The sequence below is a fragment of the Pan troglodytes genome, chromosome 20 (assembly GCF_028858775.2).
Source record: "Pan troglodytes isolate AG18354 chromosome 20, NHGRI_mPanTro3-v2.0_pri, whole genome shotgun sequence".
NCBI classification, from domain to species: Eukaryota; Metazoa; Chordata; class Mammalia; order Primates; family Hominidae; genus Pan; species Pan troglodytes.
In genome coordinates, this window is record NC_072418.2 from 39,930,297 (window position 1) to 40,040,524 (window position 110,228).

The 110,228-nt window shown below is 40.8% G+C and overlaps 2 protein-coding genes and 1 long non-coding RNA gene across 21 annotated transcripts; 2 read left to right on the forward strand and 1 right to left on the reverse strand.

The window, feature by feature from the left end:
* Positions 1–23,221: 23,221 nt before the first annotated feature.
* On the reverse strand, positions 23,222–77,847 carry ZNF567 (zinc finger protein 567). Of its 19 annotated transcripts, none has more exons than XM_024351259.3 (7): positions 57,390–57,513; positions 55,533–55,633; positions 52,520–52,643; positions 50,152–50,226; positions 32,191–32,317; positions 31,836–31,922; positions 23,222–25,593 (listed from the first exon to the last, which is right to left on the reverse strand). In XM_024351259.3, the coding sequence occupies exons 4-7, from the start codon at positions 50,158–50,160 to the stop codon at positions 23,873–23,875; spliced, it is 1,944 nt and encodes a 647-aa protein (XP_024207027.1). In that variant the 5' UTR covers positions 50,161–50,226; positions 52,520–52,643; positions 55,533–55,633; positions 57,390–57,513; the 3' UTR covers positions 23,222–23,872. The 19 variants fall into 19 exon arrangements, with proteins under 19 accessions (XP_024207027.1, XP_063657619.1, XP_024207029.1 ...); XM_063801549.1 differs by having other exon boundaries at positions 57,381–57,412; XM_024351261.3 differs by having other exon boundaries at positions 57,338–57,397.
* Positions 57,615–59,290, forward strand: LOC129138060 (uncharacterized). Its single transcript, XR_008541006.2, has 3 exons — positions 57,615–57,754; positions 58,216–58,336; positions 59,006–59,290. It is a non-coding gene; the product is annotated as an uncharacterized LOC129138060 (long non-coding RNA).
* Positions 77,848–77,898: 51 nt separating the features above from the next.
* On the forward strand, positions 77,899–106,007 carry ZNF461 (zinc finger protein 461). Its single transcript, XM_001164894.7, is given in 7 exon segments — positions 77,899–78,048; positions 79,956–80,044; positions 86,339–86,465; positions 88,216–88,311; positions 100,570–100,638; positions 104,456–104,713; positions 104,716–106,007. Coding segments are annotated over 6 exon segments (1,686 nt in total). The 5' UTR covers positions 77,899–78,048; positions 79,956–80,035; the 3' UTR covers positions 105,843–106,007.
* The last annotated feature ends 4,221 nt before the right edge of the window (positions 106,008–110,228 follow it).

The window sequence follows — 110,228 nt, forward strand, 5'->3', positions numbered from 1 at the left end:
AGTGCAATGCCACAATCTTGGCTCACTGCAGCCTCAACTTCCCGGGCTCTATCGATCCCCCACCTCAGCCTCCCGAGTAGCAAGAACTACAGGCGCACACCACCACACCTAGCTAATTTTTGTATCTTTTGTAGAGACAGGGTTTCACCATGTTGTCTAGGCTGGTCTTGAACTCTTGGGCTCAACTGGTCCTAGCACCTCAGCCTCCTAGGTGCTGGGATTACAGGTGTGAGCCGCTGTGTTCAGCCAATACTCTTAACATTTTTACTTTTCACTTTTAAAAATTAACTCTTTTTATGAAAAAAGTAGAATTTTTTAAAGAGCAGAGAAAAGCACAATGAAGACAGAAAGATCACCTGTATATTCTTATTGACCAAAGATGATCTATTCGGGGTAAATCCTTTTTTTTTTTTTTTTGAGACGGAGTTTTGCTATTGTTGCCCAGGCTGGAGTGCAATGGCACGATCTCGGCTTACCGCAACCTCTGCCTCCCAGGTTTAAACAATTCTCCTGCCTCAGCCTCCTGAGTAGCTGGGATTACAGACATGCACCACCATGCCCGGCTAATTTTGTATTTTTAATAGAGACGGGGTTTCTCCATGTTGAGGCTGGGCTCGAACTCCAGACCTCAGGTGATCTGCCTGCCTCGGCCTCCCAAAGTGCTGGGATTACAGGCAGGAGCCACATGCCCGGCCGGTAAATCCTTTTAATAGAGGAGTTTCAATATTTCTACTCTGCCATAATATTAGAAAGAAAAGAATCATTATTGACATCTTTACGACATTGAGTTTTTCTCTTGTACCTGGTGTGTCTTTATTTCAGTAGGTATTCTTTTATGTGCTTTAGTCTTTATATTTTTAGCATAAAAGTGTACACATTTCTTGTTTTACTTATTTCTAGATACTTAACGGTTTTTGTTTATAATATGATTGGGATATTTTTCTGTTATGTAATTGATTACTATTACTATGTACTAAACTGTTGGTTTTTGTCTAAGGATTATAACATTGATGAACTACTTTAGTAGATGAAATGGTTTCTTCATGAGATTGAATTGTCTAAAGAGATGTTGGTATTATTTGTAAATAAAAGTATTTGCCTATTCCTTTCTATATGCCTTATTTCTTAATTTATACTTGTAGCTCGGATATGTATAATATGAATGTCTACAGCACTAACTAGTTTCCTCATTTGACCCTTTCTTTAAGTGAGGTTTTTTTTTTTGGTGTTTTTTTTTTTTTTGAGACAGGGTCTCACTCTGTCACCAGGCTTGAGGGCAGTGGCATGATCACTGCTCACTGCAGCCCCAACCTCCCAGGCTCAATCAGTCCTTCCACCTCAGCCTCCCAAGTACCTGGGACTACAGGTGTGCACCGCCATGCCCGGCTCATTTTTGTATTTGCAGAGATGGGGTTTTGCCGTTTTGTCAAGGCCACTGTCGAACTTCTGGGCTCAAGCCATCTGCCCTCCTTGGCCTCCCGAAGTGCCGGGATTACAGGTGTGAGCCATCGTTCCTTGCCAAGGAAATATTTTTAATGTTCGCCATTAAGGATGATTGCTGTAGGTTTATGGTTTTGTTAATTAAAACAATTTTTAGCTGGGCATGGTGGCTCAAACCTGTAATCCCAGCACTTTGGGAAGCCGAGGTGGGTGGATCATTTGAGATCAGGAGTTCGAGAACAGCCTGGCCACCATGGTGAAACCCCACCTCTACTAAAAATACAAAAATTAGCCAGACATGGTGGTGGGCGCCTGTAATCCCAGCTACTTGGGATGCTGAGGCAGGAGAATCGCTTGAACCCGGGAGGTGGAGGTTGCAGTGAACCAAGATCTCGCCACTGCACTCCAGCCTGGGTGACAGAGCAAGACTGTCTCAAAAAACAAAAACAAATTTTAATAAAGGAACTATGTCAAGCTATAAATAAAACCACTTGGGCCTATATTTAGCCAGAGATTGTATCTTCCACTATTCAAAGACAAGACCTCAAGACTTGTTATATTTTTATTAAGTTGGTTGAGGTATAATTTACATAGATTACAATTCATACTTTGAAATGAACAACTTGATTAATGTTGATATCAGTATTTGTTTAGCTACCATTACAATCATAGAGGATGTTTCCATCATCCCAAAAAGTCCCCTCATGTCCCTTTGCAGTCGGTCCTTCCCTCCCTGCTTATTCACAGCTTGCTTCAACTGCAGATCTGCTTTTTTTTTTTTTTTTTTTTTTGAGATGGAGTTTTGGTCTTGTTGCCCAGGGTGGAGTGCAATGGCACGAACTTGGCTTACCACAACCTCCGCCTCCCAGGTTCAAGTGATTCTCCTGCCTCAGCCTCCCAAGTAGCTGGGATTACAGGCATGCGCCACCACACCTGGCTAATTTTGTATTTTTAACAGAGATGGGTTTTCTCCATGTTGGTCAGGCTGGTCTGGAACTCCCAACCTCAGGTGATCAGCCTGCTTCGGCCTCTGAAAGTGCTGGGATTACAAGCGTGAGCCGCCACGCCCAGCCAGATCTGCTTTTTATAACTGTAGGTTTTGTTTTTGTTTTTGAGGCGGAGTTTCACTCTTGTTTTCCAGGCTGGAGTGCAATGGCGCAATCTCGGCTTACTGCAACCTCTGCCTCCTGGTTTCAAGCGATTCTCCTGCCTCAGCCTCCCAAGTAGCTGGGATTACAAGTAAGTGCAACCATGCCCAGCTAATTTTGTACTTTAGAGACGGGGTTTCACCATGTTGGCCAGGCTGGTCTCAAACTCCTGACCTCAGGTGATCCACCCGCCTCAGCCCTCCAAAGTGCTGGGATTACAGGCATGAGCCACTGCACCCAGCCTGTAGTTTTGATGTCCACACTTTCACTTCTGACATTGGCAATTTGTGTGTTCTCTCTCTCTTTCGATCAGTCTGCTTAGAGGTTTATCAATTTTATTGATCTTTTCAAAAAACCAATTAATATTTTGTTCAAATTTTTTATTGTAAAATACATATAAAATTAACCATCTTAACTATTTTTAAGTGTACAGTCAGTACTAAGTACATTCATAATGTACAACCAACGTCCATCTCCAGAACCCTTTTCATTTTGTAAAAGTGAAACTGTAAACCTAACAACACTTCCCATTTCCCCAATCTCCTAACCTCTGGTGACTACTGTTCTATTTCCTGTATGTATAAATGTGAATGCTCTAAGTACCTCACAAAAGTGGAATCACAGAATATTTCTCCTTTTAAAATTAGTTTTGTGTCTACTTGTTCTATCAGTGATAGGGGAGTGTTGAAATATCTAACTATAATTGTGTATTTCTCTATATCTTTTTCAGTTTTATCTGTTTTTAATCTGTGCATTTTGGAGCTCTGTTATTATGTACTTACACATTCAGGATTGTTTTTCCCATTTATCATTATAAAATTCCCTCTTTGTTCCTTGTAACAGTCCTTATTCTGAAGTCTACTTTGTCTGATATTAATATAGCCATGATTGGTGGTTGCATGGTATAGCTCTTCCCATCATTTTTTTTACTTTTAAACTATCTAGGTGTTTAAATTTAAAGTGGGTGTCTTGTAGACAATGTATAGTTTTAGTTCGGTGTTTTGCTGTTATTGTTGTTGTTTTGAGACACGGTTTTGCTCTGTCACCGAGGCTGGACAGCAGTGGTGCAGTCACAACTCACTGCTGCCTCAATCTCCTGGGCTCAAGCAATCCTTGTGCCTCAGCCTCCCCAGTAGCTAGCACTACAGGCACGTGCCATGAGGCCTGGCTGTGTTCTTACATTTTTATACAATCTGACAATCTCTGTCTTTAGTTGGAGTGTTTAGGTCGGGGAATGGCAAACTATGGTTCCCAGGATAAATCCAGCCTGTCACCTGTTTTATATATAAAGCTTTGTTGGAATACAACAAATGCTCATTTGTTTACATGTTTTAAATTGCTTTTCTGCTACAACTAAGGGGTTGAATGATTTGACAGAGACTCTGTGGGTCCAGAAAACCTGTATTTACACTCTGGCCCTTTATTGATAAAGTTTTCGGATCCCTGGTTTAGATTATTAACATCTCAAGTAAGTATCAGTATGGTTAGATTTAGTTCCACTAGCTTGCCATTTGTTTTGTCCTAACTGTTGTTTGTTCTTTCTTTCTTTTTTTTTTTTTTTTTTTTTTTGAGGTGGAATCTTGCTTTGTCACCAGGCTGGAGTGCAGTGGGGTGATCTCGCCTCACTTCAACCTCCAACTCCCAGGTTCAAGCAATTCTCCTGCCTCAGCCTCCCAAGATGGGATTACAGGTGCACGCCACCATGGCCAGCTAATTTTTTGTATTTTTAGTAGGGATGGGGTTTCACCATGTTGGCCAGGATGGTCTTGATCTCCTGACCTCATGATCTGCCTGCCTCAGCCTCTCAAAGTGCCGGGATTACAGGCATGAGCCACCATGCCTGGCCTTTTCCTTTCTTCTTTACAATTGTTTTTTATGATTCCATTTTATCTCTACTATGGTTTATTAGTTATACCTCTTTGTTTTTATATTTTTTAGGATTTGCTCTAATGTCTATAATATACATGTATTCTTTATGTATTATGTTCTTTTTTGGGGGGTGGTAGTGGGGGGAGTGTTACTCTGTCACCCAGGCTCTGGAGTGCAGTGGCATGATCTTGGCTCACTGCAACCTCTGCCTCCCGGGCTCAAGCAATTCTCCTGCCTTAGCCTCCCAAGTAGCTGGGACTACAGGCATGTGCCACTGTATCCTGCTAATTTTTTGTAGACACAGGGTTTCATCATGTTGCCCAGGCTGGTCTTGAACTCCTGAGCTCAAATGATCCACCTGCCTCAGCCTCCTAAAGTGCTGGGATTACAGGCGTGAGTGAGCCACCACACCTGGCCTTATCATGTTCTTTTTTTTCACAAATATTTGATTTTTTTTTTGAAATTGACATAGAAAAATTGTACGCATTTGTGGGGAACATAGTGATGTTTTGGTACACATAACATATAGTCAGCAGATCAGGGTAATTATTAATAGTATAACCACCACTTCAAACATCTTTTTTGTTGTTGGGAATATTCAGTATACTCCTTCTTGCTATTTGGCTGTGGTTTTTTAAAATCTTTTTTCTTTTCTTTTTTTTGAGACAGAGTGTTGCTCTGTTGCCCAGGCTGGAGTGCAATGGCAACATCTCAGCTCACTGCAACCTCCGCTACCCAGGTTCAAGCGATTCTCTTGCCTCAGCCTCCCAAGTGGCTGGGATTACAGGCACACACCACCATGCCCAGCTAATTTTTTGTATTTTTAGTAGAGACGAGGTTTCGCCATGTTGGTAAAGCTGGTCTCGAACTCCTGACCTCAGGTGATACACCTGCCTTGGCCTCCCAAAGTGCTGGGATTACAGGCATGAGCCACCGTGCCCAGCCTTAAAATCTTTTTTTTTTTAATTTTTTTTAATTTGTAACTTTTGTGGGTACATAGTAAGTGTATATATTTATAGGGTATATGAGATGTTTTGATACAGGAATGCAGTGCATAATAATCACATCATGGAGAATGGGGTATCCATCCTCTCAGGCATTTATCTTTTGTGTTACAAATAATCCAATGATACTCTTTTAGGTATTTTTAAATGTAAAATTACTTTATTATTGAGTATAGTCACCCCGTTGTGTTATCAAATAGTAGGTCTTATTCATTCTTTTTTTACCCATTAACCCTCATCACTTCCCCCATGACTTTTCTCATACTCCATTAACCATCCTTCTACTCTCTCTGTCTGTGAGTTCAATTGTTCTGATTTTCAGATTCCACAAATAAGTGAGAACCTGTGATGTTTGCCATTCTGTGCCTGGCTTACTTCACTTAACATAATGATCTCAAATTCCATCCATGTTGTTGCAAATGACAGGATCTCATTCTTTTTTTATGGCTGAATATTATTCCCTCATGTACACAAACTACATTTTCTTTATCCATTCATCTGCTGATGGACACTGAGGTTGCTTCCAAATCTTGGCTATTGTGGACAGTGCTGCAGCAAACATGGAGTGCAGTTGTCTTTTCGATATACTGATTTCCTTTCTTTTGGGTATATGCCCAGCAGTGGGATTGCTGGATCATATGATAGTTCTATTTTTAGTTTTTTGAGGGACCTCCAAACTGTTTTCCATAGTAGCTATACTAGTTTATATTCCTACCAACAGCATATAAGGGTTCCCTTTTCTTTGCGTCCTTGCCAGCATTTGTTATTTTTTTGTCCTTCTGATAATAGCTGTCCTAATTGGGGTGAGATAGTATCTCTTTGTAGTTTTGATTTGCATTTCTCTGATGATTAGTGATATTGAGATTTTTTTCATATACCCATTGGCCATTTGTATGTCTTCTTTTGAGAAATGTCTGTTCAGATCTTTTGCCCATTTTTTTAATCGGGTTTTTTTTTTTTTTTGCTATTGAGTTGTCTGAGCTCCTTATATGTTCTTATATATTCTCATATATATAATTATATAAGAGAATACTAATCCCCTGTCAGATGGGTTGTTTGCAAATATTTTCTCCCGTCTTGTGGGTTGTCCCTTCATGTTATTGATTGTTTCCTTTGCTGCACAGAAACTTTATTTTGATGTAATCTCAGTTGTCTGACTGAATTCATTTTTCAGTTCTAACAGTTTTTTGGTGGAGTCTTGCTTTTCTTGCCTGTGCTTTTATGGTCTTATATAAAAAAGTCTTTGTGTAGACCAATGTCTGTGAGTGTTTCCCCAATATTTTCTTCTAGTAGCAGGTCTTACATTTTGACTTGATTTTTGTGTATGGTAAAGATAGAGGTCTAGTTTCATTCTTCTGCATGTAATTATCCAAATTTCCCAGCACCATTTATGAAAAAAACATTCCTTTCCCCATTGTATATTCTTGGCACCTTTGTCAAAGATTAGTTGGTTGTAAATGTATGGATTGATATTTGGGTTCTCTATTCTATGACATCGGTCTGTGTCTGTTTTTATGCCAGTACTATGCTGATTTGGTTACTATAGGTTTGTAGAAAATTTAAGTCAGGTAATATGATGTCTCCAGCTTTGTTCTTTTTGCTCAGAATTCCTTTGGCTACTCAGGGTCTTTTGTGGTTCTACATACATTTTAGGATTTTTTTCCTATTTCTATGAAGAATGTCATTGGCATTTTGATAGAGATCATATTGAATCTATAAATTGCTTTGAGTAGTATTGTCATTTTAATTATTCTAATCCATGAGCATGGAATATCTTCCCCTTTTTTGTGTGTCATCTTCTACTTCTTTCATCAGTTTTTCATAGTTTTCCTCATATACATCTTTCACTTCTTTGGTTAACTTGATTCCTAGGTATTTTCTATACTTTGTAGCTATTTTCTATTCTTTGTAGCTTCTTAAGTGTGATTGCTTTCCTTGATTTCTTTTTTCAGGTTATTTGCTGTTAGTGTATATTAAATGTTATGATTTTGATATGTTGATTTTGTATCCTGCAACCTTACTGAATTCATTTTTCAGTTCTAACGGTTTTTTGGTGGAGTCTTTAGGTTATTAAGTATATAAGATCATGTCTTCTGCAGAATTTGACTTCTTTTTCAACTTGGATGCCCTTTTTTTTCTTGCTTAATTGCTCTTGCCAGGATTTCCAGCACTATGTTGAATAAAGGTGGTAAAGGTGAGCATTTCTATCTTGTTTCAGATCTTAGAGAACATACCTTATTGCGGGATCTGGCCAGTAGCCTGCAATGCAACGGGGCTCTCTCTTTGTTCCCAGGCGGATCGGCAGGTTGAGAAATAATAGACACACACAAGATAGTGAAAGCTGGGTCCAGGGGGGTCACCGCCTTCTGGTCCCACGGTGCCAACAATGCACTGGATATACCAGCATTTATTATTAAGTTTAATGAGGGCGGGGGTAGGTTAGTGAGGGATTTAGGGTCATTTGATTATGAGGTGAGATGGTCACATGGGGATGAAGTAATTCTTTAACATAACATCTGTATGCAGAAGTACAGTATACAGAGATAAGAATTTACAATAGTGTGCATCAGTAATTTCTAACAGAGCCTTAAAACAGAAACGCAGTCTCCATAACCTATGATTAGCAAGACATTAATCAGCAGTAACAGTTGCAGCAAAAGCTGGTTACAAACAATCCATAGAAACAGGACGTGAAGCCAGACAACCGGTTAGACCAGAAATTCTCAGAAGGGAGTATGCCTTAACCCTAAAGAGACCTAGAAGAGCTGTGGCAAGATGAGTGCGTTTATAGCCCTATCTTATCCCTATGAACAGGCGCCCCCATGCGTCCATTTATAGGCTCTCCACAAGGGTCGCATTCCATTCCCAGAGCTATGAACATCTGCTTTTCTGGGATAGGAATCTTGGTGATGTGAAACCTCCCTGACTGCACGTCCGTTTATAGGCTCTCTGCAGAGGAAAGCACATCACGTGCTGTTGGCTCATTCTGGCAGTCCAACTTGGCATTGTCTTTACACAATCCTGCATGCAACTTTGTATTTACAATAATCAGGAGCATTTCATCTTTTATTCCATAGCAATAGTTTCATGGGGTCTCCCTACAATACCTTTAATTTTTCCCCACTCAGTACAATGTTAGCTGTAAGTCTGTCATATATGGCCTTTATTATCTAGAGGTATGTTCCTTCTATACCCACTTTGATGAGGGTTTTTATCATAAACGGATGTTGAATTTTATCAAATGCTTTTTCAGCATCTATTCAAATAATCATGTGGTTTTTCTTTTTGATTCTGTGAATGTGATGTACCACATTTATTGATTTGTGTATGTTGAGCCATCCTTGCATCCCTGGGATGAATTTCATTTGATCAAGGTGAATGATTTTTTTTTTTTTTTTGAGACAGAGTCTTGCTCTGTTCCCCAGGCTGGAGTGCAGTGGCACGATCTCAGCTCACTGCAACCTCTGCCTTCCGGGTTCAAGTGATTCTCCTGCCTCAGCCTCCCCAGCAGCTAGGATTACAGGTACATGCCACCGTGCCCAGCTAATTTTTTTGTTTTTTAGTAGAGACAAGGTTTCACCATGTTGACCAGACTGGTTTTGAACTCCTGACCTCAAGTGATCCACCCGCCTCGGCCACCCAAAGTGCTGGGATTACAGGCGTGAGCCACCACGCCCGGCCAGTAAATGATCTTTTAAATGTGTTGCTGAATTCAGTTTGCTATTATTTTCTTAAGGATTTTTGCATCTTTCTTCATCAGTGAAGATGTCGTTTTCTTTCTTTGTTGTACTCATGTCTGATTTTGGTATCAGAGTTATGCTGGCCCTCCTCTTCAATTTTTGTGAAGAGTTTCAGTAGAATTGGTACTAGTTCTTCTTTAAATGTTTGATTCAGCAGTGAAGCCATAAGGTCTGGGCTTTTCTTCAATGGTAGACATTTTATTATGGCTTCAATCTGTGGTATGTCTCCAAGCGTTTATCCATTTCTTCTGGGTTTTCCAACTTGTTGCCATATAGTTGTTCATGATTGTCTCTGATGATTCTTTGTGGTCTGTCATTATGTGTCCTTTTATTAAGAAAAACAAACTGGATCTCTCCCTCTGTGGCCCAGGCTGGAGTGCGGTGGCACAATCATAGCTCACTGCAGTCTTGAACTCCTGGGCTGGAAGGATCCTCTCGACTCAGCCTCCCAAGTAGCTGGAACTATAGGCGTGCACCACCATGCCTGGCTAATTTTTTAGAGATGGGACTAATTTTGTAGAGATGGGGTCTTACTGCGTTGCCTAGGCTCAGGTGCTCCTCTTGCCTTGGCCTCCCAAAGTGCTGGGATTACAGATATAAGCCACCATGCCCAACAACCTTCTTCATTTCTGATTTTATTTACTTGGATCTTTTTTTTTCTTCTTAGTCTACCTAAAGGTTTGTTGATTTTATCTTTTCAAAGAATCAACTTTTTATTTCACTGATCTACTGCATTTTCTTTTTTCTTTCTTTTTTTAGATGGAGTTTTGCTCTTGTTCCCCAGGCTGGAGTACAATGGCGCGATATCAGCTCACCCCAACCTCTGCCTCTGGCATTCGAGCAATTCTCCTGCCTCAGCCTCCCAAGTAGCTGGGATTACAGGCATGTGCCACAACACCCAGCTAATTTTCATATTTTTAGTAGAGACGGGGTTTCTCCATGTTGGTCAGGCTGGTCTTGAACTCCCGACCTCAGGTGATCTGCCCGCCTCAGCCTCCCAAAGTGCTGGGATTACAGGTGTGAGCTACTGCTCCTGGCCTTTTCTGTTTTTTTAGAGATAGGGTCTCACTCTGTTGCCCAGTCTAGAGTGCAGTCACACAATCAAAGCTTGTTGCACCCTCTGAACTCATGGTGTCAAGCTGTCCTCCTGCCTTTAGCCTCCTAAGTAGCTGGGAGTATAGGCACTTGCCACTGTGCCTGAGTAAAATTTTTTATTTTATTTTGTAGAGATGGGGGTCTCACTTTGTTGCCCAGGCTGGTCTTGAACTCCTAGCATCAAGTGATCCACCTGCTGCAGCCACTCAAAGTGCTGAGATTCTAGGTGTGAACCACCGTGCCTAGCCTGTTTTTGTTGTTGTTGTTGTTTTAGCCTCAATTTCATTTATTTCTGCTCAAATCTTTATTATTTCTTTCCTTCTACTGTTTTGGGTTTGGTTTGTTCTTGCTTTTCTAGTTCCTTGAGGTGTATCATTAGATTGTTTATTTGAAGTGTTTCTAGTTTTCTGATATAGACATGTCTTTCTATAAACTTCCTTCTTAATACTGCTTTTGCTGTGTCCCATAGATTTTGGTATATTTCCATTTTCATATGTTTCAAGATATTTTAAAATTTCCTTTTTTTGTTGGGATATGTTCTTGCTCTGTTGCCCAGTGCAGTGGTATGATCATAGCTCACTGCAACCTCAACCTCCTCAGCTTAAGCGTCCTCCTGCCTCAGGCTCCCAAGTAGCTGGGACTATAAGCATATGCCACATGCTCAGTCAATTTTTTAATTTTTAGTAGAGACAAGGTCTATGTTGCACAGGCTGGTCTCAAACTCCTGGACTCAAGCCTTCCTCCTGCCTAGCATCCCAAAGTAGTGAGATTACAGGCATGAGCCACTGTGTCTGGCCTTAAATTTCCTCCTTAATTTCTTCACTGATCCATTGGTCATTCATTAATATGTTGTTTAATTTCTATGTGTTTATGAAGTGTTTGAGGTTCCTCTTGTTATTTATTTCTAGTTTTATTCCATTGTGGTCAGAAAAGATACTGGATATGATTTCTACTTTTAAACATTTGTTTAGACTTGTTTTGTGGTCGAAGATATGGTCTATTCTGGAGAATATGCCATGTACTAATGAAAAGAATGTGTATTCTCCAGCAGTTGGGTGAAATGCTCTGTAAATATCAGGCCTATTAGGTCTAGTGTGTAGTTTACCTCTAATATTTGTTGATTTCCTCTCTGGATATGTCCATTACTGAAAATGGTGTGTTAAATCTCCTAATATTATTATATTGTAGTCCATCTCTCCCTTTAGCTATATTGTTTCCTTTATATACATGGGAGCTCCAGTGTTGTGTGCAAATATATTTATAATTGTTATATTCTGTTTCTGAATTGACCCCTTAATCATTATATAGTGACCATCTTTGTCTCTTTTTTGTCTTTGATTTATAGTCTATTTTACTTCATAAAACTACAGCTACTTCTGCTCTTTTCTAGTTTCCAGTTGCATGGGGTATCTTTTTCCATGTCTTCACTTTCAATCTGTGCATATTTTTATAGGTGAAGTGGGTTTCTTGTCAGCAGCATATAGTTGTGTTTTATCTTTATTCATTCAGCCACTGTATGCCTTTAACTGGGGAATTGAGTTCATTTACATTTAGTATTATTTTTGATAAATAAGTACTTAAAAGTGCCATTTTGTTGCCTGTTTTACTCCTCTCCTCCTTTCTTCTTTCCTGTGTCCCTTGGTGATTAAGCGATTTTTCTCTGGTAAGGTGTTTTAATTCATCGCTTTTTATTTTTAGTGACTCTTTCATAGGTTTTTGCTTTGTGGTTACTATGAGGCTTACAAAAAACATAGTATAGATACAGTAAATTACTTTAAAGAGGTGCCAACCTATCTTAGATCACAAATAAAAGAATAGAAATAAAGAAAAATGGAAAAAATTTTCCACACTTTAACCCTTTCCCCCCATATTTTTACTTTTAGTTCTCCAAATTTACATATGTTTATATTACCTCTCTCTTAAGAGGTTGCTGTGGCCATTATTGTTTTTGATAGATATGTCTTTTGGGCTTCATGCTAGAGTTATAAGTGAATTACACACATTTATAGTAGTAGAGTATCCTGGGTTTGTCTGTTTACTTAATTTTACTGGTGGGTTTTGTACCTTCTTTGAAAAAACTTTTTGCACATTAATGTTCTTTCTTTCAGATTGAAAAACTCCTAGGCTGTGTGCAGTGGCTCATGCCTGTAAACCTAGCACTTTGGGAGGCCAAGGCGGGCAGATACTTGAGCTCAGGAGTTTGAGACCAACCTGTGCAACATGGCAAAACCCCATCTCTATAAAAAAAAAAAACAAAATTAGCTGGACATGGTGGCACACACCTGTAGTCCCAGCTGCTCGAGAGGCTGAGGTGGGAGGATTGCTTGAACCTGGGAGGTTGAGGCTGCAGTGAGCCAAGATCGCACCACTACACTCCAGCCTGGGTGACAAAGTGAGACCCTGTCTCAAAAAATAAAAAAGAAAAGGACAAAAAAGAAAAAACAAAAATTCCCTTTAGCGTTTCTTGTAACAGGGGTATGGTGGTGGTGAATTCTCTTAGCATTTGTTTGTCTGGGAAAAACTTTCTCTTTCATATTTGAAAGTTAACTTTGCTGGATAGGGTATTCTTGGATGGCAATGTTTATTCTTATGGCACTTCTAAAATGTCATTTGACTCCCCCCTGTCCTGTATGGTTTCCATTGATAAGTCTGTTGCCAGATGAATTAGAGCTCCTTTAAATGCCATTTGTTTATTTTCTCTTACTGCTTTCAGGATCCTCTCTTTTTCCTTGACCTTTGAGAGTTTATTATATGACTTGGGGTAATCATATTTGGGTCAACTCTGTTTGTTGTTCTCTGACCTTCCTGTACCTGGATATGTATATCTTTCTCAAGTTTTGGAAAGTTTTCTTTCCAAAGAAGACTGGAAAGTTATTAATATTTTTAAAAATAATCTTTGTACCCCTGTCTCTTGCTCAACTCTTTCCTCAACATCAATGATTCTTAAATTTGGTCTATTGAGGTAATGTTCTACATCTTGTAGATAATCTTTGTTCCTTTTCATTCTGTGTTCTTTTTTTTCCCCTCTGACTTTGTGTTTTCAAATATTTTGGAGCTCATGGATTCTTTCTTCTATTGGACCCATTCTGCCATTGAGAGCCTATAATGAATTCTGTTTAGAAATTTCATTTTTTAGTTGCAAGATTTGATTTCCATTTTTTAATTTTTTTCAATTTCTTTGTTAAATTTCTTTGATACATTTCTGAATTGCTTTTCAGTCTTATCTCGAAAATCACTAAGTTTCTTTAGAACTGCTATTTTCAATTTTTATCAGACAGCTCACATATTGCCATCTTGTTAGGATGAGTTACTGGTTTCTTGCTTTGTTTATTTGGTGAGATCATGGTTCCCTCTTTAGGCATGTTGCTTATGGATGTACAGTGATGTCTTTGCATTGAAGTATTATTTATTTATTCCAATGTTCTCTGACTGGCTTGTTACAATTTTTTTTTTTTTTTGATACGGAGTCTCGCTCTGTCACCCAGGCTGGAGTGCAGTGGCGCTATCTCGGCTCACTGCAAGCTCCGCCTCCCGATTCACGCCATTCTCCTGCCTCGGCCTCCAAGTAGCTGGGACTACAGGCGCCCGCCACCACGCCCAGCTAATTTTTTGCATTTTTTTAGTAGAGACGGGGTTTCACCGGGTTAGCCAGGATGGTCTTGATCTCCTGACCTCGTGATCTGCCCGCCTCGGCCTTCCAAAGTTCTGGGATTACAGGCGTCAGCCATCGCACCCAGCCTACAATTTTTACTGGACATATTGGCTTAGAGGTTTTTTTATCATGAGGTTGCTGCCTCCTTTTCAGCTCTAGGTGGTGCCTTAAAACCTGGTTCGCCTTGGCTTTAGTAACGGTTGGAGCAATTCACTTCCTTAATGGGGTAGGTCCCAAAGAGGGTATTCTGGCCGTGTGGGAGGGCTGGCTAGGGGTTTGTGCCCAAGAGATCTGTGGAATGAACCTCCTACAGCATGGTGCTGCTGAACAGCCACACTGAGTTTAAACAAGATCTACATGTTGGGCTTAGAGGATAAAGCTCTTATATATCTTTTCTTTCTTTTTTTTTTTTTTTTTTGAGACAGAGTCTTGCTCTGTCTCCCAGGCTGGAGTGCAGTGGCATGATCTCGGCTCACTGAAAGCTCTGCCTCCCGGGTTCACGCCATTTTCCTGCCTCAGCCTCCCGAGTAGCTAGGACTACAGGCGCCTGCCACCATGCCTGGCTAATTTTTTGTATTTTTAGTAGAGACGGGGTTTCACCGTGTTAGCCAGGATGGTCTCGATCTCCTGATCTGCTCACCTTGGCCTCCCAAAGTGCTGGGAGTACAGGCGTGAGCCACCACGCCTGGCCTAACCACACTGATTTTGCATCTCCTCTGGCCAAGTTACAAACCAGAGTTTCCCATGGGTTAAGGCAAGGCCAGGACACCCAAGATGGTGGGGAAGCTGGTGGTGCACCTCAATCTCACTTTTTCCACTACAGAAACCATGAGTTGAGGGGAAATTTTCTATATGTTTGGTGCCAGGCAGAATGGGGGAAGAGGTGTCATGGATGTGGAAGTCTGATTCTCCTACCACTGCTCAGAGATTTTTCACTTCTCTGTAGCTCCAGAACTGACTCATCTTCATATTTGAGTTCTAGAATATTGTTGGTGATAATCTTGGTGATGCACACTTGTTTTTGGTTTTCTGTTGGTGGGCAGTGAAGCCAGTTTTCTTCTGCTCCATCATTTGGAACCAGTGGTCTTCGAACACTTAAATCTTAGAGCCGATGACAACCTATTTGCTTTATCACTACCCTCACCACATCCTCTTTCATTATTCTCTAAACTCTCTTTGCCTCCTTCAAGTTGTGTAAAAACATTATTGAAATATATTTCTAGTGTACATTATTTTCAATTCATCACTTATCTCCAAGGTTTTGGGTTTTTTTCCTGGTACAGGAAAACATCTGTTTTCTTGCTTTTTTCAGGTTTGGAGACCAAGTATGACACAAATACATTATTTCCAGAAGAAAAAATTTTGAAATACATTAGCTGGAATACTTCACAAAGAGAAGCTGCCCACTGATGCTACTTGGATACCCCCCGCTGGTATTGTTCACATAGGATAACCAAGATATATTTTTTCCTTTTAGATACCAGTTTTTAAGATAATAACTTTGCTCCTTATTGTTCTGTGATCACTGATTCTTTAGTATTGCTATAAATTTGGGAATTTAAATGTATTTGGTGTTTCGAATATAAATTTTTATAAATATAAATGTAAATTTATATTTATTCAACTATAAATGTAAATTTATATTTATTCAACTATAAATGTAAATTTATATTTATTCAAGTATAAATGTAAATTTATATTTATTCAAGTATAAATGTAAATTTATATTTATTCAAGTATAAATGTAAATTTATATTTATTCAACAATAAATGTAAATTTATATTTATTCAAGTATAAATGTAAATTTATATTTATTCAACTATAAATGTAAATTTATATTTATTCAACTATAAATGTAAATTTATATTTATTCAACTATAAATGTAAATTTATATTTATTCAACTATAAATGTAAATTTATATTTATTCAACTATAAATGTAAATTTATATTTATTCAACTATAAATGTATTTGGTGTGTTTCAAATATAAGTTATTTTTATATTTAAGCTTGATTTGTCCTATCCTTGGTCATTGGAAACCTTTCCAAGTTGGCAGTGCTTTGTCATTAATCTACTGATTTTTTCAATTAGCTTTGTTATTATCTGGTATGAGAAAATACTTCAGGCTCATTAAAAATTTTCTGCCCATACTTGGAATCAGCCACTTCTCCCAAGAAATCCTGGTTTCTTTTAGCAGGAAATGGTCCATAAATACCATAATGTATGTGCTAGTGATGTGTATTGCTGCTGGACTGGTCAAAGTGATACTCCCACCAATTAAAATTCAGGAATATAGAGTATTTACTTACGTTTTCTCTATTTCATACTATTTAATTAGAATCATTGTTCTCAATAACCTCAATTTGGATTTATCTGATGTTTCCTCATTTTAGATACAGGTTATACATTTTAAACAGAAATACCATTACAGCAATGATGTATCCTTCTCAGTGCATGTCATTAGGAGGCACATGGCATTGGTTTATCTATTATTGGCCCAAAGAAAAAAACAAAAAACAAACAAACAAACAAACAAAACAGGCCAGGAGCGGTGGCTCATGCCTGTAAACCCAGTACTTTGGGAGGCCGAGGTGGGCAGATCACGAAGTCGGGAGTTCAAGACCAGCCTGACCAACATAGAGAAACCCCGTCTCTACTAAAAATACAAAATTAGCCGGGTGTGGTGGTGCATGCCTGTAATACCATACTTGGGAGGCTGAGGCAGAAGAATTGCTTGAACCTGGGAGGTGGAGGTTGTGGTGAGCCGAGATTGTGCCACTGCACTCCAGCCTGGTGATAGTGCAAGACTCCATCTCAAAAAGAAAAAAAAGTCCTAATAAAAGGATGCTCTGTGTAGAAACAGACCAAGAAAAGGGCACCCGAGCAAGACAAAACTTCTAGATAAGAATTGCAAGGCCGGGCGCGGTGGTTCACGCCTGTAATCCCAGTACTTTGGGAGGCCGAGGCAGGCGGATCATGAGGTCAGGAGATCGAGACCATCCTGGCTAACACAGTGAAACCCCATCTCTACTAAAAATACAAAAAATTAGCCGGGCATGGTAATGGGTGCCTGTAGTCCCAGCTACTCGGGAGGCTGAGGCAGGAGAATGGCGTGAACCCAGGAGGTGGAGCTTGCAGTGAGTTGAGATCACGCCACTGCATTCCAACCTGGGTGATAGACCGAGACTCCGTCTCAAAAAAAAAAAAAAATTGCTCTACTTGGCCAACCGCAGTGGCTCATGCCTGTAATCCCAGCACTTTGGGAGGCCGAGGCAGGCCAATCACTTGAGATCAGGAGTTTGTGAGACCAGCCTGGCCAACATAGGAAACCCCTTCTCTACTAAAAATACAAAATTAGCTGGGTGTGGTGGCACGTACCTGTAATCCCAGCTACTTGGGAGGCTGAGGCAGGAGAATTGCTTGAACCCGGGAGGCAGAGGTTGCAGTCAGCTGAGATTGCACCATTGCATTCCAGCCTGGGTGAAGAAGTGAGACCCCATCTCAAAAAATAAATAAATAAATAAATAAATAAATAAATAAATAAATAAAATTGATCTACTCTAACCAAAAAGCACAGGAAAAAAAAAAAAAAGAAAAGGAAAGAAAGAAAGAGAAAAAGAAAGAAAGAAAGAAAGAAAGAAAGAAACTCAAAACACCTGATGCCACTCCACTCATGCACCTTGCAAAGGCTGAGTAGGGAACCTAAACTTCTACTCTCACTAGACTGTAACAAGATACTCTGACCTCCCTGCCAGGATGGTTTCAGGAAGACTGTGAAGGGAGCCAGGACTATAACTGCAGATGGAATTACGTAGGGCCCCTGGAGTCATTTAGGGAATCTGGATTTCCATTCCCATATGCAGCAGTAAAAAGATACTTGTTAAACTACCTGCTGGGCCAGTGTCGGAGTAGGCATAGTAAAGTCAGGATCTTCACTACTATCCCGCCTAACAGGGCCAGCCCTGCCTCTGTGGTGTATATGGAAGGCAAGTGGAAATCATTAACAAGGCACCGCTGTCTCTCTTACTAGGGTATAAGAGAGGTATAAAAAGTTGACTAATAGGGAGCCAGAACTCCTCATTCACACCTAACCGTGAGGAGGAGCACTTCCACCCAGGTGTCAGTGGAGGGTGAGTGGGAAATCTGGATTCTCACCCCCTATGTGGCACAGCAAAATGGCACAGTTGCCCTCCCCATGCCAGGGTGGTATCAAAAAGCCAGCTAAAACAGGTTTAAATAAGATCTACAATCTCATAATAGATAAAATTGCACATTTCAATGGAAATTCAATAATTGTAACCAGGAAAATCTCAAATGAAAAAAGACGAGCATGAAGATGACAATGATGTCAGAATTATATGATAAATACATGAAGCAGACATCATAAAAATGCCTGAACAATCACACACTTGAAACAAATGAGATACAATATCTCAACAAAGAATTAGTCCAGACAAGAAATTAGAAGACATACAAAATAACCAAATAGTATAGAATTGAAAATATAACTAAAATAAACTCAAATGGAGGGACAAAGAGTGGAAACAGAGGAGACAGAGCAATCAGTGAACTGCAATACAGAACAATAGGAACTACCCAATCTGAACAACAGAGAGATAGTACACTGAAAAAAATAACATGAAAAGAATGAAGAACTGTGAGAATGTAACACAAGATTAACATTCATGCCCTTGAAATCCTGGAAGGAGAGGAAAAAGAAGACAGGGCTGAAAAAGTACTTAAGGAAGCCTGGACAACACGGTGATACTGTCTCTGTAAAAAATATAGAAGTTAGCCAGGCCTCTTGGTGCATTCCTGTAGTCCCAGCTACTCAGGAAGCTGAGGTGGGAGGATCACTTAAATCCAGGAGGTCGAGGCTGCAGTGAGCTGTGATCATGCCACTGCACTCCAGACTGGGTGAGAGAGCAAGACATCCCCTCTCCCCTACTACAAAGGACTTAAAGTAGTAATTGCTAAGAACTCACCAAATTTGGCAAAAGACAGATTCAAGAAGCTGAGTGAATTTAAACAAGATAACTTTCTTCCCATCCCCAAAACGTAACACCATAACACATTGTACCCAACTTGCGAAAATTAAAGACAAGGCCGGGTGCAGTGGCTTACACCTGTGATCCCAGCACTTTGGGAGGCCGAGGCAGGTGGATCACCTGAGGTCAGGAGTTTGAGACCAGCCTGGCCAATAGGGTGAAACCCCGCCTCTACTAAAAATACCAAAATTAGCCGGGTGTGGTGGCATGCACCTGTAATCCCAGCTACTTGAGAGACTGAGACAGGAGAGTCGCTTGAAACTGGGAGGTGGAGGTTGCAGTGAACCGAGATCACACCATTGTACTCCAGCCTGGGCAACAAGAGTGAAACTCCATCTCAAAAATAAAATAAAATTAAATAAAATTAAACTAAAGACAAAAAATAAAAATTTTGAAAGTAGTAAGACAGAAATACCATATTTTTAGAGAAAAAAATTAAAATAGCAGATTTCTTATGAGAAACCATGAAGACCAGAAAGAAGTGACATTTTTCAAGTGCTGAAAGGAACAACTCTCAATCCCAAATCCTATTTTCAGCAAACTATGTTCAAGAATGAAAGAAACCTACATTAATCATTACAGAAACACAAATCAAAATCTCAATGAGATACTTGACACCCACAAAAAAGGTTATAATTCAAAAAAATTTTTGAAGGAAAATAAGTGATGGAAAGAATATGGAGGAATGTGAACTTTTTTTTTTTAAATTTTTTGAGACGGAGTCTTACTCTGTCACTCAGGCTGGAGTGCAGTGGCACAATCACAGCTCACTGCAACCTCTGCCTCCCAGGTTTAAGCTATTCCCCTGCCCCAGCCTCCCAAGTAGCTGGGATTACAGAACCCCACCACCAAGCTCAGCTAATTTTTTTTTTTTTTGAGATGAAGTCTCGCTTTTTCGCGCAGGCTGGAGTGCAGTGGCGTGATCTCGGCTCACTACAATGTCCACCTGCCTGGTTCAAACAATTCTCCTGCTTCAGCCTCCAGAGTAGCTGGGATTACAGGCACACGCCACCATGCCTGCTAATTATTGTATTTTTAGTAGAGATGGGGTTTCGCCATGTTGGCCAGACTGGTCTTGAACTTCTGACCTCAATTGATCAGACCGCCTCAGCCTCTGAAAGTGCTGGGATTACAGGCATGAGCCACCACACCTGGCCTGAGAAATCTGAACCTTTTTGCATTGCCATTGGTAATGTAAAATAGTGAAGCCACTGTGGAAAACAGAATGATGATTGTTAAAAAAAATTAAATAAAGCAGGGTGCGGTGGCTCACGCCTGTAATCCCAGCACTTTGGGAGGCCGAGGTGGGCGGATCACCTCAAGTCGGATGTTCGAGACCAGCCTGACCAACATGGAGAAACCCTATCTCTACTAAAAATACAAAATTAGCCAGGCATGGGGGAACATGCGTGTAATCCCAGCTACTCGGGAGACTGAGGTGGGAGAATCGCTTGAACCCAGGAGGCAGAGGTTGTGGTGAGCCGAGATCGCACCATTGCACTCCAGCCTGGGCAATAAGAGTGAAACTGTCTCAAAAAAAAAAAAAAAAAAAAGAAATACAGAATTGCCATATGATACAGCCATAGACAGTTTCATAAGAAACTAATCAGTTTTTCATACAAAGAACATGTTAAAACTGAAAGTTATGAGCATGATTATGGAAAGATGCCCAATAATTATTATACAAATAATAATGATTATATTCATGATTATATTTTCTTTTTGAGACACAGTCTCACTCTCTTGGCCAGGCAGGCGTGCAATGGCATCATCTTGGCTCACTGCAACCTCCACCTACTGGGTTCAAGTGATTCTCCTGCCTTAGGCCGCCGAGTAGCTGGGATTACAGGAATGCGCCACCACACCTGGCTAATTTTTGTATTTTTAGTAGAGAGGGGGTTTCACTCTTGGCCAGGCTGGTCTCAAACTCCTGGCCTTAGGTGATCTGCCCACCTTGGCCTCCCAAAGTGCTGGGATTACAGGTGTGAGACACCACGCCCAGCCTCAAAAGTTTCAAAGTTTGGCCATTTATAAAACTGCCCGTTAATATCTCATACTTTCTAGTTCTTCATATTCAAGAGCTATAAAACATGAATATATGTAGTATGTTTGAAAATAAAGTGGACATTGGATACAATGTTCTACTGAAACAGTACATGGCTATTTCATGATAATCAGTAAATCAGGAGACAGGGCAGCACATGCAGTGATGCCACAGATACTTTTTATTTTTTGTGGTAGCCACTGAAATGTCTGGAAATGCAAAATCAAAGGGGAGTAGAATGTCCCAGAGAATGTGACTCACATGTTCCCCAAATCTTTGGTGGGTTGACGCTAGGATAAACATCCAGTTAGGCCATCCTCTCCACCTAGAAAAACAAGGTAGGCTTCCATCTTTGGTCATGAGTACAATTCTTCTGTTAGTCACCATTGTTAGCATATACTAGTATATAACTCCCCTATAAATTCACAATGACAAAATCCTTGGGTTCTCACAGTTCTGATTATAAGTCCTATAATTACCTGTTTTAGTTACTTTAATAGGTTTATTAAACCTATTAATAATTCTTTATATTCTTTAAAAATGTATATTCTTTAAAAAACCTTTATGCATATATAAATTATTAAGGCTAAATTTAATGACATGTCTAGTCATTATAGACAAGGCATTTTACATATATACACACATACACACACGTGTGTTTTCCGTGTGCTACTATCAAGTCTAAATTTTTATGCTTTTGTCTCATTGCCCTGTTCATTTTTTGCTATGAAATTATCAGAAAAATAAGGATTGACAAGAATGGTTCCATTTACTACTGTTTGGCAATGGCTGTCCCTTTCTAACAGGCCAGAGGGTCTGTTTAATATATTTAATGTCAAATATTTGAACCCTGAACCATCTTTCTGTTTATGCAGATATGGTTTACAGTTCTAAATCTTTAAAAAATCAATTTTCAGGCTGGGCACGGTGGCTCACGCCTGTAATCCCAGCACTTTGGGAGGCCGAGGCGGATGGATCACGAGGTCAGGAGTTCAAGACCAGCCTGGCCAACACAGTGAAACCCTGTCTCTACTAAAAATACAAAAATTAGCTGCGTGTGGTGGCACGTGCCTGTAGTACCAGCTACTTGGGAGGCTGAGGTAGGAGAATCGTTTGAACCCAGGAGGCAGAGGTTACAGTGAGTTGAGACCATGTCATTGCACTCCAGCCTGGACGATAGAGACTCCATTTCAAAAAATAAATTAATTAATAAATTTCAATTTCTACTGAATTTTATTACAATGACTTCATATACATAGTAAATACTGGTTGTAAGTAATCCTTCCCAAGAAGGACCTGCAATAACGCTGTTGAAGTTGCCACTGAGCTTACTCTTCTCGCCAAAAGGATACCGTGGAAGTCACTGTCTTCACAGATTTCCAATCCTCAAACATCAAAATCTCTCTAGTCACTTATTTGGGATTTTCAGAGACTTACATTTCTTATAACATAGATTATGGTATAAAAGGCTTATGTTGTAGCCAGGCGTGGTGGGTCACCCTGTAATCCCAGCACTTTGGGAGGCCGAGGCAGGCGGATCATGAAGTCAGGAGTTTGAGACCAGTCTGACCAACGTGGTGAAACCCCGTCTCTACTAAAAATACAAAAATTAGCTGGGCATGGTGGCACATGCCTGTAATCCCAGCTACTCAGAAGGCTGAGGCAGGAGAAGCATTTGAACCCAGGAGGCAGAGGTTGCAGTGAGCCGAGATCGCTCCACTGCACTCCAGCCTGGGCAACAGAGCGAGACTCTGTCTCAAAAAAAAAAAAAAAGACTCTGGTACTCTCAAATTTTCCTCACCTATTTCCCTTCTCAATGTCCCTTTCTCTTGTATGAATTCTAATTCCTTGATATTAAATAAGGTGTAATAAGCTATGGCTAAAGTACCCCTAAAATCATGACAACTACAAGATTTCCCTCCAATACGAATTTGCTTGTTTTGCATTTAAGCATTGAGAGACAGCTAAAGGCCTTCTACATATACTGCATTCACATGTCCATGATTTATTAATAGCCTTCTCACAATTATAAAGCCGCAAGATTTCTTTTTAGTAGAAATTCTCCAGTCTGAATGACCAAAAAAACCTCATATATACTCTTGGAATGAATAAGTCCAGTCCCAGGTATAAATTCAACAGAAATACATACACGCAAACACACACATGACATAAACAAGAATACTTACAGCAGTATTTTTATTATTACACAAAAGTATAAAAAATACAAATATCCATCAATAGGATAAACAGCAATATATTCTTAAAATGGAATAGTATGCAAAATGAAAATACACTACTGCCACATGCAATAATGTACAGATCTTAAAAAATTGAAATAAGCAAGACACAAAATAATTCATGATGTCTGATAAAATATATATTTATAAAATTGAAAACATGCAAAAACTATGTTTTGATGTTATAGGCTACGGAAGTGGTAACTCTTGGGTAAGTAACAACTAACTGCTTTTTATTACAGAGTGCAATGAGAAATATAGTTCATAAATATTTTCTCTTATGGAGATTAATGCTTATAATCATTGTGTATCTTGTCTCTGCATGTATTATATAAGTATTTTTAAAAAATAAACTATTTGAGTCCGTAGGAAGAGCAGTTGACTTTAAAATTTAGCTTCATAGCTGATAGAGTTCAATAATAATGATCATACTTATTTTATATGCTAGTAAACAGTAGACAGTTATTCCATATGGTACTTTAATTATTAGACTTGTGATTTAAAATTACATTAACATGTTTCAGCATGCTTTTCTTCTTAAAACTAAATGTTTACAACAGCTTGTAAAGAATTCATATAAGAAACCACATCATTTATTGCATTTCAATGTTTTCTCCCTTGTGAGTTCTTTGATGGACAATGAGGTTTCTCTTATAACTGAAAGACTTACCACACTCATTACAAACATAGGGTTTCTCACCTGTGTGAGTTCTCTGATGTACAATAAGATTTGTCTTCTGGCGGAAGCACTTTCCACATTCACTACATTTATATGGTTTCTCTCCCGTATGAGTTCTTTGATGATGAATGAGATATGACTTCCTGCTAAAGGCTTTCCCACACTGAGGACATTCATAGGATTTCTGGCCGGTATGTATTTTCTGATGTACAGTGAGGGTTGCTTTCTGGCGAAAGGACTTCCCACATTCATTACAAATATAGGGTTTCTCCCCTGTATGAATTCTCTGATGTAGATTGAGATTTGTCTTTTGACTGAATGATTTACCACATTCATTACATTCATATGGTTTCTCTCCTGTGTGAGTTCGGTGATGATCAATGAGGTATGACTTCATTCTAAAGGCCTTCCCACAGTGAGGACATTCATAAGATTTCTCCCCTGTATGTGTTCTCTGATGTGCTACAAGGGTTGTCTTCTGGCGGAAGGACTTTCCACATTCACTACAAATATAGGGTTTCTCCTCATTATGAGTTTTCTCATGAAGAGCAAGGGTTGTCTTCTGGGAGAAGGATTTCCCACATTCATTACAAATATAGGGCTTTTCCCCTGTATGAGTTCTCTGATGTACAGTAAGATTTGCCTTCTGGTGAAAGGACTTCCCACATTCTTTACAAATATAGGGTTTCTCACCTGTATGGATTCTCTGATGTAGAGAGAGTGTTGTCTTCTGGCGGAAGGACTTCCCACAGTCATTACACTCATATGGTTTCTCTCCCGTGTGAGTTCTCTGATGACGAATGAGGTGTGACTTCAATCTGAAGGCATTCCTACATTGCAGACATTCATACGATTTCTCCCCTGTGTGTGTTCTCTGATGATCAGTGAGGGCTGTCTTTAGGCGGAAGGACTTACCACATTCATTGCAAACAAAGGGTTTCTCTCCTGTGTGAGTTCTCTGATGATCAATGAGATATGATTTCCTTCTAAATGCATTTCCACATTGATGACATTGATAGGGTTTTTCTTCTGAGTGAATTCCCTGATGCAGAATCAATACTGATTTCCTGCAGAAAGATTTCCCACATTCATTGCATGTATGTTTTTTTTCAATATTGGTTGCTCTTCTTTTTTTATTATACACAGATGGGTTTTCTCCTTTGTAAGGTCTACTATGTGTAATCAGGCCTCCCCTTTTAAGGAATGATTTCTCACAGTCATTATATCCAAATGACTGTGCTGGAGTTTCCATTTTCTGATACTGCATAAGAACTTCATTATGACTGAAAGCTCTGGCACTTTGATTATGGGATTTGACTTCAGGATGAGTAGTCTCTTGTTTAGTACTCAGGAGTGATTTCCCATATCCATTATACTCACTAAGTCTCTTTCTTGCAGGATTTAGATTACTGATGATTAATTCTGAAACATTTTTCAAAATCCTTCCATGAGTATCATATTCAGGAGGTAGATTTTTTGAATTCACAGGGTTTTTGCCTAGAGTAAATGTCTTTTCATATATTTTACTCTTCTCCTTCACCAGTTTTTTGTGGTTGATGCTTACAACTGATCTAGAATACTTCTCTTGGTGTTCCTTGAATTTCACTAAAAAGTCTTCAGCTTTCCAGTTTTCTTCTAGAAAAGAATATAATTGATAACAATTTGTGAATCTTCACACATTTCCTATGCAAAGAAATTTTACTAGGGTCTAGCACATGGCGCAAAAAGAGACTCAGAACAAATGACCACTGGCCTGGCAGGGGTGCAGGGAGGGGAACCTAAACAAAAACTGCTTCAGAGTGGAAAAGGATGAAGATGTAAACAATCAACATTAATACCTTTTGCATTTTGCACTAGAACTTCTTAGAGAAAGTGAAACCAACCAAGAAGTCAAAGAATGGTAGAAGGGGGTTGATGGTTAGATAAGTGTTCAGAAAAAATGAAGTGAACCTATCAAAAGCATTAAAATATAAGTAGGATGGACAAGAAAAATTAGCAGAAATCTTTGTTTAGCGAAAATACTAGAGGAAAGATTACTTCTGGAGGACACAGATCACCTATAATTATTATTATTATTATTTTTTGAGACAAAGTCTCGCTTTGTCACCCAGGCTGGAGTGCACTGGCGTGATCTCGGCTCACTGCAACCTCTGCCTCCTGGGTTCAAGCGATTCTCCTGCCTCAGCCTCCTGAATAGCTGGGATTACAGGCACGTGCCACCACGCCTAGCTAATTTTTTGTATTTTTAGTAGAGACGGGGTTTCACCATGCTGGCCAGGTTGGTCTCGAACTCCTGACCTCATGATCTGCCCACCTTGGCCTCCCAAAATGCTGGGATTACAGGTATGAGCCACTGTGCCCAGCCGATCACCAATACTTTTATACACACATCCCTAGATGACTGTGGTAAAACACTTCCAGCTGTTCAACCCACCTCCTCTTTCTATGTAGTCAACATTGATTAATTTAGCTTTTAAATTATCAATTCATTTTCTACAGTCTATGCTCTAATCCTCTACATAATTATGTATTATTTTCTCTTATGAATGGAAAATTAGGAAAATACTTCTGATAGCAACTTTAAAAAAGATCAGAATATATTCAATTGCTATATTCAGACTGCTGCTAAATCACTTCTTTCAGAATTGTTCAATAACAAAGCTCTCATGCCTAGTCCTCTTTTCAGTTACTGACTCACTTTTCCAGGTTTAAGACTGGCTTACATCCTTCCCCAATGCAGTAACATTCCTTTATTCCAGTTTTTCATATGGTAGATCAGAATACAAATTTCAAATGGTAGATTGAACAATCTGGTCCTAAATCAGAGTAACTTTAACCTTCATTTCTCTTATAAAAGTATAGCTATTTCTAACTTTACTTACCTTGCAATCATCTATATCTGATGAAGCAATGTTAAAGCTATGCTCAAAAATCTATTTCTTCATTGAGTCCAAGAACTTCAATTCTAACATATACAAGGAATTTCTCCTGTAAACAAAACTATATTGTCTAGATTCATTTTTTATATTCTCACAAGTTTTCAGGGTTGTCCACATACCTGACAGATCTCACCTGTTTATAACAGGTAGTTTTTGCCTCAGTCAGGCCTGATACTTACTGCCCTATATATACCTTACTTATTCCTAATAACACACTTGTGCACACATTCTTTTAATTAATTAGCTTGCCTTGCAGGTTTATTTCTATTTATCTTTAGAGAATCTTCAAAGAAATCATACCATTCCATGATCTCATAAACCCTTCATATATTTCCCCTACCATTTTAAGCTCTATTTCTTTAAAATTTTCAATATAATTATTGCCTAGGAAAACTTTGTTAACAAATCTTTTAACAACCTTACACTTTGACATAAATATTTCATGAAAAATGCAGACTTGATAGTGATCCTTCTTCATAGAAATAAATACTTTATTGGTGATCTTTAAACTCTTTTGGGCTGGGCACGGTTGCTCATGCCTGTAATCCCAGCACTTTGGCAAGCCGAAGCGGGAGGATCACCTGAGGTCAGGAGTTCCAGACCAGCCTGGCCAACATGGTAAAACTGTCCCTACTAAAAATACAAAAAAATCTGGCCGGGCATGGTGGCATGCACCTGTACTCCCAGCTACTCCAGAGGCTGAGTCAGGAGCATTACTTGAACCCGGAAGGCGGAGTTTACAGTGAGCCGAGATTGCGCCACTGCACTCCAGCCTGGACGACAGAACGAGACTCCATCTTAAAAAAAAAAAATTTTACACGATCACTGCATAATCATAGTTATGTGGTGTCTGGCAGAATGCAACCACTTCAAGCACAATCTGTAGGGACACAGCATGAGTAGGTATATCTAAAAGGAACTTGCTAGTATATGCTTTCTGAATGGATGAAAAGATATCTCCCTTACATAGCTCCATAAGCAATTAACACAGTAACTACTGAATACCTAACATGTTAATACCACAGTAATGAAGGTTCAAAAGGGATCTTATCTTTGAGGAAAAGAATCCTTAAGAATGTTTGATTCCTTCAAAGAAATGAAGATTCAAAAGGGATCTTATTTTTGAGGGAAAGATCCTTAAGCATCCTTAAAAATCCTTAAGCAAAAACAATTAGGAATGAAATTATATGACTATTCAAGAGTTGTGCATGTTTGTGTTATAGTCAGTAGTTAGGACAGGAATTCAGAAAAAAAGGAAGGTAGATATGATGTGCAGTAATCAAGGAAGATTTCACAGAGAAATCTTGAGACTTAAAAGATATAGTATAAAGGGAGAACACAACACAATGAAAAGTATCTATGTGATGACAAACCCTACATTCATGAACAACAATTAGGAGACTAGATCAAGTGGAAATTATCAAGAATTTTCTCCAAGAGAAAGTTGAAAAGACCAGATGAGGGCTTATTGTGACAGTTCCTGAAAGAAGAGAAATTTCCATTTCATAGAATAAATGATAAAAAATAGGGAAAAACTGATGGTATATTTTGTGAGGAAAGTAACAATATACATTGAATGAATCCAGACAAAACTTAGCACAAAGACAAATGGTAATAGTTGTCATTTTGTATGACGTCAGTGAGAAATCAGAATATGGGAGGATGTCAATATATTTCACAAGCTGATAAACATATTACAAATTGTGAAGAGATCCATAAGAAATGATAAGAGAGACAGAAAAATCAAGTTGACTTTGTAGTAGAAACAAAATAAATTTGAAGGGATTGGGCACGGTGGCTCAGGCCTGTAATCCCAGCACTTTGGGAGGCTGACACGGGCAGATCGCCTGAGGTCAGGAGTTCAAGACCAGCCTGACCAACATGGAGAAGCCCCATCTCTACTAAAAATACAAAATTAGCTGGGTGTGGTGGCTCATGCCTGTAATCCCAGCTAACCAGGAGGCTGAGGCAGAAGAATTGCTTGAACCTGGGAGCCAGAGGTTGCGGTGAGTCGAGATCGCGCCATTGCACTCCAGCCTGGGCAACAAGAACGAAACTCCATCTCTAATAATAATAATAATAATAATTCTTATTATTATTATTTTGAATTAAATAATAATAATATAATATATTATTATTATATATTATAATATAATATATATTATATATTATATTATATTATATATATAATATATAATATAATATATATATTATATTATATATGTAATATAATATAATATTAATAATATAATATATATAATATATATTATATATTATATAATATAAAATATAATAATAATAATAATTATTATTATTATTTTGAGTTAAATAATGGGAGGCTGGGCACGGTGGCTCATGCCTGTAATCTGAGCACTTTGGGAGGCCGAGGCAGGTGGATCACCTGAGGTCAGGAGGTCGAGAGCAGCCTGGCCAACATGGTGAAACCCCATCTCTACTAAAAATACACAAATTAGCCAGGCATGGTGGTGGGCACCTGTAATCCCAGCAACTCCAGAGGCTGAGGCAGGAGAATCACTTGAACCCAGGAGGTGGAGTTTGCAGTGAGCCGAGACTGAACCACTGCACTCCAGCCTGGGTGGCACAGCAGGACTCCATCTCAAAAATAATAAATAAATAAATAAATAAATAGTGGGAAAAAATTTAAGCGCTGAGAAAGCCAGTGATTTTCATTTCTGACACATTGTCAGAAAATAGGTGAGATGACAGACTGTAGTACGCCTGATGAACTGGAGTGAAGGTAGGAGAAATGTGCTTTGTATGTTGACGTCAGTGCCATCTACATAAAATAAACAACATCAGTCTGAGAATGCATGGAATCATTATAATTGAAAGGTAGATCATGTGAGGGCATATGAGAGAAATGAGACCGAGTGTTAAGTGAAACAATAAACATTTATTTAAAAAAATAAAATCTGTTATGACTATTATATGCCAAGCATTTTTCAGGTGATATGGCCACAGTGGTAAAGAAAACAGGCCAAGTTGTAAATAAGCATTCAAGGAATTAGGATAAGAATTAGTGTTATTTCACTTAAACAAAGGATTGATTGCAGGAATGATGAAAAGCCATGTAAAATGAACCACAAAGGTTTTATGGAAGAAAATGGCAACTTTGACTTTATCAACCTGGGTTGTGTTAAGTGAGTTCTAAAATTAATAGCTAAATTTGTAGTGAGAAGGGGAGCTTAGCACAGAAAACAAAGCCAAGGTGGTATGAAGGAAAGGAAATGTTAAGTAAGTAAGGAGAGGACCACTAACCAATAATTTTCTCTTTTTAAAGACAGGCTGAAGAAAGCCTGAAAGAAATCTATTACAATGGTGCCAGGTGCAGTGGCTCAAGCCTGTAATCCCAGCACTTTGGGAGGCCGAGGTGGGCAGATCACAAGGTCAGGAGTTTGAGACCAGCCTGGCCAACATGGTGAAACCCCATCTCTACTAAAAATACAAAAAAGTTAGCCAGGCCTGTTGGTGCGCACCTGTAATCCCAGCTACTTAGGAGGCTGAGGCAGGAGAATCATTTGAACCTGGGAGGCGGAGGTTGCAGTGAGCCAAGATGACATCACTGCATTCCAGCCTGGGCGACAGAGTAAGACTCCATCTCAAAAACAAAAACAAAAAACAACCAATAAATAAATAAATAAATAAATAAACCTTTCCTGACGAAACTTATCACAATGGCAAGATAAGGACTGAGAAGGCTGGAAAAAGATACACGAGCTAATAAAAAAGATCTAAAAGAAAGATGGCTTATGGTACATTCAGAGTGGCATTTGTTTTTGATAATATGAAGCAAACTAGGAAAGAATGTATTTGGGGAGAGTGATATATATATGTATTATTATTTTTTTTGAAATGGAGTCTTGCTCTGTTGCCCAGGCTGGAGTGCAATGGCACGATCTTGGCTCACTGGAACCTCCGCCTACCGGGTTTAAGCAATTCTCCGGCCTCAGCCTCCTGAGTCGCTGGGATTACAGGCATGTGCCACCACACCCAGCTAATTTTTGTATTTTTAGTAGAGACAGGGTTTCATTATGTTGGCCAGGTTGGTTTCAAACTCCTGACCTCAGGTGATCTGCCCGCCTCAGCCTCCCGAAGTGCTAGGATTACAGGTGTGAGCCACCGTGCCCAGCCGGAGAGAGTGATATTTAAAAGTCTGGTTCTGTTTTTGTTTTTGAGACAGGGTCTTGGCTCTGTAGCCCAGGCTGGTGTGTAGTGGTATAATCCTAGCTCACTGTAACCTTGAATCCTTGGGCTCAAGTGATTCTCCTACCTCAGCCTTCTGAGTAGCTGGAACCACAGGTGTATGCCATCATTCCTGGCTTTTTTTTTTTTGAGACAGGCTCTTGCTCTGTCTCCCAGGTTGGAGCGGTGCAATCACAGCTGACCACAGACTTGACTTCCTGGGCTCAAGTGATCCTCCCACCTTAGCTTCCTGAGTAGCTGGGACTAAAGGTGCACACCACCATGCCCAGCTAACTTTTGTATTTTTTTTTGTAAAGATGGGGTTTTGCCATGATTCCCAGGCTGGTTGCAAACTCCTGGGCTCAAGGGATCTGCCCATCTTGGCCTCCCAAAGTGCTGGGATGAAAGGTGTGAGCCACCACACCCAACCTTGGCTAATTTTTTATTTTTATCTTTTTGTAGTGATGGGGTCTTACTATGCTGTCCAGGCTGGCTCTGAACTCGTGGCCTCAAGTGATCCTCTCACCTTGGCCTCCCAAATTGTCAGATTATAGGCATGAGCCACCATACCTAGCCTAAAAGTCTGGTTTTGAGTTTTATAGGCATGAAGGTTTTCAGAGGTCAAGAGCCTTTAAAAAAAGATACTCCTGAAACATTTCAAAGGTATCACCCCCACCTGACCCTTTTAAATTTACATTCTGCTAGACTGTGTTTGCCTAGGAGCCAGAAACTCACCCAAGCAGGTATGACCTGCAAATGATGTCCATGGCTCTTCTCCTCGTTCCAACTTGAGGATCACATCAGGTTTGGTCATGTGACACCCTGAAAAGTGAAAAAAAGACTTAAGTTGATTGGGCTATAATACCATTGAAAAATGAGGAAGGGGGCATGTTCAGTACTGCAAATTAAGACACCCATTTGTGTAACAATATAGGTAGCACCTTGCACTGGGCAAGTGAAGACACAATCATTCATTCTGCTAACCAAAAGGAATTCATCACCTCTTATTCCTGAAATTCAAGATTATACACAATTAGGCACTTTGAGAGGAAGTGCATGCTACTAAAGTTTCAAAGAGGATTTTTCTTACCCACAGAGATGAGGTGGCAATAGTTTTCCAACATCACATCCATATATAGAGTCTTCTGAGCATGATCCAGGTGCTGCCACTCCTCCTGAGTGAAGTCCACAGTCACATCATTGAAAGACACTGATCCCTAGAATGGATGGAACTGTAATCAGAACAGGTGGACTTGGCCAGGTACAGTGGCTCACGCCTGTAATCCCAGCACTTTGGGGGGCTGAGGTAGGTGGATCACTTGAGGTCATGAGTTAAAAACCACCCTGGCCAAGATGGTGAAACCCCATGTCTACTAAAAATACAAAAAATTAGCTGGGCATAGTGGTGTGCGCCTGTAATCCCAGTTACATGGGAGGCTGAGGCAGGAGAATAGCTTGAAACCAGGAGGCGGAGGATGCAGTGAGCCCAGATCATGCCACTGCACTCCAGCCTGGGCGACAGAGCAGGACTCTGTCAAAAAAAAAAAAAAAAAAGAAAGAAAAAGAACAGGTGGACTAGATATTGGGAACTACTTTTGACCCTGCTTCCTTGTGGCAGTCATACGAATCCTAATATAGAAAGACTACAATTTTCCCTGTTTTATGATTTATATTGTAGGGAAAACAAAAATCAAGGTAAAAATATCCATCAGTTAGTTTTTAAATAACACATTCTAAGAATATTTACTGTGAAGCCACTTAATGCCAAAAACTGTATTTATTTATGGAAGTGCCAAGACAAACACTGTTTATGCTCAGAAGTTACCAGAGGCATGTAACACATACTTGCAAGAAAATGTAAGTAAACACAAACCTGCAAGAAGGTGTCACAGGTACAATAAAGAAGTATGTACAAGATACAGCATGTATCACAAAGGTAGAACAATTTCTCAGGCTTCACTAAGGAGGAAAATTGTATGTGCATGGTGAGATTTTTCAGCATGCAGCAATAACAGAGTAAAACAGTCAGGGAAACTTTCCCTCAGATAATAATTATAAAATGTGCACATGCCATACAATAAACAACTAATAGCACTGGAAAGCAACCAAAACAGGCAGAAACTGGAAAAGAGCTTATCCTTGAAGGATAGCAACTGCAATGTACTAATTTTGTGGCTGTTTTTGCATCACGGTACCTGAAACCCCACAGCTCTCATGGCATAAAACCACCACTTACTTCCTCAAAGGTGACGGGAGGACAGAAACGAGAGCTTGAGGCTGGGCATGGTGGCTCATCTGAGGTCAGGAGGTCAAAACCAGCCCAGCTAACATGGCAAGACCCTGTCTCTACTAAAAATACAAAAATTAGCTGGGTGTGGTGGTGGGTGCCTGTAATCCTAGCTACTTGGGAGGCTGAGGCAGTACAATCGCTTGAACCCGGGAGATGGAAGTTGTAGTGAGCCGAGATTGTGCCACTGCACTCCAGTCTGGGTGACAGAGAGAGACTGTGTCTCACACACACACACACACACACACACACACACAAAGTGAGAGCTGGAAATTTAGGTTAATTCTGGAAGCGAGGGAACTACAGAAAGGATGAAAATGAAAATCTGAGCATAAACTCTGCCAAACTCCTGGTTGATAAAATATGCATGTGTTGGAGAGATCACCGAGGGCTTACCAAAAAGCAGGCAGAAATACAACAGAAAAGAATCTTGAAAAATAAAAGTGCACCTAGTAAGATTCTAAGGCTTCTGCTTCTTGACTGATGGTATTCCACAACCTGCTCATAGCCCAAGAAGAATAAAACTTAAGGCTTACGGGATTAAGGTGTCAGAGCTTGGACTGACAAAGCAGCAGGAAGTGTAGAGGGTAAAACTTGAAAAAGAGAAATGCAGGACGTAAGCCCCCAAATCTAAAGACTCACCAATTCCTTGATTGAGAGAAAAGCAGATGAACACAAGAGAGAACCTATCTGCTTTCAGGAGGTTAGGGTAAAAGGCAGCAGCTAGAAGCTTGAAGAACTAAGAGGATATATCAGCTGCTTTACACTGAGCAGGAAGACAAAGTTTGATGTTTGATTACAAGCAAGCTAATTGCCTACTAAAAATAATAATAATTCTCAGAAGAACATAACAGATATAACAGAATTCAGATTACAATACTATTTATGATGTCCAGTTTTCTAGCAAAAATTACTAAACATGCAAACAAAACAAAACAAAAAGGAGTGGGGGGAATAAAACCTGTAGTCACAAAAAGACAATCACAGAAACTAACTCCTAGTGGGCCCTGATGTTGGATTTTGCCAAAAAAAAAAAAAAAAAAGTCTTCAAAGTAGCTGTTCTAAATGTATTCAAAGAAATAACTGAAATAAAAAATTAACTAGAGAAGCTCGATAGGAGCGCAGAAATAGAGAATCAGTATCTGTGTAAATCAATCAAGAGAAAGTAAGTAATCTGAACAGAAAGAAAAAAGAATCATGAAAAATGAACAGACTCACAAAGATCCTTAGGTCATATTCAGAAATCCAACATGGATATAATTAGAGTCCCAGAATGGGGAGAGAAAAAGAAAAGGGCATAAATAAATTTTATGGAAATAATGGCCTAACTCCAAACTTGGCAAGAACTTTTAATTTACATATTCAAAGAGTTTAATTAACCCTAAAAGGATAAACACCAAAGAAAACCACACTTAGCCAAATCCTAATTAAACTGCTACACAGCCAAGAATTCTACATGCAGCAAAACTATATATTCAAAATGAAGGCAACATAAAGATATTTTCAGATAAAACCTAGAGAATTCATCACCAGCAGGAATGCACCATCAAAAATACTAATAGGCTGGGTGTGGTGGCTTACTTCTGTAATCTGGGCACTTTGGAGGGCTGAGGCAGGAAGACTGCTTGAAGCTAGGAGTTTGAGATCAGCCTGGGCAACATCACCAGCAGGACTGCACCATCAAAAATGCTAATAGGCTGGGCGTGGTGGCTTACTTCTGTAATCCGAGCACTTTGTGGGGCTGAGGCAGGAAGACTGCTTGAAGCCAGGAGTTTGAGATCAGCCTGGGCAACAAAGTGAGATCTCCATCTCTGGAGTGGGGGAAGGGGAAGGGGTGGTGGGGCCTAAAGGAAATTCTTCAGGCTTAAGGTAAAAATAACACTAAGGTCTTTAGGAAGGTATGAAGAAAATAAGAAAAATTGTAAGAGTATAAATATTCATTTCCTTTCTTCTTTATGAGATATGACTGTTTCAAGCAGCAGTCAGGGAATGTCTTCTGCTATTTTAGCATGAAAGCAACCATAGATAATATGTAAATAAATGAGCAAAGGTGTTTCAATAAAACTTAGTTATGGACACTAACATTTAAATTTCATGAAGTTTTAGTGTGTCAGGAATATTTTTTCTTGTAAATGTTTTCAAACATTTCAAATGCAAAGACAATTCTTAGCTCACAATCTGTACAAAATAGGAAACAGGCTGGACTTTGGCCTGTGGACTATAGACCCTTCTAATACCACTTATTGCAAACATAAATATCATATACATGGCAAACAAAAAAGTAAAAGACAGGCATTAATAAATGAAACTATAATGTGGCAAGATTGATATATTTTTACCATAACTAATTTAATATTAACCTTAAGAAAATCCTGGTAAGTTGAAGATCCATACTGTAATCCTAGGGCAATCACACAAAAAATGCAAACGCATAACTAAAAAGCTAACAGAGGAATGAAATGAATCATTAAAACGTATGTGACTGACACAAAATACAACAGAACGTAGGAACAGATAAGCAAGAACGGGTTAGGAGGAATTTAAATGCATATTACGAAGTGAATGAAGCCACTCTGAAAAGGCTACATGGTATATAGTCTTCCAGATTCTAACCAAATGGCATTCTGCAAAAGGCAACATTTTGGAGAGAGTACAAAGATCAGTGGTTTCCAGGGGGTAGCAGGGAGGGAGGGATAAATAGGCAGAGCAAAGAGGATTTTTAGGGCAGTGAAACCATTTTGTAAGATAATATAATGGTGAATATGTGCCATTATATATTTGTCAAAACCCACATTATCAATATCAATAGTGAACCCTAATGTAAACTATGAATTTTGGGTGAAAATAATGTGTTAATGTAGCTCCAGGAATCGGACTAAATTAGCCGTAGACCAAAATGCTGCTCTTGACCTACACTAACAAAAACTTAAAAGCAAGCCTCAAAAGGATCAAAATGGACTGAAGTAACTTAATTCTTTAATGTAACATAACAAAATCCAGCATTCAGCAATTTAAAATTCAAGTAAAAAATTTCCAAGCATGCAAAATAGGACTAATATTCATGAGGGAAAAAAAAATGATTAAAAGAAACAGACCCAGAAATGACAGAGGTGATGGATTTAACAAACAAGATGGGCTGGGCACAGTGGCTCATGCCAGTAATTCCAGAACTCTGGGAAGCTGAGGCAGAAAGATCACTTGAGCCCAGGAGACCAGCCTGGGCAACATAGCAAAACCCTGTCTCTACAAAAAATTTAAAAATTAGCTAGGTGTGGTGGCACACACCTGTGGTCCCAGCTACACTGGAGACTGAGGTGGGGGGATCGCTTGAGCCCAGGAGTTAGAGGCTGCAGTGAGCTCTGATTGTACCACTGCACTCCAGCCTGGGCAACAGAGTCTCAAACAAACAAACGAAAAACAAGGATGTTAAAACAGGATTATTATAGGCCGGGCGCAATGGCTCACGCCTGTAATCCCAGCACTTTGGGAGGTCTAGGCAGGCGGATCACCTGAGGTCAGGAGTTCGAGACCAGCCTGGACAAAATGGTGAAATCCCAATCTCCACTAAACATACAAAAATTAGCCGGGCATGGTGGCAGGTGCCTGTAATCCCAGCTACTCGGGAGGCTGAGGCAGGAGAATCACTTAAACCCGGAAGGTAGAGGTTGCAGTGAGCTGAGATCACACCATTGCACTCTAGCCTGAGCGACAAGAGTAAAACTCCGTTTCAACAACAACAACAACAAAACAGGATTATAAACGTACTCCATAAGCTCAAGAATGTAGAAAAAAAGATAAACATGAGAGAAATGGAAGATATAAAAAGGATCAAAGAAAAGTTCTAGAGAAGAAAAATACATGACATGAAAAATACAACGGGTGGTAGTAACAACAGATTACACATTGAAGAAAGAAAAGATCAGTGAACTTGAAGAGAAAGAAAGCAATATAAACTATGCAAAATGCTTTCACAGTTGGCTGAGTTCCAATAAAACTCTACAAAACCAGGCATCATGCCTGACTTAGCTCAAATGCAATGGTTTGCCAACCTCTGGCCTAGAGCAACCACTAAAAAACAAAACAAACAAGAAAATAAAGAAGTACTTCTAATAAGTGAATAAATAATACAGAAACAAATGAAATCATAAAAAAATTCTCAATCTAAAAAAAAGAAAACATAATTGGAAAAAATAGGAAGATGGCATATTTAAATTCAACTATATTGATAATTACATTGAATGGACTAAAAACTCCAATTAAAAGATAAGAGTATCAGATTGGAGGAAAAAAGAAAAACCAAACCATCTACTAGCTGTACCAGATTAACTATAAACGTTAAAACATAGGTAAATAAAAGTATAAAGGATGGGCAAGGTGCAGTGGCTCACACCTATAATCCCAGCACTTTGGGAGGCCAGGCAGGAAGATCACTTGGACCCAGGAGTTCAAGACCAGCCTAGGCAACATAGTGAGACCCCACCTCTATAAAAAATTTAAAAATCAGCCAGATGAGGTGGCACATGCCTGTAGTCCTAGCTACTCAGGTGGCTACAGTGGGAGGATTGCTGGATCCTGGGAGGTTGATTGCACCACTGCACTCCAGTCTGGGTGACAGAACAAGATCCTGTCTCAAAAAACAAAACAAAAACAAACAAAAAAAAACCAACAGTAAAAAGGATGGAAATCAGGTATATCATATACTATAGTTTGAATGTGTCCCCTCTAAAATTCAGGTGTAGGCCAGGCACAGTGGCTCACACCTGTAATCCTAGCACTTTGGGAGGCCAAGGCAGGCGGATTGCTTGAACCCAAAAGCTCAAGACCAGCCTAGGCAACATGGTGAAATTGTGTCTCTATAAAAAATAGAAAAATTAGCTGGCATGGTGTCACATGCCTGTAGTATCAGCTACTCAGGAGGCTGACGTGAGAGGATCGCGTGAGCCCAGGATGTTGAGGCTGAAGTGAGCCATGATTGTGCCACTGAAATCCAGCCTGGGCTACAAAGCGAGGCCCTATCTCGAAACAAAAACCAAACAACATTCAGGTGTTGCCAATGTGATAGTATTACGAAGTAGGGCCTTTAATACGTGATTAGGCCAGTCATTAAGATTTCTCCCTTTGTGAATGGGATTAAGGCCTTTGTAAAAGGGGCTTCATGTAGCATGTGGCTGGCTTGTACTTTTGCCATGTGAGGACATGGCCTCAAGGTGCCATCTTGGAAGCAGAGAACAGACCTCACCAGACACCCAAACCTGCCTGAATCTTTATCTTGGACCTCCCAGCCTCCAGAATTGTGAGAAAATTTATTTTTGTTCTTCATAAATTATCCAGGTTCAGGCATTCTGTTATAGCAGCACAAAGAACAAAGACACCATACAATCATAAGATAGTTAGAATGGCTATAAAAATATTAACCAACATAGATTTCAGGACAATATTATTTAGAATATTATCATGGATTAATTGAAGCATTTCATAATAATAGGGCAGGGTGAATTCATGAGAGGATACAACAATCCTAAATATAAATGCATCTAAAAACAAAGCTTAGTTATAATAGAAGATTTCAACTTTCTTCCTTCAGTCATTGCTTTAACAGACTGAAGAACAATAAGAATACAGAAAACTTTCAACACAATCAACCAATTTAATCTCACTGATATTTACAGGGTACACCCAATGACATCAGAATATGCATTCTTTACAAGGGCACAGAGAACACTGACCAAATTAAACTGTACTCTGTGCTATAAAAGAAGTCTCCATAAATTTAGGAAGACATCATATAGACTCTGCTCTGACTGCAACAGAATTAAACTAGAACCAGTTACAGGAAGCTATTTGGAAAATCCCCAAATATTTGGAAATTAAACACATTTCTAAATAACCAATGAGTAAAAAACAAACATGAGAAAATTAGAAAATATTTTCAACTGAATAAGAAAATGCAACATGTCAAAACTTGGGAACCCTTTAAATAGTGCTTACAGAGAAATTTATAGCATTTAAAGCTTCTATTAGAAAAAAAGAAATGTCTTAACTCAATGTACACTTCCATCTATGTAAGAATTGGAAAAGAAGAGCTAATTATACCCAAAGTCATGAGAGGGAAAGGAAATACAAAATAAAAGAGGAGAAATGAGGAAACAAAAATACTAGAAGAAATCAATGAAACTAAAAGCTGCTATGGTACTTTGAAAAGATCAACTACATTGATATACCTGTAGCCAAAGAACCAGGGGAAAAATGGGGAGATACAAATCATCAATAACAAGAATAAAAAAGGGGTATTGTTACAGATTATACAAACATCAAAAGGATAAAAACAGCAACAACTTTATGCCAATACGTTTTACAACTTAGATGAACTGAACAAATTCCTAGACAGTCACAAACTACAAAAGCTCATTGAATTAAAAGAAAAACTGACAACCTGAACAGTCTTCATTCTATTACCAAAATTGAACTACTGGTTAAACATCTTTCCACAAAGAAATCTCCAAGTCAGATAGATGGCTTCACAGTGAATTCTAACAAACGTTTAAGAAATAATACCAATTCTATATAAATTCTTTCAGAAAATAATAAGAGGAGAGAATACAACCCAATTCATTTATGAGATAGCATTACCCTGACATCAAACAGAAAAACTATACATTAGATCCATTATGAACCACAGACAAGAAAAATCAGTAACAACATATTAGCAAATTCGTCATATTTAATATATAAAACAATATATACAAAAGTATTATATCATGACCAAGTGGAGTTTATCCCAGGACAACTAAATTTTTCAAAAATCAATCAACATAATTCATTATAGTAATATTAAAAAAAGAAAAAAGCCATATAATGTGAAAAACCAATAGATGAAGAAACACTTTTTTTGTTTTTTGTTTTGTTTTGAGACGGAGTTTTACTCTTTGTTGCCCAGGCTGGAGTGCAGTGGCACCATCGTGGCTCACTGCAACCTCTGCCTCCTGGGTTCAAGCGATTCTCCTGTCTCAGCCTCCTGAGCAAGTAGGATTACAGGCACCCACCACATCCAGATAATTTTTTTTGTATTTTTGTATGTTGCCCAGGCCAGTCTTGAACTCCTGGCTCAAGTGATTCACCTGCCCTGGCCTCCCAAAGTGCTGAGATTACAGGCATGAGCCACCACACCTGGCCCAGGAAAACTTTTGAGAAAATTTAACACTCATTCATGATAAAAACTATCAGCAAACTGGAATGTCTTCAATCATTTAAAAAGAAATTCCAGGCCAAATAGGAACAGCTCTGGTCTACAGCTCCCAGCGTGAGCGACGCAGAAGACAGGTGATTTCTGCATTTCCATCTGAGGTACCGGGTTCATCTCACTAGGGAATGCCAGACAGTGGGCGCAGGACTGGGTGCAGCGCACCATGCATGAGACGAAGCAGGGCGAGGCATTGCCTCACTCGGGAAGCGCAAGGGGTCAGGATGTTCCCTTTCCTGGTCAAGGAAAGGGGTGACAGATGGCACCTGGAAAATCGGGTCACTCCCACCCGAATACTGCGCTTTTCTGATGGGCTTAGGAAACGGGGCACCAGGAGATTATATTCCGCACCTGGCTCGGAGGGTCCTACGCCCACGGAGTCTCGCTGATTGCTAGCACAGCAGTCTGAGATCAAACTGCAAGGCGGCAGCGAGGCTGGGGTAGGCGTGCCCTCCATTGTCCAGGCTCACTTAGGTAAACAAAGCAGCCGGGAAGCTCGAACTGGGTGGAGCCCACCACAGCTCAAGGAGACCTGCCTGCCTTGGTAGGCTCCACCTCTGGGGGCAGGGCACAGACAAACAAAAAGACAGCAGTAACCTCTGCAGACTTAAATGTCCCTGTCTGACAGCTTTGAAGAGAGCAGTGGTTCTCCCAGCATGCAGCTGGAGATCTGAGAACGGGCAGACTGCCTCCTCAATTGGGTCCCTGACCCCTGACCCCCGAGCAGCCTAACTGGGAGGCACCCCCCCCCCCAGTAGGGGCAGACTGACACCTCACACGGCCGGGTACTCCTCTGAGACAAAACTTCCAGAGGACCGATCAGACAGCAGCATTCGCGGATCACGAAAATCCACGGTTCTGCAAACACTGCTGCTGATACCCAGGCAAACAAGGTCTGGAGTGGACCTCTAGCAAACTCCAACAGACCTGCAGCTGAGGGTCCTGTCTGTTAGAAGGAAAACTAACAAACAGAAAGGACATCCACACCAAAAACCCATCTGTACATCACCATCATCAAAGACCAAAAGTAGATAAAACCACAAAGATGGGGAAAAAACAGAGCAGAAAAACTGGAAACTCTAAAAAGCAGAGCACCTCTCCTCCTCCAAAGGAACACAGTTCCTCATCAGCAACAGAACAAAGCTGGACGGAGAATGACTTTGACGAGTTGAGAGAAGAAGGCTTCAGACGATCAAACTACTCCGAGCTACAGGAAGAAATTCAAACCAAAGGCAAAGAAGTTGAAAACTTTGAAAAAAATTTAGACGAATGTATAACTAGAATAACCAATACAGAGAAGTGCTTAAAGGAGCTGATGGAGCTGAAAGCCAAGGCTCAAGAACTACGTGAAGAATGCAGAAGCCTCAGGAGCCGATGCGATCAACTGGAAGAAAGGGTATCAGTGATGGAAGATCAAATGAATGAAATGAAGCGAGAAGGGAAGTTTAGAGAAAAAAGAATAAAAAGAAATGAACAAAGCCTCCAAGAAATATGGGACTATTTGAAAAGACCAAATCTACGTCTGATTGGTGTACCTGAAAGTGACAGGGAGAATGGAACCAAGTTGGAAAACACTCTGCAGGATATTATCCAGGAGAACTTCCCCAATCTAGCAAGGCAGGCCAACATTCAGATTCAGGAAATACAGAGAATGCCACAAAGATACTCCTCGAGAACAGCAACTCCAAGACACATAATTGTCAGATTCACCAAAGTTGAAATGAAGGAAAAAATGTTAAGGGCAGCCAGAGAGAAAGGTCGGGTTACCCACAAAGGGAAGCCCATCAGACTAACAGCGGATCTCTCGCCAGAAACTCTACAAGCCAGAAGACAGTGGGGGCCAATATTCAACATTCTTAAAGAAAAGAATTTTCAACCCAGAATTTCATATCCAGCCAAACTAAGCTTCATAAGTGAAGGAGAAATAAAATACTTTACAGACAAGCAAATGCTGAGAGATTTTTGTCACCACCAGGCCTGCCCTAAAAGAGCTCCTGAAGGAAGCACTAAACGTGGAAAGGAACAACCAGTACCAGCCGCTGCAAAATCATGCCAAAACGTAAAGACCATCAAGACTAGGAAGAAACTGCATCAACTAACGAGCAAAATAACCAGCTATCATCATAATGACAGGATCAAATTCACACATAACAATATTAACCTTAAATGTAAATGGACTAAATGCTCCAATTAAAAGACACAGACTGGCAAATTGGATAAAGAGTCAAGACCCATCAGTGTGCTGTATTCAGGAAACCCATCTCACGTGCAGAGACACACATAGGCTCAAAATAAAAGGATGGAGGAAGATCTACCAACCAAATGGAAAACAAAAAAAGGCAGGGGTTGCAATCCTAGTCTCTGATAAAACAGACTTTAAACCAACAAAGATCAAAATAGACAAAGAAGGCCATTACATAATGGTAAAGGGATCAATTCAACAAGAAGAGCTAACTATCCTAAATATATATGCACCCAATACAGGAGCACCCAGATGCATAAAGCAAGTCCTGAGTGACCTACAAAGAGACTTAGACTCCCACACAATAATAATGGGAGACTTTAACACCCCACTGTCAACATTAGACAGATCAACGAGACAGAAAATTAACAAGGATACCCAGGAATTGAACTCAGCTCTGCACCAAGCGGACCTAATAGACATCTACAGAACTCTCCACCCCAAATCAACAGAATATACATTTTTTTCAGCACCACACCACACCTATTCCAAAATTGACCACATAGTTGGAAGTAAAGCTCTCCTCAGCAAATGTAAAAGAACAGAAATTATAACAAACTGTCTCTCAGACCACAGTACAATCAAACTAGAACTCAAGATTAAGAAACTCACTCAAAACCGCTCAACTACATGGAAACTGAACAACCTGCTCCTGAATGACTACTGGGTACATAATGAAATGAAGGCAGAAATCAAGATGTTCTTTGAAACCAATGAGAACAAAAACACAACATACCAGAATCTCTGGGACACATTCAAAGCAGTGTGTAGAGGGAAATTTATAGCACTAAATGCCCACAAGAGAAAGCAGGAAAGATCCAAAATTGACACCCTAACATCACAATTAAAAGAACTAGAGAAGCAAGAGCAAACACATTCAAAAGCTAGCAGAAGGCAAGAAATAACTAAAATCAGAGCAGAACTGAAGGAAATAGAGACCAAAAAAAACCCTTCAAAAAATTAATGAATCCAGGAGCTGGTTTTTTGAAAGGATCAACAAAATTGATAGACCGCTAGCAAGACTAATAAAGAAAAAAAGAGAGAAGAATCAAATAGACGCAATAAAAGATGATGAATGGGATATCACCACCGATCCCATAGAAATACAAACCACCATCAGAGAATACTACAAACACCTCTACGCACATAAACTAGAAAATCTAGAAGAAATGGATAAATTCCTCGACACATACACTCTTCCAAGACTAAACCAGGAAGAAGTTGAATCTCTGAATAGACCAATAACAGGATCTGAAATTGTGGCAATAATCAATAGCTTACCAATCAAAAAGAGTCCAGGACCAGATGGATTCACAGCCGAATTCTACCAGAGGTACAAGGAGGAACTGGTACCATTCCTTCTGAAACTATTCCAATCAATAGAAAAAGAGGGAATCCTCCCTAACTCATTTAATGAGGCCAGCATCATCCTGATACCAAAGCCGGGCAGAGACACAACCAAAAAAGAGAATTTTAGACCAATATCCTTGATGAACATTGATGCAAAAATCCTCAATAAAATACTGGCAAACCGAATCCAGCAGCACATCAAAAAGTTTATCCACCATGATCAAGTGGGCTTCATCCCTGGGATGCAAGGCTGGTTCAATATACACAAATCAATAAATGTAATCCAGCATATAAACAGAACCAAAGGCAAAAACCACATGATTATCTCAATAGATGCAGAAAAGGCCTTTGACAAAATTCAACAGCCCTTCATGCTAAAAACTCTCAATAAATTAGGTATTGATGGGACGTATCTCAAAATAATAAGAGCTATCTATGACAAACCCACAGCCAATATCATACTGAATGGGCAAAAACTGGAAGCACTCGCTTTGAAAACTGGCACAAGACAGGGATGCCCTCTCTCACCACTCCTATTCAACATAGTGTTGGAAGTTCTGGCCAGGGCAATTAGGCAGGAGAAGGAAATAAAGGGTATTCAATTAGGAAAAGAGGAAGTCAAATTGTCCCTGTTTGCAGACAACACGATTGTATATCTAGAAAACCCCATTGTCTCAGCCCAAAATCTCCTTAAGCTGATAAGCAACTTCAGCTAAGTCTCAGGATACAAAATCAATGTACAAAAATCACAAGCATTCTTATACACCAATAACAGACAAACAGAGAGCCAAATCATGAGTGAACGCCCATTCACAACTGCTTCAAAGAGAATAAAATACTTAGGAATCCAACTTACAAGGGATGTGAAGGACCTCTTCAAGGAGTAACTACAAACCACTGCTCAATGAAATAAAAGAGGATACAAACAAATGGAAGAACATTCCATGCTCATGGGTAGGAAGAATCAATATCGTGAAAATGGCCATACTGCCCAAGGTAATTTATAGATTCAATGCCATCCCCATCAAGCTACCAATGACTTTCTTCACAGAATTGGAAAAAACTACTTTAAAGTTCATATGGAACCAAAAAAGAGCCCGCATCGCCAAGTCAATCCTAATCCGAAAGAACAAAGCTGGAGGCATCACGCTACCTGACTTCAAACTATACTACAATGCTACAGTAACTAAAACAGCACGGTACTGGTACCAAAACAGAGATATAGATCAATGGAACAGAACAGAGCCCTCAGAAATAACGCCACTTATCTACAACTATCTGAGCTTTGACAAACCTGAGAAAAACAAGCAATGGGGAAAGGATTCCCTATTTAATAAATGGTGCTGGGAAAACTGGCTAGCCATATGTAGAAAGCTGAAACTGGATCCCTTCCTTACACCTTATACAAAAATTAATTCAAGATGGATTAAAGACTTAAACGTTAGACCTAAAACCATAAAAACCCTAGAAGAAAACCTAGGCAATACCATTCAGGACATAGGCATGGGCAAGGACTTCATGTCTCAAACACCAAAAGCAATGGCAACAAAAGCCAAAATTGAAAATGGGATCTAATTAAACTAAAGAGCTTCTGCACAGCAAAAGAAACTACCATCAGAGTGAACAGGCAACCTACAAAATGGTAGAAAATTTTTGCAACCTACTCATCTGACAAAGGGCTAATATCCAGAATCTATAATGAACTCAAACAAACTTACAAGAAAAAAACAAACAACCCCATCAAAAAGTGGGCAAAGGATATGAACAGACACTTCTCAAAAGAAGACATTTATGCAGCCAAAAGACACATGAAAAAATGCTCATCATCACTGGCCATCAGAGAAATGCAAATCAAAACCACAATGAGATACCATCTCACACCAGTTAGAATGGCAATCATTAAAAACTCAGGAAACAACAGGTGCTGGAGAGGATGTGGAGAAACAGGAACACTTTTACACTGTTGGTGGGACTGTAAACTAGTTCAACCATTGTGGAAGTCAGTGTGGCGATTCCTCAGGGATCTAGAACTAGAAATACCATTTGACCCAGCCATCCCATTACTGGGTATATACCCAAAGGACTATAAATCATGCTGCTATAAAGACACATGCACACGTATGTTTACTGCGGCACTATTCACAATAGCAAAGACTTGGAACCAACCCAAATGTCCAACAATGATAGACTGGATTAAGAAAATGTGGCACATATACACCATGTAATACTGTGCAGCCATAAAAAATGATGAGTTCATGTCCTTTGTAGGGACATGGATGAAATTGGAAATCATCATTCTCCGTAAACTATCACAAGGACAAAAAACCAAACACCGCATGTTCTCACTCATAGATGGGAAATGAACAATGAGAACACACGGACACAGGAAGGGGAACATCACACTCTGGGGACTGTTGGGGGGTGGGGAGAGGGGGGAGGGATAGCATTAGGAGATATACCTAATGCTAAATGATGAGTTAATGGGTGCAGCACACCAGCATGGCACATGTATACATATGTAACTAACCTGCACATTGTGCACATGTACCCTAAAACTTAAAGTATAATAAAAAAAAAAAAATCAAAAGCAAAAAAAAAAAAAAAAACAGAAATTCCAGCCGGACATGGTGGCTCACACCTGTAATCCCAATACTTGGGGAAGCCAAGGCGGGCAGAACACTTGAGGCCAGAGTTCAAGACCAGCCTCGCCAATATGGTGAAATGCCGTCTCTACTAAAAATACAAAAATTAGGCCAGCATGGTGGTGCATGCCTGTAATCCCAGCTACGTGGGAGGCTGACGCACCAGAATCGCTTGAACCTGGGAGGCAGAGGTTGCAGTGAGCTGAGATCCACCACTGCACTCCAGCCTGGATGACAGGACAAGACTCTGTCTCAAGAAAAAAAAAAAAAGAAAAAAAAAATCCTAATCCTATAGCTAATATCAAACTTAATAATGAAAAACAATGCCTTTCGCCTAAGTTGGGCACAAGACAAGAAAGTCTGTTCTTAGAACTTCTACTCAACATTGTACTGAAGGTTCCAGACAATGTAGTAAGGAAAGGCAGAAATGAAGGGAATATAGATTAGAAAGAAAAAAAACAGTCATTATTCACATATGACAGGATTGTCCATATAGAAAATCCTAAGAATCTACCAAAAAAAAATTACTAGAATAAGAGAGTTTTGAAAGGTTGCAGGTCAAGATAAAAAAATCGATTGCATTTTCACATACTAGCAATAAACAGTGGGAAATTTAAATAAAAATGAACACCATTTACAGCAGCATTAAAAAATATCCAAGGATATAAAAAACATTTACAAGACTGGTACACTGAAAGGAACATTACTGAGAGAATTTAAGGAAGATCTAAATAAAAGGAGATGTGCATCATGTTCATTAACTGGAAAACTCTATTAGCATTAATTATTATTCTCGTATTTAAACTGTTATAAGCATTTTAACATTTTCTTGTCTCCTAATGAAATGTCTATATACATTCCTCTAAGGCACTTTCCATCTGATGCTATAAAGAATAAAATTGGGAGTAACCGTTTAGTGTTATTGGTACAGAATTTCTATGTGAAATGAAGAAAAACAGTTCCAGAAATAGATAGTGGTGACAGTTACACAACTTGTGAACGTACTTAATGGCTTTGAATTACACGCTAAAAAATGGTTAAAACGGTAAGCTCTCTGTTATGTATATTTTACCATAATAAAAAGTTAAACACAAAAGCACAGAAAACAAAAATATGTAAGCAAGCATTGGGGTGAGCCCTTGGAGAAGTGGAAAATAAGTGAAGATGTTAAATGGGAAGACAAGTGACCACTATGAGAAAGGAACCCAATGGTGCAAGATGTGCTTTGTTAAACAGATGCTTGAAGGCAGCATGCTCGTTAAGAGTCATCACCACTCCCTAATCTCAAGTACCCAGGGACACAAACACTGCGGAAGGCCGCAGGGTCCTCTGCATAGGAAAACCAGAGACCTTTGTTCACTTGTTTATCTGCTGACCCTCCCTCCACTATTGTCCTATGACCCTGCCAAATCCCCCTCTGTGAGAAACACCCAAGAATGATCAATAAAATAAAATAAAATTAAATTAAATTTAAAAAAAAAAAAGAGAAAGGAACCCAAATAAAGATGGTATCAGTGGAGGATGGAGGGAACTGTGGTAAGAGGAACAGAATTTACCACTCAATAGTTTTGCAGTGAATGGGAGACTTTTAACTCATGTTGGCTGTATTGGCAGGTGGGTAGGGGTTGGGGCCCTAACCAGATTTGAAAAAAACAAAAGGATAGGATGGGCAGAAGGAGACAATGAGGTGAATCTCAGACATGTGCATGAAGGATCTGTGGAACATGTAGGTGGCGATATCTAGCTGGAGGCTGGATATATAGTTTCAACAATACATCAAAAAAGACAGAGGTTTAGAATTAAAATTACTTGAGCATCATTAGAATAATAGTGGTAGGTAGTGAACAGGAGAGTGTAAATAGAAGAAAACCAATACAGAATCTGGAGAACACCAGTATTTAAGAGGTCCAGATACGAAGATAAATGTTCTGACTGAAACAAGAAAGAGTAGTGTCTTTGAAACCAGAAGCAGAATATTTTAGGAGTTACACTTCTAGTTTAGTATGGCAGTCTATACAAATATATTTACTTCTACATCCAAACATAAAATTGGAAGAAATGTGAAAATAGAAATAAATCTAGAATACAATTAATATACTAAGAAGGTGTTATTGGAAGGCCACAGATTTTTAGAAATTGTTAGCAGCTGTGAGCAAAACTGAAGGTAGAGAAGAAACACAAGATTCTCAGTTCTTTGTATAAGTTGCCAATCATGTTTCCATCCTCAAAGCCTCAACACAAGACTTCTTGCTACTTACTAATTCTATATAAATTCTGTCAATTTCACTACCATCTTGACTCCAGTCTGTGGATGCAATAAAGCCTTATATATTTTTTTAATCTACACAAGACAGGTTCATTCAGTAATACATTTTCATTTAGTTCAAGGAAATGCATTTTTGTCCCTGCATAGCTTCTGGAAGAAGACTGAGAGAGGAGATGGTGAATGATATATCCACTATTTTTTTTTTTTTAATAAAGAGAGTCTTGTTCTGTCACCCAGGCTGAAGTGCAGTGACATCATGGCTCATTGTAGACCTGACCTCTGGGCTTAAGCCATCCTCCCACCTAAACCTCCCAAATAACTGGGACCACAGGTGCATGCCACTGCACCTGCACTGGGCTAATTTTTTTCTTTTTTTGAGATAGAGTCTCACTCTGACACCCATGCTGGAGTGCAGCAGCGTAATCTTCACTCACTGCAACCTCTGCCTCCTGGATTCAAGCAATTATCTTGCCTCAGCCTCCCAACTGGCTGGGATTACAGGCGCCTGCCACCAAGCCCAGCTAATTTTTATATTTTTAGTAGAGACAGCATTTCACCATGTTGGCCAGGCTGGTCTCAAACTTCTGACCTCAGGTGATCTGCCCACCTCGGCCTCCCAAAGTGCTGGGATTACAGGCGTGAGCCACCGCGCCTGGCCAATTTTTTTTTTTTTAAATTTCTGGTGGAGACAAGGATCTCTCTATGTTGCCCAGGCTGGCTGGTCTTGAACTCCTGGACTCAAGCAATTCTCCTGCCTCAGCCTCTCAAAGTGCTGGGAGCAAAGTGCTGTAAAGGTGTGAGCCACCATGCCTGGCCTGGTATATCCACTTAATGTGTCAACATTGGTTAAAATTGGGAGCATTTTGGAAGGTAGAGTCTTATCTGACCAATATGGGAAGAAGTGAGGACCAGTTTTCTGAAGGGAAAGATAGGTAGGAGGATGTAGGACAAGACCGACACATGCCCAAATATCCTTAAAAAAAAAAAAAGACTTTCAGAAAGGAGAGAGAAACCATCGCCTTACCTGAGCCATGGTTTTGAGATATGAAAGAGATGACCAGTCCTTCCTTTGGAGTCCTCTTTAGAAAAGAGGCAGTTCCTAAGGAGGCAAAGCCGAGACAAAAAAAGCCACATGAGACCACATGTGCCTCACAGCTCTTATAATTCTATTAAAATTGCCTCCATTTCCCTTGTATTGATCCTTGTCCACTCTGAACATGTCACATAAATATAGATGGGACAACCAGCTAGGCAAATCCTGTTTTATCCCCAAGACCAGAGATACAGGCTTTTGGGGCAGCAGGATGGATTTTGGGCAAGCTCCTCTCCCCTCAAGCACTACCTTTTCTCTCCTAGTCAGCCTACTGTTATTAACTACTTCCAAGCTGCTCTCCGTTAAGGCTGTACCATTCATAGTACTGCCAGCAATATATGAGAATACCTGTCATTCCTCAGTAGTCACTGAGGAATACTACTGATACAAATTTTTTTATGCTTGTCTATCTAACACATGTAAATTGTGGTTCTAGTTTCTAGTTTTCTTACCATGAACAAGAAGCTTCTTTTCATAAGTTTAAAGAATGCTTTTAGCTTCTTATCTGTGGTCTCATCATTTATTTCATTTTCTATTATTTTTATTTTCTGAATTGTTAGACTTCTTTAAAGGAAGGAAATTAATCCTTTATTTTTGTGGTAGGAGTTCCAAATAATTTTTCTTTTTTAGAGACAGGGTCATACTCTGCCATCCAGGCTGGAGTACAGTGGTACTATTCTAGCTCACTGCAACCTCAAACTCCTGAGCTCAAGCAATTCTGTCTCAGCCTCCCAAGTAGCTAGGACGAAAGACACACATCACCACGCCTGGCTAATTTTTAAAATTATTATTATTTTTTGAGATGGGGTCTTGCAATGTTGCTCAGGCTGGTCTCAAACTCCTGGCCTCATGTGCTCCTTCTATATGTGATTACAGGCGTAAGCCATTGTGCCCGGCCCCAAATAATTTTTTATAGTTTCTCATTTGACTGTTTTTTTTCTATGTAAAAGAACAATTTTAAAAATTATTTGGCCATCTAGTTTGGTATCACAAAGTACTCCAGAATCTGTATTTCCTTCAATCATCAAAACTGCCATCTTTATCACATATTTTATGTCCTTCATATATCTAAGTAGAGCTGGGCTTTATATTTATTTCCACTGAACTGTTCGTTTAATTGCCAGGATCACCTTACAGTTATCAGTTTTAAAACAGTTTAGTATCTACTAGGGCTACTTCCTTGACAGTTTTTCTCTCTCAGAATTTTTGGTGTTTATTTTCTCCTAACAATGCTAGAAAGTTCAAACATTTTTATTAAAATTTTAATGGAAATCCATGAAATGTAAGGAAGTTTTGACATTTTATCATGTTGTGTCTTCCTGTCCTTTTATTCAAGTCTTATTTTTATTTTATTTTTGAGACAGGGTCTCACTCTTTGCCTAGGCTAGAATACAGTGGCATGATCATGGCTCACTGCAGCCTCGACTTCCTCAGCTCAAGCAATTCTCCCTCTTGCATAGCAGGGACCATAGGCATGTACCACCCACATCCAGCTAATTATTTTTTAATTTTAATTTTTTTGTTTTTGAGACAGGGTCTCACTCTGTTGCCCAGGATGGAGTGCAGTGGCCTATCACCGCTCATTGCAGCGTCGGCCTCACTGGGCTCAAGTGATCCTCCTATCTCAGCCTCCTGGGTAGCTGGGACTACAGGCGCACGCCATCAAGACTGGCTAATTTTTTTTTTTTTGGTAGAAATGGGGTCTTACTATGTTGCTTAGGCTAGTCTCCAACTCCTGGGCTCAAGCGATCTTCCTGCCTTGGCTTCCCAAAGTGCTGGGATTATAGGTGTGAACCACCGCATACCGCCTGCTCCCAGGGTTGCTGAAAACTTTGAGAAAGAGTAAGTGGCTCACAGGGGCAGGTATGGGATAAGATATTCTGCATGGCTTTGTCCAAAAGGGCCCAGAGTAGGAAACAGAATCCACGCCCAACGACAGGGAATCAGACACCATAGGCACTTCTCAGTCTTGCAGTAGGCTCTTTTTAAAATTTATTTATTTTTATTTTGAAATGATTATAGATCCACAGAAGCTTGCAAAAATAGTGCAGAGAGGTCTCATTCACCTTTCACCTAGTGTCTCCACAATGGTCACATCTTCCATAACCATAGCATATGGTCAAAATCAGAAAACTGGTTGAGCACAGTAGGTAGCTCATGCCTGTAATCCCATCACTTTGGGAGGACAAGGCAGTAAGATCGCATGAGCTTAGGAGTTTGAGACCAGCCTGGGAAACATAGTGAGACTCTGTCTCTACAAAATAAAAATACACAAATTAGCCAGCATGGTGGTGTGTACCTGTAGTCCCAGCTACTCAGGAGTCTGAGGCAGGAGGGTCACTTAAGCCCAGGAGTTTGAGGCTACAATGAACTATGACTGTGCCACTGTACTTCGACCTGGACAACAGTGCAAGACTCTGTCTCTAAAAAATAAAAACAAAAAATCAGAAAATTGTCATTACACAATGCGCCAACTTCTTTCAGATATCAGTAGTTTTCCATGCATTCATTATGTGCGTGTTTTTACCATTTTATCACACATTTAGATTTGTGTCACCACCACCACAATCAAGAGGCAAAACTATTCCATGTAAAGATACCATTTTAAAGTAATTGTTTAAACGACCCATCAATACCACTCCTATCTATCCATGACAAACAAAGACATGTATCTACAAAAAGACCCGAATGTGAATGTTTGTAGCAGTTTTATTCATAACCACCTCAGAATTGGAAACAACCCAAGTGTGCATCAATGGATACACAGATAAACCAACTGTGTTCCATCCAGACAATGGAATACTACTTTATACTAAGAAGAATGAAGCAATGATACATGCAATAATATGAGTGAATTGCAACATGCAACTGAACTGAGCTCATGCCTGTAATCCCAGCACTTTGGGAAGACAAGGCAGGAGGATTGCATGAGCTCAGGAGTTCGAGACCAGCCTGGGCAACATAGTGAGACTCTGTCTCTACAAAATAAAAATACACAAATTAGCCAGCATGATGGCATGTACTTGTAGTCCCAGCTACAGCTTACTAATTGCAACATCCTTACTGAATGAAGCCAGACTCAAAAGGCTACATTCTGCATGACTCCTTTTATATGAGATGAAATTACAACAGAGGTTACTTCTGTGCCAGGGTGATTGGATGGGGGCTAGAAGTGTTCTGTTTTTGTTTTCTTTTTAAATTTGGGTGATGGTGGTGACATGAGTTTAAAAAAATGCAAATATATACATTTGCTTATATTAAAATAATGAAAGGATAAGCTGAAAACTTAGATAAAAGATAGAATATAATATTCTGTTGCTTTTGTCACTAACAAAGTATCCTGGAGGCCAGGCAAGGTAGCTCACACCTATAATCCCAGCACCTGAGGAGGCCAAGGTGGGCAGATCACTTGAGCCTAGGAGTTCAAGAACAGCCTAGGAAACATAGCAAGACCCCCAACTGTACAAAAATAAAATAAAATAAAATTAGCCAGGTATGGTTGTACATGCCTGTAGTCCCAGCTACTTGGGAGGCTGAGGTGGGAGAATCACCTGAGCCCAGGGAGATCGAGGCTGCAGTGAGCCATGATCAAGCCACTGCACTCCAGCCTGGGCAACGGAGTGAGACCTTGTCTCAGAAACAAACAAACAAAACAAGAAAACAAAAAAATCCAAAGTATCCTGGAGGCCCTTCTCCATAAATCCATGCAACTGATCCCTTTTCATGGCTGCATAATACTCCTCAGTGGCACTGTACTTGGTTAATTCAACCAGTTTCCTTCTCTTGGATATTTGGAATTCAATTATTTCTTTACACTTTCCAAAATAATTCCCTGTGATGTAAATCCAATGACCCTCACAAAAACCCTGAGTGAGGTAGGTCCTATTATACCTGAAATTGACTAACATGACTAACACAGGAGACACTCATGGCTTGCTCAGTGTTACACATTGCAGAGGTGGCCTAGCCAAGATTTTTTAAATGACAGCATTGAGATATAATTTACACACCATAAAATTCATCCATCTAAAGTATACGATTCAATGGTTTTTGGTATATTCACAAACCATCATAATGAACAATCATCCACAATCTAATTTTAGAACATTTCAATCACCATGAAAGAAACTCCAAAAGAATGCATGCCAAATTTAAGATCATTAAGATGTATGCCTATGTGTTTTTTCCTAAGAGTTTTATAGTTTCTTTTGTTTGGTTTTGAAACAAAGTCTCACTCTGTTGCCCAGGCTGGAGTGCAGTGGTGTGATCACGGCTCACTGCAGCCTCGACCTCCCTGGGCTCAGGTGATCCTCCCACCTCAGTCTCCTGAGTAGCTAGCCACAGGGGTGTGCCACTACACCTGGCTAATTTTTGTATTTTTGTAGAGACAGGGTTTCACTAAGTTGCCCAGGCTGGTCTTGAACTCCTGGACTCAAGCAGTGCACACACCTGAGCCTCCCAAAGTGCTGGGATTACAGGTATGAGCCACCAAGCCCCACCAAAAGTCTTATTTTAAAATGTGCTCTTTAATAACATATCATGTAATTAGTAAAGTCACTTCCTTTGTATCTCTTATTTTTGATGACTACTGTAAATAAGTCTTTTTCCCCATACTTTCCACATACACACACACACCCTATTTATTTGTTAATGTTTTTTCCAACAACCCTGAGTTTTCTAATTGTTATCACTGTTCATTTTTAATAGGATGAAAACTTAGAAATATTTCTGCCTCAGCCTCAGCTGATATCCCAAAGATAGCAAATGAAACAAAATTCTAAGAGAACTTCATTCAAGAACAGGATCTTATAGAGCTGTTGAGTGTAAAATTTTGCTATCATTAAACTCCTCCTTTAAAAACGGTGGAGAGGCTGAGAGAGGAGAATGTATTTTTAAGAGACTGTTATTTTTAGAACAGTGTTTTTCCAGGGGGAAAAACGTGAGTGATTCTCCCTTTTTTACAACACACAAGGGGTCCCTCAGACCTTGAGGCCACCAGGAACCAAAGTGGTGAGAGAATTCTCGGCAAAAATTTTACATATTTCTAAGATTTGGGAGGGCAAAGTGACCGAGGTGGCTAATTCTCACCTTAGCACTAGGTGAAGACCCCATGGGTGGAGGCTGTCTGGGTTGTCTTGGGTCCTATCAAAGAGGAATGACTGGACAAACCCACCCACCAGAGTCGGTGGGCCACTGAATGCCCAGAGGAAGCACTGGGGCAGCAGCTGGAGAAGAGGCTATGCCCATGAGAAGGGAAGTGTATCTGGAGGTTCCAAGCAGCAGGTTCTCTTGGAAGGTAAGAGATGACTTACACTAAATTATAGTGGTATCAGTCATGTTAGCCTCTTCTTGTCTCTGACTTCTGTCTTCTCATTCCTTTCCCAGCTCCCAATCCATGAGAGCTAAAGACTGCCTATAGGGAGTAAAGAGGAGACAAAATAAAGGTTGGGGAATTAGAGAAGAAACTAATCATGTATGCTTTCTCATTTCAGGCTTCCAGCAGAAGAAATTCATCCAGCAAAAAAAATAAATAAATACACACACACACACTCAAATAGGAATTTTGAGAGTGGCAGTTATGAGATAAAGTTTTTTTCTGTGTGGTCCCAGTGGTATTCTATTCATTTAAGCATATCAGTCATCAGTCAATACCAGGTTTCCCAATAAATGATCTTTTTTGGAAGGGAAGGGACGGAGTCTCGTTCTGTCGCCCAGGCTGGAGTGCAGTGGCGCGATCTTGGCTCACTGCAACTTCCACCTCCGAGTTCAAGCGATTCCCCTGCCTCAGCTCCCGAGTAGCTGGGGCTACAGGCATGCGCCATCATGCCCAGCTAATTTTTATATTTTTTAGTAGAGACGGGGTTTCACCATGCTGGTCAAACTCCTGACCTCAGGTGATCTGTCCGCCCCAGCCTCCCAAAGTGCTGGGATTGCAGGCGTGAGCCAACGCGCATGGGCCCAATCTTTTTTTTTTTTTTTTTTTTTTTGAGACGGAGTCTTGCTCTGCCACCCAGGCTGGATTGCAGTGGCACGATCTCGGCTCACTGCAAGCTCCGCCTCCCGGGTTCACGCCATTCTCCTGACTCAGTCTCCCAAGTAGCTGGGACTACAGGCGCCCGCCACCACGCCCGGCTAATTTTTTGTATTTTTAGTAGAGACGGGGTTTCACCATGTTAACCAGGATGTTCTCGATCTCCTGACGTCGTGATCGGCCCGCCTCAGCCTTCCAAAGTGCTGGGATTACAGGCGTGAGCCACCGCGCCCCGCCCGCATGGGCCCAATCTTACCCTCTGAAAATTATTTTGCCTCTTCCTCTCCATTAAAAAAAAAAAAAAAATCACTACTTATTTTACTTGTCTAATTACCAGAGTCAAATTCTACAGGCATATATAAAATGCCCAATACTCATAAATCAATCTAAACAATGCATACTTTAGTCAACACTCGGTTTCTCAAGCACTCCACCTAAGTCACACAGTGTGCCACATTCACAGTCATCACAGGTCGTGTACACCAAATACTTTTAAAATTAGGCATATTCATAGCTGTATCACCCACTACATAGTCATAATCCCATAGGCCCCCACGTCGTGCACAATTTCACAGAACTTATACTTCTACAAAAAGTAACAACTTTTCACTCACAATGCCCTCACTGTCGCCTCTGCAGAGTCGGACACAGGCTCAAACATAAATCGACTCGCACCTAATTTAAATTAAAACTTAAGACACGCAGGGACCCTATCACCTTCATAAACAACCGGTTCCACAACGTCACACAGAATAACACATTCCCCTACCACAACACACAGGACAGGTACGAAAAGCCACACACACACACACGGAGCGCCTGTTGTGTGCCAGGCCGTGCTCCAGGAGCCAGGGGACGAAAATCAGACGAAATTCCTGCCACTGGGGAGCTCACCCCCCGCCTCGGGCAACCGGTTCCCTTCTTCAGGTGCTCCCGGGCCCGCGCTCTGGTTCCTGCTTCCCTCCCAGCCTTCTCTGGGGCCCGGACTCGCACTTTCCTCCAGCCAACTCCTCGTCCCAGGTTGCTCCTCTTCCCTTCTTGCTTTCCCCAGCCCAGGCTCCCGCCTCCCTCCTCAGCCTTCCTTACGGGTCACACCGTCACCCGCCTTCTCCGCGCCCGCGGGACCTACCAGCCTCACCTTCGGTCGCCGGCCGGGCGTCTGCGCATGCGCACTCCCACGCGGACGATGCCTCCCAGGTGTCTCCGCGGCGCGTTTTTGCTGTCCACCGGCTACGCGCGCCTTCTCCACATCCGGGCGTTTCCGGCCTTGGACTACATTTCCCACAGGCGCCCGGGCCGTTTTCGAACTTTGATCTCCGGTTCCCCTTCCAAGTTCTCATAGTGCGTGGCTGAGATGAGGGCGGCGCTCACGGTGAGGAAGCCCCGAGCTCCCGGGACGCAGACAGGGTGTGCAGGGCCGTAGCTCGGGCCTGTGTATGCACGTGTGCGTGTGTTTGACGCCAGGACAAGGCGGCGGTGTGCGCGGCGAGGAGGCTGCGACAGGTGCGTGATTGTGTTCCTGTCCCTGCTCGGATGTGGGACCTTTGGGTGGCCGTGGTCGGCTGTCGGGTGTGTGACACTGTAGGGTTTGAGACCTTCCATCATGACAGTGCTGCTGTGGCCGTGTGATGGAAGAGCCTTTTAGGTCTGTGGTGTTGTGTGTGTAACGGGTAAAGCTTCATTTCTGCAGTGCTGTGTTTAATGTTGGGACTGAGGGGTCTGTCGAAGATCTCCCCAATGTGCCTGTGAGGACTATGATCCATGCCTATGTTAAGCAGAGTCATCTTGCAATGAAGCATGGCCCGCGTTGTCTTCTCAGGGCACACCTGTCCCCAGTTCTCAGCCTGGTGTTTGACACAGGGGATCCTGGCGGAGTGCCCACCTAAGCGGCAGTTTTAGACTCGACTGTTTCTTGGGCTCTGCATCTCTGAGTTCCCAGCTTCCTTTTTTCTCCCGCTTTATAGCTGTATAGACCCCAGCTGCAGTGAAATGGCCATCAAAAAGGGAAGGGATAATCGAGTGGTGGAATAAAATCTGCAAACAGAAAAAGCACAGACCTGTTCTCGGAACGAGGCTTTTCGAGTTGTAAGTGTCCCTTAGGCAGAGTTCTGGGAAGACGTCGTGGGGAGAACCTAGGAGTAGGATTCCTTCCTCAGAGGCTCTCCCTTGGGAACTCTCAGAGGTCAGGTTCCATGTGATCCACATCATTCCCAGAGCTGTCTCAGCAGGAGACTTACGTGAATTTAGAGAAAGTCCCCAGTCCTGGATATCAGTGACCCTGGCCTTTCCCTTGAATACTAAGAAGGGTTAGCAGTACTCCCATCTCCCTTTTACTTCCATCTGAGTATGTTTATGGTAGATGATGAGAGCTCGTGTGGTGGCAATAATTTTTTCCAATTTAGCCAATCTGGGTTCCAAGAGAGGTCTGATGTCTCATGATTCCTTACCCCTTCTCCCTTGCCTTGAGGTTCTCTAAGAGCCCCGAGGAAAGGGAACCATTGCTGAGCATATCTGAAAACCAAGGTCAAGGAAGTTTTGTTGTATTTTCTATTTTTGTTCTCTTTGATTTTGTTTTTCAGCAAGGGAGTATTTTTTCTCCTCCTGAAATGCTAGTCAGTGGTTAGGTTACTATTAGGCAGGGCCTTGTGAGGTGCTTTGACCAATAGAATGTGGTGGAAGTGATACAGTGAGACTTCTGAGACAAAGCTTCAGGAAGTCTTGCAGCTTTTTCTCTTCCGCTTTTCCTGCCCTGAGACCACCATGACTGAAGGCTAAGAGCAACTTGCTTGCGGATTAAAGATCACTTGGAGAGAGAGGTCCAGTGAGCAACAACGGCCAGAAATTTCAGGGAGACCATCTTGAACCATCCAGCCTCCACCAAGCCAACAGCTGACAGCTGTCACATGAATATGATCAGCAGAAGAACCACTCAGGCAAGCCAAGCCCAAATTGCCAAGCCCCCCAAATAATGAGCTAATTATTTTTTATTTTAAGCCATAAACTTTTGAGGTGGTTATATAGCAATAAATAACTGAAACAGGTGTTTAACTTTCCAGACTTTTTAAATGACCATATTGATATAATTGTATTGTTCAACCTGTTTTGTAAAGTGATTTCTCTGATACAGTATCTTGAAAATATTCCTTATCCTTAACTATTTTCTACAACTTTGCATTTGTCTATCTTAGTATTATATTACATGGATATGTGGTAACTTATTTAACTACTAACTTCCCTTTGCAATTCTTTTTCCTTGCTGTCTAGCTCCCATGTCTTGACTAACTTTACATTCCCCTCCAGGACCTTATGGGCACATGGGTTCCTATCATTTCACGGGTATGTAGACTCAGGAATGTGGCACTGACTTCTGGGTGGAGTACAGATGACTGACACCCCCACCCCCATTCGGAGGAATTATTCAGGGGTGTGATATGACACCTACATACATTTATTTAACTAGCCAATTGGGTCTCCCCTTTTTTTGTTTTGAGACCGAGTCTTGCTCTGTCGCCCAGGCTGGAGTGCAGTGGCGTGATCTCGGCTTACTGCAACCTCCGCCTCCCAGGTTCAAGGGATTCTCCTGCCTCAGCCTTCCGAGTAGCTGGGACTACAGGTGCCCACCACCATGTTCGGATAATTTTTGTATTTTTAGTAGACATGGGGTTTCGCCAAGTTGGCCAGGCTGGTCTCAAACTCCTGACCTCACGTGATCTGCCTGCCTCAGTCTCCCAAAGTGTTGGGATTACAGGCATGAGCCACCGCGGCCAGCCGGGTCTCCCTTTTTACATCTGTTTTCCCCTTTCCAGTTCAAATTCTGTATTCTGGGAACATCTTACTTTCTTCACCCTGATTGATTAGGGAAACTTCAGGGTTCTTAGGTAACTTTCTGAAGGACTGGTTTAAGATTCCTAGAGTTGGAAATGGGCGTCTCTCCTGTGTTATTTCTAAAGTGTTATCATCCTAATCCTTCAGAATACTTTCTCGACTTCTTTCTGCTTGATGATTAAGGAATGGTCTCAATTTTCCATAGCCACATCAGACCAAAATTCCATTTCTTTGCCTATGTGAAGGGTTTATTATTAATTACCCTATTAATTTATGTCCAAACCAGATGTGATTTCCTTCTTGGAGCAATAGTTCGTGAAGAGGTTGGTTAACAGCAGTTCTGTGCCCAGGTAAATGAGAGGCAACTGATAAGAGGAACTCATTGTGTATAAAATCTTAGGATTCTAGATTTAGGACCTTTAAGGCAGGATTTGAATTAGTGCTCTGGAATGTCTATGAAGAAAGTTTGGGTCTCTTCAGCCAGAATTCAGACCATTTCAACATTGCATTCCATATATCATACACATATCTCCTTTTATTATTATTTTTTCTGCTCTCAAAGCAGATTTCTCTCATTGTAAAATTAGTAGATTCTTAATTCAGAAGATTGGAGAATATTAAAAGAGCTTAAAGTAAAGCACTTTGAACATTTTATTCCAAATCACTTCACCTCATTTGTGAATAAGTGCATGGATATAGGCTTATAGGACTTTTTCATTCAAAACAGGGTTATATAACAATTGTTTTGAAATCTACTTGTTTCTTCTAACAAAATATAGTGAACAAATTTTCATGTCACTAAATTATGAACTGTGTCATAATCTTTTAATGGCTGCACTGTTCTGTTTGTATATGTAAGTTCTTTCCAGCTTTTTCGCATTATATGCAATGTTTTACTGCTTATGCCTTTCTGTGCACATGTGAATTGTATCTTTTGGATAGTCTTAGATATTTTGCTGAGAATGAGGTTTTCATAGTTAAAACCTGTTTACACATCTATATCAATTGCCCTGATTAAGTTTGCACCAATATTCAACATACTATGAGAATGTCTATTCACTACTATATGGTATCATTAGTCTTTTATTATTATTATTATTATTTTATTATTATTATTATTTGAGACAGAGTCTCACTCTGTTGCCAGGCTAGAGTGCAGTGGCATGATCTCGGCTTACTGCAACCCCCGCCTCCAAGATTCCAGCAATTCCCCCACCTCAGCCTCCCAAGTAGCTGGGACTACAAGGCGCATGTCACCACGCATGGCTAATTTTTGGTTTTTAGTAGAGACGGGGTTTCACCATGTTGGCCAGGATGGTCTCCATCTCCTGACCTTGTGATCCATCTGCCTCGGCCTCCCAAAGTGCTGGGATTACAGGCGTGAGCCATTGCACCTGGCCATCATTAGTCTTTTAAATCCACCAATCCAGTAGAAATTATATTTATTTAAATGAATTACCCATGCACAGGTTTCATTCAGTGTAATAAAATATGGGCTTCAGAAACAAAAACCAGAACTGAAAGAAAATTGGTTTTGTAGGTAGAAAAATGTGATTTAAAAATGCAGATATGCCATTTATTTTGAGGGTGTATAGCTCACCCCTGTAATCCCAGCACTTTCGGAGGCTGAGACGGGTGGAACACTTGAGCCCAGGAGTTTGAGACCAGCCTGGGCAATATGGTGAAACCTCGTATCTACTAAAAATACAAAAAATTAGCTGGGTGTGGTGGTGCACCTGTAGTCCTAGCTACTTGGGAGGCTGAGATGGGAGGATCACCTGAGCCCAAGGAGGTTGAGGCTGTAGTGAGCCGTGATTGTGCCAATGCACTCCAACCTGAGCGTTGGAGTGAGACCATGCCTCAAAAAAACAATAACAAAAAACTCTTAAAATTGAGGGAAAGACCCAAAAACCCGATAGAAAAAGTGAGTAAAAGAAATGAACACATGAAATCACACACACACAGACACACACACACACAAAGAGAGAGAGAGGAAGCACAAATTTTAAAATTATAGCTTGCTGGCTTTTTAAAAAAATAAACCCAGCCGGGTGTGGTGGCTCACGCCTGTAATCCCAGCACTTTGGGAGGCTAACGTGGGCAGATCACGAGGTCAGGAGATCGAGACCATCCTGGCTAACATGGTGAAACCCCGTCTCTACTAAAAATACAAAAAATTAGCTGGGCGTGGTGGAGGGCGCCTGTAGTCCCAGCTACTCAGGAGGCTGAGGCAGGACAATGGCGTGAACCCGGGAGGTGGAGCTTGCAGTGAGCCAAGATGGTGCCGCTGCACCCCAGCCTGGGCGGCAGAGTGAGACTCCATCTCAAAAAAAAATAATAAAATAATAAAAAAAATAAACCCATGCAACCGCCATTACAGACATAGAAACTTTCCAACATCCCAGAAGGCTCCCTCATATCTCTTCCCAATCATTATACCTCAAAGTTAACCATTAGTTTGACCTCTATAATAGAATAGTTTGGTTTGGTTTTGAACTTTATATAGGTGGAATCATATAGTATGTACTCTTGTGTCTGACCTCCTTTGCTCAACATTATTTCTATGTATATAGATACATATAGATAACATTATATCCATGTTGCTGTACATAGTAGTAGCTTGTAATTTAACCTTTTTTTTTTTTTTTTTTTTTTGAGACAGGGTCTCATTCTGTACTCCAGGCTAGAGTGACAGTGACACTATCATAGCTCACTGCCACCTCAAACTCCTAGACTCAAACAATCCTCCCACCTCAGCCTCAGCTCCCCAAGTAGCTAGGACTACAGGTGCATACCACCACCACACCCAGACAATTTAAAAAATTTATAGAGATGGGGTCTCACTATGTTCCCCGGGCTGATCTTGAATTCCTGGCATCAAGCGATCCCCCTGTCTCTCAGCCTCTGAAAGTGCTGGGATGACAAGTGTGAGCCGTAGCATCCACCACCCTTTATCATGTAATTATTTTGTTACTTCCCTCTTGTTCACTCTCTCTACATATATCTGGTTGTATGTCTTAAGTCTTATACTACTAGAAATTAGGAGTTAGGTTGATCAGTATATACAAAGTTTCAGTTATATGAGAGGAATAAGTTTTGGTGTTCTATTGTGTAACATGATGACTATAGTTAATAATATTAAACATATGAACTGGAGGGGGAACAAATCAGTCTATGACAATTCCCAATTAAAAAAAAAAAAAGAAAACTTGGCCAGGTGCAGTGGCTCACACCTTGTAATCTCAGCACTTTGGGAGGACAAGGTGGGCCAATCGCTTGAGCCCAGGAGTTCAAGACCAGCCTGGGCAACATGGTGAAACTCCATCTCTACAAAAAAATACAAAAAATTAGCTGGGTGTGGTTGTGTGCCTGTAGTCCCAGATACTTGGGAGGCTGAGGTGGGAGAATCACTTGAGCCCTGGAAGTCAAGGCTGTAGTGAGCAGTGATTGCACCACTGCACTCCAGCCTGGGCATCAGCGTGAGACCTTGTCTCAAAGAAACAAAACTCCTCTTAATGTCAAGGGAAAGACCCAAAAACCTGACAGAAAAGATGGGTAAGAGAAATTAACAATTCACAAAAAATATGTAAAAGGGACCCTTAAATATGTAAAAAGAGAAATACAAATTAAAATAATATGGAGACAGGCCAGGTGAGGTGGCTTACACCTGTAATCCCAGTGCTTTGGGAGCCTGAGGTGGAAGGATTGCTTGAGGCCAGGAGGTTGAGATTACAGTGAGCTATGATTGCACCACTGCACTCTAGCCTGGACAACAGAGCAAGACCCTGTCTCTTGGCAGGGGGAGAGGGGGAATACTGAGACCATTTTTAACCTATCAAGATGACAAAAATTAAAAAGTATAACAATGTATTCTGTTGGTGAGACAGGATATAGTCGGCTGACTGATGACCCTGCAAAAAGATACGTCCATGTCCTAATCTCTGGAAACTGTGAATGTTACTTAATTTGGAAAGAGGGTCTTTGCAGATGAAATTAAATTAAGAATTTTGAGATGAGTAGTTCATCCTGGATTGTCTGGGTCGGTTGGGTCCTAAATCCAGTGACAAGCATCCTTAAAAGAGACACAAGGAGACTGGCAGACAGAGGAAGAAGAGGCAGCAATGTGACCCCGGAGGTGGAAATCTCAGTGATGGGGCCAGGAATGTCAAGGAATGGTCAAGGAATGGCTACAGCCACCAGAAAAAGAGGCAAAGTGAGGATTCTCCCCTAGAATCTCTAGGAGCGCTCCAGCCCTGCTGATGTCTAGATTTTTGGAGTTCTGGCCTCCAGAATGTGAGAGAGTAAACTATTGTTTAAAGCTACCAAGTTTGTGGTAACTTGTTAGAGCAGCCACAGGAATGAATGTACAGGGAATAGGGCAGTCTCATACACTGCTGGTGGGAAAACAAACCGGCACAACCCTTATGGTGGGAAATTTGACAACATGTACAAAAACTACCTACATATTTCCCTTGTGACCCAGCCGTTCCACTGTTAGGAATCTGCCCTGAAGATATAACTCCACCTATTAAAAAATACAGCCATTAGAATGGATGATGTTTACCGCTACTTGTTGACAAAGAAAAATGTTCACTTGTGTTAAATGAGAAAGACAGGTCTCAGAACAGCAACAATGTTCTAGCCAATTCTGTTTTTAATACTCAGTATATGTAGAAGAGATTAAAGGGATTTATCGTGAGATGCTCATAGGGGGCAACTGTTATTTTAGATTTCTTTTTTAAATTTTTTAATTGACAAGTAATAATTGTATATATTTGTACAATAATTGTACGTATTATATGTACAATTGTATATTGATGTATATATTTGTACAATAATTGTATATATTTATGTGGTACAATGTGATATTTGTATGCATCAATACATGATGGAATGATCAAATCAGGCTGGTTAGCATATCCATTACCTCAAATATTTACCATTTCTTTGTGGTAAGAACATATAAAATCCTATCTTTTAGCTATTTTGAAATATACAATACAGTACCTGTAGTCACTGTGTTGGACAAAAGAACAGCAGAATGTATTCTTCCTATCTAAACAAAACTTTGTACCTGTTAACCAGCATTTCCCCTTTCCCCATCCACCACATCCCCACCCCCCAACCTTTGGTAACCACCCTCCTACTCTCTACTTCTAAGAGTTCAACTTTTTAGATTCCACATGTAAGTGAGATCATACAGTATGTGTCTCTCTGTGTCTGGCTTATTTCACTTAACATAATATCCTCTAGGTATACCCATGTTGTTGCAAATGACAGAATTTCATGTTTCAGGCTGAATAGTATTCCACTGTATATATATCCTCCATTTAAAAAATCCATTCATCCATTGATGGACACTTAGCTTGTTTCCATATCTTAGTTATTGTGAATAATGCTACAGTGAACATGGGAGTGCAGACATCTTTGACATACTGATATCAATTCCTTGTGGGGTTGCTGGCTCATATAGTAATTCTATTTTTTGTTTTTTGAGGAAGCTCTACACTGTTTCCCAAAATGGCTGTAGTAATTTACAGTGCTCGCAACAGTGTTCCTTTTCTCTACATCCTCACCAACACTAACCTTTCATCTTTGTTTGTAATAGCAGGTGTCTAACAGGTGCACGGTAATATCTCACTGTGGTTTTTTTGGTGGGGATGGAGTCTCGCGCTGTCGCCCAGGCTGGAGTGCAGTGACGCGATCTCGGGTCACTGCAATCTCCACCTCCTGGGTTCAAGCGATTCTCCTGCCTCAGCCTCCCAAGTATCTGGGACTACAGGTGCGTACCACCATGCCTGGTTAATTTTTTGTATTTTTATTAGAGACGGGGTTTCACCATCTTAGCCAGGATGGTCTCGATCTCCTGACCTCATGATCTGCCCAGCTCGGCCTCCCAAAGTGCTGGGATTACAGGTGTGAGCCACCGCGCTCGGCCCCTCATTGTGGCTTTAATTTGCATTTATCTGATGATTAGAGATGTTTAGCATTTTTTGTATATGTGTTGGCCATTTGTATGTCTTCTTTTGAGAAATGTATACAGGTCCTTTGCCCATTTTTAATAGGGTTATTTGTATTCTTTTTTTTTTTTTGAGACGGAGTCTCACTCTGTCACCTAGGCTGGAGTGCTGGAGTGCAGTGGGCGATCTCGGCTCACTGCAAGCTCTGCCTCCCAGGTTCACACCATTCTCCTGCCTCAGCCTCCTGAGTAGCTGGGACTACAGGCACCCACCACTACACCTGGCAAATTTTTTGTATTTTTTAGTAGAGATGGGGTTCCACCTAACCCCGAGGATGGTCTCGATCTCCTGACCTCATGATCCACCCACCTTGGCCTTCCAGAGTGCTGAGATTACAGGCATGAGCCACCACACCCGGCCGGTTATTTGTATTCTTGTTATTAAGAAGTCTGAGTTCCTTTTACATTTTGGATATTAGCCCCTTATCCAATATATGATTTGCAAGTATTTTCTCCTAATCTTTGGGTTGTCTCTTTATCCTATTGTTTCCTTTGCTATGCGGAATAGAATTCTCTGTTTTCTTAATTTTAATGCTCAGTATGTATTTCTTTTATAATTAGAAACTCTATAAGGCTAATCCTTCCCTCCTTAAAACTGGAAGAATTATAGAAGGAGCTATGGGCACACTGACACAAAGGGATGATGGTGAGGTGTCTTTGGGAACTCAGACTGAAGGGACCTCAGTTCTCTCCACTGGCCACTGAGGGAAAAGTTTCTCAAACAATACCTTGAAGTTTTGACTCTTCATATCAGCTGAGCATTTATCTGCAATGGCTTCCCTCTTCTTTGAGCCACCTTAACACATTACTCTCCACACATTCACGGCTATCTCCTTTTCTTCAATGGGGAAATCACATCTGGCTTAGAGATAAAAGGTCCTGTATATAAGAAAAGAAATTGGACTTAGGCCTGTTGTGGTGATGTCAATTCAGGGAGAGGAAAATATGAGACAGAGGAAGATAAAGTCACTTTAGGTGTCAAGAAAATGAAGCCTCAATAATAAAAACACAGTTGAGTGTCTGCAGCTATAAAAATGTCAGATCAGTTCTTCCAAGGCTCTCAAGAGACTCACAATGAAAGAAAATACTCCCAGCAAGCAGATTATAAATAAAAAAGGAAAATATTCTTTAAAAATTTTTATTTTTAATTTTTATTTTATTTATTTATTTTTTTGAGTTGGAGTCTCACTCTGTTGCCCAGATTGGAGTGCAGTGGCATGATCTCAGCTCACTGCAAACTCCACCTCCTGGGTTCAAGCGATTTTTCTGCCTCAGCCTCCCAAGTAGCTGGGACTACAGGCGCGCACCACCATGCCTGGCTAACTTTTGTATTTTTAGTAGAGATGGGGTTTCGACATGTTGGCCATGCTGGTCTCGAACTCCTCACCTCAGGTGATCCACCCGCCTCGGCCTCCCAAAGTGCTGGGATTAAAGGCATGAACCACCATGCCTGGCCTTTTTTTTTTTTTTTTTTTTTTTTTTGAGACAGAGTCTCGCACTGTTGCCCAGGCTGGAATGCAGTGGCATGATCTCAGCTCACTGCAACCTCTGCCTCCCAAGTTCAAGCAATTCTCCTGCCTCAGCCTCCCGAGTAGCTGGGATTACAGGTGCCCGCCTCAACACTGGGCTAATTTTTTGTATTTTTAGTAGAGACAGGGTTTCACTATGTTGGCCAGGCTAGTCTCGAACTCCTGACCTCGTGATCCGCCCACCTCAGCCTCCCAAAGTGCTGGGATTACAGGTGTGAGCCACCACACCTGGCCTTTTTTTTTTTTTTTTTTTTTTTTTGAGACGGAGTTTCGCTCTTGTTGCCCAGGCTAGAGTGCAATGGCATGGTCTCGGCTCACCACAACCTCTGCCTCCCAGGTTCATGCGATTCTCCTGCCTCAGCCTCTCAAGTAGCTGGGATTACAGGCATGCACCATCATACCCAGCTAATTTTGTATTTTTAGTAGAGACAGGGTTTCTCCATGTTGGTCAGGCTAGTCTCGAACTTCTGACCTCAGGTGATCTGCCCGCCTCGGCCTCCCAAAGTGCTGGGATTACAGGCATGAGCCACCGCGCCCGGCCCTATCTTTTATTTTTATAAATAGAGATGAAGTTTCACCATGTTGCCCAGGCTGGTATCGAGCTCCTGGGCTCAAGCGATCCCCCCACCTTGGCCTTCCAAAGTGCTGGGATTACAAGCGCGAGCCACCGAAATTATTCTTAACTAGCAAGACTAGGCTCTAACATCACATCCTTGTAGTTACATCCCTTTAAGCAGGGTTCAACCACTCACTCTGCACCTGGAGAACTTGATGGTTATCCCTCGAAGTGACAGTCCTGCAAATGACAAAAACACTCCAAATCTATTAGGTTGGTGCAAAAGGAATTACGCTTTTTGCCACTGAAAGTAAGTCCCACAGGACCCTGAGGGAAATGGGAGGGTGGGGTATACATAGCAGCTGGGCAGCATATGGAAGAAATTTCTCTGGCGTGGTTCAGCTTTGAGTCTAGCAGGAATATACTAGTTTAAAAATTCCAGAACTTCCTCAGAACGAACTGTTAAGTGATCAGTTAAAAAAAAAAAAAAAAAAAAAGTTGTTTGGGTGCAGTGGCTCACACCTGTAATCCCACACTTTGGGAGGTTGAGGGGGGCAGATCACTTGAGGTCAGAGGTTCGAGACCAGCCTGACCAATATGGTGAAACCCCGTCTCAACTAAAAATACAAAAATTAGCCAGGCATGGTGGCAGCTGCCTGTAATCCCAGCTACTCGGGAGGCTGAGGCAGGATAATCGCTTGACCCAGGAGGCAGAGGTTGCAGTGAGCCAAGATGGTGCCACTGCACTCCAGCCTGGGCAACAGAGTGAGACTCTGTCTCAAAAAAAAAAAAAAAAAGGGGGTGTAGAATAATAGAAAAATATAGACAAATCCAAAGCATGCTGACAGTGGCTACAGTAGGTTATAATATGTACAGCTATGCCATTTATCAAAGTGTACATATGTACATACAGATACATGTACATATACATACAAATAGAATGCCAGACATCAGCAATAGAAAGAAAAATATCTAGAGGTATACTGGGTGTTTTTGTTTTTGTTTGAGACAGACTCTTGCTCTGTCACCCAGTCTGGAGTGCAGCAGTGTGAACATGGCTCACTGCAGCCTTGACCTGCTGGGCTCAGCTGATCCTCCTGCCTCAGCCTCCTGTGTAGCTGGGACCACAGGCACATGCCACCACGTCTGGCTATTTTTTTTTTTTTTTTTTGAGATGGAGTCTCGCTCTGTCACCCAGGCTGGAGTGAAGTGGTGCAATCTAGGCTCACTGCAACCTCCGCCTCCCGGGTTCAAGTGATTCTCCTGCCTCAGCCTCCTGAGTAGCTGGGATTACAGGTGCACGCCACCACGCCCAGCTAATTTTTGTATTTTTAGTAGAGACAGGGTTTCACGATGTTGGTCAGGCTGGTTTTGAACTCCTGACCTCATGAACCGTCCGCCTCGGCCTCCCAAAGTGCTGGGATTATAAGCGTGAGCCACTGCGCCTGGCCAATTTTTTATTTTTTGTAGAGATGGGGTCACATTCTGTTTCCCAGAGTGGTCTCCAACTCCTTGGGCTCAAGCAATCCTCCTGCTTCAGCCTCCCAAAGTACTGGTATTACATGTGTGAGCCACCACACCCAGCCAAGGTATACCTTTAACATTTAACATTTAATAGGCTGTGATACTGATTTTTTGTTTTAAATATACTTTTATAAATTTAAACTTAAGTATACTTGTTACATATACTTGCTATTTTCTTTGCAAGAAACATCTGTTGATTTTAGAATGTATGTTTAAGGCATTTTATTAAATAGAAGATTTTCAAAAAGTAGATTAAAAAAGCTTTTAGGCCGGCTGCAGTGGCTCACGCCTATAATCCCTCCACTTTGGGAGGCTGAGGTGGACTGATCACTTGAGGCCAGGAGTTTGAGACTAGCCTGGCCAACATGGTGAAACCCATCTCTACTAAAAATACAAAAATTAGCCAGGCATGTTGGTGCATGCCTGTAATCCCAGTTACTTGGGTGGCTGGGGCAAGAGAATCACTTGAGCCCAGGAGGAAGAAGTTGCAGTGAGCAGAGATCATGCCACTGCACTCCAGCCTGGGCAACAGAGTGAGACTCTGTCTCCAAAAAAAAAAAAAAAGCTTTAAGAAGTCTTTAGATTTACAGCTAAGCATATTCTAAATACTATGTGATGAATTATTTCTCTTATGTTAAAAAAAATATTAATTTGGACCCAACTATGACTGTGGGTATTCTGCCCAGGGAAGAAGAGCTAAGAGGCTTAAACCTTACCTTGGACTTGCTGCTTTGTTTTCTATGCCTTCTTGACAGAAGGATTTATTTCACTTCCGAAATATTAGCCATAATGCCCTGCTATCAGTAAGAGGACAGCCTTGCTCCATTTGTACCCTTTAGACCCAACATCAACAGACTCTAATCTGTAAGGCATACACATGACGAGAGGACATTCATTCACACCCAGAGCTCCTATGAATTCTTGGGAACTCCCAGGGTTATCACTGTACTTCTCTAGAAGTCTTTGTCATGCTCTACCTTTGACTTACTTTTATTTCCCCTGTTGAATTATAAGCAATACAAAGGCAGCAATTATATCTTAGTAATTTGTGCTTCTTCCAAGTATTGAAGCACAAGGTCTTGCATGTTGCCAGGCATGCCAGTGTCTTACTCAGAAATCCCCCACTTCTAGGACAATTTGTCTCTTAGGAAGTAATTATAAAAATGAACTAAATATTATTACAAGAATGCTCATTGAAGAATTCCAGATAATAATTAGTAAATAAAAATGTTTGAGAATAAACAGTGTGTTAAATATCATATAATAGAACCCATAATCCTAACGATTTTCATTCCAAATTAGTTGGCACTCATCAGGAATGGCTTTGTGAAGCAGGTAGGATATAGAATAGAAGGTGTCAAGTTAGAAAATGGTAATCTAATAGTTAAAGACTGAGGGCTTTGAAATTCAAATTCCAGTTCCTTCTCTTAGGAACTCTGTGACATTTTACAAGTTATTTAAGCTCTTGGTGCCTCACCTGCATCATCAGTTTACTGGGAAAGGTATCAATAACTCCCTCAGGGTTCTGAGGGGAGTTAAATGACACTATACATGTAAAATACTTAGGACAGTATATTAAGGTTCTCTAGAGAAACAGAACAAACGGTGTGTGTCTGTGTGTCTGTGTGTGTGTCTGTGTGTATGCATGCACACAGAAAGATTTATTTTAAGGAACTGGCTCATGCAATTGTGGAGCCTTGGTACGTCCAAAATCTGCAAGACAGGCCAGCAGGCTGAAGACCCAGAAAACAGTTGTGGTTCGAAGTCTAAAGGCAGTCTGCTACCACAATTCCCTCTTGCTCAGAGGACATTAGCCTTTGTACTATTAAGAACTTTAGCTGATTGAATGAGCCTCATCCATTGTGTGGAGCGTAATCTGCTTTATTCAGAGTCCACTGATTTAAGTGTTACTCTCATCCAAAAAAACACTTTTCACAGAAACATCCAGAATAATATTTGACCAAATATCTGGGCATCATGGCCCAGTCAAGTTGACACATAAAATTAACCATCATAAATCCACCCTTGTCAACTTGGTACCCATAAGCATCTCCTAAAACCATACTTCATATCTGAATAAAGGCAGTAACAAGGTTATACTTCTGCTTAACATGATACAACTATCCTGCATAAAACCAAAAATAACTAACCCTTCCCCAGAAGAGGATGCAAAGTCTGGATGATGTTAATGCTTCTCCCTGGTATCCCATAACTTAAAAACTGATATAAAGTTAACAATATTTAAATACTCTAATATAAAGTCAGTATATCTTACTGTACATGATAAAGAGATATGAAAGGGATGAAAACAAAGCTGTGTTGTATACACATTCATTACAAAATAAAGAAGACACATTCATGACAATTACAGTCTTTGTTTCTGTAACTGCTCACGTGGTTATAGCTGGTATTCATAACTACCTTCTTCCATTATCCATTATGTATTCCTTTTTCCCTCAGCAAGCGAGCTCCTCAGCTGATTGTGGTTCTTTAACTGGTGGGGTGACGCAAACCTTCATTCGTTAAGGGTCTGGATGGTAGTTCTGGCAGAAGCATTTTGTGTCAGGAAGGCAAATTTGTATCTAAAGTGTGTATTTCAGTAAGAAAAAAATACTACCCCTTCCATGATGGAAGCAATCCAATGTATCAGCCTGCCACCAGGGAATGGTGCCATATTGGGGAACCAATGTTGGTCTTGGCTGCCAGCAGACTGGGCACTCAGCAGTAGCTGTAGCCAGTTTGGCTTTGGTAAGCAGAAGTCCATGTTGCTGAGCCCATGCATAACTTTCATCACTGCCATCATGACCACTTTGTTCATGAGCCAATTGGGTGATGGTAAGGGTAGCTTGGTAAAGAGGCTGACTGATATCCACAGAATGGGTCATCCTATACACCTGATTATGAAATATCCTCTGCTAAGGTTACCCTTTGGTAAGTATTCACATAGGGCACAAATATCTTTATATTTTTTACCTGTTCAGCGAGGTCCATATCTCTTCCCTAGAATTCCTTGTCACCAGTTTTTAAATAATGTTCCTTCCAAGTTCCTGACCATCCAGCCAGACCATTGGCTACAGTGCATGAGTTGGTATATAATGTCACATCTGGCTATTTCTCCTTCTAGGAAAAATGAACAACCAGGTGCAGTGCTCAGAGTTCCAATCACTGGGAGGATTTCCCTTCACCACTGTTCTTTGGGGATGTCCCAGAACAGGACTGTAGTGCTGTCCAGGTGGTATCTGTCTATCATGCAGAACCATCTGTAAACCAGGCCTGAGTCTTCTCTACCTCTATCAACTGATCATAGGGAACTCCCCATGAGGCCACGAGTGCAGGCTGGGAGAGAAAGGTATTGTAGCAGGAGGGGGAACGATGGGCTTTTGGGCCACTTCTTCACATGTGTGCCTTCAGGGCCTGCTTAGGCCTGATCACATTTATACCACTTAAATTTTATGATGGAGTACTGCTGTGTACACTCAATTTAATGACTTGGTGGGTCAGGTAACACCCATTTCATGATGGGTAGTGCAGGTTGCATGGTAACTTTGTGGCCCATGATTAAATGTTCAGTCTCTACTAAGGTCCAGTAGGAGGCCAAAAGCTGCCTCTGAAGAGTCGTTTTCTAAAAAGGAAAATAGGGCTTTGCTCCAAAATCCTCAGGGCCTGCACTGTGATTCCTCTGCTGGGCCCTGCCAAAGGCTCCAAACAGCATCCCTCTCTGCTACTGACACTTGATCCAACATTAGATTTGTTGGATCATGTGGCCCAAGTGGCACATCAGCTTGCACAGCAGCCTGGTCCTGTTGGGGAGTTTTCCTTTGTTCTGGGCCCCACTGTAAACTAACAGCTTTTTGGATCACTTGGTAAATGGCCAGCAGAATAACACATCCAAATGAGGAATGTGTTGCCTCCAAAATCCGAAGAGACCCCCTTTGCATTGTGTCTCCTTTTTGACTGTAGGAGGAGCCAGATGGAACAATTTATACTTCATCTTAGAAGGGATATCTCACCATGCTCCACACCACCGGACCTCTGGGAATTTCAGTGAGGTAGAAGGCCCCTGATTTCTTGTTGGATTTATTTCCATCCTCTGACATGCAATGTCTTAACAATAAATCTAGAGTACTTGCTACTTCTTGTTCACTAGGTCGAATCAGTGTAATGTCATCAATGTAATGGATCAGTGCAGTATCTTTTGTTTATTGTTTGTTTGTTTTGAGACAGAGTCTTGCTCTGTCGCCAAGGCTGGAGTGCAGTGGTGCGATCTCAGCTCACTGCAACCTCTGCCTCCTGGGTTCAAGCAATTCTTCTGCCTCAGCCTCCCGAGTAGCTGGGATTACAGGTGCATGCCACCATGTTCAGCTAATTTTTGTATTTTTAATAGAGACAGGGTTTTGCCATGTTGGCCAGGCTGGTCTGGAACTGCTGACCTCAGATGATCCACATGCCTCGGCCTCCCAAAGTGCTGGGATTACAGGCGTGAGCCACCATGCCCGGCCCAGTGCAGTATCTCGTGGAAGGAAAAGGCAATTGAGATCCCTGTGAACTAACTTACGATATGTGTCTGGAGAGCTGATACACTCCTGAGGCAGCACAGTGAAAGCGTATTACTGGCCTTACCAATTGAAAGCAAGCTATTTATGGTGGTTTTAAATAACAAGGATGGAGAAAAAAGCATTTGCCAGCTCAGTAGCTACACATCAGGTAGCAGAGGATGTGTTAATATCCTTAAGCAACAAAACCACATTTGGTACAGCAGCTACAACTGGAGTCACCACCTGGTTAAGCTTATGATAATCCAGTGTCATTCTTCAAGACCCATTTGTCTTCTGCAGGGCCAAATAGGCAAGTTGAATGGTGATGGGGTGGGAATCCATTACTATTATTTTGTAAATAGTAAATTTTTACTATTTACAAAAATAGTAAAAAAAATTACAATTTTTCTAGGTGGAGACAGTTTTAGTAGCTTCCACCTGGCCTCTCCCACCATAACAGCCCTCAGTCCACAGGTCAGGTAATCAGTGTGGGGATTCTGCCGGTTACTAAGTAGATTTAGTCCAATTATGTGTATGGTATTGGGGATACAACCACAGAATGCTTCTGGGACTTGCTGTGCCCATTGTGAGATAGACCTGAGCTAAAACTCCATTCATCACCTAACTGCCATAAGCCCCTACTCTGACTGGTAGATCACAGTGATGTTTTGGGTCTCCTGGAATTAAGGTCAGTTCAGAGCCAGTGTCTAATTTAAAACAATTTAATAAAAATGAAACAATAATTTATTGTGATAAAGAATGCAAAATGGCCATGAAAGAACATTTCAAAGAAAATATCTGTTACAAGGTAACTATCTGGGAAGATGGCTGATATTCTTTGATGGAAGTTAAATAGATAGGAAATCTACTAAAGCGTTAATTGATTTGTGTAAGTGGAAGACTTCTAGGTCAAGTGAACAAAAGCATAACTTGATTCATAAAGACAGAAAGTCAGTGTCCCTCAATGAATACCCAGACTTGAGCCAGTGAAGAGACCCAGAAGCCCTTGAACGAAGGGGAGGCCAGGTCCCCTTAAGGAAGAGCACCAGTATACTTCCAGAAATTTATACTGTTAATCTTTCTCCCAGTCTTCCAAAAGGGACCTATGGCTTTTATTAGAGTGACTGTGCAGAGACCAACACTGAGTCCCAACATGGCACCATTCTCTGGTGGCAGGTTGGTTACATCGGACTGCTTTTTTCTCACTGAAATAGACACTATGGATATGGATTTGCCTTCCTTATACAAAGTGCTGCCACCAAACTACCCTGAAAAGTAATCCCTGAAAGGTCTGATTATTTATTTTCCCCATTGTAACGTATCCATGGGTCCCAGATACCTGCATTCTCTTATGTAGTTACTACATTCATATAACTTTGCAATCTTTCATTCGGATTTTAATTCATGTCACATTCAAACACACCAAATCTCACATGATCTCCAACTCAATCATAATCCTTTAAAACATACACATCAACCTCAAAGCCACAACAGTCTAATCACGTACCCCTTCACTGTCATACAATTCATCTAGAGACTTGAGCATATTCGCAAACCACTTTCACATAGTCATCCCTCAGTGTCCCTCCAGGACCCCTCCCTACCAACATACACAGATGCTCAAGTCCCTTATATAAAATGCACACAGTATTTGCATATAATCTATGGAAATCCTCCCATATTCTTTAAACCCTCTCTAGATTACTTATAACACCTAATAACCATGTAAATACTATGTACATAGTTGTTATATTCTATTTTTTAGGGCATGATGACAAGAAAAAAAAGCCTGTACAAGTTCAGTACAGATGCAAACATCAACTTCTTTTCCCAGATATTTTCAACTGAAGGTTTGTTGAATCCACGATGCAAGACCCATGGATAGGGAGGGCCAGCTGTACGTCACATATTTCACTCTACTTTCTCTCTCACTGACAGTTTCAAGTGCAAACCATCTCACATACATGAATGAGAATCAGACACAAGCAGAATCACTTGTTCTCAAACAAGCACCATTTCCTCATATTACACTTGGTGATGGAGTTACTGGTCTCTCAGCAAGGTTAAAAATCCTTACCATGGATCTGTCCCTTCTGGCAGATAACATGTGCCAGCTTCCACTCCTCTAAGTCGGCTCTGGACTCTCACACACAAACATACACAGTCACCTCACACCGCTCCTATGCATACATCTAAGATTCAGGACGCCCTGGTCCAGAGATCTGTCATTCATCCATCTCAGACCTTCCTGGTCGCAACCAGCTTCTTCACTTCTCAGGGGCCGCCACAGTCACACTAGTCCTCTAATCATGGGTGGACCCAGCGCAAAAAGCCTCACACAGAATGTCACACGATCCCTGTGCACGTGGCTGCGCTCCTGCAAACGTGGCAATCACACGGGTCCAGGTGGCCTCTCACATTTAAGCCACATCACGTATCACCCCCACAGGGGCCACTGCGGGAGTGGCGGCGCTCGCCGCATGAACCTCACGCGGGCATATAGAACAGCCATTCTCAAAAAGCCTCAAAACCGTTTCACCACCCAGCGCGGTGGCTCACACCTGTCATCCAATACTTTGGCCACCGAGACGGGAGGATCGCTTGAGCCCAGGAGTTCGAGACCACCAGCCTGGGCAACATAGCGAGACCCTGTCTTTACCAAAAAAATAAAAATAAAATAAATCGTTTTGGCCTGACCCGGTGGCTCACGCCTGCAATCCCAGCACTTTGGGAGGTGGATGCGGGAGGAGCTGAGGAGGTGGAGACTGCAGTGAGCTAGGATCGCGCCACCGCACTCAGCCCGGGCAACAGGGCATGAAGACCCTGTCTCAAAAAGAAAAAAAAAAAAGTTGAGTGAAATATATGACGTACAGTTTTTTTTATTGTTGTTGTTGTTTGTTTTTTCTTGCCCGGGCAACAGGGCAAGAAGACTCTGTCTCTAAATAAATAAATAAATAAATTGAGTCAAATATATGACATACAGTTTTGTTTGTTTGTTTGAGAAGGAGTTGCTCTTGTTGCCCAGGCTGGAGTGCAATGGCGCGACCTCGGCTCACCGCAACCTCTGCCTCCCGGGTTCAAGCGATTCTCCTGCCTCAGCCTCCCGAGTAGCTGGGATTACAGGCATGCGCCATCACGCCCGGCTAATTTTGTATTTTTAGTAGAGACGGGGTTTCTCCATGTTGGTCAGGCTGGTCTCGGTGATCCGCCCGCCTTGGCGTGAGCCACCGCGCCCGGCCAAAAAAAAAATTTTTTTTAAATCGTTTCACATACAAATCTCACGCGCTACACCCTCACCGTCAGTTCATATCCACCTTCTCCTCCGGAGTCACCTTCGGACACGCACACAACAAAACACCTTTCTCACCACAACTCCACAAAGGGAAGCCGGGTTAGTCCGCGCCCGCCGAAAATTATCTTCAGCCACAGCCGGCGGAGGCCGCCTTGAGGGGTTCGGGACAGCCTCTGTGCCTATTCCGAAATCCGTCCTCAGCGGAACCCGAAGTCCAGAATCCGAAAACGAACATTAACAGGTTGGCGTCACTCCAGCCTCGGGTGAAACTGCGCAAGTGCACCCCGGAGCCCGGCGGAACACACCCGCTCCAGCCCAGGCGCTCTCCCCTCGGACTGCATTTCCCAGAGGACACTGCTGTCCACAGCTACTTCCGGTAGGAGCCTCGCAGGAATGGTCTCCGGGTAGAGGCAGGTAAGGATGTCCCGGGCCGGTGGAGAAGGCAGAGCTGGGCGTGTGGCTTCGCTTGGAATCCGAATCAGAGCTTGGACCAGAGCCTTCCCTGAGGATGCTGAAGGTAAGAAATCCTGGCTCACCAGTGCCGCGGAAGGGGAATGTCTATAGTTTAGGCCTCTGAGTGCGGGATCAGCCCTTAGGTGGGTGTGTTTTGAATGCGTGAGGAAGTAGGGTTTATCTTTGGGCTGTGTGTTACTGTTGGGACAGCGACCTGGTGCGTGGGTGTGCTTTAGTGACAGTGTGATTGTGTGCCTGATCATTTGTGTAAATGGGGTTTGTAGGTGACTGTGACCATGATTGTGAATGGCTATTTGTGTAAATCTCATTTATTTACGTGAAAGAAAAAGCACATTTACAGGCCGGGAGCGGTGGCTCACCCCTGTAATCCCAGCACTTTGGGAGCCCGAAGCGGGTGGATGCCCTGATATCGGGAGTTCGATACCAGCCTGGCCAACGTGGAGAAACCCCACCTCTACTAAAAATACAAAATTAGCCGGGTGTGGTGGTGCATGTCTGTAATTCCAGCTCCTTGGGAGGCTGAGTGAGGCAGGAGAATCGCTTGAACCCGGGAGGCGGAGGTTGCTGTGAGCCGAGATCGCGCCATTGCACTCCAGCCTGGGCAACAAGAGTGAAATGAAACTGTCTCAAAAAAAAAATTCACGTTATCCTCAGGCTCACACGATCAGGCAGAGAGCTTCCACTCCTCTCAGTCAACTCTGGTCTCTCATACACAGACACACGCACATTCACCTCACCCCGCTCCTGTGCACACATCTAAGGCTCAGGACGCCCCACTCCAGAGATCTGTCATTCATCCATCTCTCATCCTCCTGACTACTTGAGGAGTTAGCTGTAGATTTACACACAAAACACAAGCGAAAATCACATTGCTACCCCGCATTTATCATTACAGCCTCAGAAAAACACCACATATGTAGTATGCTTATGTACCTATGTGTTTGATTTTTTTTTCCTGAGATTTGGCCACAATACACATTGTTCTGCAACTTCCTTTTTTTTTTTTTTTTTTTTTTTTTTTTTTTTTTGGGACGGAGTTTCTCTCTTTCACCGTGGCTGGAGTGCGGTGGCGCGATCTCGGCTCACTGCAACCTCCGCCTTCGGGTTTCAAGCAGTTCTCCTGCCTCAGCCTCACGAGTAGCTGGGATTACAGGCATCCGCCACCACACCCAGCTAATTTTTGTATTTTTAGTAGAGACGGGATTTCACCATGTTGGCCAGGCTGGTCTTGAGCCCCTGACCTCGTGATCCGCCCGCATCTGCTTCCCAAAGTGTTGGGATTACAGGCGTGAGCCACCGTGCCCGGCCTCTGCAACTTCTTACTAAAAGATATTTATGTCCTTTTGTCTGTATTCAAAGACAAACTTAAGAATATTTTTCAGGATGTTTGCAGGTATGATTCTTCTTTAATTCTTACAGCACTGTACTTCAAACTAAAGACTCAAGAATTTATTTTGGTCTGCAAATTTTTGTTCTATTTATTTTTTCTCTTCCATCTGTGTTGTTTCAGCCTCTATTTTTGAAATTTCTGTTACACATACATTGGGTCTTTTGGGTCTGTTTTCTGTTTCCCTAATCTTTTCTCATAATGTTCATTACCTTTTCTTTTTCCTCTTAATTCAGTGAAAATCTACCCAGTGCAGTTCTCAGCACCCTGATCCTGGCTTCGATTTCATCATAGTATTGGGACAATGGGCTGGCCTAACTATCCCTTCTGCTGAAGAGCGTGATCCTTGCTTTTCTTGAGTCTATCCTGCTGTAGCTGAGTTTCCTCATGGTTTTGAGTAAAGCTAGGATTTGTCCAAATTCCCACTAATAATTTATGTATGTATGTATCAGGTCTGGGAATAGGAGATATGAAGGGGGAAGAAAAATGTCATTCTGAATTAACATTTTGGGAGCTTAGAGGCAATAATCTCCTGTCTTTTTTTTAACTCCCCTCTCTCCCAGCAACACCTTCTTTGGATTGAGTTTCTTCCAGAGGGAACGAAGAAGAGGATTAAATAATACATTCAATTCTAAAATAAGACATGGCCCATGTAAGTTGGTTTTTTCTTGCTCCTAATTACAATACTTGATTTTTTGTTTGTTCGTTTTTGTTTTTTTTGTATAGGGCATGTGACTATTTGCTTTTTTTTTTTTTTTTGAGACATAGCCTCGCTGTCTCCCAGGTGGGAAGGTTAGAGTGCAGTGGTGCGAACTTGGCTCACTGCAGCCTCCACCTCCCAGGTTCAGGCGATTCTCCCACTTCAGCCTCCCAAGTAGCTGGGACAACAGGCACGTGCCACCACACCCAGCTAATTTTTGTACTCTAAGTAGATACGGGGTTTTGCCAAGTTGGCCAGGCTGGTCTCAAACTCCTGGCCTCAAATGATCTGCCCATCTGAGCTTCCCGAAGTGCTGGGATTACAGGCGTGAGCCCCTGTGCCTGGCCTGCATTATTTATTCTGACATCGTTTCTTACCTGGGAATTATACAATAACTTACTAGTGAGTAAGTGACGGTGCCAGAATTTCAGGGCCTTCATTTTTGCTCCTCTCCTCTCCAACTCATGTTCATATACTTGTTGAATAAATGATTCTTCATCTTCCTTACGTGAAATCTTTTAACAGACACAAGGAGAGAACACAAATAATATTCTTTTGAAGAAAATATTAGTGTTTCTCTTGTCAGAACTTTGATTTGATGAGGTGATTAATGAATATTTATTGAGTACCTACGATGCGACAGGCATTCTTCTAGGTAACGGAATAAATCAGTGGGGAAAAAAATATCACATACATACATATCTTCCCTTCTGAAGCTTAACTGGTAGTGAGAGACAGAAAATAACTTGTGTATAGTAAGACTTCCCAGATATATGCAGAGAGAGTGAGCAAGACAGAATTAACAAAATAATCACATGATAAAAGCCAGGCACGGTGACTCACGCCAGTAATTCTAGCACTTTGAGAGGCTGAGGTGGGAGAATCGCTGGAGTCTGGGAGTTCCAGACCAGTCTAGGCAACATAATAAAACTCCATCTCTACAAAAAAAATTTTTGTGTTAATCAGCTGCTTGTGGTTGTGTGCACCTGTAGTCCTAGCTACTCGAGAGGCTGAGGCTGAAGTGGGAGGATCACTTTATCCCAGGAGTTTGCGGCTGCAGTGAGCTATGATCACACCACTGCACTCCAGCCTGGGTGACAAGGCAAGACTCTGTCTCAAAAAAAAAAAAAAAAAAAAATTACATAATAAAGTTAAGACCAGAGAGCAAACATATATACCTTATTAACATATGCAAATTGGGTTTAACTCATCTATTAAAAGACCTTTCAGATTGAATTACAAAGAAAAACCCAGACACCTGAGTGATTCACTGATTTAGAAAGGTTAAGAAAAGGATGGGCGAACAACTATACCAGGCAAATAGAATGAAAAGAAAACAGGACTGGGCATGGCAGCTTTTGCCCATAATCCCAGCACTTTGGGAGGCCAAGGCGGGAGAATTGCTTTAGAACAGGAGTTAGACCAGCCTTGCCAACATAGCAAGACCCTGTCTCTACAAAAAAAGACAGAATAAAGAAAACAGACTAAGTAAGATTCAGGCCACATCACAGAATTAAACATGGCAGAAAGACATTATATACTTTTAAAGTATAAATTTCAAAATGAAGATATAACAGTTCTGAATATATGTGTATTGAATATCATAGCATTACCTCTCCTAAAGTAAAATTTAGAGCAGATAGAAGAAATAGACACTTACCAGCAGTAAGAGACATTAATTCACTCTTCTCAGTCCAAACCAGGCCAAGTAGACAAAATTTAATAAGGAAATAGAAGTACTAAATCACATACTGTATCAGATCTATATTATTGATATATATATATATAAAATTTGGTATCCTGATAATTGTTAATATTCATTCTTTCAAGTGGCTGTGGAACATTCAGTAAAAAATGACAAAATCTGAGGCCACAGTAATATCCAGTAATTAGAAATGATAATGTTGCCTGAATACAGTGAAATACAACTAGAATTTAATAATAAAATCAGAGAAATAAAGCTAATTTTATCAAAAGTTTATAAATTATGTCTTAATAAGTCTGGGAACAAAGAGGAAATATAATCTAAAAGTAAAGAATTTTTAGTAATCAATGATACCATTGCATATTGAAACAAGAAACAAATGAGATTTAGTTAAAGTAGGACCCTGGCCAGGCACAGTGGCTCACGCCTGTAATCCCAGCACTTTGGGAGGCTGAGGCGGGCGGATCACGAGGTCAGGAGATGGAGACCATCCTGGTCAACATGGTGAATCCCCATCTCTACTAAAAATACAAAAATTAGCTGGGTGTCGTGGTGCGCATCTGTAATCCCAGCTACTCGGGAGGCTGAGGCAGAAGAATCACTTGAACCCGGCGGGGAGGATATTGCAGTGAGCCAAGATCCTGCCACTGCACTCCAGCCTGGCGACAAAGCAGGACTCCATCTCAAAAAAATTAAATTAAATTAAAAAGCAGGACCCTAAGGAAAAATCATAGCTTTGAATGCTCCTACCAAAAAGAGTGAAAATATATGAATTAGAAATACATGGAAATAGCTAGGTGCGGTGGCTCATGCCTGTAATCCCTGCATTTTGGGAGGCTGAAGCGGGCAGATCACCTGAGGTCGGGTGTTCGATACCAGCCTGACCAACACGGAGAAACCCCATCTCTACTAAAAATACAAAATTAGCCAGACGTGGTGGCGCATGCTTGTGATCCCAGCTACTCAGGAGGCTGAAGCAGAAGAATCACTTGAACCCGGGAGGCGGAGGTTGCGGTGAGCTGAGATTGTGCCATTGCACTACAGCCTCAAAAGAGCGAAACTCCGCCTCAAAAAAAGAAATAAATAAAAAAGAAATACTTGGAAATGTGGAAAGAATTTGCAAAGATAAGAAACTATATGTGTTGGAAAACAGGAAAAAATGTCTAGTTGCTTTTCCTTCCTTCCTGTAATCTGAGTTTCCATCCTGTATCATTTCTCTTTAGCCTGAAGATCTTCCCTTAGTGTTTCCTGTAGTTTGGGTCTTTGGTGACACATTCTCTCAGATTTTATTATGTAAAAGTGACTTTATTTCATCTTAATTTTTAATTAATTTTTAAGTTTTAGTGTCAAGGCAATGTTGGCTCTATAAAATAAATCAGGAAATATACTGTAGTTTGACCACTTAAATTTAATGTAATTAGCAATATAGTTAGGTTTTACTCTACCATCTTGTCATCTGTTCTTTTTAAATTTTTTTTCCTGTTTTCCTACCTTGTCTTGGATTAATCTTATTTTTTTAGTATTTAATTTTATCTTCACTATAGAATTATTTGCTATATCTCTTTGTTTTGCTGTTTTAGGGGTTGTTTTAAGGTTTGCAATGTGCTTTACACTATTCAAGTCATTTTAGAACACTTCAGATATAATGTAAACATATTACAACTGGATACTCTTTTTTTTTTTAAAAGAGACTGGGTCATGCTCTGTTTCCCAGGCTGGAGTCCAGTGGTGTCATCATAGCTTATTGCAGCCTCGAACTCCTAGGCTCAAGTGATCCTCCTGCCTCAGCCTTCCAAGTAACTAGGACTACAGTTGTGTGCCACCACCCCTGGCTAATGTTTTAAATTTTTTTTGTAGAGATGCGATCTCGCTTTGTTACCCAGGCTGGTCTCAAACTCCTGGCCTTAAGCAATCCTGCCTCCCTGCAGTGGCTTACTGGGGTGAGCCACTGTGCCAGACACAACTGGATACTTCTATTTCCCCTTCCCATCTTTTTTATTGTCATATATTTTATTTCTAAATTTGCTTAAAGCATATATTTCTTTCTTTAGTTGATTATCTTTTAAAGAAATTATTAAATGAAAAGAGTAGCTTATGTATTTACCCCTATGTTTACTATTTCTAACACTCTTTATTCTTCTATATAGACTGAAGATTTTATCTAGTATCAATTTTTTTCCACCTGAAGAATTTCCTTTTACATTTTTGTAGCATAGGTGTTCCGGTGACAAATTCTTTCAGCTTTTGTTTGTCTTTTTTTTAAAAAAAAAAATCAACTATTTCACCTTCATTTTAAAGGATTTTAGCTAGGTATAGAATCATAGGTTTTGAAGATGTTTTGTTTTCAGCATTTGAAATCGCTGAAAATAAAGATTAGTAGTATTAGAGTTAGTGATACTGAGCCAGGAGGTAAAATTCCTGAGGGGCAAAAACCTGCATGTGAACACATCACTGCAACAGAGAGGGATAATACATGGTATAGACTGATGAAATGATGACATTAAATTTTAGAGAAGGGGCCCAGGTGCAGTGGCTCACGCCTGTAATCCCAGCACTTTGGGAGGCTGAGGCAGGTGGATCATTTGAGGTCAGGAGTTCGAGACTAGCCTGGACAAGATGGTGAAACCCCATACCTACAAAAAATACAAAAACTAGCCGGGTGCGGTGGTGTGCACCTGTAATCCCAGCTACTCGGGAGGCTGAGGCATGAGAATCACTTGAACCCAGGAGGCAGAGGTTGCAGTGAGCTGAGATCATGCCACTGCACTCCAGCTTGGGCAACAGTGAGATTCTGCTTAAAAAAAAAAAAAAAAAAAAAAGATTTTAGAGAAGGAAAGACAGTTGTCTGACACCAACAATGAGAAACAAGGAGGACAGTGGTACGAAGGCTGTGGGAGAAAAAAAAAGCCACCACCTGAGGTGTCCTCAGGGAATGAATGGTTAATTAAATCACACGTGGGAAATCTTTGAAATTCACAATTTGGGATTTTCCTGTGAGATGTGATAGGAATTGGTGTTGTATGATCTCACTGAGCAGAGAGACTTTGCTGTGTGAGGCTTTAGAATTAGATGGAGATAGGATTAGTGCTTGCATGGAAAAATTGGAGATCTTGCCAGAAAATATATGATCACCAATTACAAACTCCGGTTTTAGATTGAACAGCATATGTTAGACTTGGGCCACATCTATGAGAGTCTGGATCATTCTACATTAATATTCTTTGGGAACATAGTAAATATACAGGGAGAGGTGGTGGATGATAACAGTTAAGACCTCTCAGGTGTGATTGCAAAACAATGGAATATGTACCTTAGAAAATACTGTAGAGATTTTGTTCACTCCAGAGATTCAAGTTTAAGAGAATTATTAAATCTCTTATTGTAAGATTAAATGAGGCTAGGTGCAGTGTCTCATACCTGTAATCCCAGCACTTTGGGAGGCCAAGGTGGGAGGATTGCTTGAGCCCAGGAGCTCAAGACCAGCCAGGGAAATATAGTGAGACCCTGTCTCTTAAAAATGTTATGCTACCAATGTTATGCTACCAATAAAAATCATATTACAGTTACAATAACTATTTCCAGATAATAAACCAACCCAAAATTTAGTAGATTAAAACAACAATCATGGTTGGGCTTGCAAATCCACAATCTGAGCAGAGCTCAGTAGGGATCGCTCAGCTCTGTTCCATGTGGTATCAGCTGAAATGGTCTGATTGGGAACTACATGACCCACTTTCAAGATAGTTCCCTCACATGGTTTGCAAGCTGTTGCTGACTGTTGTTTGGGGAGGCTTGGTTCCTTTCCTCATGAGCTCTCCCATGGAGAGCTTGTTAGGCTTCCTAGGAACATGGTGGCTGGGTTTCCAGAACGAACATCCCCAGAAAGTAAGGCAGAAGTATGAGACGTTTTTGTGATCTAACCACAGAAGTCACATAATCACTTCTGCCGTATTCTATAGGTTGAATAAGTCACAGATGTCCTTTCAGGTTCAAGAGAAGGGGGCACAGACCTTTACGCCAATTGGAAGGGGGATGTCAAGGTTACACTGAAGAAGAATATTTGGGATGCAAGATACAGCAGTGTCCATCTATGGAAAATATAGTCTGCACCAGATGCGTGCTAAAGAATTTGCAGGAAAACTAAAAATGCCTATGGCATGATAGTCATAATTATGAAGAAAAATCTTCAAGTTCTTTTTCTCAAGATAGAGATTTTAATAAGACATTTTGGAAAGATTTAAAAGTTTTTGACTATTTAATTTAATTGGGAGCCTCTACTTATTTTCTTAGTTTTGAGATGACTGATTAACAGGAGTTTCCACCTACACAAGAAGATGTGTCTGCAGAAAATGAATTGTTTAAGAACATATGGGCACTCTGCTTCAGTCACACTAAATTCCTCTTTGACCCATGTCCCAGGCTTAGCCTATATATTCAGTAGACTGTCTCCTTCCTTGCAGTACCTTCTTTTAGCACCTCTCTTTTCTTTTTAAAAACATTTCTTATAATTTCAAAAATAGTACTATTATTTGTCATTTTAGGAGTTGGTGATGTTCAGAGATGTGGCTATAGATGTCTCTCAGGAGGAATGGGAATGCCTGAACCCAGCGCAGAGGAATTTGTACAAGGAGGTGATGTTGGAGAATTATAGCAACTTGGTGTCACTTGGTAAAGTTATCTAAAAATTAAGAACCTGACAATTCAGAATTCCTCTAACAATTCACAATCTACTTCTTGGAATTTCTGCTTTCTCCCCTATTAATTTAGGGCTAGCTTTCAAATAACTGGATGAATTTTCTCTTTATGTATTGTAGAAACCAGCACAGCTAAATGGAGGTACATTTTCATTTTCCCCATCCTTACACGTTCTTTTGGTCCTTTCTTATAATAACTCCTTGATGTTTAAGGGGCAGAATTGGAAATCTGCAATGTTAAAGCATAACACTGTCAAAGAAAGCAGACTCTGTCTTTTGTTTCACTTCCACTGTGCTAAATCTGCCAGTGTACTAGCATAAGATTAAAACTAGACACGTGGGTTCCAGGAGTGAAGCTTTTTTCTTTCCTGGGTAATAGAGTGATAGGCTGGAGTAATAAAGGTTCATTTACTATTCTCAAGTGAGCACCACTCCATTTCCTATAATAAATGTAATCTTTCCTTTTTTATTTTATTTATTTATTTATTTTTGAGACGGAGTTTCGTTCTTATTGCCCAGGCTAGAGTGCAATGGCGTGATCTCAGCTCACCACAACCTCTGCCTCCCAGCTTCAAGCAATTCTCCTGCCTCAGCCTCCCGAGTAGCTGTGATTACAGGCATGTGCCAACACGCCTGGCTAATTTTGTATTTTTAGTAGAGATGTGTTTTTTCCATGTTGGTCAGGCTGGTCTCAAACTCCCGACCTCAGGTGATCCACCTGCTTCGGCCTCCCAAAGTGCTGGGATTACAGGCATGAGCCACCGCACCTGGCCTTTTTAATTTTTTTTTGAGACAGAGTTTCACTTTTGTTGCCCAGGCTAGAGTGCAATGGCATATCTTGGCTCACTGCAACCTCTGCCTCCCAGGTTCAAGCAACTCTCCTGCCTCAGCCTCCTGAGTAGCTAGGATTACAGGTGCCCGCCACCACGCCCAGCTAATTTTTGTATTTTTAGTAGAGACAGGGTTTCACCATGTTGGCCAGGCTGGTCTCGAATTCCTGATCTCAAGTGATCCACCCGTCTTGGCCTCCCAAAATGCTGGGATTACAGGTGTGAGCCACCGCGCCTGACCTGTACTCTCTTTTAAGTGATTTGCCTTTGGAAGTTATTTTTTAAGAACTTTGTACAGTTAACATTAAAAAAAAAAGGAGGCTGGGTGCTGTGGCTCATGCCTGTAATCCCAGCACTTTGGGACGCTGAGGCTAGTGGATCACCTGAGGTCAGGAGTTTGAGACCAGCCTGGCCAATATGGGCCAAACCCCGTTTCTACTAAAATACAAAAATTAGCCAGGCAGAGTGGTATGCGCCTATAATCCCAGCTACTTAGGAGGCTGAGGCAGGAGAATCACTTGAACCCATGAAGTGGAGGTTGCAGTCAGCCAAGATTGTGCCATTGCACTCCAGCCTGGACAACAAGAGCAAAACTCCATCTCAAAAAAAAAAAAAGAATAAATATCTCAAGAAGCTTCTTTTTTTTCCTCACAGCAAAAAAGAGAAACCTTACATAAATTTAAGTACTATTTTATCGCCTATTTGTTTGCTTTGTTTGTTATGATCCTGTGTTCATCTGAATATGAGTGTTTCATCTCTTCTCCTTTATTTCCTCTGTATCCCTTATCAAGTACCATTTTTATCTGTGATTTATTTTTATTTTAATCAGTTCTAAATCACTGTATTTGGATACATTCATTTCCATCTCATCTCAATTTCTTTTCTTATAACTAGGACTTTCTGTTTCTAAGCCAGCCGTAATCTCCTCATTGGAGCAAGGGAAGGAGCCCTGGATGGTTGTGAGGGAAGAGACAGGAAGATGGTGCCCAGGTGAGTGAGCAAGCATAGGAAGCTCTTGCAGAGAGCAGGCCAGCTGGTCAGAATGTTGGGTTGGCAAGTTTATTTTAAACCAAACTTTGGGAAAACCTGATTTCAAAACATATTACAAAGATATAGTAATCAAACAGTGTGGTACTGGCATAAAGATATTCTAAAGGAATAGAATAGAAAGCCCAGAAATAAACCCTTGCATAAATAGTCAAATTATTTTAGACAAGGGTGCCAACACTTCCATGGAGAAAATTGGATTATCCACAGGCAAAGGAATACAGTTGTACCCTTGTCTTACACCATATAGAAAAATTAACTCAGAATGGATCAAAGACCTAAATGTGAGAGCTAAAACAATAAAACTCTTAGAAGAAAATATTGGAGAAAAGCTTCATGACATTGGATTTGGCAATGATTTATTGTGTATAATACCAAAAGCACTGGCAACAAAAGCAAAAACAGACAAATGGGACTACATCAAACCTAAAAACTTCTGTACATCAAAGGACACAATCTATAGTGTTTATTAATTTTTGTTTGTTTGTTTTGAGACAGGGTTTCACTCTGTCACTCAGGCTGGATGGAGTACAGTGGTGCAAACTCGGCTCACTGCAACCTCTGCCTCCCTGGCTCAAGCAATCCTCTCACCTAAGTTTCCTGAGTAGCTGGAACTACAGGCCCATGCCACCATGCATGGCTAATTTTTTAATTTTTTGCAGAGATGAGGTCTCGCTGTATTGCCCAGGCTGGTCTCGACCTCCTTAAGCAATCCTCCCACCTCAGCCTCTGAAAGTGCTAGGATTACAGGCATACACCACTGTGCCCAGCCTGCTTATTAGTTTTTTAAAAGATTCAGGCTGGGCTCAGTGGCTCACACCTGTAATCTCAGCACTTTGGGAGGCTCAGGTGGGAGGATTACTTGAGCTTAGGAGTTTGTGACCAGTCTGGGCAACATAGCAAAAGCCCTGTCTTTACAAAAAATTAAAAATTAAAAAATTCACCAGGCATGGTGGTACATGCCTGTAGTCCCAGATGTTCAGCAGACTGAGGTGGGAGATCACTTGAGCCCAGGAGTTTGAGGCTACAGTGAGCCAAGATTGTACCACTTTACTCCAGTCTAGGTGACACTGCAAGATGCTGTCTCTAAATAAATAGATAAAAGATCCATACAAGTTGCTTTGCTAGGTGATGGGAATACATTTTTAAAGTGTTATAGAGAGTTTTCAATCTAACGGGATCAACAATACATGGATGGATGTTCTAATAGAATCACTAGGCAAAAAAATAGTGTTGATCAGAAATTAGGAAAGTTAGAGAAAGTAATATATGACTATATTGAGGAGGTAGAGATGGCAGAGGGATGATTGAGAAGGAAGGAGATCAACCAGGAAAGTTTGGGGTGCTATAGGCCAAGGGCAGATCCATTCTACAGGCTAGAGTTCTTTGATGATGTCTGTGATTCATTGAAGTGCTGTAGGCTGAACATGGTGGCTCATGCCTGTAATCCCAGCACTTTGGGTGGCCAAGGTGGAAGGATTGCTTGAGCCTAGGAGTTTGAGACCAGTCTGGGCAATATAGTGAGACCCTGTCTGTACCAAAAAAAAAAAAAAATTAGCCTAGCATGGTGGCATGCTACCTGTAGTCCCATCTACACAAGGGGCTGAGTTGGGAGTATTGCTTGAGCCTGGGAGGTCAAGGCTGCAGAGAGCCATGATTCTGCCATTGCACTCTAGTCTGGGTAACAGAGCAAGACCCTGTCTCAATCAATCAATCAATCAAGTGCTACAGAACTGTGAGAGAATACATTTGTGTTGTTTTAAGCCACCCAGTTTGTGGGACTTTGTTAATGGCAACCCTAGGAAATTAATAGAGAGGAATCATGGAAAAATGGTACATATTCTCATACATATTTTAATGTAAAGATAACATTCCTTTACCAGTTTTTTTATACCTGGGTAGGCCTTTTCCTTGGCATGGATTTTCTTTAAAAAAAGACTTTTTATTTTGAAATAATTATGGATTCACAAGAGGTTGCAAAGAAATGTACAGGGGAGTCCTGTGCACCCCCTTTGCAGCTTCCCCCAGGGTTAATACCTTACCCAACTATAGTACAATACCATACCAAAAAATTGACATTGCTACAATTCATAGAACTTACTCAGATTTCACCAGTTATACATGCACTCATTTCTGTGTGTATATTTATAGCTCTATGCAGTTTTATCACATGTAGCCTTGTGTCACCACCACAATAGCCAAAATACTCAACAATACCTCACAAGACTCCCTTGTGTTAGCTATACTTATCCCATTTCTCTTTTTCCTAACCCCTGTGATATTGTTTGGCTGTGTCCCTTCCCAAATCTCATCTTGAATTGTAGGCTGCCGTAATTCCCACGTGTTGTGGGAGGGACCAGGTGGGAAATAATTGAATCATTGGGGCAGTTTCCCCCATACTGTTCTCGTGGTAGTGAATAAGTGTCACAAGATCTGATGGTTTTATAAGGGGTTTCCCCTTTCGCTTGGCTCTCATTCTCTCCTGTCTGCTGTCATGTAAGATGTGCCTTTGCTCTTCCTTTGCCTTCTGCCATGATTGTGAGGCCTCCCCAGCCACGTGGAACTGTGAGTCCATTAAACCGTTTTCTTTATAAATTACCCAGTCCTGGGTATGTCTTTATCAGCAGCATGAGAGCAGACTAATACACCTTGGCAACCACTGTTCTGTTCTCTATATAATTATGTAATTTCATAAATGTTACATAAATAGAATCCTGCAATACTTGTCCTTTGGAAAATGGCTTTTTTCCTTTTATTTCATATACACATACACATACATATGGGTTTTTGTTTTTTACATTCATGTACAAACTTGTACATGAAAACAAGTCTTCATTTGTTTATGATAAATGCTCAAGAGTGTAGTTGCTGGGTGGTGTAATAAGTCCATTTTTAGTTTTTCAAGGAGCTGCCAAATTATTGTCAACAATGTTTGTACCGTCTTACATTCTTAACTGGCAATGTATGTGTGATCCAATTTCTCTAATCATAGTCAGCACTTGGTGTTCTAATTGTTTTTCATTGTAGCCATTCTAATAGGTTATTATATCTTATTGTGGTTTTAATTTTGAATTTCCTTAATGGCAAGTAATGTTGAACATCTGTGTGTGCCATCTGTCTATCCTATTTAGTGAAATGTCTCTCCATGCCTTTTGCCCATTTTCTAATTTGGTTAGTTTTATATTGTTGAGTTTTCAAAGTTCTTTTTGTATCTTAGACAGAATGCCTTTGTTGGATTTATGACCTGCAAATATTTTCTCCCAGTCTGTAATTTGTCTTTTTTTGAGTGGTAGCAAGGTTTATCGTGAAGAGCGAAAGAACAAAGCTTCCACAGCATGGAAGGGGACCCCAGCGGGTTGCCCTGTAATTTGTCTTTTTATCCTTTTAACAGGGTCTTTGCAGAGCAAAAGTTTTTAATTTTGATGAGGTCTAGTTTATCTTCTTTTCTCTTATGAATTGTGTTTTTGGTGTGTGTATGTGTATTTAGTGTCACGTCTAAGAACTGTTTGCCTACTCAAAGGTCCTTAAGATTTTCTCCAATGTTCTTTTTTAGAAATTTTATAGTTTTTTGTTTTTTGTTTTTTTCTTTTTTTTGAGACGGAGTCTTGCTCTGTCACCCAGGCTGGAGTGCAATGGGGCAATCTCAGCTCACTGCAACATCCACCTCCCAGGTTCAAGTGATTCTCCTGCCTCAGCCTTGCAAGCAGCTAGAATTACAGGCAAGTGCCACCACACCCAGCTAATTTTTGTATTTTTTTTTTTTTTTAGTAGAGGCGGGGTTTCACCATGTTGGCCAGGCTGGTCTCGAACTCCTGACCTCAGGTGATCTGCCTGCCTCCACCTCCCAAAGTGCTGGGATTACAGGCATGTGCCACCATGCCTGGCCAGAAATTTTATAGTTTTACATTTTTCATTTAAGTTCGTGGTTCATTTTGTGTTCATTTTTGTAAAGTTGTGAAATTTAGATCAAGGTTCTTTTTTTTCTATGGACGCCCATAGCATTTATTTAAAAGTTATCCCTTCTCAAGTGAATAGCTTTTTCACCTTTGTCAAAACTTAGTTGTGCACATTTGTGTGGGTCTCTTTCTGCATTCTCTGTTCTGTTGCATTGATCTTTGTGACCATCTCTCTTTTAGTGCCACCTTTCATGATGGCTGCAGGTATACAGTAAACCTTAACATTGGAAGGAGTGATTCTTCCCACTGTGTTGTTTTTCATAATTATTTTGGCTATCCTTAGGACCTTTTTCTTTCCATATAAGTTTTAGAAAAGCTTGTCTGTATCTACAAAAAATTTGCTGAGATTTTCATGGGAATTGTGTTAAGCCTATAGATGAAGTAAGAGAGAACACCTTTATTCTATTCAGTCTTCCAAAGCATGAACACAGCGTGCCTCTCCAAATATTTTTGTTTTCCTTGATTTCTTTTATTAGCATCTTACAATTTTCATCATACAGAATCTGTACAAGTTTTGTTAGTTTTATACCTAAGTATTTCATTTTCTTTGGAGCATTTGTAAATGGCATTGCATTTTTATATTGGAGTGTAGTTAATTTTATATATTAATCCTATATTTTGTGATCTTACTCAACTTGCATATTAGTACTAGTTTTTTTTTCTTAGAGATTCCTACTTATAAACAAATTATTGACAAATAGATAATTTTCTTTTATTTCGTAATCTATGCCTTTTATTTCTTTTTCTTGCCTTATTGGAGTGGCAAAAACTTCTAATACTATGTTGAATAAGGGTGGTAAAAGTGGACATCCTGTGTTTTCCCCATTTTGAAGGGAAAGCATTCCATCTTTTAACATTACGTATGATGTTAGCTCCAGGAATTTTTTTTTTTTTTTTTTTCCTGAGACGGAGTCTCGCTTTGTGCCCCAGGCTGGAGTCCAGTGGCGCAATCTCAGCTCACTGCAAGCTCCGCCTCCCAGGCTCACACCATTCTCCTGCCTCAGCCTCCCTAGTAGCTGGGACTACAGGTATCTGCCACCACGCATGGCTAATTGTTTGTATTTTTAGTTGAGACGGGGTTTCACTGTGTTAGCCAGGATGGTCTTGATCTCCTGAGCTCGTGATCCACCCGCCTCAGCCTCCCAAAGTACTGGGATTACAGGCATGAGCCACCACGCCCGGCCAGCTCTAGGAATTTTGTAGATACTTTATATTATAAGGTTGAGAGAGTTCCCCTCTCTAATGCTCTGGGAGGCTTTTTTTTTTTTTAATATGAATGAGTGTTGATGTGATCATGTTATTTTTCTTATTTATCATATTTATATAATATATTACATTGAACTGTTTTTAAATATTAAATTAGCTTCTTATACCTAGAATAAATCCCACTTAGTCATGGTATATTATGCTTTTTATTCATTGTTGGGTTGGATTTGATTTGCTAAAATTTAGTTAACAATTTTCTCATTTAAGTTCATGAAAGATATTGATTTGTATTTTCTTTGTTGTGTCACCCTAGTCTTGTTTTGGTATCAGAGTAATACTGGCCTTATAAAGTGAGTTGAGAAGTGTTGTCTTTTCTTCTGTTTTCTGGAAGACGTTGTGTAAAACGTCATATGAATGTTTAGTAAACTTCTCCAGAGCAACTGTCTGAACCTAGAGATTTCTTTTGGGGAGCTATTTAATTACAAATTCAATTTATTTAATAGTTGTAGGACTATTCAGATTGCCTATTTTATCTTAGTAGAGTATTGGTAGTTTGTGATTTTCAAAGATTTCGTCCATATCTTCTAATTTGTTGAAGTTATAAGTATGAAGTTGTATGTGGTGTTATTATTCTGTATATTCATAAAGGATGTATATATGTACTTATAGTTGTTTTGAAAATTTTTTCCTTTGAGACTCCCTCTTTGACTCATGGATTCTTATTATTATTATTTAATTTTTTTGTTTTAAGACGGAGTCTCACTCTTTCGCCCAGGCTGAAGTGCAGTAGCAATCTCAGCTCACTGGACCCTCCGTCTTCCGGGTTCAAGCAATTCTCCTGCCTCAGCCTCCTGAGTAGCTGGGATTACAGGTACCCACCACCATGCCTGGCTAATTTTTGTATTTTTAGTAGGGACGGGGTTTCACCATGTTGGTCAGGCTGGTCTCAAACTCCTGACCTCGTGATCCACCCACCTTGGCCTCCCAAAGTGCTGGGATTACAGGTGTGAGCCACCACGCCCAGCCAGATTATTTTTTAAATACTTTTAATTGAAAAATACAAATTGTATGTATTTATGGTCTACAATATGATGTTTTGATATACGTATATGTTGTGAAACGATTAAATCTAGCTAATTAACATATCTGTTACCTCACATGCTTCTTTTTTTGTTCTTCCACAATAGTTATCTTATAAACTTATTTTTTTGTGTGTGGGAGAACATTTAACATCTACTCTCCTAGCAGTTTTTAAGTTTACAGTACACTATTTCAGCCAGGCGTGGTGGCTCAGGCCAGGCACAGTGGCTCACACTTGTAATCCCAGCACTTTGGGAGGCTGAGGAGGGTGGATTACCTGAGGTCAGGATTTCAAGACCAGCCTGGCCAACATGGTGAAATCCCGTCTCTACTACAAATACAAAAAATTAGCTGGGCACAATGGCCCAGCCTGTAATCCCAGCTACTCAGGAGGCTGAGGCAGGAGAATTGCTTGAACCTGGGAGGCAGAGGTTGCAGTGAGCCAAGATTATGCCATTGCACTCCAGCCTGGGCGCCAAGAGTGAGACTCTGTCTCAAAAAAAACATAAATAAATAATAAAATATACTGTTTCAAGAAAATTTAAAATTGATTGGCAAAGCCTTTTTGTGAAGCATGTTTTAAAGTCTTTGTCAGATAATTCCAACATGTGCTTCATCCTTGTATTTGCATTAGTTGATTGCCTTTTCTCCTTCAGATTTTGGTTTTCTTGGTTTTTGGTATGAGAAGTGATTTTCAGTTGTACCTTGGATATTTTCGTTATTATGTTTCAGAGAGTCTTGATTCTATTTAATCAATTTGAGCAAGTAGTTATCCTGTTAGATTTAGTAAAGATCTGATCTACTTTTGTAGGCTTTAGTTCCAATGACAGTTTAGTTTTCAGAACCATTACACTGCTATTCTGATCTGCTCCATACCTCTTGTGCTGCTGGGGCCAACAGGCACATGAAGAGATGTTCAAAATCACTAGCCATTAAGGAAATGCTAGTCACAACCACAATGAGGCTGGGCACGGTGGCTCATGACTGTAATCCCAGCATTTTGGGAGGCCGAAGCAGGTGGATCACTTGAGGTCAGGAGTTCGCGATCAGCCTGGCCAACATGGCAAAACCCCGTCTCTACCAAAAAATACAAAAATTAGCCAGGCATGGTGGCATGCACCTGTAGTCCCAGGTACTTGGGAGGCTGAGGCACAAGAATCACTTGAACCTGGGAGGCGAAGGTTGCAGTGAGCTGAGATTGCACCACTGTACTCCAGCCTGAGTGACAATGAGACTCTGAAAAACAAAACCAAAAACGAAAACAAAAACAAACAAACAAAAAAACACACAATGAGATATCACCTCACACTCAATAGGATGGTTAATATAAAAAAAAACATAACAAGTGTTGCCAGGAATGTGGAGAAATTTGAACCTTTGTGCACTATTGGTGAGAATGTAAAATGGTACAAGGTATTAGATCATTCTTGCATTGCTGTAAATACCTGAGACTGGGTAATTTGAAAAGAGGTTTAATTGGCTCATGGTTCTGCAGGCTTTATAGGAAGCATGGCCCTGCTCAGCTTCCAGGAAGGCCTCAAGGAGCTTTTATTCATGGTGGAAGGCAAAGCAGGAGCAGGCACTTTACATGGTGAAAGCAGGAGCAAGAGAGAGAGTGGGGGGGCGCGAGGAGGTGCCACACATTTTCTTTTTCTTTTTTTTTTTTTTGAAACGGAGTTTCATTCTTGTTGTCCAGGCTGGAAAGCAATGGTGCAATCTCAGCTCACTGCAACCTCCACCTCGGTTTCAAGCAATTCTCCTGCCTCAGCCTCCCGAGTAGGTGGGATTACAGGTGCCTGCCACCACACCCAGCTAATTTTGTATTTTTAGTAGAGACACAGTTTCACCATGATGGCCAACCTGGTCTTGAACTCCTGATCTCAGATAATCTGTCCACCTCGGCCTCCCAAAGTGCTGGGATTACAGGCATGAGCCACCGCACCCAGCCCACACACTTTCAAGGACCAGATATCATGATAACTCACTCACCATCATGAGGATAGCACCAAGGGAATGGTGCTAAACCATTTATGAGAAAACCGCTCCCATGATCCAATTACTTCCCACTAGGCCCCACCTCCAACACTGGGGATTACAATTCGACATGAGATTTAGAGGGGACACATCCAAGCTATATCATACAGCCACTATGGAAAACAGTATGGTAATTTCTCAAAACATTAAAAATAGAATTGCCATATAATCAAGCAATTCTACTTCTAGGTATATACGCAAAATAATTGAAAGTAAATTGAAAGTGGAATTTTAAATTAGAATGTTATTTATTTATTTATTTTTTGCTTTTTTGAGACAGAGTCTTGCTCTGTCACCTAGGCTGGAGTGCACTGGCGCATCTCAGCTCACTGCAACCTCCACCTCCTGGGTTCAAGCGATTCTTCTGCCTCAGCCTCCCAAGTAGCTGGGATTACAGGCACCCACCACCACACCCAGCTAATTTTTGTATTTTTAGTAGAGACAGGGTTTAACCATGCTGGCCAGGCAGGTCTCAAACTACTGACCTCAAGTGATATGCCTATCTCAGCCTCCCAAAGTGCTGAGATTACAAGCGTGAACCACCACACCTGGCCTAAATTAGAAAATTGTTGCATAATGTCAACTACAGCTGAAGAAATTTATATCCTATGATGCAGCAATTTCACTCTGATGTGCATACCTAACAGAAAAGAGTAATTATTTCCACCAAAAGAAATGTACAGGAATGTTCATAGCAGCACTAATCATAATAGTCAACTATTGGAAGCAACCAGAATGTCCATCATTAGCTATATGGGAAAATAAATTGTGTTAGAATGGAATGCTATATATAGTTATCAGTCTCAAACTTTTTATTCTCAGATGCCTTTATATTCTTAAAAACTATTGAGAACCCCAAGAGCTCTTGCATATGTAGATTATATCCTTCAATATTAACTGTCTTAGAAATTAAATCTAGGAAAAATGAAATATTCATTTAATTCATTTAAAAATAATAAACTATATGTTAACTTAAATAAGTTATATTTTCCAAAACAAAACGAAAATATTTATTGTGAAAAGTGGCAATGTTTTTCATTTTTTGCACGTTTCTTTAATGCTTGGATTAAAAGAAGACAGTTGGATCTCACATCTGCCTCTGAATTTAATCTATTAAATTAAAACTCACTAGTCTGTCTTGTTTTTTGAATGGATCTCTTATCTGTGGTACCTGTTTTGTAACATGATGCATTAGTTATTTGGAAAATATTGCTCCAATTAGTTATGCAGATCTTCCAGACTTTGACACATTTTCTTGTAAAATAGCCAAAAAATCATACTTGTTAATAACACCACGAATCTAATCAGGTAAGTCTTTAAGTATTTGGAAGCTGTCAAGCTCACAGGGGCTGACACAAACTTTCCTAAAGTCTAATTTTGACCAGGTGTGGCAGCTCATACCTCTAATCCTAGCACTTTGGGAGGCAGAGGAGGGTGGATCACCTGAGGTCAGGAGTTCGAGACCAGCCTGGGTAACATGGTGAAACCCCGTTTCTACTAAAAATACAAAAAATTAGCCGGGCGTGGTGGCACACGCCTGTAATCCCAGCTACTCGGGAGGCTGAGGCAGGAAAATAGCTTGAACCTGGGAGTCGGAAGTTGCAGTGAGCTGAGATCACACCATTGCACTCCAGCCTGGGCAACAAGAGTGAAACTCCATCTCAATCAACAACAATAACAACAACAACAACAACAAAATAGTCAAAATCTGGCCAGGCACAGTGGCTCACGCCTGTAATCCCAGCACTTTGGGAGGCTGAGGCGGGTGGATCATGAGGTCAGAAGTTCCAGACCAGCCTGGCCAACATAGTGAAACCCTGCCTCTACTAAAAATACAAAAATTAGCCGGGCATGGTGGCTCACGCCTGTAGTCCCAGCTACTCAAGAGGCTGAGGCAGGAAAATCGTTTCAACCCGGGTGGTGGAGGTTGCAGTTAGCCGAGTTCGCTCCACTGCATTCCAGCTTGGGAAACAGAGCGAGACTCCATCTCAAAAAAATAAATAAAATAAAGCTTCAGTTATGCAAGATGAGTGGATTCTGAATATCCATATTCAGACTCTAGAATATTATGACTCTAGTTTGCAGTACTGTATTGTATATTTGAAACGTACTGAAGGTACATGTTTTTTTGTTACCACAAAAAAAAGAAAACAGTTAACTATGTAAGGTGATGAATAGGTTAGTTAGCTGACTGTGGTGATTATTTCACAATGTAAATGTATATCAAATCATCAGGTTGTATGCTTTAAATATATAAATTTTAATTGTCAATTTTCCCTCAATAAAGTGGGAAATAAAGTGTTTCTCAAAAAATACTCAGTGTTTCTCAAAAACAAATATTGAGAAATTTAACTATGGATGCTATAATTAATATTTATTTACATTGGTGCTGTATGCTAAGAAATAGAAAAAAGTATTTATTAAATATGTAAACACTTTAAAAAATGTTCTTGTGTTGTAAATACTTTACATGAGATCTACCCTCTTAATGGAATTTTAGGTGTACAATGCAGTATTGTCCAGTGTGGGCACAGGGTTATACAACAGATCTTTTTTGTTGTTGTTGAGACAGGGTCTCACTCTGTTACCCACGCTGGAGTGCAGTGGAGTGATCACAGCTCACTGCAGCCTGGACCTCTCAGGCTCAAGCAATCTTCCCACCTCAGCCTCCCAAGTAGCTGGGACCACAGGTACACACCACTACACCCAGCTACATTTCTATTTTTATTTTTTTTAGTAGAGACAAGGTCTCACTATGTTGTCCAGGCTGGTCTCAAACTCCAGGACTCAAGTAATCCTCCCATCTCAGCCTCCCAAAGTGCTGGGATTACAGATGTGAGCCACCACTCCAGGCCAGATTTTTTAATAATAAAAGTAGTCTCAAAAAATAAACCTGGCCAGGCATGGTGGCTCACACCTCTAATCCCAGCACTTTGGGAGGACGAGGTGGGCAAATCACTTGAGGCCAGGAGTTCAAGACCAGCCTGACCAACGTGGAGAAACCCCGTCTCTACTAAAAATACAAAAAAAATTAGCCGATGTGGTGGCATGTGCCTGTAATCCCAGCTACTTGGGAGGCTGAGGCAGAGAATTGCTTGAACCCGGGAGTCAGAGACTGCAGTGAGCCGAGATTGCGCCACTGTACTCCAGCCTGGGTGACAGAGCAAGACTCCATCTCAAAAAAAACAAAACGGAACAAAAAAAAACCACAAAAAAAACTGGCTGGGCGTGGTGGCTTACGCCTGTAATCCCAGCACTTTGGGAGGCCAAGGCGGGAGGATCACCTGAGGTCAGGAGTTCAAGACCAGCCTGGCCAACATGGTGAACCCCATCTCTACTAAGAATACAAAAATTAGCCAGATGCGGTGGTTCGCGCCTGTAATCCCAGCTACTCAGGAGGCTGAGGCAAGAGAATCGCTTGAACCTGGGAAGTGGAGGTTGCAGTGAGCCAAGATCGCACCATTGCACTCCAGCCCAGGGGACAGAGCGAGACTCCATCTCAAAACAAAACAAAAAACCAATATCCATTTTCAAGTATAAGAAATACATATTCTCTGCTGGGCACGGTGGCTCACACCTGTAATCCCAGCACTTTGGGAGGCCGAGGTGGGCGGATCACCTGAGGTCAGGAGTTCAAGACCAGCCTGGCTAAGTGGTGAAACCCCATTTCTACTAAAAATACAAAAAATTAACCAGGCATGGTGGCACGTGCCTGTAATCCCAGCTACTTGTGAGGCTGAACCAGGAGAATCGCTTGAACCCAGTAGGCGGAGGTTGCAGTGAGCCGAGATTGTGTGATTGCACTCCAGCTTGGGCAACAAGAGCGAAACTCTGTCTAAAAAGAAAAAGAAATAGATATTCTCTTTTTATTGTATAATAAAATATTATTCTAAAATGAAGTATTTATTCTTTTGTTTCCATGTAGGTACATGGAAAACTTGGGGATTTCACAATAATTTCTTGGACAATAATGAGGCTACAGACATAAATGCAGGTATAAATAAATACAGTTTTTAAGAGTACAGTAGAAGTACTGGTAACAAAGTCAGCTAATTTCTGAAAGTACATGTTTATTCCCCAAACCTACTACTCTAGAAACTTCTAGAACACACAGAAATACATAATCATGCATTCTGTTAGATTTCAGAATGTGACGTTATCACACTTCTAGTAGTCTCTCAGAATCTCTCCTGTCCAGTGGTAAGAGAATAAGTAAAAAAGGCAAATGTCTTGGAATTAGTATGGAAATAGCTTTGACCTTATAGACTTCCTGATAGGGTCTCAGGTACCCTCTGTGGTCCTTGGACCACCCATTGAGTACTGCTGCTATATAGTAATGAAAATTAAGAAACTACTACTATATGTAATATTAGAAATGAACCTCACACGTGGTACTGGACAGAAGATGCTGGAGAAAAAAGTACCTCCTATATCATTCCATTTATTGGAAATTCAGAAATAGACAAAAACCACTGCATAGTGTAAGAAGGCAGGATATCGCCTACCTTTGGTGGGTAAGGTAAACCTGGGAAGGGCCTCGAAGGCTCTGGGTTTCTGGTAATGTTCTGTTTCTTGGTTAAGTGGTGGTTTCACAGGTATGTTCACTTAGTAAAAACATCGTCTGTAAGGAAGTGATGTAGAAAAGTATGTGTTTGTGTTTATATCTGTACATAAATATGTGTATGAGTGTAGTGGTTGTTGTAAACATGTCCGCTGGCCGGGCGCGGTGGCTCACATCTGTAATCCCAGCACTTTGGGAAGCCAAGGCGGGTGGATGGCCTGAGGTCGGGAGTTCGAGACCAGCCTGGCCAGCATGGTGAAACCCCATCTCAACTAAAAATACAAAAATCTCAACTAAAAATACAAAAATTACAGGTGGTGGGCACCTGTAATCCGAACTACTTGGGAAGCCGAGGCAGGAGAATCACTTGAACCCAGGAGGCGGAGGTTGCAATGAGCCGAGATCGCACCATTGCACTCCAGCCTGGGCTACAGAGCAAGACTCTGTGCCCCACCACCCCCCCCCCCACCAAAAACACACACACACACCATGTCTGCCACTTCTGTGCTTCTGTGACAGTCCTCAAACCAAAAAAAAAAAAAAAAAGAAGTCTAACTTCCTGCTTTGAAAATGGGACAGCCCTAAGTGAATTGTTTCCAATAAATAGAAATACTTTGTGATTTCTGAGGCTAGGTCATAAAAGTAGCTTGTGCCTGGCATATGCTCATATGCCCGCCCTCCCTCCCTGCATTTCCCCATATGCTTTTGGAGTCTGGAGTTGCCAGGTAAGAGGGCATCTGTTACCTTGAAACAGCTTTGCTGGACACACCATGTAGAGAGACCACATAAGGATAGAAAGCCCCAGGCATCACAGCTGTTACAGTCCCAAGCTTTACATATTTCCTCAGGCCTGGTACCCGACATGTGGGTGGAGGAAGCCATTGGAATGATCCAGCCTGACCAGTGTGTGACTGTCACTAGAGAAATGCCAAGTAAGGAATGCCTGGCTGAGCTCAGTTAATCCTCAGGACTGAAAGACAATAATGATAAATGGGTCTGGTGTGGTGGCTCGTGCCTATAATCTCAGCACTTCGAGAGGCTGAGGCAGGAGAATCACTTGAAACCAGGAGTTCAAGACCGGCCTGGGAAACAAAGTGAGAGCCTTTTCTCTACAAAAAATGATTTAAAAATTAGCAGGGCATAGTGGCACACCCCTATAGTCTCAGCTTCTCCAAAAGCTGAGTGAGGTAGGAGGATTTCTTGAGTTCAGGAGGTCGGGCCTGCAGTGAGCTGTGATTGCACCACCGTGCTCACTCTCGCCTGGGTGACAGAGCATGACTTGGTCTTCACTAATAATTACAACAGCAATAGTAATAATAATAATAAATGACTTACTGTTTTAAGCCACTCAGTTGGAGTGGCTTGTTATAGATAAGCAAGTACATGGTTTATTTATGTATGTGTTTATATATAAAATCAGTGCAGTCGATGTAGGAGTGAATAGAAGCATGGAGAGATGTTCAGTAGTTATTACAAATTTAAGGGCATTAAATGATTATGATTGTCAACTTATCTTTGTATTGTTTCTCTTCATCTTAATTCATTAAATGATTATGATTGTCAACTGTTATCTTTGTATTGTTTCTCCTCATCTTAATTCCTTTTCCTTAATAATTCATTTATTCAGCAACTGATTATTGAATACTTATTATATTGTAAAGGTTGTTTTTATAGTGATTTCTCTATCCTTGAGTAGCTTTATGGGTAAAAAAACATATATATATTATATATATATATTTTGTTGTTTGTTTGTTTGTTTGTTTCTGAGACAGTCTTACTCTGTTGCCCAGGTTGGAGTGCAGTGGCATGATCTTGGCTCACTGCAGCCTCCACCTCCCGGTTCAAGCAATTCTCCTGTCTCAGCCTCCCGAGTAGCTGGGATTACAGGCATCCGCCACCACGCCCAGCTAATTTTTGTATTTTTAGTAGAGACAGGTTTCACCATGTTGGCCAGGCTGGTCTCCAATGCCTGACCTCAAGTGATCTACCCGCCTAGGACTCCCAAAGTTCTGGGATTACAGGTATAAGCCACCATGCCTGGCCAAATATTAAAAAGATTAATAAATGAATATGTAATTCCAGTAGTACTTCAGGAAGGACTTCATTAGATAATATTATCGGGAATACAATTCTGAGGAAGTGACTTTTACTCTGAGACTTAGATGAAATGAAGCCCGCTATACAAAAAATCTAGGCAAAAAGATTCTTAGCACATGGAAGAAGCTGTGAAGCTCTAACATAGGAAAAGGCTTTGGCATGTCCTAATTGTTGCCAGATTAATTTGGTTATAGCTTAATGAATAAAAAGGAATTGGACTCAAAATGAGATTATATTGGTTAGCAGAAGCCCTATATTCTCATGCCAAGGAGCTGAAGTTTTAAAATTTCTGTGGGAAGCTGTATTTGTATGTATGTAGGTTAAGCTGCTTGTGACAGAGACCCAGAACAATAGCGATTGAAACCATATAGATGTTTAAATTAATTTTCTTTTTTTGATACAATGTCTATAACCCAGGCATATAAATTTAATTTTCTCTCGCATTAAAATCCAAGCTAGAAAGGTATCTACTCTGCAAAACCATTATTTGATAGACATGACAGCAAATCAATATTGCCATCAGCTTTGTTGAGGAAGAGGGAAAACAGGCAATATAGGGCGTGGGCCACCTGGCTCTTCAGGAAAGAACTCAGATGGTATTACATAATATTTCTGTATTTCTTTAGGCAGAACCCAGTTGCATGGCATTCTCAGCTGTGAAAGAGCTTGGGAAATGCAGAGTTTATATTGGCAGCTTTATTCTCAAATAAAAAGCCATGGGTTCAATTGATATTTTTTAAAAAGGGAAAAAAATAGATATTTGGCAACAGCTGACAATCTGCTGCATAAACCTTTGGCCTGATAGTGTTAAACATATGATCTCTGACTCAGTTGACCTCATTCTAAGACCAACTCTCTTAGATTCTGATTGAGTTGATTTAGAATGTTTCCTGAACACCCATAATTGCAACAAACTCTCAAGGTAATTCAGAGGTGGATCAAAATTTCAGCACCATTGAATTGACTTATTTCCCTAATTAACTACTTCATTTGAGTGCTCTCATTTCCCTGTACTCCTTTACCCATTTAAGAGTTCTCCAAGCCTTTTATTTCTTATATGAATTATTTGCAGTTATCTCTCATTGCTACCATAGATATTTTGTTTCTCTTATAGTACAAAACCAGGAGTTAAAATATATTTCTTATCTTTCAGACTTGGCATCCAGAGATGAGCCCCAGAAGTTATCTCCAAAAAGGGATATTTATGAAACAGAATTATCCCAGTGGGTTAACATGGAAGAATTTAAAAGCCATAGTCCTGAGAGATCAATTTTCAGTGCTATCTGGGAAGGCAACTGTCATTTTGAGCAACATCAGGGACAAGAGGAGGGTTATTTTAGACAACTTATGATTAACCATGAAAACATGCCCATTTTTAGCCAACATACTTTACTCACTCAAGAATTTTATGATAGAAAATCTCTGAATGTAAAAAGTGTAGAAAAATCTTCAGTTACCATTTATTTTTTAGTCACCACAAAAGAACTCATTCTAAAGAACTTTCTGAATGTAAAGAATGCACAGAAATTGTTAATACACCATGCCTTTTTAAACAACAGACAATTCAAAATGGTGACAAATGCAATGAGTGTAAAGAATGTTGGAAGGCCTTTGTTCATTGCTCACAACTTAAACATCTAAGAATTCATAATGGTGAAAAACGCTATGAATGTAACGAATGTGGGAAGGCCTTTAATTATGGCTCAGAACTTACTCTACATCAAAGAATTCACACTGGTGAGAAACCTTATGAATGTAAAGAATGTGGGAAGGCCTTTAGACAGCGATCACAGCTTACTCAACATCAGAGACTTCATACTGGTGAAAAACCCTATGAATGTAAGCAATGTGGGAAGGCTTTTATTCGTGGCTTTCAACTTACTGAACATCTGCGACTCCATACTGGTGAGAAACCTTATGAATGTAAAGAATGTGGAAAGACTTTTAGGCATCGCTCACATCTTACTATACATCAGAGAATTCATACTGGTGAGAAACCCTATGAATGTCGGGAATGTGGGAAGGCCTTTAGCTATCACTCAAGCTTCTCACACCATCAGAAAATTCATTCTGGCAAGAAACCTTATGAATGTCATGAATGTGGGAAGGCTTTTTGTGATGGCTTACAACTAACCCTACATCAGAGGATTCATACTGGTGAGAAACCCTATGAGTGTAAGGAATGTGGGAAGACTTTTAGACAGTGTTCACACCTCAAAAGACATCAGAGAATTCATACTGGTGAGAAACCTCATGAATGCATGATATGTGGTAAGGCCTTTAGACTTCATTCACACCTTATTCAACATCAAAGAATTCATACTGGTGAGAAACCCTATGAATGTAAGGAATGTGGGAAGGCCTTTAGCTATCATTCAAGCTTCTCACACCATCAGAGAATTCATTCTGGAAAGAAACCTTATCAATGCGGGAAGGCGTTTAATCATAGATTACAACTTAACTTACATCAGACTCTTCATACTGGTGAGAAGCCAGTCAGGTTTCCTCTCCTCCCTCCCCATCCTAGTCTAGCATCATGAAATTTGTTGATGGAAATATACATTGTCTTTGTTTTATTTAAGGAAAAAGTTGGTAAGCCACCAGTTTCATTAGTATTGATTTATTTAAATAATCCTTGAAAATCAAATGTTTTTAAGTGAGAAAGTGGAAAACTAATTAAAGTGTAAATTTTGGTCTCATTTTAATGCTGTTTCTGAGTTATTGTATTAACCATTATTGAGAATAAATTTTTTATTGAGAATAAATTTTCTAAAATTACATGTTTCACTGAAACCAGTGAAATATTTCACTGAAACCAGTGAAATATTTCACTGAAACAGTGAAATAAAATGAAAACAATTTCCTCCCTTCCCTCAAATCTCTGAGATAACCAGTATGTATATTTCTTCTTCCTTTATGCTCAAACAACCTGTACACAGAAAGCGTTTTTTTGCATGTGTTTGGAGGAGCTTTTACCCCCATACGGACATTTGACAGCGTCTTGTCCTTTTCATAATAATCATGAATACTTTTCCAGGTCAGTACGTAAAGATGTAACCCATTCTTTGTAAGGTTCAGAATATTTCTAGAATGGAATGTATGTACGTATTTTGGGCCATTACCTACTACAGACATTGAAGTTGTTTCTAATGTTCACCTAGAACTCTAATTTTACCTTCTTTTGTTTCTATTGTGCAGATTCCCAACAGTGGGATTAAAGAGTATCTGGCGTATATATTTTGACATTACATTTATTTTTTAAAACCTTCTAAATTTTTTGTTTAATAAAAGCACACATTATAAAAATTCAAAAATTACCAAAAATGTGAAAATTAATTCTCCCCTAACATCCAGTTCTGTAGCCACTCACTTTCTCTCCACAGATGCAACAACTGCTATCAGTTTCCTTTTATTCTAATGGGAATATTTCATGTAAATTTCATAAATTCTTTGGACAAAAGTAGGTTATTCATAATATGTGATTTATTACACATTCTCATCATTAGTCCACATTTGGCCTACTTCATTTTTTTTTTTTTTGAGACACACCCAGGCTGGAGTCCAGTGGTGCAATCTTGGCTCACTGCAACCTCCGCCACCCAGGTTAAAAATTCTCCTGCCTCAGCCTCCTGAGTAGCTGGGACTACAGGCATGCGCAGCCACTATGCCCAGCCAATAAGCTATATTTATTCTTATTTGATGTGGATGAAAATTATCAAAATTGGCCAGGCTTGGTGGCTCATGCCTGTAATCCCAGCACTTTGGGAGGCCGAGGCGGGCGGATCACAAGGTCAGGAGATCGAGACCATCCTGGCTAACATGGTGAAACCCCGTCTCTACTAAAAAAAAAAATACAAAAATTAGCTGGGCGTGGTGGTGGGTGCCTGTAGTCCCAGCTACTCGGGAGGCTGAGGCAGAAGAATGGCGTGAACCTGGGAGATGGATCTTGCAGTAAGCTGAGATCGCGCCACTGCACTCCAGCGTGGGCAACACAGTGAGACTCTGTCTCAAAAAGAAAAAAAAAAAAATTGTCAAAACACAACCAATAGATAATGTTAACATGCATTCTAACATGCAATTTATTGGATTTAGCGAATAGAATGTGAGTGGAAGTTATTTTTGGTAGAACTGTTTGGAAAAGGGCTTGTGGGGTGCCTGCATAAACTGGCCATAAAAATATGGGACAATAAGTTGTGGAAAGCCACAAGAGGCCTCTGAGGAGGAAAGCCTCCTAATTGCCATCACGTTCCCATCACCAGAGTGTGACCTGCTCTCTTATCTATAAACACTGTGCTCAAGGAGAAAGACACTCCTCTGAAGCATTGGAATGTGGCCAGATATGCTGGCTTCTAGTTAGGCCCACTCCCCACAGCTGCTCTCTGATAAGTAAAAGAATAAATCAGTAGTTAAGTTTATGCTGCTTCAGCACAAAGAAAATGTACCTAAACCGCCATTGCCCCCCTTTCACTGTTTCACCCCTGAACATCTGCTTCTTAGATCTAAGTGATTGTACTCAATAAATAGTGTGGAGACCAGAGCTTGGCGCCTTTGCAGCTTTTGATTTGCTCTGGCCCCTTGGCTCCCACCTTTATGAACTCTTAACCTGTCTCTTCTCATTCCTTTGTCGCCACCGGACTTCAGGTACCCTACAGGTGGTGTTGAGGCTGGTCCCCAACAGAACTTTACATGTGCTTTCATATTATGACTTGGCTTTTGCCACTGGCCATGAGAAGAACATGCCACATGTAGCCATTTGCTCATCCATGAAAACCTTCCAAGAATAGTGGCAGTGCTTCACTTCCACCTTCTAAATCTCATGCAAATTTCACCAACATGGTGAAACTCCGTCTCTACTAAAAATACAAAAATTATCCAGGTGTGGTGGCAGGCCCCTATAATCCCAGCTACTCAGGAGGCTGACGCAGGAAAATCACTTGAACCCAGAGGGCGGAGGTTGCAGTGAGCCGAGATCGTGCCATTTCACTCCAGCCTGGGTGAAAGAGCGAAACTCTGTCTCAAAAAGTAAGGCCAGGTGTGGTGGCCCATGCCTGTAATCCCAGCACTTTGGGAGGCCGGGGCAGGTGGATCACCTGAGGTCAGGAGTTGGAGACCAGCCTGGCCAACATAGTGAAACCCCTCTCTACTAAAAATACAAAAATTGGCCTGGCGTCATGGCACGCACCTGTAATCCCAGCTACTCAGGAGGCTGAGGCAGGAGAATCGCTTGAACCCAGGAGGCAGAGGTTGCAGTGAGCCGAGATCACGCCATTGCACTCCAGCCTGGGCAACAGAGCGAGACTTTGTCTCAAAAAAATGAATAAAAATAAAAAAATAAAATGACCATTATCAAAAAGACAAACAATAAGAGATCTTGGTGAGGGCAGAGAGAGGGGAACACTTTAGTACACTGCTGGTGGGAATGTAAATTAGTATAACCACTATAGAAAAAATTATAGAGTTTCCTCAAGAAACTAAACATAGATCAACCAAATAATCCAGAAATCTCACTGCTGGGTACATATCCAAAAGGAAGGAAATCAGTATATCTAAGAGGTATCTGCACACCCAAGTTTACTGCAGCACTATTAACAACAGCCAAAATACGGAATCAACCTAAGTCTCCATCAATGCATAATGGATTTATACACAATGGAATACTATTCAGCCATAAACAGAATGAAATCCTACCATTTGCAGCAACATGGGTGGAAGTGGAGGTTAATTATGTTAAGGGAAATAAGCCAGGAACAGAAAGACAAACTTGGCATGTTCTCATGCATAAGTGGGAGCTAAAAGAGTTGATCTCATGGAGGTCAGAGTAGAATGATGGTTACCAGAGGTTCGGAAGTGAGTGGCTAGGGGTGAAGAGAGGTTGGTTAGTGGATATAAAAATATGCTTAGATAGGGCCGAGTGTGGTGGCTTATGCCTGTAATCCCAGCACTTTGGGAGGCCGAGGTGGGTGGATCACGAGGTCAAGAGTCGAGACCATCCTGGCCAACATGGTGAAATCCCATCTCTACCAAAAATAGAAAAATAAGCTGGGCGTGGTGGCTCACGCCTGTAGTCCCAGCTACTCAGGAGGCTGAAGCAGGAGAATTGCTTAAACCCAGGAAGCAAATGTTGCCGTGAGCCAAGATGGCACCACTGCACTCCAGTCTGACAACAGAGTGAGACTCTGTCTCAAAAAATATATATATATGGTTAGATAGAAGGAATAAGTTCTAGTGTTTGATAGGATAGTAGGATGACTATAGTTAATAATTTATTGTATATTTCAAAATAGGTAGAAGATAATATTTGAAATGTTTCTAACACAAGGAAGTGATAAATGTTTGAGGTGGATATCCTAATTACCCTGATTTATTACATATTGTATGCATGTATCAAAATATCACACATATCCCATAAATATGTACAATCATTATGCAGCAATAAAAACATACACTGTAATCCCAGCACTTTGGCAGGCTGAGGCGTGGGATCACTTGAGGTCAGGAGTTCAAGACCAGCCTGGCCAACATAGTGAAACCCCATTTCTACTAAAAATACAAAAATTAGCCAGGTATGGTGGTACATGCCTGTAATCCCAGCTACTTGGGAGGCTGAGGCTGACGAATTAGTTGAACCCGGGAGGCGGAGGCTGCAGTGAGCCGAGATTGTGCCACTGCACATATACAATCAGGGACCTTTAAATGGCACTGTGTTGGAATTAAGAATACCACTGAGAACCAAGGGATAGCAGAATTGGCCCCACTTAGTATTATTCCCAATGATTGCATATGCCCTGATGACTATGTATTGGCTGGTTTGTCAGCCACTGTTAGATGTGATGGAGACGCCCAACAGAGCACACACACTGAGTTCCATCTTCCATAGGTGTGCCACCCCCAGACATGAAGCCTGCCACTCCAATGGGGGGCTGATC

Excerpts from the sequence above, each read along its gene's own strand:
- ZNF567 (XM_054673375.2), bottom strand. The coding sequence starts at position 55,332 with ATGGGGTCTTCACCTAGTGCTAAG. Across the intron at positions 32,318-55,308 it reads GGTCTTCACCTAGTGCTAAG|GGATCAGTGTCTTTCAATGA; the intron begins GTGAGAATTAGC and ends CATCCATTCTAG. Across the intron at positions 25,594-31,835 it reads TGCAGGTCATACCTGCTTGG|AAGAAAACTGGAAAGCTGAA; the intron begins GTGAGTTTCTGG and ends ATTCTTTTCTAG.